The sequence below is a fragment of the Leptosomus discolor genome, chromosome 15, assembly GCF_034619465.1.
Source record: "Leptosomus discolor isolate bLepDis1 chromosome 15, bLepDis1.hap2, whole genome shotgun sequence".
In the NCBI taxonomy this organism is placed as follows: domain Eukaryota; kingdom Metazoa; phylum Chordata; class Aves; order Leptosomiformes; family Leptosomidae; genus Leptosomus; species Leptosomus discolor.
Window position 1 is genome coordinate 10,159,349 of NC_141405.1, and position 132,344 is coordinate 10,291,692.

General features: G+C 49.5%; 2 protein-coding genes and 5 pseudogenes across 2 annotated transcripts; all 7 read left to right on the top strand.

Moving 5' to 3' along the window:
* The first annotated feature begins 9,816 nt into the window (after nt 1–9,816).
* On the top strand, nt 9,817–16,864 carry LOC147414390 (tektin-3-like; annotated as a pseudogene).
* A 10,233-nt stretch (nt 16,865–27,097) lies between these two features.
* Nucleotides 27,098–34,145, top strand: LOC147414391 (tektin-3-like; annotated as a pseudogene).
* Nucleotides 34,146–47,509: 13,364 nt separating this feature from the next.
* Nucleotides 47,510–54,544, top strand: LOC147414392 (tektin-3-like; annotated as a pseudogene).
* A 10,233-nt stretch (nt 54,545–64,777) lies between these two features.
* LOC147414393 (tektin-3-like) lies at nt 64,778–71,824 on the top strand (annotated as a pseudogene).
* A 10,239-nt stretch (nt 71,825–82,063) lies between these two features.
* Nucleotides 82,064–89,096, top strand: LOC147414394 (tektin-3-like). Its single transcript, XM_086473512.1, has 7 exons — nt 82,064–82,642; nt 83,190–83,273; nt 84,827–84,897; nt 85,111–85,254; nt 86,499–86,721; nt 87,635–87,789; nt 88,880–89,096. The coding sequence occupies exons 1-7, from the start codon at nt 82,064–82,066 to the stop codon at nt 89,094–89,096; spliced, it is 1,473 nt and encodes a 490-aa protein (XP_086329638.1).
* A 10,257-nt stretch (nt 89,097–99,353) lies between these two features.
* LOC147414395 (tektin-3-like) lies at nt 99,354–106,401 on the top strand (annotated as a pseudogene).
* A 10,230-nt stretch (nt 106,402–116,631) lies between these two features.
* LOC147414396 (tektin-3-like) lies at nt 116,632–123,654 on the top strand. Its single transcript, XM_086473513.1, has 7 exons — nt 116,632–117,210; nt 117,758–117,841; nt 119,395–119,465; nt 119,679–119,822; nt 121,067–121,289; nt 122,193–122,347; nt 123,438–123,654. The coding sequence occupies exons 1-7, from the start codon at nt 116,632–116,634 to the stop codon at nt 123,652–123,654; spliced, it is 1,473 nt and encodes a 490-aa protein (XP_086329639.1).
* Nucleotides 123,655–132,344: the final 8,690 nt, after the last annotated feature.

The following is a 132,344-nucleotide window of genomic DNA, read 5'->3' on the forward strand; positions in this document are numbered from 1 at the left end:
ACTATCTAGTAAAGCATTACAGTATGTTCTGTTCCTAAACAGAAAAACTTGCATTTTAAGCTGATGTCTAGTGATCATTTTCTTGCTTTTGAAAAATTTTAAATGTCATCTAAAATGTCAGTGCTGGGGTCTTAAAACAAAGAAGTGCTTTTGGCTAGCTAATTGAAGAAAATGCTGCGGTTTTAATCTTGGTGCGTATGGATTGGTTCCTAATTTAACCTCTTGCAAGTAGTTTGTTGGTGGAAGCACCAAAGCACTTTGAAGATAAAGGAACAAATCAGTCCTTAAGTCAGCCACCTCGACTGCCATAGTACCTGCTCTCTGGCTGTAAATTTTACCAAGTGTTTGAATTTTCAGAGGATAAGTCTTTAATCAATCTGAAGTTCAGTGTGAAAGTCACTTTGCAAATTGTCCCGTCAGACTCACGTGTCAGACACTCTCGACTCTTTTAACCTAAGCAGAGCTGAGCTCAGCCTAAAGCCTGTAGGCACCAAGAATCCTAAAGGAGCAGAAGTTCAAGTCCCTTCTCTTCCCTCGGGAATCCAGGGCATGGACCTCCTGGCCCAGCGTGGGGACTCTCAGGAGCTGAGAGCATCTTCTCTCATCTCGTACCCCCAGATGACTCCAGCTCACAGCACAGGTCCAGACAGACCTGCCTGCCCTCCCTGCTCTCCCAGGGGCAGCCCCCGAGAGCTGTAACCTGTGCCAAGGTCCTGCCCTGGCCCCAGCATCTTGGCAGGATCTCTCTTCAGAGCTGCAGCCCTAAACAGGAAGCAATTGTCTATTTTTTTTTTCTTTCTTTTTTACTAGCACTTTTGTCTCACGGAGACTAAAGATAGGTTTCCTCTACTTTGTGTGTATCTTGGAGCCAGAGTCTGTCGGAGACAGCAGCCACCCTTTCTAAAGAGACGATATAACCGCAAGCAAGAAAAACTGTCCAGCTCATCGCACCTTCCCTTTCTGCACTTATCTCCCTCCCCAAAATAAGCCGATGGCATGCTGAACTCATAGGGACTTCCAGTTTTTGTTGGCACCCTCGCTAGCCTTTGTGCTGCTTTGAGCTGTTACTCTCCCTGTGTTCCTTTACTGAAAGCTTTCATAAACCCTGGTGATTTTGGCTGCTCGGCTGTTTTGAAGCCCCGCTCCAGATGGCTGGTTTTCAGGCAGAGCTGCCTGTTTTCTGTTTTGAGAATTGGGTCCCGTGAATTGTCTCGAGCTGAGCGCTGGGAAACGGAGGCACCCCAGTCCCTTTCTGAAAGACTCATGCTTTTAAGTGACTTGAGCGAAATCCTGGCATCAGCGACAGCTTCACATTCATTTCATTTCCACCTTCATTTTTGAGTCACATAAAAAGATACCTGAGCTCTGTTGTACTATGAGGGCACACCAATATCAGCACCCAAACTCTCCTATTTTCTCCAATTTTGCTTTCAGAGTCCCCCATCTTTCCCCCTAGCCCAACTCCTTTAAGGCTTTCTCCTAATTGACAGTGTTTATGTGGTGTTGCAATTATCCAGCTCTAAATTTTATCTTCCCGTCCTACCCTCTTGATGCTTCTTTACACAAGATAGGCTGTGGGAGCGTAGCTCGCTGAAAACAGGCATGGAATGCTAGAGGGCCTGCACAAGGAAAACTCTGTTGAACAGTTTGTCTAAGCTAACATAGTAGGCCTCAAGGACGCTTCGACCTTGAGGGTCAGAATAGAAGAATTAGAAGCTAACATCCGTATGAGGCGAAACGCATTAGTATTAATAGTAAAGTGATAGGTAGAAGCAGATGACTGATGTATGTATAGCACAATTGGAGTTTATGAAAAACTGCAAGTCATGATGACTTTGGAAAATTATCCTATTTAAGAAAGTGCATCTGCACAATAAAAGGAGTTTTCTGATATAACTCATATTGAGTCTTTTGTGGATTCTCCAACTCCCGTCTCCGCAATTGGCAACGCATTTCTTTCCTCCATTTGAGCCATGACCAGAGGAATTTCAGTTGCAGCTTCTCTAATTTCTTTCACAAATACTTTCCCCTTTCCTGCAGCAGATTTCCCAGACATTAGAGAATTCCCAGGTCCCTTTGGGCTTTGATTCTCTCCATGCCAGTTTTCCGTAAGTTGACAATATTGATGTTACTTCTGGTAGCTGACACTCTAAAATCTCCCTCAAGCAATTTAGTCATCTAACCCTATGTGTGCTTCAGTTTGAGTCTGTTTTTTCCCCCTCTCACAGTGTGTCCTATGCCCATCCCATGGCAGGAGCCAGCCCTGCCACAAAACTCCTGTAAAATGGGTCTCTAGGGAGAGGGTTTGGGGTGAAATTCTAACAGACACATGGCTTGTGGCAGGGTCTCCTGCACAGGGATGGATTTTCCTCCCATGACTGAGCTGCTGGTGAGTAAAGCTGCTCGGTTCAGTCACTGCAGGGTTGGTTTTGGGGTTGTAGCCAAGCAGCCTTTATCTTTGACGTACACCAGGTGCATTAAACCACTGTCCTGCCTTCCTGCTTCTGATGCATGAGATGCTTTTGCTTTCGTATCATTAAATGATTTGCTTTCATAGATCACTTCTATATAGCATCCCCGGCTGCCTCAGCTGCCTTTCTGCACTGATGTGATGTTTCCTTTCTTTAAATGCCTTCAGTCCGAAGAACGACGTGCCCGCTTTTATCGCTCTTTATTGCTGCTTTATTGCTGGCTTTATCAGCCAAGTTGCTAGGAAAGTTAGTTTGTGGAAATTCCTTTGCCTCCCACAGCTATATTCCCACCCTCCTGCATCATTCCAACAGACCCTGCAAAGCTGGGCTTGTAAACTAATTGTTTACTGACTGGAGGAAAGAAAATAAATTAATAAAATCAGGTCAGCGTTGCTTCATGCAAGGGAAACTTCATGTTGGTCCAGGACCCAGTTGAACAGTTGAGGCCAGTCCATCAAGAGACTATTTAGAAAAGAGGCTTGGGTGCGCTGTTGTCCAAGAAGGGAAAAATCATTGAATGTCCTGCAGAATTCTGATAGGAATTTGGGTGAAATGAATGCTTGCCAAAAACCATGTTAACAGTGTATTGCATAACTAATGCAGATTATTATGCTCGAGGGAAACAGACTTCCCAAAACGGCATCAGCAGTCAGAAAAAAAAAAACCCAAACTCATTCAAACTCATTGCTATTATTAAAAAAAAAAAAAAAAAAAAAAAAAAGGAGAGAGAGAAAACTGGCAAAATTCTGAGGAAAATTTTGGCAGTATAGGACCATAGAAATGGCTGTGCTGGCTCAGATCAAAGTCCAGAAAGCTCCAGATTCAGCCTCTGACAGAGCCAACAGGAGACGCTTAGATAAAAGCACCAGAGCAAGGCAAGCACCCTGTGATACTTTCCCAGTCTACTTTCCCAGCTTCCAGCAATTAGTATCTCAAGGACTTCCTGAGCTGACAGGGCTGTCTTTGAATTTAATATCCCCCGATGGATTTGTTTCACAGGGTCTTGTTCCAGTTGTTCTTCGAGCCCGTGCAGACTTGCAGCATCCACTGTGTCCCTCAGTGGGGAGCTGCAGGGGATGGAGTATCATCACCCTCGGGGCATCGGCAGCCGCTTTTGGCACCCTGGAGGAGATTAAAAAAGGGCTCAGGCCTTGGACCGCTGAAGCCAAAAGTGTAAAACTCAATAGCTCGGACAAAAATGTGGCTCAAAGCTGTTTTAGATCTGTGTCCTCTGTAGGTTCAACACAGGAGATCACAGCGGGTTGGCTCCTCTTATATGCTGTCAGCATGCAGGAGATGAGCGCGAATCACAATTTCTGAAAGTATCTGAATATGTTCTGACACAGTCATGTCCCCGCCAGGAAGCTTGGTTGGGATTTTTTTGGTTTTGGAGTCAGTGGGTGAATGTTGGTTTCGTTGAAGCCAGTGGGCTTTTCTCCAGTGCTTTCAGTCTGACTCTATCAGTGACGACAACTGGCTTAGAGTCGAAAGTAAAAAGTTGGATGAAGTCGGGTTTTGGGCATGAACGCAGACAGGACTAAAATATTTTAGAAATTTTTCTTGGTTTGGTGGAAAAGAAATGGCAGGAAAAGTAAGTCAATGTCTCCAAGATGTATTAGACCTCTTGTTTTAGAAGTTTGCTGAAGTTAAATGTCTCCCCTTCTGTTTTTCTTCTGCTTGAAATGGCTTTTCAGATAGCCATTCCACCAGTTTTATCAGAAAAGGTACAAGACCACTCTTTCAGTGCATTTTGATCCAAACGGCGTTTTACGCTGGAGAAAAGGCCCATTCCTCTCACAGCCCTGCTGCGTGGTAGCCGTGAGGCTCAGTAACCCGCAGCAGCACCCCTTCCTGGGGCATGCGTCTGCCTCCTCCCCGGCCGCCTGGCTGAGACCCAGCCGCGCTCGGTGCACATCCCTCCGTGTGCTGGGGAAAGGGCAAGAGCCTGGCAGCCCTCTGAGCCCTGCTCTCGCTGCCAGCTGGGGGCCAGCTCTCAAAGTGGAGAGCATTCCCCCAGCCCTTCAGCTGGAAATACTTATTTAGTAGTTATTTTCTCTCTGGGTGTGTGTATTTTTATATATTTTTATTTGTTTGTTTGTTTGTTTGGAGGAGCATTATAGGTTCTCCATAAAATGTGAGTCAAACCATATATTGCTCTCCTTACTTCCCTAGTCGCACAGTTGTCTGAAACGAGGATTTTTTTCCCCGTTGTTCTGTCCCCAGCCCCACGTGAGCTGCGGGCTCGCTGATGGCAATGCAGGTTTCTGCCCCTTCCCCTTTGCATTTCAAATCCTCCGTTGCTAGTGGTCTGAATCAACAGGGTAGGGAAGAGGACGGAAATCCCTAAAATTGTGATGACAGAGCAAAGTCTTGGGGTTAAACAAGTTCATCCCCAAGAAAATCTTGTCTTTTTGTGTAGTTTGAAAATGCTTTTTTGAAGAGTGGTTTCATTCACCCGGCCCGGGGAAGGGGATGGTGTAGTGTATGCTGGACCGATGGTGGCAGAGCCCGTGATGGGCTGGTTCAGGTGATGCCGCAGACACAGGTAAATGAGGCTTAGACCCTTCTCAGCAAAGTCATCAAAGTCCACCACTGCCTTGTCAGACTAGCATCTGAGCTAAAGCGATATAAACCCCACTTTCCCTCCTGAATTATCATTATTTTATTCTAGAAATTCAAGCTGAAGCATTGTAAGAGTTTTAAGTTATCCCACGGAATAGATTCAAAGTGAGAAATCCACATTTTTTTACCCAGTGTTTACACAACCTGTCAATCTTACAGTATTCTCAGCACAGCCTGTGGCAAATCTTGTTTGTACACAAAACATTTTTCAAATTTATCGTGGCGCCTGCTTTTATTTAGGCGGTGATGACCACTGCCAGCCACACTCGTATGGAGGCTGAGCTGGGGCAGCTGGGCAGCTTTCGAGCCCCTTGATGGGGAGCACTGTGCAATTCCCTGGCCTGTGCCGGGTCGGGCGGCAGTGACGTCTCTCCAGCAAAACCCCAAGGGCTCTGCTGTGGCCATCCTCACTTTCTCCTCTCCTGGCCCGGACAGTCGCCATCCGGCACCTCCTGCTTTCCCTGCAGTGCTCTCACGTGAGCTCCCTGGAGCAGCACGGCCCCCTGTCCCGAGAGCTGCCATGAGAGCACGTGCTCAGCAGATGTTTTTCCAAGGCCCTGCTCTGTTAAGTTGATGCACCTTTCCAAGAAAAGAAGTGTCTGAGGAGCACGGGAGTGATGTGCTCTTCTCCCTGGGTTTCCTCCACAGTTTCTAATCCACAACTCTCAGCCAAAATAGGCTTTGTTACCCGCAGGCTACTCTTTTCCCTGATTTGAGTTTCAGATATTTCTCTGGTGCTTAAAAAGCTGCTTTTGGCACCCTTTTCAGAACTGGAGCCGAGGTGGTTTTGCTCTCCCACCTTCACGGAGGAGCTCGGGTGCAGTTATGTGACCCCCACGCCTCCCGCCTGCCTTTCACCACTGTGCATCTCCCCGCTCTGCTTTTGGGGAATGGGTCAGGTAATTTGTCCAGAGACACAGCAGCCCAGATCACAGACCTACAAACCCGAATCAGAAGATCGCCTCTAACGGCAGGCTAGATCGCAGCCCTTGGGGACAAGACCCTTCTCGCTCTGTGTTTGCACAGCCCAGAGCGTGACGCCATCAGCACTACCAGGGTCCTCCCGTTTCAGTGCCTGTTCTCAGGCTAAAGCCTGAAATAACTGGGGAAGGACCCTCTCCAGGAAACATCCCTGATGTCGCTGCGTGACTGGTGTGTGATGCCCTGATGCTGCATGAGGCTGTGTCATGGTGGAGCTCCTGGGGACACTGTGCATCTTCTCACCTGGGGTGCCAGCGCCTGGTGCACCCACCCGCCCCAGTGGAGCCTCTGCTGGGCCACGGGCTGGCCCAGGAACACCAGTGCAGGCACTGGGTTGCCCATGAGGGCACTACTTTGCCCATCAGGAGCACTGGGTGGCACACGGTTGCCCATGGGTGGCACTAGGATGCCCAACGGCTGTACTGGGTTGCCCGTTGATGGCACCGGGGGTTGTCCAGGGACAGGATCAGGTTGTCCAGCAAAGGCAGTAGGTTGCACAGAGTCTGCACTAAGTTGCCCAGGAGTGGCACTGGGTTGCCCACTGAGGGCAGTGAGTTCATAGGATCATAGAATCACAGAATGGTTTGGGTTGGAAGGGACCTCAAAGATCATCTTGTTCCAACCCCCCTGCCATGGGCAGGGACACCTCCCACCAGACCAGGTTGCTCAAGGCTCCATCCAGCCTGGCCTTGAGCACTGCCAGGGATGGAGGATCATAGAATATCTCAAGTTAGAAGGGACCCATAAGGATCAGCGAGTCCAACTCCCTGCTCCTTGCAGGACTACCTAAAACTAAACCCCATGACTGAGAGCATTGTCCAGCTGCTCAACACTTGCCCAACAGCTGCACCTGCTTGCCCAGGGGCTGCACAAAGCTGCCCAGCGAGAGCGGTAGGTTGCCCAGGGCAGGAACTAGGGTGCCATACGAGGGTATTTTCTTGCCCAGGGCTGGCCCTGGGTTGCCCATCGAGAGCGCTGTGTTGCCCGAGGGCTGCATCAGGTTGCCATGGCAGCTGCAGGGAGTCGGCCCGGGCAACACCCGGTCACCCGCTTCTTATGTCACTGACGGCACCGGGGACGCTGCAGTGCCTGGCAGAGCTGCCACCGAGCCTGGCAGCACAGCAGTGAGCAGCAGCCCCCGGGGCACCCTCAAGCCTCCGCAGTGCACCCCGCATCCAAGCAGCTAAGGGTGAGCAAGGGGAGGACTAAAAAAGCAGAGATATTTCTCCTGATCTTCTGCATTATCTCTTATGTCGCCTAAGTGTACCCCAGCTAGGTGGTTGGGGGCTCCCGTGGTGTGTCTGTGTTCAGGGGTGGCAGAAAGTAGCACCCTGGGATGACTTATCCCAAGAGGGTGCAGGGACATTTATTTCAGCTGGAAATGCAGGGAAAAGTAACCCTGGTCCATTCCCAAGTTCTTAAATATGTGTCTGTCAGTGGCTGAAAGGGAATAATTTATTTGCAGGGGTAGGAGCCAGGGAAGCAGTCTCCCACTCTCGGAATGCTGTTTCTCACGTATAAATAAGTGGCACGGAGTTAAGGAAAGTGCAGTCGCCTGTCCCTAGCAGGGACAAAAGGGCTGAAGTGACTGGTTTGTGGGAACCGACACACACAGTGGTTTTTGTTGGACCTGAGCACAGACGTTTCATCCTCAGCTCTGCCAAACTGGCTCGGAGGGTTGTGTTTGTGAAAGTTTTTCTGCTAAATTTGAGGGTGTGAGTTTCCCGCTGCCTATCCCACAGCCTCTTCAGCCAGGCTGGATCCTGGGGCGAGACTCGGTGCCCACAGCTATGCTGCTCTCAAGTCAGGTACTGGGGCAGCCCATGCCAGCATGGCCAAAATTGCTCAAGGCTTGCAAATACTGTCCTCAAAGTTCAGTGATTTCCCAGCTGCGGGCTGTACACTTTTGCCCTCTGACTCATCCCTATTTTTCTCCGATTTGCCCGAACTGAAGGTCCTGTTATTCTCCGGTATTCGCCGTTCTCTAATTTAATAGCTGCATTCTGAGACATTGTTCATCTGAATGCACCAAACTGCTACAGGCACAGGTGACGCAAGAAGTCTCTTAGGTCACCTGTCCCCATAGCTAGATGTTGGAAAACGTGCAGTTTAATGAGTCAATGGGTCAATGGGCTGCGAGCGTCCGGCATGAAGGAGGGTTACCCTCGGTGTACAGCAACAGCAGCTCCCAGGCAGAGCCTGCCTGTCTCCGTGTGCCTCCCATCCATCGCCTTTTAAGCCTTTAGGAAGGAAAGTAGGAAACTGTGACTCCTTCGTCCTGCCCTTGTGTAGAGAGAGGCATTCTTTGTTGCAGAGGTGACTAAAATGAAAGAAACTCTCTTTCCCAAGGGTTTAATGATTTTAAAAATAAGGCAGTCTCTCTCAGCTCGCCTACACATGCAAAGTGATTAGGGTAGCCCAGGAGGAGCAATTAAACCTCTAGCCACGTGATCGCTTCTGTCGATGCTTTGTTCTAGAATAAAAGTGAGTTTATTTCATGCAAACATCCCGTTTTTAAAGGAATAAAGTTGATTTCATGCTGTGACAAATAGGATTTAGCACATGCTTCAGGTCAAACTCCCCTCCCACCCAGGGATCTTGTTGTAGCACACCAGCGTCCCAATCTTTCACTGCGGCTCCGAGCCAGGCTGGGAGCAGTGGGGATGGGATGGTGTTAGGGGAAGGACACATCCCTGCAACACAGCACCTGGCTACAACAGCTATAGGGACTTATTCTGCCCGTGGGTGACACCTGTAACCATACAGAAACTTCACACCGAGCACAGCATACCCTCCTGAGTGTTTGTCCTTAGATGAGGTGTGTCAGGTACATTCGGTGGCCCCTCTGCATTATATTTCTGATAAAATTGACTGATAACCTTAATCTGAAAAGAGCAATGGCACCCACATGCCTTACACAGTTATTGGTAGCAAAATCTTCCTGTGTGACTCTTCCCCTTAGGGTTACTGCAAGGCTGGTGTTTACGAGCTGCTCTGAAAAGACTTTGTGGGATATCTCCTTTCCAAGTGCATTTGTTTTACAGCAGGTGAGCCAGAGATGTTTTTCTTCCTTTGCAAGTCCAGAGATGGCTGTTCTTTTTAGGTTGAAATGGGGGGCGGGGGGGTGCAGGTGGGGGGTGAAATTTGGATATAGTCCAAATTTAAGCAAAGCTCAGCTCACCTGCGGACACCTCACTCAAGCTTTTACTGCAAGTGAAAATAGAGATGATGAGGATGGATTCCCTCACCCACAAACCACGCTGGGTTGGTAGCAGCTGTGCATCCAAAGCTATCACGGCTGGTAATGGAACTTTTAAAGAGGAAATTACAGCAGGAATACTATAAGATCAGCAAAAACGCTGGCCAAAAGAAACAAATGAACATCAGAGAATCAGCAACTACAGTTTCATTGGACGGACAGACAAAATGAAGGCACAGTATCTGTCATTCTCCTTAGTAGCCATGATTTGTTTCTCTCTACATTCCAAGACCTGATGAGAGATACTGACAACAAAGTAAAATCCTTATATATAAAAATGCTTGGGATGCTGTCAGAAGGGATTTGCTTTCAAGAGTTTTAGGCCTGTCCAGGCGATGTGTGGGTGCTGTGTGCATCGCTCTTCGTATTTTAAGTTGCGTGTGTCGCTGTAAGAAGTAGTGCAAGTGCAGGAGCTTACTGAGTGAGGTTGTCTTCTTCTGTCTCCTTTGTGCAGGACACATACCTGAATAGCGGCGTTCAAGAATGGAGCTGGTTGGATCTCCCTTAACTGCAACATATGCCCATCCAAGATCAACACCTACCAAGTTTCTGCCTGCCATCAGCACCATGGCTTCAAGCTATAAGAACCGTTTTCCTTACTACCCCTTGCCTCAGAGCTTCAGCCTCCCCCGGATGCCCAGAGCCTACTACAAAGCAGCTGCCATCAACCCAACTTTGGCTCCCTTTTCCAAAAGCTCCCAGGGGTTACCCCCAAGCAAGATGCTTCCTTTTGTTTCCAACAGAACAACCCTCTTCAGCCGGTACACCTCTGACGACTGGTACATGTCCAATCTGACCAACTACAAAGAGTCGGAGACTACCCGGCGCAATGCCGAGTGTCTGAGAGTCGATACCTCCCGTCTGATTCACGATAAATATCAGCAGACAAAGAAGACCCAAGTAGAAAGCACCAAAAACCTGGGAGATCGTGTCCAAGAGATAGAATTTTGGAAGTCAGAGCTCTGCCATGAGCTGGATGAGATGATCGGGGAAACGAACGCACTCACAGACTTGAAGAAAAGACTGGAGAGAGCCTTGGCTGAGACAGAGGCCCCTCTCCAGGTAAGCACCCTGTCCGGTGGGCTGCAAGCTGTAGCCTACTGCTGAAACATCTGCAGCCATTCAGACGCCCAATTAAGTTTCATTGCAGCTCCGTAACGTCTAGAAAGTTTTTATTAAGAGACCATTAGTTAAGTTAGTAATAAACAAATGCCTTGCCATCTGCTGCCTCCCCTATCAGTACGTACTGAGCACATCAGAACAGTATTTGCTTAACCAAATATTTTTATAAGTGGTACATCCAAAATCCTGGTTTGGGAGACAAAAGCCCATGTCCTCCTACGAGGCTCTGGCGAGGTCAGCCTCAAGCCTGACACAGGTCCCTGCCTTCAGCTGTGGCTGCGCCAGGGACACGTGTGCTCCCCCACGTTGATTTAATGCTGATGTTGCAGCTCGGCTGCTCGTTGTCAGCTAAACCAGCTGCCCTGGGCACTTTTTTTCCCGTGCTGTCGTCTCTGTGCCCACCTACAATTTCATTTCTTACATTACTTGACATGGGGACCATCCCTGTAGGGATTTGCAACCAGCAGTGATGGCATGTCCCCAACAGGTCACTCAGGAGTGCTTGCTTCACCGGGAGAAGAGGATGGGCATTGACCTGGTCCATGATGATGTGGAGAAACAGCTCTTTGTGGTAAGTTTGTCAACACAGATCATGTGTTATTTTTACCTAAACTACTCTGAACAGGTTTTGCAGCCCTGTTCCCTCTCTGGCTCCTTAGTGCCTGTGAGGTGCTAAACTCTTCAAACCCCCAAAACCTGCAGGGCCAGGGGACGACGTTCCCCCACGCAGCAGCGTGCCCACACGGTGTGGGTAAGACTTGCCCTGCCAGAGGCAGGAATAGCTGAAAACCAGCTGTGTGTTTGTGTAGCCTATCAGGGTCCTCTGTCCCTCTTCAAGGAGCTTGTGGGACTCTCCTGCCTTTCAGAGCCCTGCCGGCACAGGATCTATAAGTATCTGTCACATACATGTGATATATCTCTATATATCTGTGTCACATACATATATATTACGCACACATGCACACACACAGATATGGAGAAGGCAGTGTCTGCCCGACAGCTTGTCTGGTTTTCCCAACTATGTTACTTGGTCTAATAAAAGATATTACATCTACCCCCAGCTTTGCTTTGCTCAGAGCAGCGTGGCCGCAGTAAGACTGTGTGTGCTTAGGCAATGCATTTTATAGCAGTCCTAAAACCGCGCACTCCTGCCTGCCTTTATATAGGCTGCTTTAAATTATGAATAAAAAGCAAACACGATGAGAGCTGGCACAGAAGATGGGATCCTATCGCAGGGTACAACAAAATACAATCACTGCAAAGGCATCGCGAAACTGGGAAGGAAACTGCAGCCCCTGGGACTGTGAAGCCACTGCTCTGTTAGAAGATTTTTTCTTATGAGTCAGGCCCTAAAAAAATTGAAAGATTAGTTTAAGGGTCATGAGATTTTAAGAAAATAATTGGAGCTGGTTATCTCCACAATGGCATTTTGGATTTTAAGTGTTTCGGACATATTTAGGCCATGCTTTTCAGCTGGCTCCTGCAGACAGGAGGGCTTAAAAATTATGGTTTTGGAGCACTAATCACCTGCCTCCAGTAGCTGGGGCTTCACAAACGCGATAGATTTGTGCTGAAGTCAAGTGAGCTGAGAGCAGCACATGCCTTCCTCCGGTGGAGCTGGATGTTTCTTAGAAATGGCTTAGAAAGTTACACCAAACTCAAGTCCGTCTCCTCTTGTCCCAGATGGATGGGATTTCTCCTGGGGAAGAAAACATTTGGGGAGCAAAAAGGGCAGATGCTGATTGGGGATGGGGATGTGTAGCGCTGCTGGTCCAGAGAACCTCTATGCCTGTTCATATCAGGTCAGGATCTGTCCCTGTCTCCTATAGTGGAACTAATCATCACTTGACATTGATGTCAAGATGAGAAAACACTTGGCAACCCACCCTGAAAGTGAAGTGGGAGGCCATGGCTGTGGCCACAGCACCCTCCCATCCCCTCCTGGTCGCTGCGCCCAGGCTCAGCTGCACAAGTGAGCGCTCTGGGGTTGGGGGGCACTTTCTCCACTCCCTGCCAGTTTGCTTTGTCCTTGCTGTGTGCACGGTTGGAGAGGCCTGAGGGGATGAGTGTGACCAGGACAACTGAGCATGGATACTGATGGGGTCATGTTTTGCCTTTGCCCAGGAAGCCGACGTCATCAGATCCTGCCAGGAGAGGATGCAGCAGTACCTGGATAAGGCGAAAGCCCAGCTCGCGTAAGGAGGAGCTCCTTCTCTCATGCTGCATTTGCAGCTGCGATGTGAAACCCCGGCAGAGCCCCACCTCTGCCCACACCCTACAGCCGTAAAACCTGGGCAGGCTCCATGGGAAGCGGGCAGTGGCGCCCACAGGAGCACGTAGCTGCCCAGGTGGGAGGAAACCATTCCACCCATACATCCCCACCCATGGCTCTTGTTTGTGTGTTGAAGGTCCAACAGGGCAGCCCAGCATGAGCTGGAGAGGGACCTGGCCAACAAGCAGACAGCCTACCGCATCGACGACAAGTGCCACCACCTGAGGAACACCTCCGATGGCATCAGCTACTTCCGAGGGGTGGAGCGGGTTGACGCCACGTGAGTGCACGCTGGGCAGCACGAGAGCACCGAGCTGTCCCTGGGATGCGCGGTGCCTCGCCCTGGCAGGGAACGGGTTGTCCCCAGCCCACTGTAAAGGCATGTGTCTCTGCATGGCACATCCATCCTGCCTGGAAACACCCATCTTGGAGGGGCCGTTTCTCCCTGCTCACCATAAAGGGAGAACAACCCTCTGCTTTCAGCTGGATGCTGAACACCCAGTGGGTGAAAGCGAGTCCCACCTAATTACACATTATATCAGGGTTCAGAGATCAGCCTGAAAATGAACTCAGCCCAACACCTCTGCACAGCTCATTAAGTTTATGCGTATTTTCAAAGATGTGTCAGTGCTTGCATGAGCGCTCTTGGTTGACGTGACGTCTGGGGGGTTCACCCCTGCATGGAGAGGGCCTGGCAGGGAGCCGAAATGACACAGAAGATAAAGAAATAGAGAGCATGGTCCTGGGATACGGTTCAGCTGCTTTTGGGTGCCAGGAATTCAGCTTCGGCTCTGCAGTAGATGAATGGTGACCTAAACCAGCACTCGCAGAGATATGCGCTAAGTGGCAAAGGGCTGAGGGAATATATCTGCTGCTCACAAGGACGCGTGCAGTTTATGGAGGGGCATAGATTGATTCAATCTTTCTAATATTTGAATAATTATTCACAGCTCAGACATATTGCAAATGAATTGCAAAGGATTGATGCTAAAATTCAGAGGGGGGCAAAATGTGCCGAGAACCAGCATGTTTTAAATGGGGCTTATGTGGTATTTAAGTCTTTTGTTGACCTTGTTCTGGCCTACTGCACAGGCGTGAACTTCATCGTGAATGCACAGACAGGGAAATGAATATTATCTAATGCTTGTTCAGTTTAGTATGAAACTGAGATAAGTTATGAGCAAAATTAATTGACTGCAATCTGCGCGTCGACGTGAAGCTGGGAATCACTTGGCACTTAGATGGCTCGAACGTGTAAATATGAGGTCTGACTAAAATCTTCATTTTTCTGGGGGAATCTTTGCTTTGTCTGGGCTTTCATAAGTACCACAGTTGTCTTCATGAACATGTCATCATTTCATAAGCATATCGAACAAATGGTGTCCAGGTGTTTTACCTTCATGTGGTCAAATTAAGAGCGTAGCTTTAACCTGCATTTAATCCACACTGCTCCCATGGCATGCCTGGCCATGGCCAGCTTCAGCAGCATGGGCTTACTGGAGGCCTCTCCTTCCTCCTCCCCAGGATCTCGGTGCCAGAGTCGTGGGCCAAGTTCTCGGACGACAACATTCTCCTCTCCCAGAGCGAACGGGCGGCCTCCGCCAAGCTGAGGGACAACCTCGAGAACCTGCTGGTGGTGACGGCCAACGAGATGTGGCGCCAGTTCAACAGGGTGAACGTCGCCTTTGCCAACCGCATCGCTGAGACAGCTGACGCCAAGAGCAAGATTCAGACCCACCTGGCCAAGGTAGCCTGAACCCCTCCCTTTCGGTGTGACACCGTCACTTCCCAGTGACACCACTCTCCACACAGACCTGGCCCAAGAAGAGGAACGGTTGCTACAAGGAGCTGGTTATAGTATCATTATCTGTTTGAAATTCCAAGTACTGGGGACATTCTCCTTGGAGCAGGACAAGTTGGCACTGTAACTTCCTCTCAAGGGACCCTTTATTTCCCTAGTGCCCAGCAGCAAAGGGATTTCAAGCAGAAGGTGGAAATGCTGTTTGCATCTCCTGGTAGTTACTTCAGAAGTGCTGGCTGCCCTGCAGAAAGTCTTTGCTGGGCCTCTACTGGGGTGCCTGCCGGGGGGTTTGCAGGCTCCCTTCTCCTCCAAGGACATGCTTTCAGGCTCAGTGCTCCAGGTTTGCTGCATGGTCAGCCGTGTGTTTCCCGCATGGCTCTGCCAAGCAGGGGAAGTGGAGATCAGTGATGGGCACCTGGCTCGGACTGCTGGGTCTCATGGAAAGCTTCCTGAAAAGAGCTTGACACGGTATCGATTAACTGAGCAGAGACTGGGCTTGCAGCTCTGCAGGCTGATGTCACGTCTTTAAATGAGGATCCATTAAAAACTTTCCCTCTATGAGTTGCTATTGATGGATGATCAATTCCTGCAAGCAGTAATTTTGGGTAGCTGGTAATTCAATAGATCCATCACTGCTCCAAAATCTCCTCCGATGTGACAGCAACAGCAAAGAGAGGCTTTTCCTTGAAAAGAAATCTGCTGGATCTGTGCCTTGGCATGTGTCAGAGCGACAGGGGTCTGAGCCCAGGGTCTGCTTATTCAACTTGTTTTTTTCTGCAGATGGACAGGAGAAAAGGGAAATGATGTGGTCACTTGAGAATATATCATTTAATTTATGAATGCGGTTTTTTCATGCCAGACACTGCAGGAAATCTTCCAGATCGAGATGAACATAGAAGCCATCCGAAAAGCCATTAGGGACAATGGGCTAGTGTTAAAAGTGGCTCAGACCCGGCTGGATGAGCGCACGCGGAGACCCAATGTGGAGCTGTGCCGGGACACTGCCCAGCTCCGGTAAGGCAGGACCCAGGGCTGGGAGGGTCCTTGAGGAGTGACTGGTCGTAGCGCTCAGGAGCATCACTGGATGACAAAATTAATCTTTTTTTTTTTTTTTTCCCCAAAGAGTCATTCCATAAGTGCACTGGTATAATCAAGAGCAATGATTAGGTATCCCGGCCTCGGGGTGGTAGAAGAGCTCTGCACCCACGAAGGAGGCTGTACGCCATGGCCGGGTACAGCCTGATACCACCCCGTGAAGGGATGGATTTTTCCCACTTGGGTAAACCTCACCTACTCTCCTGCCTGCTTCCCAGCTGTTGGATGGCTTAGTTTTGCAGTATAAGCCCTTTAATCTCTGACAGGCTTGTGTTGAGAGCACTTAGCTGCTTCCTTTTGGGTCACTGCAAGAAAGGATGCACCATGTGGAGAAGCAGTAAGGGCTGTCCTCACCTCCCCTGAGGACACTGGAAATCCTTTCAAGGACATAGTGAGCCCTTTGGGACTGCACCCCAAGGGGCCGTGGAGGAGCAGGCTGCCCTGAGTGCCCAACAGCACCCCATGTGAGGGGTGAGGCACCCCAAACCTCACCCCTCCTCCTAGGAGCCCTCTGGGAATGACTCCACGTGAAGCTTTTTAGAAGCCATATAAACCCAGCCCTTGCATGCCATTGGGTTTTTCCATCCTCCACTTGTTTCACATTCACTTTTAGCCTCTCCCAGCTCCCCCATTTTGCTGTGTGTGCATCCGTGGGTGTGGGGAGGAACGCTGCACAGGGAGATCCGGGTGGGTGAACCAACAAACCCGCAAAACCAAACAGGAACAGGAAACCACAGCTGCTCATCCCTCTTCTCGGTGGCACAAGCTGCTCCAGGAGATGAGGCTGCACATCGCCGAAGCCTTAGAGCAAACTTAACCATGCCTGCCCACGGAGGTCTGGAGGAGCTCTGCCCTCGCCTTTCCCGTGCATCTGCCAGAAATGAGGGGTTGAGTTACTCCGAGCACACTGAAGGGGGAAATCCTGTCCCCAAGGGGCCCATCACCAACGCCGTGCTAGAAACCACCCCCGTGACGGGACTGTTAATGGGCATTTCTTGCTGTTTTCCAGCCTCGTCAATGAGGTCCATGAAATCAATGAGACGATCCAGAGCCTTCAGCAGCGGCTGAGAGACGCCGAGAACATACTGCAAATGCTGGTGCATGCCAAGTCGATCTTGGAGCATGACCTGGCCACCAAAGCCAACTCGCTGTTCATTGACCAGGAGAAGTGCATGGGGATGCGCAAGACCTTTCCCAACACTGCACGGCTGCTGGGTTACTTTTAGGCTGGGCTCAGCTGAACCCACGCTATCTGTTGCAGGAGTATTCCCAGTTTTGCTAGGACGCATTCCCAGTTTTGCTAAGATGCTTTGAAAATACATGATTAGACTTTCACTTCCTCATGAAAGCCCTGAGTAGAAATTAAACGATCACTTTGTGTGTTACATGGTCTACCAGGATTTTTTATTCCTTTGGTATTTCACTTTCCGTTGCTTTTCCACAGTGTGCCAGAAAGTAGCTGAAAATATCCTGTATGTGACTGAGAGTAAATCCACCCACAGCGATTCATTCCTACCCTTTCAGTCTGTGATTTTAGGAGAAAAACTCTCATGTCCTCCTCGCTTTGAGCCTGTCTGATGCGGAAAAAGCACAAGGGGAAGTAAAGCTAGTTGTCAGAGTAATTAGCTGTTGACATCTTTAATGTATTTTTAATGGTTCAGGAGAAGAAACACAAACTATCTAGTAAAGCATTACAGTATGTTCTGCTCCTAAACAGAAAAACTTGCATTTTAAGCTGATGTCTAGTGATCATTTTCTTGCTTTTGAAAAATTTTAAATGTCATCTAAAATGTCAGTGCTGGGGTCTTAAAACAAAGAAGTGCTTTTGGCTAGCTAATTGAAGAAAATGCTGCGGTTTTAATCTTGGTGAGTATGGATTGGTTCCTAATTTAACCTCTTGCAAGTAGTTTGTTGGTGGAAGCACCAAAGCACTTTGAAGATAAAGGAACAAATCAGTCCTTAAGTCAGCCACCTCGACTGCCATAGTACCTGCTCTCTGGCTGTAAATTTTACCAAGTGTTTGAATTTTCAGAGGATAAGTCTTTAATCAATCTGAAGTTCAGTGTGACAGTCACTTTGCAAATTGTCCCGTCAGACTCACGTGTCAGACACTCTCGACTCTTTTAACCTAAGCAGAGCTGAGCTCAGCCTAAAGCCTGTAGGCACCAAGAATCCTAAAGGAGCAGAAGTTCAAGTCCCTTCTCTTCCCTCGGGAATCCAGGGCATGGACCTCCTGGCCCAGCGTGGGGACTCTCAGGAGCTGAGAGCATCTTCTCTCGTCTCGTACCCCCAGATGACTCCAGCTCACAGCACAGGTCCAGACAGACCTGCCTGCCCTCCCTGCTCTCCCAGGGGCAGCCCCCGAGAGCTGTAACCTGTGCCAAGGTCCTGCCCTGGCCCCAGCATCTTGGCAGGATCTCTCTTCAGAGCTGCAGCCCTAAACAGGAAGCAATTGTCTATTTTTTTTTTTTTCTTTCTTTTTTACTAGCACTTTTGTCTCACAGAGACTAAAGATAGGTTTCCTCTACTTTGTGTGTATCTTGGAGCCAGAGTCTGTCGGAGACAGCAGCCACCCTTTCTAAAGAGACGATATAACCGCAAGCAAGAAAAACTGTCCAGCTCATCGCACCTTCCCTTTCTGCACTTATCTCCCTCCCCAAAATAAGCCGATGGCATGCTGAACTCATAGGGACTTCCAGTTTTTGTTGGCACCCTCGCTAGCCTTTGTGCTGCTTTGAGCTGTTACTCTCCCTGTGTTCCTTTACTGAAAGCTTTCATAAACCCTGGTGATTTTGGCTGCTCGGCTGTTTTGAAGCCCCGCTCCAGATGGCTGGTTTTCAGGCAGAGCTGCCTGTTTTCTGTTTTGAGAATTGGGTCCCGTGAATTGTCTCGAGCTGAGCGCTGGGAAACGGAGGCACCCCAGTCCCTTTCTGAAAGACTCATGCTTTTAAGTGACTTGAGCGAAATCCTGGCATCAGCGACAGCTTCACATTCATTTCATTTCCACCTTCATTTTTGAGTCACATAAAAAGATACCTGAGCTCTGTTGTACTATGAGGGCACACCAATATCAGCACCCAAACTCTCCTATTTTCTCCAATTTTGCTTTCAGAGTCCCCCATCTTTCCCCCTAGCCCAACTCCTTTAAGGCTTTCTCCTAATTGACAGTGTTTATGTGGTGTTGCAATTATCCAGCTCTAAATTTTATCTTCCCGTCCTACCCTCTTGATGCTTCTTTACACAAGATAGGCTGTGGGAGCGTAGCTCGCTGAAAACAGGCATGGAATGCTAGAGGGCCTGCACAAGGAAAACTCTGTTGAACAGTTTGTCTAAGCTAACATAGTAGGCCTCAAGGACGCTTCGACCTTGAGGGTCAGAATAGAAGAATTAGAAGCTAACATCCGTATGAGGCGAAACGCATTAGTATTAATAGTAAAGTGATAGGTAGAAGCAGATGACTGATGTATGTATAGCACAATTGGAGTTTATGAAAAACTGCAAGTCATGATGACTTTGGAAAATTATGCTATATAAGAAAGTGCATCTGCACAATAAAAGGAGTTTCCTGATATAACTCGTATTGAGTCTTTTGTGGATTCTCCAACTCCCGTCTCCGCAATTGGCAACGCATTTCTTTCCTCCATTTGAGCCATGACCAGAGGAATTTCAGTTGCAGCTTCTCTAATTTCTTTCACAAATACTTTCCCCTTTCCTGCAGCAGATTTCCCAGACATTAGAGAATTCCCAGGTCCCTTTGGGCTTTGATTCTCTCCATGCCAGTTTTCCGTAAGTTGACAATATTGATGTTACTTCTGGTAGCTGACACTCTAAAATCTCCCTCAAGCAATTTAGTCATCTAACCCTATGTGTGCTTCAGTTTGAGTCTGTTTTTTCCCCCTCTCACAGTGTGTCCTATGCCCATCCCATGGCAGGAGCCAGCCCTGCCACAAAACTCCTGTAAAATGGGTCTCTAGGGAGAGGGTTTGGGGTGAAATTCTAACAGACACATGGCTTGTGGCAGGGTCTCCTGCACAGGGATGGATTTTCCTCCCATGACTGAGCTGCTGGTGAGTAAAGCTGCTCGGTTCAGTCACTGCAGGGTTGGTTTTGGGGTTGTAGCCAAGCAGCCTTTATCTTTGACGTACACCAGGTGCATTAAACCACTGTCCTGCCTTCCTGCTTCTGATGCATGAGATGCTTTTGCTTTCGTATCATTAAATGATTTGCTTTCATAGATCACTTCTATATAGCATCCCCGGCTGCCTCAGCTGCCTTTCTGCACTGATGTGATGTTTCCTTTCTTTAAATGCCTTCAGTCCGAAGAACGACGTGCCCGCTTTTATCGCTCTTTATTGCTGCTTTATTGCTGGCTTTATCAGCCAAGTTGCTAGGAAAGTTAGTTTGTGGAAATTCCTTTGCCTCCCACAGCTATATTCCCACCCTCCTGCATCATTCCAACAGACCCTGCAAAGCTGGGCTTGTAAACTAATTGTTTACTGACTGGAGGAAAGAAAATAAATTAATAAAATCAGGACAGCGTTGCTTCATGCAAGGGAAGCTTCATGTTGGTGCAGGACCCAGTTGAACAGTTGAGGCCAGTCCATCAAGAGGCTATTTAGAAAAGAGGCTTGGGTGCTCTGTTGTCCAAGAAGGGAAAAATCATTGAATGTCCTGCAGAATTCTGATAGGAATTTGGGTGAAATGAATGCTTGCCAAAAACCATGTTAACAGTGTATTGCATAACTAATGCAGATTATTATGCTCGAGGGAAACAGACTTCCCAAAACGGCATCAGCAGTCAGAAAAAAAACCAAAACAAACTCATTGCGATTATTAAAAAAAAAAAAAAAAAAAAAAGGAGAGAGAGAAAACTGGCAAAATTCTGAGGAAAATTTTGGCAGTATAGGACCATAGAAATGGCTGTGCTGGCTCAGATCAAAGTCCAGAAAGCTCCAGATTCAGCCTCTGACAGAGCCAACAGGAGACGCTTAGATAAAAGCACCAGAGCAAGGCAAGCACCCTGTGATACTTTCCCAGTCTACTTTCCCAGCTTCCAGCAATTAGTATCTCAAGGACTTCCTGAGCTGACAGGGCTGTCTTTGAATTTAATATCCCCCGATGGATTTGTTTCACAGGGTCTTGTTCCAGTTGTTCTTCGAGCCCGTGCAGACTTGCAGCATCCACTGTGTCCCTCAGTGGGGAGCTGCAGGGGATGGAGTATCATCACCCTCGGGGCATCGGCAGCCGCTTTTGGCACGCTGGAGGAGATTAAAAAAGGGCTCAGGCCTTGGACCGCTGAAGCCAAAAGTGTAAAACTCAATAGCTCGGACAAAAATGTGGCTCAAAGCTGTTTTAGATCTGTGTCCTCTGTAGGTTCAACACAGGAGATCACAGCGGGTTGGCTCCTCTTATATGCTGTCAGCATGCAGGAGATGAGCGCGAATCACAATTTCTGAAAGTATCTGAATATGTTCTGACACAGTCATGTCCCCGCCAGGAAGCTTGGTTGGGATTTTTTTGGTTTTGGAGTCAGTGGGTGAATGTTGGTTTCGTTGAAGCCAGTGGGCTTTTCTCCAGTGCTTTCAGTCTGACTCTATCAGTGACGACAACTGGCTTAGAGTCGAAAGTAAAAAGTTGGATGAAGTTGGGTTTTGGGCATGAACGCAGACAGGACTAAAATATTTTAGAAATTTTTCTTGGTTTGGTGGAAAAGAAATGGCAGGAAAAGTAAGTCAATGTCTCCAAGATGTATTAGACCTCTTGTTTTAGAAGTTTGCTGAAGTTAAATGTCTCCCCTTCTGTTTTTCTTCTGCTTGAAATGGCTTTTCAGATAGCCATTCCACCAGTTTTATCAGAAAAGGTCCGAGACCACTCTTTCAGTGCATTTTGATCCAAACGGCGTTTTACGCTGGAGAAAAGGCCCATTCCTCTCACAGCCCTGCTGCGTGGTAGCCGTGAGGCTCAGTAACCCGCAGCGGCACCCCTTCCTGGGGCATGCGTCTGCCTCCTCCCCGGCCGCCTGGCTGAGACCCAGCCGCGCTCGGTGCACATCCCTCCGTGTGCTGGGGAAAGGGCAAGAGCCTGGCAGCCCTCTGAGCCCTGCTCTCGCTGCCAGCTGGGGGCCAGCTCTCAAAGTGGAGAGCATTCCCCCAGCCCTTCAGCTGGAAATACTTATTTAGTAGTTATTTTCTCTCTGGGTGTGTGTATTTTTATATATTTTTATTTGTTTGTTTGTTTGTTTGGAGGAGCATTATAGGTTCTCCATAAAATGTGAGTCAAACCATATATTGCTCTCCTTACTTCCCTAGTCGCACAGTTGTCTGAAACGAGGATTTTTTTCCCCGTTGTTCTGTCCCCAGCCCCACGTGAGCTGCGGGCTCGCTGATGGCAATGCAGGTTTCTGCCCCTTCCCCTTTGCATTTCAAATCCTCCGTTGCTAGTGGTCTGAATCAACAGGGTAGGGAAGAGGACGGAAATCCCTAAAATTGTGATGACAGAGCAAAGTCTTGGGGTTAAACAAGTTCATCCCCAAGAAAATCTTGTCTTTTTGTGTAGTTTGAAAATGCTTTTTTGAAGAGTGGTTTCATTCACCCGGCCCGGGGAAGGGGATGGTGTAGTGTATGCTGGACCGATGGTGGCAGAGCCCGTGATGGGCTGGTTCAGGTGATGCCGCAGACACAGGTAAATGAGGCTTAGACCCTTCTCAGCAAAGTCATCAAAGTCCACCACTGCCTTGTCAGACTAGCATCTGAGCTAAAGTGATATAAACCCCACTTTCCCTCCTGAATTATCATTATTTTATTCTAGAAATTCAAGCTGAAGCATTGTAAGAGTTTTAAGTTATCCCACGGAATAGATTCAAAGTGAGAAATCCACATTTTTTTACCCAGTGTTTACACAACCTGTCAATCTTACAGTATTCTCAGCACAGCCTGTGGCAAATCTTGTTTGTACACAAAACATTTTTCAAATTTATCGTGGCGCCTGCTTTTATTTAGGCGGTGATGACCACTGCCAGCCACACTCGTATGGAGGCTGAGCTGGGGCAGCTGGGCAGCTTTCGAGCCCCTTGATGGGGAGCACTGTGCAATTCCCTGGCCTGTGCCGGGTCGGGCGGCAGTGACGTCTCTCCAGCAAAACCCCAAGGGCTCTGCTGTGGCCATCCTCACTTTCTCCTCTCCTGGCCCGGACAGTCGCCATCCGGCACCTCCTGCTTTCCCTGCAGTGCTCTCACGTGAGCTCCCTGGAGCAGCACGGCCCCCTGTCCCGAGAGCTGCCATGAGACCACGTGCTCAGCAGATGTTTTTCCAAGGCCCTGCTCTGTTAAGTTGATGCACCTTTCCAAGAAAAGAAGTGTCTGAGGAGCACGGGAGTGATGTGCTCTTCTCCCTGGGTTTCCTCCACAGTTTCTAATCCACAACTCTCAGCCAAAATAGGCTTTGTTACCCGCAGGCTACTCTTTTCCCTGATTTGAGTTTCAGATATTTCTCTGGTGCTTAAAAAGCTGCTTTTGGCACCCTTTTCAGAACTGGAGCCGAGGTGGTTTTGCTCTCCCACCTTCACGGAGGAGCTCGGGTGCAGTTATGTGACCCCCACGCCTCCCGCCTGCCTTTCACCACTGTGCATCTCCCCGCTCTGCTTTTGGGGAACGGGTCAGATAATTTGTCCAGAGACACAGCAGCCCAGATCACAGACCTACAAACCCGAATCAGAAGATCGCCTCTAACGGCAGGCTAGATCGCAGCCCTTGGGGACAAGACCCTTCTCGCTCTGTGTTTGCACAGCCCAGAGCGTGACGCCATCAGCACTACCAGGGTCCTCCCGTTTCAGTGCCTGTTCTCAGGCTAAAGCCTGAAATAACTGGGGAAGGACCCTCTCCAGGAAACATCCCTGATGTCGCTGCGTGACTGGTGTGTGATGCCCTGATGCTGCATGAGGCTGTGTCATGGTGGAGCTCCTGGGGACACTGTGCATCTTCTCACCTGGGGTGCCAGCGCCTGGTGCACCCACCCGCCCCAGTGGAGCCTCTGCTGGGCCACGGGCTGGCCCAGGAACACCAGTGCAGGCACTGGGTTGCCCATGAGGGCACTACTTTGCCCATCAGGAGCACTGGGTGGCACACGGTTGCCCATGGGTGGCACTAGGATGCCCAACGGCTGTACTGGGTTGCCCGTTGATGGCACCGGGGGTTGTCCAGGGACAGGATCAGGTTGTCCAGCAAAGGCAGTAGGTTGCACAGAGTCTGCACTAAGTTGCCCAGGAGTGGCACTGGGTTGCCCACTGAGGGCACTGAGTTCATAGGATCATAGAATCACAGAATGGTTTGGGTTGGAAGGGACCTCAAAGATCATCTTGTTCCAACCCCCCTGCCATGGGCAGGGACACCTCCCACCAGACCAGGTTGCTCAAGGCTCCATCCAGCCTGGCCTTGAGCACTGCCAGGGATGGAGGATCATAGAATATCTCAAGTTAGAAGGGACCCATAAGGATCAGCGAGTCCAACTCCCTGCTCCTTGCAGGACTACCTAAAACTAAACCCCATGACTGAGAGCATTGTCCAGCTGCTCAACACTTGCCCAACAGCTGCACCTGCTTGCCCAGGGGCTGCACAAAGCTGCCCAGCGAGAGCGGTAGGTTGCCCAGGGCAGGAACTAGGGTGCCATACGAGGGTATTTTCTTGCCCAGGGCTGGCCCTGGGTTGCCCATCGAGAGCGCTGTGTTGCCCGAGGGCTGCATCAGGTTGCCATGGCAGCTGCAGGGAGTCGGCCCGGGCAACACCCGGTCACCCGCTTCTTATGTCACTGACGGCACCCGGGACGCTGCAGTGCCTGGCAGAGCTGCCACCGAGCCTGGCAGCACAGCAGTGAGCAGCAGCCCCCGGGGCACCCTCAAGCCTCCGCAGTGCACCCCGCATCCAAGCAGCTAAGGGTGAACAAGGGGAGGACTAAAAAAGCAGAGATATTTCTCCTGATCTTCTGCATTATCTCTTATGTCGCCTAAGTGTACCCCAGCTAGGTGGTTGGGGGCTCCCGTGGTGTGTCTGTGTTCAGGGGTAGCAGAAAGTAGCACCCTGGGATGACTTATCCCAAGAGGGTGCAGGGACATTTATTTCAGCTGGAAATGCAGGGGAAAGTAACCCTGGTCCATTCCCAAGTTCTTAAATATGTGTCTGTCAGTGGCTGAAAGGGAATAATTTATTTGCAGGGGTAGGAGCCAGGGAAGCAGTCTCCCACTCTCGGAATGCTGTTTCTCACGTATAAATAAGTGGCACGGAGCTAAGGAAAGTGCAGTCGCCTGTCCCTAGCAGGGACAAAAGGGCTGAAGTGACTGGTTTGTGGGAACCGACACACACAGTGGTTTTTGTTGGACCTGAGCACAGACGTTTCATCCTCAGCTCTGCCAAACTGGCTCGGAGGGTTGTGTTTGTGAAAGTTTTTCTGCTAAATTTGAGGGTGTGAGTTTCCCGCTGCCTATCCCACAGCCTCTTCAGCCAGGCTGGATCCTGGGGCGAGACTCGGTGCCCACAGCTATGCTGCTCTCAAGTCAGGTACTGGGGCAGCCCATGCCAGCATGGCCAAAATTGCTCAAGGCTTGCAAATACTGTCCTCAAAGTTCAGTGATTTCCCAGCTGCGGGCTGTACACTTTTGCCCTCTGACTCATCCCTATTTTTCTCCGATTTGCCCGAACTGAAGGTCCTGTTATTCTCCTGTATTCGCCGTTCTCTAATTTAATAGCTGCATTCTGAGACATTGTTCATCTGAATGCACCAAACTGCTACAGGCACAGGTGACGCAAGAAGTCTCTTAGGTCACCTGTCCCCATAGCTAGATGTTGGAAAACGTGCAGTTTAATGAGTCAATGGGCTGCGAGCGTCCGGCATGAAGGAGGGTTACCCTCGGTGTACAGCAACAGCAGCTCCCAGGCAGAGCCTGCCTGTCTCCGTGTGCCTCCCATCCATCGCCTTTTAAGCCTTCCCGTAGGAAACTGTGACTCCTTCGTCCTGCCCTTGTGTAGAGAGAGGCATTCTTTGTTGCAGAGGTGACTAAAATGAAAGAAACTCTCTTTCCCAAGGGTTTAATGATTTTAAAAATAAGGCAGTCTCTCTCAGCTCGCCTACACATGCAAAGTGATTAGGGTAGCCCAGGAGGAGCAATTAAACCTCTAGCCACGTGATCGCTTCTGTCGATGCTTTGTTCTAGAATAAAAGTGAGTTTATTTCATGCAAACATCCCATTTTTAAAGGAATAAAGTTGATTTCATGCTGTGACAAATAGGATTTAGCACATGCTTCAGGTCAATCTCCCCTCCCACCCAGGGATCTTGTTGTAGCACACCAGCGTCCCAATCTTTCACTGCGGCTCCGAGCCAGGCTGGGAGCAGTGGGGATGGGATGGTGTTAGGGGAAGGACACATCCCTGCAACACAGCACCTGGCTACAACAGCTATAGGGACTTATTCTGCCCGTGGGTGACACCTGTAACCATACAGAAACTTCACACCGAGCACAGCATACCCTCCTGAGTGTTTGTCCTTAGATGAGGTGTGTCAGGTACATTCGGTGGCCCCTCTGCATTATATTTCTGATAAAATTGACTGATAACCTTAATCTGAAAAGAGCAATGGCACCCACATGCCTTACACAGTTATTGGTAGCAAAATCTTCCTGTGTGACTCTTCCCCTTAGGGTTACTGCAAGGCTGGTGTTTACGAGCTGCTCTGAAAAGACTTTGTGGGATATCTCCTTTCCAAGTGCATTTGTTTTACAGCAGGTGAGCCAGAGATGTTTTTCTTCCTTTGCAAGTCCAGAGATGGCTGTTCTTTTTAGGTTGAAATGGGGGGGGGTGGGGGGGGGTGGGTGCAGGGGTGGGGTGAAATTTGGATATAGTCCAAATTTAAGCAAAGCTCAGCTCACCTGCGGACACCTCACTCAAGCTTTTACTGCAAGTGAAAATAGAGATGATGAGGATGGATTCCCTCACCCACAAACCGCGCTGGGTTGGTAGCAGCTGTGCATCCAAAGCTATCACGGCTGGTAATGGAACTTTTAAAGAGGAAATTACAGCAGGAATACTATAAGATCAGCAAAAACGCTGGCCAAAAGAAACAAATGAACATCAGAGAATCAGCAACTACAGTTTCATTGGACGGACAGACAAAATGAAGGCACAGTATCTGTCATTCTCCTTAGTAGCCATGATTTGTTTCTCTCTACATTCCAAGACCTGATGAGAGATACTGACAACAAAGTAAAATCCTTATATATAAAAATGCTTGGGATGCTGTCAGAAGGGATTTGCTTTCAAGAGTTTTAGGCCTGTCCAGGCGATGTGTGGGTGCTGTGTGCATCGCTCTTCGTATTTTAAGTTGCGTGTGTCGCTGTAAGAAGTAGCGCAAGTGCAGGAGCTTACTGAGTGAGGTTGTCTTCTTCTGTCTCCTTTGTGCAGGACACATACCTGAATAGCGGCGTTCAAGAATGGAGCTGGTTGGATCTCCCTTAACTGCAACATATGCCCATCCAAGATCAACACCTACCAAGTTTCTGCCTGCCATCAGCACCATGGCTTCAAGCTATAAGAACCGTTTTCCTTACTACCCCTTGCCTCAGAGCTTCAGCCTCCCCCGGATGCCCAGAGCCTACTACAAAGCAGCTGCCATCAACCCAACTTTGGCTCCCTTTTCCAAAAGCTCCCAGGGGTTACCCCCAAGCAAGATGCTTCCTTTTGTTTCCAACAGAACAACCCTCTTCAGCCGGTACACCTCTGACGACTGGTACATGTCCAATCTGACCAACTACAAAGAGTCGGAGACTACCCGGCGCAATGCCGAGTGTCTGAGAGTCGATACCTCCCGTCTGATTCACGATAAATATCAGCAGACAAAGAAGACCCAAGTAGAAAGCACCAAAAACCTGGGAGATCGTGTCCAAGAGATAGAATTTTGGAAGTCAGAGCTCTGCCATGAGCTGGATGAGATGATCGGGGAAACGAACGCACTCACAGACTTGAAGAAAAGACTGGAGAGAGCCTTGGCTGAGACAGAGGCCCCTCTCCAGGTAAGCACCCTGTCCGGTGGGCTGCAAGCTGTAGCCTACTGCTGAAACATCTGCAGCCATTCAGACGCCCAATTAAGTTTCATTGCAGCTCCGTAACGTCTAGAAAGTTTTTATTAAGAGACCATTAGTTAAGTTAGTAATAAACAAATGCCTTGCCATCTGCTGCCTCCCCTATCAGTACGTACTGAGCCCATCAGAACAGTATTTGCTTAACCAAATATTTTTATAAGTGGTACATCCAAAATCCTGGTTTGGGAGACAAAAGCCCATGCCCTCCTACGAGGCTCTGGCGAGGTCAGCCTCAAGCCTGACACAGGTCCCTGCCTTCAGCTGTGGCTGCGCCAGGGACACGTGTGCTCCCCCACGTTGATTTAATGCTGATGTTGCAGCTCGGCTGCTCGTTGTCAGCTAAACCAGCTGCCCTGGGCACTTTTTTTCCCGTGCTGTCGTCTCTGTGCCCACCTACAATTTCATTTCTTACATTACTTGACATGGGGACCATCCCTGTAGGGATTTGCAACCAGCAGTGATGGCATGTCCCCAACAGGTCACTCAGGAGTGCTTGCTTCACCGGGAGAAGAGGATGGGCATTGACCTGGTCCATGATGATGTGGAGAAACAGCTCTTTGTGGTAAGTTTGTCAACACAGATCATGTGTTATTTTTACCTAAACTACTCTGAACAGGTTTTGCAGCCCTGTTCCCTCTCTGGCTCCTTAGTGCCTGTGAGGTGCTAAACTCTTCAAACCCCCAAAACCTGCAGGGCCAGGGGACGACGTTCCCCCACGCAGCAGCGTGCCCACACGGTGTGGGTAAGACTTGCCCTGCCAGAGGCAGGAATAGCTGAAAACCAGCTGTGTGTTTGTGTAGCCTATCAGGGTCCTCTGTCCCTCTTCAAGGAGCTTGTGGGACTCTCCTGCCTTTCAGAGCCCTGCCGGCACAGGATCTATAAGTATCTGTCACATACATGTGATATATCTCTATATATCTGTGTCACATACATATATATTACGCACACATGCACACACACAGATATGGAGAAGGCAGTGTCTGCCCGACAGCTTGTCTGGTTTTCCCAACTATGTTACTTGGTCTAATAAAAGATATTACATCTACCCCCAGCTTTGCTTTGCTCAGAGCAGCGTGGCCGCAGTAAGACTGTGTGTGCTTAGGCAATGCATTTTATAGCAGTCCTAAAACCGCGCACTCCTGCCTGCCTTTATATAGGCTGCTTTAAATTATGAATAAAAAGCAAACACGATGAGAGCTGGCACAGAAGATGGGATCCTATCGCAGGGTACAACAAAATACAATCACTGCAAAGGCATCGCGAAACTGGGAAGGAAACTGCAGCCCCTGGGACTGTGAAGCCACTGCTCTGTTAGAAGATTTTTTCTTATGAGTCAGGCCCTAAAAAAATTGAAAGATTAGTTTAAGGGTCATGAGATTTTAAGAAAATAATTGGAGCTGGTTATCTCCACAATGGCATTTTGGATTTTAAGTGTTTAGGACATATTTAGGCCATGCTTTTCAGCTGGCTCCTGCAGACAGGAGGGCTTAAAAATTATGGTTTTGGAGCACTAATCACCTGCCTCCAGTAGCTGGGGCTTCACAAACGCGATAGATTTGTGCTGAAGTCAAGTGAGCTGAGAGCAGCACATGCCTTCCTCCGGTGGAGCTGGATGTTTCTTAGAAATGGCTTAGAAAGTTACACCAAACTCAAGTCCATCTCCTCTTGTCCCAGATGGATGGGATTTCTCCTGGGGAAGAAAACATTTGGGGAGCAAAAAGGGCAGATGCTGATTGGGGATGGGGATGTGTAGCGCTGCTGGTCCAGAGAACCTCTATGCCTGTTCATATCAGGTCAGGATCTGTCCCTGTCTCCTATAGTGGAACTAATCATCACTTGACATTGATGTCAAGATGAGAAAACACTTGGCAACCCACCCTGAAAGTGAAGTGGGAGGCCATGGCTGTGGCCACAGCACCCTCCCATCCCCTCCTGGTCGCTGCGCCCAGGCTCAGCTGCACAAGTGAGCGCTCTGGGGTTGGGGGGCACTTTCTCCACTCCCTGCCAGTTTGCTTTGTCCTTGCTGTGTGCACGGTTGGAGAGGCCTGAGGGGATGAGTGTGACCAGGACAACTGAGCATGGATACTGATGGGGTCATGTTTTGCCTTTGCCCAGGAAGCCGACGTCATCAGATCCTGCCAGGAGAGGATGCAGCAGTACCTGGATAAGGCGAAAGCCCAGCTCGCGTAAGGAGGAGCTCCTTCTCTCATGCTGCATTTGCAGCTGCGATGTGAAACCCCGGCAGACCCCCACCTCTGCCCACACCCTACAGCCGTAAAACCTGGGCAGGCTCCATGGGAAGCGGGCAGTGGCGCCCACAGGAGCACGTAGCTGCCCAGGTGGGAGGAAACCATTCCACCCATACATCCCCACCCATGGCTCTTGTTTGTGTGTTGAAGGTCCAACAGGGCAGCCCAGCATGAGCTGGAGAGGGACCTGGCCAACAAGCAGACAGCCTACCGCATCGACGACAAGTGCCACCACCTGAGGAACACCTCCGATGGCATCAGCTACTTCCGAGGGGTGGAGCGGGTTGACGCCACGTGAGTGCACGCTGGGCAGCACGAGAGCACCGAGCTGTCCCTGGGATGCGCGGTGCCTCGCCCTGGCAGGGAACGGGTTGTCCCCAGCCCACTGTAAAGGCATGTGTCTCTGCATGGCACATCCATCCTGCCTGGAAACACCCATCTTGGAGGGGCCGTTTCTCCCTGCTCACCATAAAGGGAGAACAACCCTCTGCTTTCAGCTGGATGCTGAACACTCAGTGGGTGAAAGTGAGTCCCACCTAATTACACATTATATCAGGGTTCAGAGATCAGCCTGAAAATGAACTCAGCCCAACACCTCTGCACAGCTCATTAAGTTTATGCGTATTTTCAAAGATGTGTCAGTGCTTGCATGAGCGCTCTTGGTTGACGTGACGTCTGGGGGGTTCACCCCTGCATGGAGAGGGCCTGGCAGGGAGCCGAAATGACACAGAAGATAAAGAAATAGAGAGCATGGTCCTGGGATACGGTTCAGCTGCTTTTGGGTGCCAGGAATTCAGCTTCGGCTCTGCAGTAGATGAATGGTGACCTAAACCAGCACTCGCAGAGATATGCGCTAAGTGGCAAAGGGCTGAGGGAATATATCTGCTGCTCACAAGGACGCGTGCAGTTTATGGAGGGGCATAGATTGATTCAATCTTTCTAATATTTGAATAATTATTCACAGCTCAGACATATTGCAAATGAATTGCAAAGGATTGATGCTAAAATTCAGAGGGGGGCAAAATGTGCCGAGAACCAGCATGTTTTAAATGGGGCTTATGTGGTATTTAAGTCTTTTGTTGACCTTGTTCTGGCCTACTGCACAGGCGTGAACTTCATCGTGAATGCACAGACAGGGAAATGAATATTATCTAATGCTTGTTCAGTTTAGTATGAAACTGAGATAAGTTATGAGCAAAATTAATTGACTGCAATCTGCGCGTCGACGTGAAGCTGGGAATCACTTGGCACTTAGATGGCTCGAACGTGTAAATATGAGGTCTGACTAAAATCTTCATTTTTCTGGGGGAATCTTTGCTTTGTCTGGGCTTTCATAAGTACCACAGTTGTCTTCATGAACATGTCATCATTTCATAAGCATATCGAACAAATGGTGTCCAGGTGTTTTACCTTCATGTGGTCAAATTAAGAGCGTAGCTTTAACCTGCATTTAATCCACACTGCTCCCATGGCATGCCTGGCCATGGCCAGCTTCAGCAGCATGGGCTTACTGGAGGCCTCTCCTTCCTCCTCCCCAGGATCTCGGTGCCAGAGTCGTGGGCCAAGTTCTCGGACGACAACATTCTCCTCTCCCAGAGCGAACGGGCGGCCTCCGCCAAGCTGCGGGACAACCTCGAGAACCTGCTGGTGGTGACGGCCAACGAGATGTGGCGCCAGTTCAACAGGGTGAACGTCGCCTTTGCCAACCGCATCGCTGAGACAGCTGACGCCAAGAGCAAGATTCAGACCCACCTGGCCAAGGTAGCCTGAACCCCTCCCTTTCGGTGTGACACCGTCACTTCCCAGTGACACCACTCTCCACACAGACCTGGCCCAAGAAGAGGAACGGTTGCTACAAGGAGCTGGTTATAGTATCATTATCTGTTTGAAATTCCAAGTACTGGGGACATTCTCCTTGGAGCAGGACAAGTTGGCACTGTAACTTCCTCTCAAGGGACCCTTTATTTCCCTAGTGCCCAGCAGCAAAGGGATTTCAAGCAGAAGGTGGAAATGCTGTTTGCATCTCCTGGTAGTTACTTCAGAAGTGCTGGCTGCCCTGCAGAAAGTCTTTGCTGGGCCTCTACTGGGGTGCCTGCCGGGGGGTTTGCAGGCTCCCTTCTCCTCCAAGGACATGCTTTCAGGCTCAGTGCTCCAGGTTTGCTGCATGGTCAGCCGTGTGTTTCCCGCATGGCTCTGCCAAGCAGGGGAAGTGGAGATCAGTGATGGGCACCTGGCTCGGACTGCTGGGTCTCATGGAAAGCTTCCTGAAAAGAGCTTGACACGGTATCGATTAACTGAGCAGAGACTGGGCTTGCAGCTCTGCAGGCTGATGTCACGTCTTTAAATGAGGATCCATTAAAAACTTTCCCTCTATGAGTTGCTATTGATGGATGATCAATTCCTGCAAGCAGTAATTTTGGGTAGCTGGTAATTCAATAGATCCATCACTGCTCCAAAATCTCCTCCGATGTGACAGTAACAGCAAAGAGAGGCTTTTCCTTGAAAAGAAATCTGCTGGATCTGTGCCTTGGCATGTGTCAGAGCGACAGGGGTCTGAGCCCAGGGTCTGCTTATTCAACTTGTTTTTTTCTGCAGATGGACAGGAGAAAAGGGAAATGATGTGGTCACTTGAGAATATATCATTTAATTTATGAATGCGGTTTTTTCATGCCAGACACTGCAGGAAATCTTCCAGATCGAGATGAACATAGAAGCCATCCGAAAAGCCATTAGGGACAATGGGCTAGTGTTAAAAGTGGCTCAGACCCGGCTGGATGAGCGCACGCGGAGACCCAATGTGGAGCTGTGCCGGGACACTGCCCAGCTCCGGTAAGGCAGGACCCAGGGCTGGGAGGGTCCTTGAGGAGTGACTGGTCGTAGCGCTCAGGAGCATCACTGGATGACAAAATTAATCTTTTTTTTTTTTTTTTCCCCAAAGAGTCATTCCATAAGTGCACTGGTATAATCAAGAGCAATGATTAGGTATCCCGGCCTCGGGGTGGTAGAAGAGCTCTGCACCCACGAAGGAGGCTGTACGCCATGGCCGGGTACAGCCTGATACCACCCCGTGAAGGGATGGATTTTTCCCACTTGGGTAAACCTCACCTACTCTCCTGCCTGCTTCCCAGCTGTTGGATGGCTTAGTTTTGCAGTATAAGCCCTTTAATCTCTGACAGGCTTGTGTTGAGAGCACTTAGCTGCTTCCTTTTGGGTCACTGCAAGAAAGGATGCACCATGTGGAGAAGCAGTAAGGGCTGTCCTCACCTCCCCTGAGGACACTGGAAATCCTTTCAAGGACATAGTGAGCCCTTTGGGACTGCACCCCAAGGGGCCGTGGAGGAGCAGGCTGCCCTGAGTGCCCAACAGCACCCCATGTGAGGGGTGAGGCACCCCAAACCTCACCCCTCCTCCTAGGAGCCCTCTGGGAATGACTCCACGTGAAGCTTTTTAGAAGCCATATAAACCCAGCCCTTGCATGCCATTGGGTTTTTCCATCCTCCACTTGTTTCACATTCACTTTTAGCCTCTCCCAGCTCCCCCATTTTGCTGTGTGTGCATCCGTGGGTGTGGGGAGGAACGCTGCACAGGGAAATCCGGGTGGGTGAACCAACAAACCCGCAAAACCAAACAGGAACAGGAAACCACAGCTGCTCTTCCCTCTTCTCGGTGGCACAAGCTGCTCCAGGAGATGAGGCTGCACATCGCCGAAGCCTTAGAGCAAACTTAACCATGCCTGCCCACGGAGGTCTGGAGGAGCTCTGCCCTCGCCTTTCCCGTGCATCTGCCAGAAATGAGGGGTTGAGTTACTCCGAGCACACTGAAGGGGGAAATCCTGTCCCCAAGGGGCCCATCACCAACGCCGTGCTAGAAACCACCCCCGTGACGGGACTGTTAATGGGCATTTCTTGCTGTTTTCCAGCCTCGTCAATGAGGTCCATGAAATCAATGAGACGATCCAGAGCCTTCAGCAGCGGCTGAGAGACGCCGAGAACATACTGCAAATGCTGGTGCATGCCAAGTCGATCTTGGAGCATGACCTGGCCACCAAAGCCAACTCGCTGTTCATTGACCAGGAGAAGTGCATGGGGATGCGCAAGACCTTTCCCAACACTGCACGGCTGCTGGGTTACTTTTAGGCTGGGCTCAGCTGAACCCACGCTATCTGTTGCAGGAGTATTCCCAGTTTTGCTAGGACGCATTCCCAGTTTTGCTAAGATGCTTTGAAAATACATGATTAGACTTTCACTTCCTCATGAAAGCCCTGAGTAGAAATTAAACGATCACTTTGTGTGTTACATGGTCTACCAGGATTTTTTATTCCTTTGGTTTTTCACTTTCCGTTGCTTTTCCACGGTGTGCCAGAAAGTAGCTGAAAATATCCTGTATGTGACTGAGAGTAAATCCACCCACAGCGATTCATTCCTACCCTTTCAGTCTGTGATTTTAGGAGAAAAACTCTCATGTCCTCCTCGCTTTGAGCCTGTCTGATGCGGAAAAAGCACAAGGGGAAGTAAAGCTAGTTGTCAGAGTAATTAGCTGTTGACATCTTTAATGTATTTTTAATGGTTCAGGAGAAGAAACACAAACTATCTAGTAAAGCATTACAGTATGTTCTGTTCCTAAACAGAAAAACTTGCATTTTAAGCTGATGTCTAGTGATCATTTTCTTGCTTTTGAAAAATTTTAAATGTCATCTAAAATGTCAGTGCTGGGGTCTTAAAACAAAGAAGTGCTTTTGGCTAGCTAATTGAAGAAAATGCTGCGGTTTTAATCTTGGTGCGTATGGATTGGTTCCTAATTTAACCTCTTGCAAGTAGTTTGTTGGTGGAAGCACCAAAGCACTTTGAAGATAAAGGAACAAATCAGTCCTTAAGTCAGCCACCTCGACTGCCATAGTACCTGCTCTCTGGCTGTAAATTTTACCAAGTGTTTGAATTTTCAGAGGATAAGTCTTTAATCAATCTGAAGTTCAGTGTGAAAGTCACTTTGCAAATTGTCCCGTCAGACTCACGTGTCAGACACTCTCGACTCTTTTAACCTAAGCAGAGCTGAGCTCAGCCTAAAGCCTGTAGGCACCAAGAATCCTAAAGGAGCAGAAGTTCAAGTCCCTTCTCTTCCCTCGGGAATCCAGGGCATGGACCTCCTGGCCCAGCGTGGGGACTCTCAGGAGCTGAGAGCATCTTCTCTCGTCTCGTACCCCCAGATGACTCCAGCTCACAGCACAGGTCCAGACAGACCTGCCTGCCCTCCCTGCTCTCCCAGGGGCAGCCCCCGAGAGCTGTAACCTGTGCCAAGGTCCTGCCCTGGCCCCAGCATCTTGGCAGGATCTCTCTTCAGAGCTGCAGCCCTAAACAGGAAGCAATTGTCTATTTTTTTTTTTTTCTTTCTTTTTTACTGGCACTTTTGTCTCACGGAGACTAAAAATAGGTTTCCTCTACTTTGTGTGTATCTTGGAGCCAGAGTCTGTCGGAGACAGCAGCCACCCTTTCTAAAGAGACGATATAACCGCAAGCAAGAAAAACTGTCCAGCTCATCGCACCTTCCCTTTCTGCACTTATCTCCCTCCCCAAAATAAGCCGATGGCATGCTGAACTCATAGGGACTTCCAGTTTTTGTTGGCACCCTCGCTAGCCTTTGTGCTGCTTTGAGCTGTTACTCTCCCTGTGTTCCTTTACTGAAAGCTTTCATAAACCCTGGTGATTTTGGCTGCTCGGCTGTTTTGAAGCCCCGCTCCAGATGGCTGGTTTTCAGGCAGAGCTGCCTGTTTTCTGTTTTGAGAATTGGGTCCCGTGAATTGTCTCGAGCTGAGCGCTGGGAAACGGAGGCACCCCAGTCCCTTTCTGAAAGACTCATGCTTTTAAGTGACTTGAGCGAAATCCTGGCATCAGCGACAGCTTCACATTCATTTCATTTCCACCTTCATTTTTGAGTCACATAAAAAGATACCTGAGCTCTGTTGTACTATGAGGGCACACCAATATCAGCACCCAAACTCTCCTATTTTCTCCAATTTTGCTTTCAGAGTCCCCCATCTTTCCCCCTAGCCCAACTCCTTTAAGGCTTTCTCCTAATTGACAGTGTTTATGTGGTGTTGCAATTATCCAGCTCTAAATTTTATCTTCCCGTCCTACCCTCTTGATGCTTCTTTACACAAGATAGGCTGTGGGAGCGTAGCTCGCTGAAAACAGGCATGGAATGCTAGAGGGCCTGCACAAGGAAAACTCTGTTGAACAGTTTGTCTAAGCTAACATAGTAGGCCTCAAGGACGCTTCGACCTTGAGGGTCAGAATAGAAGAATTAGAAGCTAACATCCATATGAGGCGGAACGCATTAGTATTAATAGTAAAGTGATAGGTAGAAGCAGATGACTGATGTATGTATAGCACAATTGGAGTTTATGAAAAACTGCAAGTCATGATGACTTTGGAAAATTATGCTATTTAAGAAAGTGCATCTGCACAATAAAAGGAGTTTCCTGATATAACTCGTATTGAGTCTTTTGTGGATTCTCCAACTCCCGTCTCCGCAACTCTCAGCCAGTCGCACACTTGATCTATACTCCTCTATGTGTACATGACAGCCCTTGTAACGACCTTCCCTTTGTATCGCCATATCTCTACATTAGGTGGGGGAAAAAAAAAAAAAAACAAAGCTTTCCAAACTACTAGCTATTAACTGGAGCTATTTAAGATGACCCAGCCAAATCAAGGAAAAAAGGTTTACCATAGGGAGCCATTCTGAAGTCATCCCACTTCATGGGGAGAATTATGTAGGTCACCAAAAAGCCTTTCATTCCTGACCTGCTGGTGCAGCAGTGGCACAGCGAGTACAGAGTAAAGGAAAAGTAACAGCAGTCACCAGTGAAGGCTGAAATCCCAGCACTCGCACAACTCCAATTCCAGGCACTTCAGTGGAACAGATTTCACTCACATGCATCTCAGCTGAGAAGGTAAAAAAGGGACAGCAGACTCAATACTGCAAGTTTGTGACTCAGAGATAAAAAGGGAAACGAAATGCTACCGTCGGAGCCTGCCTGCTGCTCCCAGCCACACCTGCTGAGGCATAAAAAAGCAAACAAAAAGCTTACCACGCCTCCAGCACCAAGAGTCCAACCACAACACCTGCTTTAGAAATTCTTTGTGCCATATGTCCCTCCGTCCCAAGGATGACGTGAACAACCTTTCACATCAGTTAATTGCAGTGCTCGTGCAGTAGGTAACACTTTTATGGCTTTTTATTTCCAACATCCTGCAGCTGTGGTCCGATAGCGCTCACGGTACCAGATCCCTAAATAGCAGCAGCCAAAAAATCCCAGGAACCTGCTTTCACAGCTGAATTGCAAAGTCTTTTCTTAACAGGACAGACACCAGAGCACACACCTCAGCCACTCTGACACTGAATTAGTCTGCTTTTCACCCTGCCACAGGCAGGACTCTGCCCCCCCCGCCCGCCCTTTTCTTGCCTGCTGGACAGAGAAAGCAATGCTCTGCCCCATTCCAGCTCTCCAGTTCTACGCCAACCACACTGCGAGACGTACAGAATAAACCCAGATATTCAACAAATCCAACGCAGGGTCAGAGAAGCAGCTTTCAGAGACTTTGCTGCTTTCAGCCAAGTTATCATCAGAATGAGACTGAGCTCCTCTAAGCCTACAAACTTAAAGGAGGCTTCTACAGAAGAAGCAGCAAGCCCTGAGCTGTCCTGGTCTCAACATTTCTACTCTTTTCTCATGAAAGATCTTTCATTTTTATTACTTCCTATGCAGAGTGGCAATTAAGAACATAATACCTTTGCACGACAAGCTCCCAGCCTGAGAACTGAAAAGCGGGGCAGACCTCAGAGAGGAAGAAGCAGAGTTATTTTACAGAGCGTCAGCAACACAGCGAGCAAAATATCCCATGTAATCCCTGCCCTGGAGCACCTGAAGGCCATACATAAGCAATTGCTGGGGGTCCCGACCATCCACCTTCAGGTCTCTGCTGATAACAGCAAAGGAAGAGGTAGATACTGGGGCAATTTGAGAGAGGACCCCCTCCCCAAAAGTAAGGCAATCCTAAATAGACCCCAAGCTTTAGGGAGCCAGCCCAGAACAGCAGGAAATAAAGTTAAAATGAACTATCTTGCATTCCGCCAGCCCCCAGCCGGCAGCACACCAACCGCCTCGGGGCTCCGGTGGGAAGGGAAGACAAAGAGCGGGATAAAAGAAAATGGATGCATCCCCGGGGTGCTGGGCAGCATCCCGGGGGCCTCGTCCCCGCAGCTCCCCCCGCCCGGACTCCAGCCCTCGGCGCCGATACCCGCTGCCCTGCACCAGGGCTGGCGCAGCCAGGGCGGCCGGGACACCGTGGGCCTCCCCCGGGCCCGGCGGGCTGAGGTAGTGTGGGCCGAGCGCCCCCCCCACAGTCCTCCCCATCTCCACGAGCTGAGGTGGTGTGGCCCGCGTTCCCCCCCCCCCCCGCCTCCCCACGGGCTGAGGTGTTGCGGCCCGGAGCGCTCACGTGACCGGGTGTTGATGTGTCGCCTGGCAACGGGAACATGGCGCAGACAGCAGCGGGTGACTGTGGGGCTGGGCCGCGGCCGGGCCTTGAACCGCCCGGCCCTCGGCCGCCCGGCCTCCCCGGCCCCGCGGGTGCCCGTGCCCAGCCCTGCGGCGGTCTGCAGCTGGCGGGCCCCAGGGAGCTGGGCTGGTTCTCACTCTTCCCTCCGCTCTGGTTGCAGGCACAGGCCATCCCCAGCCCAGCAATATGGAGGAGGCCGCCAGTGCCGCAGCAGAGGGCTCTGGGGTGGAATCCGGCTCCGCTACGCGGGATATCGGCCGAGTTCCGTCGTATCTTGCTATGGAGGTGATTTCCTTCAGAACGTTCGCGGGGCAGCATGGTGTTCCTACGCTCTCCTTGCAGAGTGATGGCTTCGTGAAAGCAGTTTCAATAGCGAGAAGTAAAACAAGGGAGCGGTTGTTGAAGTCTTGCCCTGCCTATTAAAAAAACAAAGTTAAATGTCGTTGTAGTTCTGTGTGTCAGCAGCGTCCTGAAGCATGTGCTTCTCACTCAGCTCCCAGATGGCTGTAGGCATGTAAAACGGGAGCTTGCCCCCATCTCACAGACACACGTACGGGGGCTGTGTTCAAGGTTGGTGGTGATGAGTTTTTTCTGTCTGTTCGTACTGCACGATATTTGAATTTGGCAAATGATGGCACGGGATAAAACAGTGTCTCTTTAAAAAGAAGATAATAGTTTGGCTACCTGTAGCACCAGCTGGAGGACTACAATCCCTAAGTGCATTTTTTTAAAAAATAGATGTGAGCCAGAAACACATCTGAAATTAAAAGTGGTGTGTAGAATTTTTGTCAGGATCTTTACCGTCTTCATGCTGCCTGGGTGACTTTTTTTGTGAACGAGATTAAATTTCAGAATTAAACTCCCATGACAAAAAGCAGTTGTTACAGCACCGTAGCATGAGCATTAAATAAAATGCACAACCTGCTGTAACGCTGCTATTCTGCTTTTTGCCTGTGTGTGTGCTAGGCAGTAGAGGCGGAGAATGGGAGCGACAATGAAGAAGCAGGGTCCGTTCCTCCGCAGGACCAAAAAGAGACATTGCCACCAGCAGAAAGAGGAGCTACAGAGCTGTTTGTTAGTTCTGCAGAGGTGAGACACTAATAACACACACAATCTTATGCACAGAAGGCATGGCCGGTATTTGTAAATTCAAATTCTCCTGGGGCGGTTTTGTTGCTGCCAACACAAACCCGACCAGAACTGAACAGAGAGAAGCTAAATGGTCAGGCACAAAGTCTACAAAAGCTGTGACAGAGCTGGAGAGGTTCCTCTGTTGTGCTGCATGTGGGTAAAGGTGGCTTTTGAATCGGCAGAGGCACAGCTTTGCCAGTGTATCTGTGGGCTGAGTTTAGAACAAGGCCCTCTTGCCGATTCTGTGTCTGCATCGTTCTTGTCTCGTGATGACAGAAATAAGCAGATTGTCAGGGCAGACTGAAAAGCTGTTTCAGGTGGTGGATTTTACGTTTCAGAAAAAATCCCCTGAGACTTTCTTGGACAAAGTCAAATTAGACAGTTGTCCTCCTGCGTTGGGTGACATGGAGAAGCCAGTAACTGAGAGAGAAAACCCTCCCCTTCCTTCAGGAGCTCCTCAGCAGGTGTCTGCGTGGTCAGCCTTTATCTTTGACGTACACCAGGTGCATTAAACCTCTGTCCTGCCTTCCTGCTTCTGATGCATGAGATGCTTTTGCTTTCGTATCATTAAATGATTTGCTTTCATAGATCACTTCTATATAGCATCCCCGGCTGCCTCAGCTGCCTTTCTGCACTGATGTGATGTTTCCTTTCTTTAAATGCCTTCAGTCCGAAGAACGACGTGCCCGCTTTTATCGCTCTTTATTGCTGCTTTATTGCTGGCTTTATCAGCCAAGTTGCTAGGAAAGTTAGTTTGTGGAAATTCCTTTGCCTCCCACAGCTATATTCCCACCCTCCTGCATCATTCCAACAGACCCTGCAAAGCTGGGCTTGTAAACTAATTGTTTACTGACTGGAGGAAAGAAAATAAATTAATAAAATCAGGACAGCGTTGCTTCATGCAAGGGAAGCTTCATGTTGGTGCAGGACCCAGTTGAACAGTTGAGGCCAGTCCATCAAGAGGCTATTTAGAAAAGAGGCTTGGGTGCTCTGTTGTCCAAGAAGGGAAAAATCATTGAATGTCCTGCAGAATTCTGATAGGAATTTGGGTGAAATGAATGCTTGCCAAAAACCATGTTAACAGTGTATTGCATAACTAATGCAGATTATTATGCTCGAGGGAAACAGACTTCCCAAAACGGCATCAGCAGTCAGAAAAAAAACCAAAACAAACTCATTGCGATTATTAAAAAAAAAAAAAAAAAAAAAGGAGAGAGAGAAAACTGGCAAAATTCTGAGGAAAATTTTGGCAGTATAGGACCATAGAAATGGCTGTGCTGGCTCAGATCAAAGTCCAGAAAGCTCCAGATTCAGCCTCTGACAGAGCCAACAGGAGACGCTTAGATAAAAGCACCAGAGCAAGGCAAGCACCCTGTGATACTTTCCCAGTCTACTTTCCCAGCTTCCAGCAATTAGTATCTCAAGGACTTCCTGAGCTGACAGGGCTGTCTTTGAATTTAATATCCCCCGATGGATTTGTTTCACAGGGTCTTGTTCCAGTTGTTCTTCGAGCCCGTGCAGACTTGCAGCATCCACTGTGTCCCTCAGTGGGGAGCTGCAGGGGATGGAGTATCATCACCCTCGGGGCATCGGCAGCCGCTTTTGGCACCCTGGAGGAGATTAAAAAAGGGCTCAGGCCTTGGACCGCTGAAGCCAAAAGTGTAAAACTCAATAGCTCGGACAAAAATGTGGCTCAAAGCTGTTTTAGATCTGTGTCCTCTGTAGGTTCAACACAGGAGATCACAGCGGGTTGGCTCCTCTTATATGCTGTCAGCATGCAGGAGATGAGCGCGAATCACAATTTCTGAAAGTATCTGAATATGTTCTGACACAGTCATGTCCCCGCCAGGAAGCTTGGTTGGGATTTTTTTGGTTTTGGAGTCAGTGGGTGAATGTTGGTTTCGTTGAAGCCAGTGGGCTTTTCTCCAGTGCTTTCAGTCTGACTCTATCAGTGACGACAACTGGCTTAGAGTCGAAAGTAAAAAGTTGGATGAAGTTGGGTTTTGGGCATGAACGCAGACAGGACTAAAATATTTTAGAAATTTTTCTTGGTTTGGTGGAAAAGAAATGGCAGGAAAAGTAAGTCAATGTCTCCAAGATGTATTAGACCTCTTGTTTTAGAAGTTTGCTGAAGTTAAATGTCTCCCCTTCTGTTTTTCTTCTGCTTGAAATGGCTTTTCAGATAGCCATTCCACCAGTTTTATCAGAAAAGGTACAAGACCACTCTTTCAGTGCATTTTGATCCAAACGGCGTTTTACGCTGGAGAAAAGGCCCATTCCTCTCACAGCCCTGCTGCGTGGTAGCCGTGAGGCTCAGTAACCCGCAGCAGCACCCCTTCCTGGGGCATGCGTCTGCCTCCTCCCCGGCCGCCTGGCTGAGACCCAGCCGCGCTCGGTGCACATCCCTCCGTGTGCTGGGGAAAGGGCAAGAGCCTGGCAGCCCTCTGAGCTCTGCTCTCGCTGCCAGCTGGGGGCCAGCTCTCAAAGTGGAGAGCATTCCCCCAGCCCTTCAGCTGGAAATACTTATTTAGTAGTTATTTTCTCTCTGGGTGTGTGTATTTTTATATATTTTTATTTGTTTGTTTGTTTGTTTGGAGGAGCATTATAGGTTCTCCATAAAATGTGAGTCAAACCATATATTGCTCTCCTTACTTCCCTAGTCGCACAGTTGTCTGAAACGAGGATTTTTTTCCCCGTTGTTCTGTCCCCAGCCCCACGTGAGCTGCGGGCTCGCTGATGGCAACGCAGGTTTCTGCCCCTTCCCCTTTGCATTTCAAATCCTCCATTGCTAGTGGTCTGAATCAACAGGGTAGGGAAGAGGACGGAAATCCCTAAAATTGTGATGACAGAGCAAAGTCTTGGGGTTAAACAAGTTCATCCCCAAGAAAATCTTGTCTTTTTGTGTAGTTTGAAAATGCTTTTTTGAAGAGTGGTTTCATTCACCCGGCCCGGGGAAGGGGATGGTGTAGTGTATGCTGGACCGATGGTGGCAGAGCCCGTGATGGGCTGGTTCAGGTGATGCCGCAGACACAGGTAAATGAGGCTTAGACCCTTCTCAGCAAAGTCATCAAAGTCCACCACTGCCTTGTCAGACTAGCATCTGAGCTAAAGTGATATAAACCCCACTTTCCCTCCTGAATTATCATTATTTTATTCTAGAAATTCAAGCTGAAGCATTGTAAGAGTTTTAAGTTATCCCACGGAATAGATTCAAAGTGAGAAATCCACATTTTTTTACCCAGTGTTTACACAACCTGTCAATCTTACAGTATTCTCAGCACAGCCTGTGGCAAATCTTGTTTGTACACAAAATATTTTTCAAATTTATCGTGGCGCCTGCTTTTATTTAGGCGGTGATGACCACTGCCAGCCACACTCGTATGGAGGCTGAGCTGGGGCAGCTGGGCAGCTTTCGAGCCCCTTGATGGGGAGCACTGTGCAATTCCCTGGCCTGTGCCGGGTCGGGCGGCAGTGACGTCTCTCCAGCAAAACCCCAAGGGCTCTGCTGTGGCCATCCTCACTTTCTCCTCTCCTGGCCCGGACAGTCGCCATCCGGCACCTCCTGCTTTCCCTGCAGTGCTCTCACGTGAGCTCCCTGGAGCAGCACGGCCCCCTGTCCCGAGAGCTGCCATGAGAGCACGTGCTCAGCAGATGTTTTTCCAAGGCCCTGCTCTGTTAAGTTGATGCACCTTTCCAAGAAAAGAAGTGTCTGAGGAGCACGGGAGTGATGTGCTCTTCTCCCTGGGTTTCCTCCACAGTTTCTAATCCACAACTCTCAGCCAAAATAGGCTTTGTTACCCGCAGGCTACTCTTTTCCCTGATTTGAGTTTCAGATATTTCTCTGGTGCTTAAAAAGCTGCTTTTGGCACCCTTTTCAGAACTGGAGCCGAGGTGGTTTTGCTCTCCCACCTTCACGGAGGAGCTCGGGTGCAGTTATGTGACCCCCACGCCTCCCGCCTGCCTTTCACCACTGTGCATCTCCCCGCTCTGCTTTTGGGGAACGGGTCAGGTAATTTGTCCAGAGACACAGCAGCCCAGATCACAGACCTACAAACCCGAATCAGAAGATCGCCTCTAACGGCAGGCTAGATCGCAGCCCTTGGGGACAAGACCCTTCTCGCTCTGTGTTTGCACAGCCCAGAGCGTGACGCCATCAGCACTACCAGGGTCCTCCCGTTTCAGTGCCTGTTCTCAGGCTAAAGCCTGAAATAACTGGGGAAGGACCCTCTCCAGGAATCATCCCTGATGTCGCTGCGTGACTGGTGTGTGATGCCCTGATGCTGCATGAGGCTGTGTCATGGTGGAGCTCCTGGGGACACTGTGCATCTTCTCACCTGGGGTGCCAGCGCCTGGTGCACCCACCCGCCCCAGTGGAGCCTCTGCTGGGCCACGGGCTGGCCCAGGAACACCAGTGCAGGCACTGGGTTGCCCATGAGGGCACTACTTTGCCCATCAGGAGCACTGGGTGGCACACGGTTGCCCATGGGTGGCACTAGGATGCCCAACGGCTGTACTGGGTTGCCCGTTGATGGCACCGGGGGTTGTCCAGGGACAGGATCAGGTTGTCCAGCAAAGGCAGTAGGTTGCACAGAGTCTGCACTAAGTTGCCCAGGAGTGGCACTGGGTTGCCCACTGAGGGCACTGAGTTCATAGGATCATAGAATCACAGAATGGTTTGGGTTGGAAGGGACCTCAAAGATCATCTTGTTCCAACCCCCCTGCCATGGGCAGGGACACCTCCCACCAGACCAGGTTGCTCAAGGCTCCATCCAGCCTGGCCTTGAGCACTGCCAGGGATGGAGGATCATAGAATATCTCAAGTTAGAAGGGACCCATAAGGATCAGCGAGTCCAACTCCCTGCTCCTTGCAGGACTACCTAAAACTAAACCCCATGACTGAGAGCATTGTCCAGCTGCTCAACACTTGCCCAACAGCTGCACCTGCTTGCCCAGGGGCTGCACAAAGCTGCCCAGCGAGAGCGGTAGGTTGCCCAGGGCAGGAACTAGGGTGCCATACGAGGGTATTTTCTTGCCCAGGGCTGGCCCTGGGTTGCCCATCGAGAGCGCTGTGTTGCCCGAGGGCTGCATCAGGTTGCCATGGCAGCTGCAGGGAGTCGGCCCGGGCAACACCCGGTCACCCGCTTCTTATGTCACTGACGGCACCCGGGACGCTGCAGTGCCTGGCAGAGCTGCCACCGAGCCTGGCAGCACAGCAGTGAGCAGCAGCCCCCGGGGCACCCTCAAGCCTCCGCAGTGCACCCCGCATCCAAGCAGCTAAGGGTGAGCAAGGGGAGGACTAAAAAAGCAGAGATATTTCTCCTGATCTTCTGCATTATCTCTTATGTCGCCTAAGTGTACCCCAGCTAGGTGGTTGGAGGCTCCCGTGGTGTGTCTGTGTTCAGGGGTGGCAGAAAGTAGCACCCTGGGATGACTTATCCCAAGAGGGTGCAGGGACATTTATTTCAGCTGGAAATGCAGGGGAAAGTAACCCTGGTCCATTCCCAAGTTCTTAAATATGTGTCTGTCAGTGGCTGAAAGGGAATAATTTATTTGCAGGGGTAGGAGCCAGGGAAGCAGTCTCCCACTCTCGGAATGCTGTTTCTCACGTATAAATAAGTGGCACGGAGTTAAGGAAAGTGCAGTCGCCTGTCCCTAGCAGGGACAAAAGGGCTGAAGTGACTGGTTTGTGGGAACCGACACACACAGTGGTTTTTGTTGGACCTGAGCACAGACGTTTCATCCTCAGCTCTGCCAAACTGGCTCGGAGGGTTGTGTTTGTGAAAGTTTTTCTGCTAAATTTGAGGGTGTGAGTTTCCCGCTGCCTATCCCACAGCCTCTTCAGCCAGGCTGGATCCTGGGGCGAGACTCGGTGCCCACAGCTATGCTGCTCTCAAGTCAGGTACTGGGGCAGCCCATGCCAGCATGGCCAAAATTGCTCAAGGCTTGCAAATACTGTCCTCAAAGTTCAGTGATTTCCCAGCTGCGGGCTGTACACTTTTGCCCTCTGACTCATCCCTATTTTTCTCCGATTTGCCCGAACTGAAGGTCCTGTTATTCTCCGGTATTCGCCGTTCTCTAATTTAATAGCTGCATTCTGAGACATTGTTCATCTGAATGCACCAAACTGCTACAGGCACAGGTGACGCAAGAAGTCTCTTAGGTCACCTGTCCCCATAGCTAGATGTTGGAAAACGTGCAGTTTAATGAGTCAATGGGCTGCGAGCGTCCGGCATGAAGGAGGGTTACCCTCGGTGTACAGCAACAGCAGCTCCCAGGCAGAGCCTGCCTGTCTCCGTGTGCCTCCCATCCATCGCCTTTTAAGCCTTCCCGTAGGAAACTGTGACTCCTTCGTCCTGCCCTTGTGTAGAGAGAGGCATTCTTTGTTGCAGAGGTGACTAAAATGAAAGAAACTCTCTTTCCCAAGGGTTTAATGATTTTAAAAATAAGGCAGTCTCTCTCAGCTCGCCTACACATGCAAAGTGATTAGGGTAGCCCAGGAGGAGCAATTAAACCTCTAGCCACGTGATCGCTTCTGTCGATGCTTTGTTCTAGAATAAAAGTGAGTTTATTTCATGCAAACATCCCATTTTTAAAGGAATAAAGTTGATTTCATGCTGTGACAAATAGGATTTAGCACATGCTTCAGGTCAATCTCCCCTCCCACCCAGGGATCTTGTTGTAGCACACCAGCGTCCCAATCTTTCACTGCGGCTCCGAGCCAGGCTGGGAGCAGTGGGGATGGGATGGTGTTAGGGGAAGGACACATCCCTGCAACACAGCACCTGGCTACAACAGCTATAGGGACTTATTCTGCCCGTGGGTGACACCTGTAACCATACAGAAACTTCACACCGAGCACAGCATACCCTCCTGAGTGTTTGTCCTTAGATGAGGTGTGTCAGGTACATTCGGTGGCCCCTCTGCATTATATTTCTGATAAAATTGACTGATAACCTTAATCTGAAAAGAGCAATGGCACCCACATGCCTTACACAGTTATTGGTAGCAAAATCTTCCTGTGTGACTCTTCCCCTTAGGGTTACTGCAAGGCTGGTGTTTACGAGCTGCTCTGAAAAGACTTTGTGGGATATCTCCTTTCCAAGTGCATTTGTTTTACAGCAGGTGAGCCAGAGATGTTTTTCTTCCTTTGCAAGTCCAGAGATGGCTGTTCTTTTTAGGTTGAAATGGGGGGGGGTGGGGTGGGGTGGGTGCAGGTGGGGGGTGAAATTTGGATATAGTCCAAATTTAAGCAAAGCTCAGCTCACCTGCGGACACCTCACTCAAGCTTTTACTGCAAGTGAAAATAGAGATGATGAGGATGGATTCCCTCACCCACAAACCGCGCTGGGTTGGTAGCAGCTGTGCATCCAAAGCTATCACGGCTGGTAATGGAACTTTTAAAGAGGAAATTACAGCAGGAATACTATAAGATCAGCAAAAACGCTGGCCAAAAGAAACAAATGAACATCAGAGAATCAGCAACTACAGTTTCATTGGACGGACAGACAAAATGAAGGCACAGTATCTGTCATTCTCCTTAGTAGCCATGATTTGTTTCTCTCTACATTCCAAGACCTGATGAGAGATACTGACAACAAAGTAAAATCCTTATATATAAAAATGCTTGGGATGCTGTCAGAAGGGATTTGCTTTCAAGAGTTTTAGGCCTGTCCAGGCGATGTGTGGGTGCTGTGTGCATCGCTCTTCGTATTTTAAGTTGCGTGTGTCACTGTAAGAAGTAGCGCAAGTGCAGGAGCTTACTGAGTGAGGTTGTCTTCTTCTGTCTCCTTTGTGCAGGACACATACCTGAATAGCGGCGTTCAAGAATGGAGCTGGTTGGATCTCCCTTAACTGCAACATATGCCCATCCAAGATCAACACCTACCAAGTTTCTGCCTGCCATCAGCACCATGGCTTCAAGCTATAAGAACCGTTTTCCTTACTACCCCTTGCCTCAGAGCTTCAGCCTCCCCCGGATGCCCAGAGCCTACTACAAAGCAGCTGCCATCAACCCAACTTTGGCTCCCTTTTCCAAAAGCTCCCAGGGGTTACCCCCAAGCAAGATGCTTCCTTTTGTTTCCAACAGAACAACCCTCTTCAGCCGGTACACCTCTGACGACTGGTACATGTCCAATCTGACCAACTACAAAGAGTCGGAGACTACCCGGCGCAATGCCGAGTGTCTGAGAGTCGATACCTCCCGTCTGATTCACGATAAATATCAGCAGACAAAGAAGACCCAAGTAGAAAGCACCAAAAACCTGGGAGATCGTGTCCAAGAGATAGAATTTTGGAAGTCAGAGCTCTGCCATGAGCTGGATGAGATGATCGGGGAAACGAACGCACTCACAGACTTGAAGAAAAGACTGGAGAGAGCCTTGGCTGAGACAGAGGCCCCTCTCCAGGTAAGCACCCTGTCCGGTGGGCTGCAAGCTGTAGCCTACTGCTGAAACATCTGCAGCCATTCAGACGCCCAATTAAGTTTCATTGCAGCTCCGTAACGTCTAGAAAGTTTTTATTAAGAGACCATTAGTTAAGTTAGTAATAAACAAATGCCTTGCCATCTGCTGCCTCCCCTATCAGTACGTACTGAGCCCATCAGAACAGTATTTGCTTAACCAAATATTTTTATAAGTGGTACATCCAAAATCCTGGTTTGGGAGACAAAAGCCCATGTCCTCCTACGAGGCTCTGGCGAGGTCAGCCTCAAGCCTGACACAGGTCCCTGCCTTCAGCTGTGGCTGCGCCAGGGACACGTGTGCTCCCCCACGTTGATTTAATGCTGATGTTGCAGCTCGGCTGCTCGTTGTCAGCTAAACCAGCTGCCCTGGGCACTTTTTTTCCCATGCTGTCGTCTCTGTGCCCACCTACAATTTCATTTCTTACATTACTTGACATGGGGACCATCCCTGTAGGGATTTGCAACCAGCAGTGATGGCATGTCCCCAACAGGTCACTCAGGAGTGCTTGCTTCACCGGGAGAAGAGGATGGGCATTGACCTGGTCCATGATGATGTGGAGAAACAGCTCTTTGTGGTAAGTTTGTCAACACAGATCATGTGTTATTTTTACCTAAACTACTCTGAACAGGTTTTGCAGCCCTGTTCCCTCTCTGGCTCCTTAGTGCCTGTGAGGTGCTAAACTCTTCAAACCCCCAAAACCTGCAGGGCCAGGGGACGACGTTCCCCCACGCAGCAGCGTGCCCACACGGTGTGGGTAAGACTTGCCCTGCCAGAGGCAGGAATAGCTGAAAACCAGCTGTGTGTTTGTGTAGCCTATCAGGGTCCTCTGTCCCTCTTCAAGGAGCTTGTGGGACTCTCCTGCCTTTCAGAGCCCTGCCGGCACAGGATCTATAAGTATCTGTCACATACATGTGATATATCTCTATATATCTGTGTCACATACATATATATTACGCACACATGCACACACACAGATATGGAGAAGGCAGTGTCTGCCCGACAGCTTGTCTGGTTTTCCCAACTATGTTACTTGGTCTAATAAAAGATATTACATCTACCCCCAGCTTTGCTTTGCTCAGAGCAGCGTGGCCGCAGTAAGACTGTGTGTGCTTAGGCAATGCATTTTATAGCAGTCCTAAAACCGCGCACTCCTGCCTGCCTTTATATAGGCTGCTTTAAATTATGAATAAAAAGCAAACACGATGAGAGCTGGCACAGAAGATGGGATCCTATCGCAGGGTACAACAAAATACAATCACTGCAAAGGCATCGCGAAACTGCAGCCCCTGGGACTGTGAAGCCACTGCTCTGTTAGAAGATTTTTTCTTATGAGTCAGGCCCTAAAAAAATTGAAAGATTAGTTTAAGGGTCATGAGATTTTAAGAAAATAATTGGAGCTGGTTATCTCCATAATGGCATTTTGGATTTTAAGTGTTTCGGACATATTTAGGCCATGCTTTTCAGCTGGCTCCTGCAGACAGGAGGGCTTAAAAATTATGGTTTTGGAGCACTAATCACCTGCCTCCAGTAGCTGGGGCTTCACAAACGCGACAGATTTGTGCTGAAGTCAAGTGAGCTGAGAGCAACACATGCCTTCCTCCGGTGGAGCTGGATGTTTCTTAGAAATGGCTTAGAAAGTTACACCAAACTCAAGTCCGTCTCCTCTTGTCCCAGATGGATGGGATTTCTCCTGGGGAAGAAAACATTTGGGGAGCAAAAAGGGCAGATGCTGATTGGGGATGGGGATGTGTAGCGCTGCTGGTCCAGAGAACCTCTATGCCTGTTCATATCAGGTCAGGATCTGTCCCTGTCTCCTATAGTGGAACTAATCATCACTTGACATTGATGTCAAGATGAGAAAACACTTGGCAACCCACCCTGAAAGTGAAGTGGGAGGCCATGGCTGTGGCCACAGCACCCTCCCATCCCCTCCTGGTCGCTGCGCCCAGGCTCAGCTGCACAAGTGAGCGCTCTGGGGTTGGGGGGCACTTTCTCCACTCCCTGCCAGTTTGCTTTGTCCTTGCTGTGTGCACGGTTGGAGAGGCCTGAGGGGATGAGTGTGACCAGGACAACTGAGCATGGATACTGATGGGGTCATGTTTTGCCTTTGCCCAGGAAGCCGACGTCATCAGATCCTGCCAGGAGAGGATGCAGCAGTACCTGGATAAGGCGAAAGCCCAGCTCGCGTAAGGAGGAGCTCCTTCTCTCATGCTGCATTTGCAGCTGCGATGTGAAACCCCGGCAGACCCCCACCTCTGCCCACACCCTACAGCCGTAAAACCTGGGCAGGCTCCATGGGAAGCGGGCAGTGGCGCCCACAGGAGCACGTAGCTGCCCAGGTGGGAGGAAACCATTCCACCCATACATCCCCACCCATGGCTCTTGTTTGTGTGTTGAAGGTCCAACAGGGCAGCCCAGCATGAGCTGGAGAGGGACCTGGCCAACAAGCAGACAGCCTACCGCATCGACGACAAGTGCCACCACCTGAGGAACACCTCCGATGGCATCAGCTACTTCCGAGGGGTGGAGCGGGTTGACGCCACGTGAGTGCACGCTGGGCAGCACGAGAGCACCGAGCTGTCCCTGGGATGCGCGGTGCCTCGCCCTGGCAGGGAACGGGTTGTCCCCAGCCCACTGTAAAGGCATGTGTCTCTGCATGGCACATCCATCCTGCCTGGAAACACCCATCTTGGAGGGGCCGTTTCTCCCTGCTCACCATAAAGGGAGAACAACCCTCTGCTTTCAGCTGGATGCTGAACACTCAGTGGGTGAAAGTGAGTCCCACCTAATTACACATTATATCAGGGTTCAGAGATCAGCCTGAAAATGAACTCAGCCCAACACCTCTGCACAGCTCATTAAGTTTATGCGTATTTTCAAAGATGTGTCAGTGCTTGCATGAGCGCTCTTGGTTGACGTGACGTCTGGGGGGTTCACCCCTGCATGGAGAGGGCCTGGCAGGGAGCCGAAATGACACAGAAGATAAAGAAATAGAGAGCATGGTCCTGGGATACGGTTCAGCTGCTTTTGGGTGCCAGGAATTCAGCTTCGGCTCTGCAGTAGATGAATGTGACCTAAACCAGCACTCGCAGAGATATGCGCTAAGTGGCAAAGGGCTGAGGGAATATATCTGCTGCTCACAAGGACGCGTGCAGTTTATGGAGGGGCATAGATTGATTCAATCTTTCTAATATTTGAATAATTATTCACAGCTCAGACATATTGCAAATGAATTGCAAAGGATTGATGCTAAAATTCAGAGGGGGGCAAAATGTGCCGAGAACCAGCATGTTTTAAATGGGGCTTATGTGGTATTTAAGTCTTTTGTTGACCTTGTTCTGGCCTACTGCACAGGCGTGAACTTCATCGTGAATGCACAGACAGGGAAATGAATATTATCTAATGCTTGTTCAGTTTAGTATGAAACTGAGATAAGTTATGAGCAAAATTAATTGACTGCAATCTGCGCGTCGACGTGAAGCTGGGAATCACTTGGCACTTAGATGGCTCGAACGTGTAAATATGAGGTCTGACTAAAATCTTCATTTTTCTGGGGGAATCTTTGCTTTGTCTGGGCTTTCATAAGTACCACAGTTGTCTTCATGAACATGTCATCATTTCATAAGCATATCGAACAAATGGTGTCCAGGTGTTTTACCTTCATGTGGTCAAATTAAGAGCGTAGCTTTAACCTGCATTTAATCCACACTGCTCCCATGGCATGCCTGGCCATGGCCAGCTTCAGCAGCATGGGCTTACTGGAGGCCTCTCCTTCCTCCTCCCCAGGATCTCGGTGCCAGAGTCGTGGGCCAAGTTCTCGGACGACAACATTCTCCTCTCCCAGAGCGAACGGGCGGCCTCCGCCAAGCTGCGGGACAACCTCGAGAACCTGCTGGTGGTGACGGCCAACGAGATGTGGCGCCAGTTCAACAGGGTGAACGTCGCCTTTGCCAACCGCATCGCTGAGACAGCTGACGCCAAGAGCAAGATTCAGACCCACCTGGCCAAGGTAGCCTGAACCCCTCCCTTTCGGTGTGACACCGTCACTTCCCAGTGACACCACTCTCCACACAGACCTGGCCCAAGAAGAGGAACGGTTGCTACAAGGAGCTGGTTATAGTATCATTATCTGTTTGAAATTCCAAGTACTGGGGACATTCTCCTTGGAGCAGGACAAGTTGGCACTGTAACTTCCTCTCAAGGGATCCTTTATTTCCCTAGTGCCCAGCAGCAAAGGGATTTCAAGCAGAAGGTGGAAATGCTGTTTGCATCTCCTGGTAGTTACTTCAGAAGTGCTGGCTGCCCTGCAGAAAGTCTTTGCTGGGCCTCTACTGGGGTGCCTGCCGGGGGGTTTGCAGGCTCCCTTCTCCTCCAAGGACATGCTTTCAGGCTCAGTGCTCCAGGTTTGCTGCATGGTCAGCCGTGTGTTTCCCGCATGGCTCTGCCAAGCAGGGGAAGTGGAGATCAGTGATGGGCACCTGGCTCGGACTGCTGGGTCTCATGGAAAGCTTCCTGAAAAGAGCTTGACACGGTATCGATTAACTGAGCAGAGACTGGGCTTGCAGCTCTGCAGGCTGATGTCACGTCTTTAATTGAGGATCCATTAGAAACTTTCCCTCTATGAGTTGCTATTGATGGATGATCAATTCCTGCAAGCAGTAATTTTGGGTAGCTGGTAATTCAATAGATCCATCACTGCTCCAAAATCTCCTCCGATGTGACAGCAACAGCAAAGAGAGGCTTTTCCTTGAAAAGAAATCTGCTGGATCTGTGCCTTGGCATGTGTCAGAGCGACAGGGGTCTGAGCCCAGGGTCTGCTTATTCAACTTGTTTTTTTCTGCAGATGGACAGGAGAAAAGGGAAATGATGTGGTCACTTGAGAATATATCATTTAATTTATGAATGCGTTTTTTTCATGCCAGACACTGCAGGAAATCTTCCAGATCGAGATGAACATAGAAGCCATCCGAAAAGCCATTAGGGACAATGGTCTAGTGTTAAAAGTGGCTCAGACCCGGCTGGATGAGCGCACGCGGAGACCCAATGTGGAGCTGTGCCGGGACACTGCCCAGCTCCGGTAAGGCAGGACCCAGGGCTGGGAGGGTCCTTGAGGAGTGACTGGTCGTAGCGCTCAGGAGCATCACTGGATGACAAAATTAATCTTTTTTTTTTTTTTTTCCCCAAAGAGTCATTCCATAAGTGCACTGGTATAATCAAGAGCAATGATTAGGTATCCCGGCCTCGGGGTGGTAGAAGAGCTCTGCACCCACGAAGGAGGCTGTACGCCATGGCCGGGTACAGCCTGATACCACCCCGTGAAGGGATGGATTTTTCCCACTTGGGTAAACCTCACCTACTCTCCTGCCTGCTTCCCAGCTGTTGGATGGCTTAGTTTTGCAGTATAAGCCCTTTAATCTCTGACAGGCTTGTGTTGAGAGCACTTAGCTGCTTCCTTTTGGGTCACTGCAAGAAAGGATGCACCATGTGGAGAAGCAGTAAGGGCTGTCCTCACCTCCCCTGAGGACACTGGAAATCCTTTCAAGGACATAGTGAGCCCTTTGGGACTGCACCCCAAGGGGCCGTGGAGGAGCAGGCTGCCCTGAGTGCCCAACAGCACCCCATGTGAGGGGTGAGGCACCCCAAACCTCACCCCTCCTCCTAGGAGCCCTCTGGGAATGACTCCACGTGAAGCTTTTTAGAAGCCATATAAACCCAGCCCTTGCATGCCATTGGGTTTTTCCATCCTCCACTTGTTTCACATTCACTTTTAGCCTCTCCCAGCTCCCCCATTTTGCTGTGTGTGCATCCGTGGGTGTGGGGAGGAACGCTGCACAGGGAGATCCGGGTGGGTGAACCAACAAACCCGCAAAACCAAACAGGAACAGGAAACCACAGCTGCTCATCCCTCTTCTCGGTGGCACAAGCTGCTCCAGGAGATGAGGCTGCACATCGCCGAAGCCTTAGAGCAAACTTAACCATGCCTGCCCACGGAGGTCTGGAGGAGCTCTGCCCTCGCCTTTCCCGTGCATCTGCCAGAAATGAGGGGTTGAGTTACTCCGAGCACACTGAAGGGGGAAATCCTGTCCCCAAGGGGCCCATCACCAACGCCGTGCTAGAAACCACCCCCGTGACGGGACTGTTAATGGGCATTTCTTGCTGTTTTCCAGCCTCGTCAATGAGGTCCATGAAATCAATGAGACGATCCAGAGCCTTCAGCAGCGGCTGAGAGACGCCGAGAACATACTGCAAATGCTGGTGCATGCCAAGTCGATCTTGGAGCATGACCTGGCCACCAAAGCCAACTCGCTGTTCATTGACCAGGAGAAGTGCATGGGGATGCGCAAGACCTTTCCCAACACTGCACGGCTGCTGGGTTACTTTTAGGCTGGGCTCAGCTGAACCCACGCTATCTGTTGCAGGAGTATTCCCAGTTTTGCTAGGACGCATTCCCAGTTTTGCTAAGATGCTTTGAAAATACATGATTAGACTTTCACTTCCTCATGAAAGCCCTGAGTAGAAATTAAACGATCACTTTGTGTGTTACATGGTCTACCAGGATTTTTTATTCCTTTGGTTTTTCACTTTCCGTTGCTTTTCCACGGTGTGCCAGAAAGTAGCTGAAAATATCCTGTATGTGACTGAGAGTAAATCCACCCACAGCGATTCATTCCTACCCTTTCAGTCTGTGATTTTAGGAGAAAAACTCTCATGTCCTCCTCGCTTTGAGCCTGTCTGATGCGGAAAAAGCACAAGGGGAAGTAAAGCTAGTTGTCAGAGTAATTAGCTGTTGACATCTTTAATGTATTTTTAATGGTTCAGGAGAAGAAACACAAACTATCTAGTAAAGCATTACAGTATGTTCTGTTCCTAAACAGAAAAACTTGCATTTTAAGCTGATGTCTAGTGATCATTTTCTTGCTTTTGAAAAATTTTAAATGTCATCTAAAATGTCAGTGCTGGGGTCTTAAAACAAAGAAGTGCTTTTGGCTAGCTAATTGAAGAAAATGCTGCGGTTTTAATCTTGGTGCGTATGGATTGGTTCCTAATTTAACCTCTTGCAAGTAGTTTGTTGGTGGAAGCACCAAAGCACTTTGAAGATAAAGGAACAAATCAGTCCTTAAGTCAGCCACCTCGACTGCCATAGTACCTGCTCTCTGGCTGTAAATTTTACCAAGTGTTTGAATTTTCAGAGGATAAGTCTTTAATCAATCTGAAGTTCAGTGTGAAAGTCACTTTGCAAATTGTCCCGTCAGACTCACGTGTCAGACACTCTCGACTCTTTTAACCTAAGCAGAGCTGAGCTCAGCCTAAAGCCTGTAGGCACCAAGAATCCTAAAGGAGCAGAAGTTCAAGTCCCTTCTCTTCCCTCGGGAATCCAGGGCATGGACCTCCTGGCCCAGCGTGGGGACTCTCAGGAGCTGAGAGCACCTTCTCTCGTCTCGTACCCCCAGATGACTCCAGCTCACAGCACAGGTCCAGACAGACCTGCCTGCCCTCCCTGCTCTCCCAGGGGCAGCCCCCGAGAGCTGTAACCTGTGCCAAGGTCCTGCCCTGGCCCCAGCATCTTGGCAGGATCTCTCTTCAGAGCTGCAGCCCTAAACAGGAAGCAATTGTCTATTTTTTTTTTTTTCTTTCTTTTTTACTGGCACTTTTGTCTCACGGAGACTAAAGATAGGTTTCCTCTACTTTGTGTGTATCTTGGAGCCAGAGTCTGTCGGAGACAGCAGCCACCCTTTCTAAAGAGACGATATAACCGCAAGCAAGAAAAACTGTCCAGCTCATCGCACCTTCCCTTTCTGCACTTATCTCCCTCCCCAAAATAAGCCGATGGCATGCTGAACTCATAGGGACTTCCAGTTTTTGTTGGCACCCTCGCTAGCCTTTGTGCTGCTTTGAGCTGTTACTCTCCCTGTGTTCCTTTACTGAAAGCTTTCATAAACCCTGGTGATTTTGGCTGCTCGGCTGTTTTGAAGCCCCGCTCCAGATGGCTGGTTTTCAGGCAGAGCTGCCTGTTTTCTGTTTTGAGAATTGGGTCCCGTGAATTGTCTCGAGCTGAGCGCTGGGAAACGGAGGCACCCCAGTCCCTTTCTGAAAGACTCATGCTTTTAAGTGACTTGAGCGAAATCCTGGCATCAGCGACAGCTTCACATTCATTTCATTTCCACCTTCATTTTTGAGTCACATAAAAAGATACCTGAGCTCTGTTGTACTATGAGGGCACACCAATATCAGCACCCAAACTCTCCTATTTTCTCCAATTTTGCTTTCAGAGTCCCCCATCTTTCCCCCTAGCCCAACTCCTTTAAGGCTTTCTCCTAATTGACAGTGTTTATGTGGTGTTGCAATTATCCAGCTCTAAATTTTATCTTCCCGTCCTACCCTCTTGATGCTTCTTTACACAAGATAGGCTGTGGGAGCGTAGCTCGCTGAAAACAGGCATGGAATGCTAGAGGGCCTGCACAAGGAAAACTCTGTTGAACAGTTTGTCTAAGCTAACATAGTAGGCCTCAAGGACGCTTCGACCTTGAGGGTCAGAATAGAAGAATTAGAAGCTAACATCCGTATGAGGCGAAACGCATTAGTATTAATAGTAAAGTGATAGGTAGAAGCAGATGACTGATGTATGTATAGCACAATTGGAGTTTATGAAAAACTGCAAGTCATGATGACTTTGGAAAATTATCCTATTTAAGAAAGTGCATCTGCACAATAAAAGGAGTTTTCTGATATAACTCATATTGAGTCTTTTGTGGATTCTCCAACTCCCGTCTCCGCAATTGGCAACGCATTTCTTTCCTCCATTTGAGCCATGACCAGAGGAATTTCAGTTGCAGCTTCTCTAATTTCTTTCACAAATACTTTCCCCTTTCCTGCAGCAGATTTCCCAGACATTAGAGAATTCCCAGGTCCCTTTGGGCTTTGATTCTCTCCATGCCAGTTTTCCGTAAGTTGACAATATTGATGTTACTTCTGGTAGCTGACACTCTAAAATCTCCCTCAAGCAATTTAGTCATCTAACCCTATGTGTGCTTCAGTTTGAGTCTGTTTTTTCCCCCTCTCACAGTGTGTCCTATGCCCATCCCATGGCAGGAGCCAGCCCTGCCACAAAACTCCTGTAAAATGGGTCTCTAGGGAGAGGGTTTGGGGTGAAATTCTAACAGACACATGGCTTGTGGCAGGGTCTCCTGCACAGGGATGGATTTTCCTCCCATGACTGAGCTGCTGGTGAGTAAAGCTGCTCGGTTCAGTCACTGCAGGGTTGGTTTTGGGGTTGTAGCCGAGCAGCCTTTATCTTTGACGTACACCAGGTGCATTAAACCACTGTCCTGCCTTCCTGCTTCTGATGCATGAGATGCTTTTGCTTTCGTATCATTAAATGATTTGCTTTCATAGATCACTTCTATATAGCATCCCCGGCTGCCTCAGCTGCCTTTCTGCACTGATGTGATGTTTCCTTTCTTTAAATGCCTTCAGTCCGAAGAACGACGTGCCCGCTTTTATCGCTCTTTATTGCTGCTTTATTGCTGGCTTTATCAGCCAAGTTGCTAGGAAAGTTAGTTTGTGGAAATTCCTTTGCCTCCCACAGCTATATTCCCACCCTTCTGCATCATTCCAACAGACCCTGCAAAGCTGGGCTTTTAAACTAATTGTTTACTGACTGGAGGAAAGAAAATAAATTAATAAAATCAGGACAGCGTTGCTTCATGCAAGGGAAGCTTCATGTTGGTGCAGGACCCAGTTGAACAGTTGAGGCCAGTCCATCAAGAGGCTATTTAGAAAAGAGGCTTGGGTGCGCTGTTGTCCAAGAAGGGAAAAATCATTGAATGTCCTGCAGAATTCTGATAGGAATTTGGGTGAAATGAATGCTTGCCAAAAACCATGTTAACAGTGTATTGCATAACTAATGCAGATTATTATGCTCGAGGGAAACAGACTTCCCAAAATGGCATCAGCAGTCAGAAAAAAAACCAAAACAAACTCATTGCGATTATTAAAAAAAAAAAAAAAAAAAAAAGGAGAGAGAGAAAACTGGCAAAATTCTGAGGAAAATTTTGGCAGTATAGGACCATAGAAATGGCTGTGCTGGCTCAGATCAAAGTCCAGAAAGCTCCAGATTCAGCCTCTGACAGAGCCAACAGGAGACGCTTAGATAAAAGCACCAGAGCAAGGCAAGCACCCTGTGATACTTTCCCAGTCTACTTTCCCAGCTTCCAGCAATTAGTATCTCAAGGACTTCCTGAGCTGACAGGGCTGTCTTTGAATTTAATATCCCCCGATGGATTTGTTTCACAGGGTCTTGTTCCAGTTGTTCTTCGAGCCCGTGCAGACTTGCAGCATCCACTGTGTCCCTCAGTGGGGAGCTGCAGGGGATGGAGTATCATCACCCTCGGGGCATCGGCAGCCGCTTTTGGCACCCTGGAGGAGATTAAAAAAGGGCTCAGGCCTTGGACCGCTGAAGCCAAAAGTGTAAAACTCAATAGCTCGGACAAAAATGTGGCTCAAAGCTGTTTTAGATCTGTGTCCTCTGTAGGTTCAACACAGGAGATCACAGCGGGTTGGCTCCTCTTATATGCTGTCAGCATGCAGGAGATGAGCGCGAATCACAATTTCTGAAAGTATCTGAATATGTTCTGACACAGTCATGTCCCCGCCAGGAAGCTTGGTTGGGATTTTTTTGGTTTTGGAGTCAGTGGGTGAATGTTGGTTTCGTTGAAGCCAGTGGGCTTTTCTCCAGTGCTTTCAGTCTGACTCTATCAGTGACGACAACTGGCTTAGAGTCGAAAGTAAAAAGTTGGATGAAGTCGGGTTTTGGGCATGAACGCAGACAGGACTAAAATATTTTAGAAATTTTTCTTGGTTTGGTGGAAAAGAAATGGCAGGAAAAGTAAGTCAATGTCTCCAAGATGTATTAGACCTCTTGTTTTAGAAGTTTGCTGAAGATAAATGTCTCCCCTTCTGTTTTTCTTCTGCTTGAAATGGCTTTTCAGATAGCCATTCCACCAGTTTTATCAGAAAAGGTCCAAGACCACTCTTTCAGTGCATTTTGATCCAAACGACGTTTTACGCTGGAGAAAAGGCCCATTCCTCTCACAGCCCTGCTGCGTGGTAGCCGTGAGGCTCAGTAACCTGCAGCGGCACCCCTTCCTGGGGCATGCGTCTGCCTCCTCCCCGGCCGCCTGGCTGAGACCCAGCCGCGCTCGGTGCACATCCCTCCGTGTGCTGGGGAAAGGGCAAGAGCCTGGCAGCCCTCTGAGCCCTGCTCTCGCTGCCAGCTGGGGGCCAGCTCTCAAAGTGGAGAGCATTCCCCCAGCCCTTCAGCTGGAAATACTTATTTAGTAGTTATTTTCTCTCTGGGTGTGTGTATTTTTATATATTTTTATTTGTTTGTTTGTTTGTTTGGAGGAGCATTATAGGTTCTCCATAAAATGTGAGTCAAACCATATATTGCTCTCCTTACTTCCCTAGTCGCACAGTTGTCTGAAACGAGGATTTTTTTCCCCGTTGTTCTGTCCCCAGCCCCACGTGAGCTGCGGGCTCGCTGATGGCAATGCAGGTTTCTGCCCCTTCCCCTTTGCATTTCAAATCCTCCGTTGCTAGTGGTCTGAATCAACAGGGTAGGGAAGAGGACGGAAATCCCTAAAATTGTGATGACAGAGCAAAGTCTTGGGGTTAAACAAGTTCATCCCCAAGAAAATCTTGTCTTTTTGTGTAGTTTGAAAATGCTTTTTTGAAGAGTGGTTTCATTCACCCGGCCCGGGGAAGGGGATGGTGTAGTGTATGCTGGACCGATGGTGGCAGAGCCCGTGATGGGCTGGTTCAGGTGATGCCGCAGACACAGGTAAATGAGGCTTAGACCCTTCTCAGCAAAGTCATCAAAGTCCACCACTGCCTTGTCAGACTAGCATCTGAGCTAAAGCGATATAAACCCCACTTTCCCTCCTGAATTATCATTATTTTATTCTAGAAATTCAAGCTGAAGCATTGTAAGAGTTTTAAGTTATCCCACGGAATAGATTCAAAGTGAGAAATCCACATTTTTTTACCCAGTGTTTACACAACCTGTCAATCTTACAGTATTCTCAGCACAGCCTGTGGCAAATCTTGTTTGTACACAAAATATTTTTCAAATTTATCGTGGCGCCTGCTTTTATTTAGGCGGTGATGACCACTGCCAGCCACACTCGTATGGAGGCTGAGCTGGGGCAGCTGGGCAGCTTTCGAGCCCCTTGATGGGGAGCACTGTGCAATTCCCTGGCCTGTGCCGGGTCGGGCGGCAGTGACGTCTCTCCAGCAAAACCCCAAGGGCTCTGCTGTGGCCATCCTCACTTTCTCCTCTCCTGGCCCGGACAGTCGCCATCCGGCACCTCCTGCTTTCCCTGCAGTGCTCTCACGTGAGCTCCCTGGAGCAGCACGGCCCCCTGTCCCGAGAGCTGCCATGAGACCACGTGCTCAGCAGATGTTTTTCCAAGGCCCTGCTCTGTTAAGTTGATGCACCTTTCCAAGAAAAGAAGTGTCTGAGGAGCACGGGAGTGATGTGCTCTTCTCCCTGGATTTCCTCCACAGTTTCTAATCCACAACTCTCAGCCAAAATAGGCTTTGTTACCCGCAGGCTACTCTTTTCCCTGATTTGAGTTTCAGATATTTCTCTGGTGCTTAAAAAGCTGCTTTTGGCACCCTTTTCAGAACTGGAGCCGAGGTGGTTTTGCTCTCCCACCTTCACGGAGGAGCTCGGGTGCAGTTATGTGACCCCCACGCCTCCCGCCTGCCTTTCACCACTGTGCATCTCCCCGCTCTGCTTTTGGGGAACGGGTCAGATAATTTGTCCAGAGACACAGCAGCCCAGATCACAGACCTACAAACCCGAATCAGAAGATCGCCTCTAACGGCAGGCTAGATCGCAGCCCTTGGGGACAAGACCCTTCTCGCTCTGTGTTTGCACAGCCCAGAGCGTGGTGCCATCAGCACTACCAGGGTCCTCCCGTTTCAGTGCCTGTTCTCAGGCTAAAGCCTGAAATAACTGGGGAAGGACCCTCTCCAGGAAACATCCCTGATGTCGCTGCGTGACTGGTGTGTGATGCCCTGATGCTGCATGAGGCTGTGTCATGGTGGAGCTCCTGGGGACACTGTGCATCTTCTCACCTGGGGTGCCAGCGCCTGGTGCACCCACCCGCCCCAGTGGAGCCTCTGCTGGGCCACGGGCTGGCCCAGGAACACCAGTGCAGGCACTGGGTTGCCCATGAGGGCACTACTTTGCCCATCAGGAGCACTGGGTGGCACACGGTTGCCCATGGGTGGCACTAGGATGCCCAACGGCTGTACTGGGTTGCCCTTTGATGGCACCGGGGGTTGTCCAGGGACAGGATCAGGTTGTCCAGCAAAGGCAGTAGGTTGCACAGAGTCTGCACTAAGTTGCCCAGGAGTGGCACTGGGTTGCCCACTGAGGGCAGTGAGTTCATAGGATCATAGAATCACAGAATGGTTTGGGTTGGAAGGGACCTCAAAGATCATCTTGTTCCAACCCCCCTGCCATGGGCAGGGACACCTCCCACCAGACCAGGTTGCTCAAGGCTCCATCCAGCCTGGCCTTGAGCACTGCCAGGGATGGAGGATCATAGAATATCTCAAGTTAGAAGGGACCCATAAGGATCAGCGAGTCCAACTCCCTGCTCCTTGCAGGACTACCTAAAACTAAACCCCATGACTGAGAGCATTGTCCAGCTGCTCAACACTTGCCCAACAGCTGCACCTGCTTGCCCAGGGGCTGCACAAAGCTGCCCAGCGAGAGCGGTAGGTTGCCCAGGGCAGGAACTAGGGTGCCATACGAGGGTATTTTCTTGCCCAGGGCTGGCCCTGGGTTGCCCATCGAGAGCGCTGTGTTGCCCGAGGGCTGCATCAGGTTGCCATGGCAGCTGCAGGGAGTCGGCCCGGGCAACACCCGGTCACCCGCTTCTTATGTCACTGACGGCACCCGGGACGCTGCAGTGCCTGGCAGAGCTGCCACCGAGCCTGGCAGCACAGCAGTGAGCAGCAGCCCCCGGGGCACCCTCAAGCCTCCGCAGTGCACCCCGCATCCAAGCAGCTAAGGGTGAGCAAGGGGAGGACTAAAAAAGCAGAGATATTTCTCCTGATCTTCTGCATTATCTCTTATGTCGCCTAAGTGTACCCCAGCTAGGTGGTTGGGGGCTCCCGTGGTGTGTCTGTGTTCAGGGGTGGCAGAAAGTAGCACCCTGGGATGACTTATCCCAAGAGGGTGCAGGGACATTTATTTCAGCTGGAAATGCAGGGGAAAGTAACCCTGGTCCATTCCCAAGTTCTTAAATATGTGTCTGTCAGTGGCTGAAAGGGAATAATTTATTTGCAGGGGTAGGAGCCAGGGAAGCAGTCTCCCACTCTCGGAATGCTGTTTCTCACGTATAAATAAGTGGCACGGAGTTAAGGAAAGTGCAGTCGCCTGTCCCTAGCAGGGACAAAAGGGCTGAAGTGACTGGTTTGTGGGAACCGACACACACAGTGGTTTTTGTTGGACCTGAGCACAGACGTTTCATCCTCAGCTCTGCCAAACTGGCTCGGAGGGTTGTGTTTGTGAAAGTTTTTCTGCTAAATTTGAGGGTGTGAGTTTCCCGCTGCCTATCCCACAGCCTCTTCAGCCAGGCTGGATCCTGGGGCGAGACTCGGTGCCCACAGCTATGCTGCTCTCAAGTCAGGTACTGGGGCAGCCCATGCCAGCATGGCCAAAATTGCTCAAGGCTTGCAAATACTGTCCTCAAAGTTCAGTGATTTCCCAGCTGCGGGCTGTACACTTTTGCCCTCTGACTCATCCCTATTTTTCTCCGATTTGCCCGAACTGAAGGTCCTGTTATTCTCCGGTATTCGCCGTTCTCTAATTTAATAGCTGCATTCTGAGACATTGTTCATCTGAATGCACCAAACTGCTACAGGCACAGGTGACGCAAGAAGTCTCTTAGGTCACCTGTCCCCATAGCTAGATGTTGGAAAACGTGCAGTTTAATGAGTCAATGGGCTGCGAGCGTCCGGCATGAAGGAGGGTTACCCTCGGTGTACAGCAACAGCAGCTCCCAGGCAGAGCCTGCCTGTCTCCGTGTGCCTCCCATCCATCGCCTTTTAAGCCTTCCCGTAGGAAACTGTGACTCCTTCGTCCTGCCCTTGTGTAGAGAGAGGCATTCTTTGTTGCAGAGGTGACTAAAATGAAAGAAACTCTCTTTCCCAAGGGTTTAATGATTTTAAAAATAAGGCAGTCTCTCTCAGCTCGCCTACACATGCAAAGTGATTAGGGTAGCCCAGGAGGAGCAATTAAACCTCTAGCCACGTGATCGCTTCTGTCGATGCTTTGTTCTAGAATAAAAGTGAGTTTATTTCATGCAAACATCCCATTTTTAAAGGAATAAAGTTGATTTCATGCTGTGACAAATAGGATTTAGCACATGCTTCAGGTCAAACTCCCCTCCCACCCAGGGATCTTGTTGTAGCACACCAGCGTCCCAATCTTTCACTGCGGCTCCGAGCCAGGCTGGGAGCAGTGGGGATGGGATGGTGTTAGGGGAAGGACACATCCCTGCAACACAGCACCTGGCTACAACAGCTATAGGGACTTATTCTGCCCGTGGGTGACACCTGTAACCATACAGAAACTTCACACCGAGCACAGCATACCCTCCTGAGTGTTTGTCCTTAGATGAGGTGTGTCAGGTACATTCGGTGGCCCCTCTGCATTATATTTCTGATAAAATTGACTGATAACCTTAATCTGAAAAAAGCAATGGCACCCACACGCCTTACACAGTTATTGGTAGCAAAATCTTCCTGTGTGACTCTTCCCCTTAGGGTTACTGCAAGGCTGGTGTTTACGAGCTGCTCTGAAAAGACTTTGTGGGATATCTCCTTTCCAAGTGCATTTGTTTTACAGCAGGTGAGCCAGAGATGTTTTTCTTCCTTTGCAAGTCCAGAGATGGCTGTTCTTTTTAGGTTGAAATGGGGGGGGGTGGGGTGGGGTGGGTGCAGGGGTGGGGTGAAATTTGGATATAGTCCAAATTTAAGCAAAGCTCAGCTCACCTGCGGACACCTCACTCAAGCTTTTACTGCAAGTGAAAATAGAGATGATGAGGATGGATTCCCTCACCCACAAACCACGCTGGGTTGGTAGCAGCTGTGCATCCAAAGCTATCACGGCTGGTAATGGAACTTTTAAAGAGGAAATTACAGCAGGAATACTATAAGATCAGCAAAAACGCTGGCCAAAAGAAACAAATGAACATCAGAGAATCAGCAACTACAGTTTCATTGGACGGACAGACAAAATGAAGGCACAGTATCTGTCATTCTCCTTAGTAGCCATGATTTGTTTCTCTCTACATTCCAAGACCTGATGAGAGATACTGACAACAAAGTAAAATCCTTATATATAAAAATGCTTGGGATGCTGTCAGAAGGGATTTGCTTTCAAGAGTTTTAGGCCTGTCCAGGCGATGTGTGGGTGCTGTGTGCATCGCTCTTCGTATTTTAAGTTGCGTGTGTCGCTGTAAGAAGTAGCGCAAGTGCAGGAGCTTACTGAGTGAGGTTGTCTTCTTCTGTCTCCTTTGTGCAGGACACATACCTGAATAGCGGCGTTCAAGAATGGAGCTGGTTGGATCTCCCTTAACTGCAACATATGCCCATCCAAGATCAACACCTACCAAGTTTCTGCCTGCCATCAGCACCATGGCTTCAAGCTATAAGAACCGTTTTCCTTACTACCCCTTGCCTCAGAGCTTCAGCCTCCCCCGGATGCCCAGAGCCTACTACAAAGCAGCTGCCATCAACCCAACTTTGGCTCCCTTTTCCAAAAGCTCCCAGGGGTTACCCCCAAGCAAGATGCTTCCTTTTGTTTCCAACAGAACAACCCTCTTCAGCCGGTACACCTCTGACGACTGGTACATGTCCAATCTGACCAACTACAAAGAGTCGGAGACTACCCGGCGCAATGCCGAGTGTCTGAGAGTCGATACCTCCCGTCTGATTCACGATAAATATCAGCAGACAAAGAAGACCCAAGTAGAAAGCACCAAAAACCTGGGAGATCGTGTCCAAGAGATAGAATTTTGGAAGTCAGAGCTCTGCCATGAGCTGGATGAGATGATCGGGGAAACGAACGCACTCACAGACTTGAAGAAAAGACTGGAGAGAGCCTTGGCTGAGACAGAGGCCCCTCTCCAGGTAAGCACCCTGTCCGGTGGGCTGCAAGCTGTAGCCTACTGCTGAAACATCTGCAGCCATTCAGACGCCCAATTAAGTTTCATTGCAGCTCCGTAACGTCTAGAAAGTTTTTATTAAGAGACCATTAGTTAAGTTAGTAATAAACAAATGCCTTGCCATCTGCTGCCTCCCCTATCAGTACGTACTGAGCACACCAGAACAGTATTTGCTTAACCAAATATTTTTATAAGTGGTACATCCAAAATCCTGGTTTGGGAGACAAAAGCCCATGCCCTCCTACGAGGCTCTGGCGAGGTCAGCCTCAAGCCTGACACAGGTCCCTGCCTTCAGCTGTGGCTGCGCCAGGGACACGTGTGCTCCCCCACGTTGATTTAATGCTGATGTTGCAGCTCGGCTGCTCGTTGTCAGCTAAACCAGCTGCCCTGGGCACTTTTTTTCCCGTGCTGTCGTCTCTGTGCCCACCTACAATTTCATTTCTTACATTACTTGACATGGGGACCATCCCTGTAGGGATTTGCAACCAGCAGTGATGGCATGTCCCCAACAGGTCACTCAGGAGTGCTTGCTTCACCGGGAGAAGAGGATGGGCATTGACCTGGTCCATGATGATGTGGAGAAACAGCTCTTTGTGGTAAGTTTGTCAACACAGATCATGTGTTATTTTTACCTAAACTACTCTGAACAGGTTTTGCAGCCCTGTTCCCTCTCTGGCTCCTTAGTGCCTGTGAGGTGCTAAACTCTTCAAACCCCCAAAACCTGCAGGGCCAGGGGACGACGTTCCCCCACGCAGCAGCGTGCCCACACGGTGTGGGTAAGACTTGCCCTGCCAGAGGCAGGAATAGCTGAAAACCAGCTGTGTGTTTGTGTAGCCTATCAGGGTCCTCTGTCCCTCTTCAAGGAGCTTGTGGGACTCTCCTGCCTTTCAGAGCCCTGCCGGCACAGGATCTATAAGTATCTGTCACATACATGTGATATATCTCTATATATCTGTGTCACATACATATATATTACGCACACATGCACACACACAGATATGGAGAAGGCAGTGTCTGCCCGACAGCTTGTCTGGTTTTCCCAACTATGTTACTTGGTCTAATAAAAGATATTACATCTACCCCCAGCTTTGCTTTGCTCAGAGCAGCGTGGCCGCAGTAAGACTGTGTGTGCTTAGGCAATGCATTTTATAGCAGTCCTAAAACCGCGCACTCCTGCCTGCCTTTATATAGGCTGCTTTAAATTATGAATAAAAAGCAAACACGATGAGAGCTGGCACAGAAGATGGGATCCTATCGCAGGGTACAACAAAATACAATCACTGCAAAGGCATCGCGAAACTGGGAAGGAAACTGCAGCCCCTGGGACTGTGAAGCCACTGCTCTGTTAGAAGATTTTTTCTTATGAGTCAGGCCCTAAAAAAATTGAAAGATTAGTTTAAGGGTCATGAGATTTTAAGAAAATAATTGGAGCTGGTTATCTCCATAATGGCATTTTGGATTTTAAGTGTTTCGGACATATTTAGGCCATGCTTTTCAGCTGGCTCCTGCAGACAGGAGGGCTTAAAAATTATGGTTTTGGAGCACTAATCACCTGCCTCCAGTAGCTGGGGCTTCACAAACGCGATAGATTTGTGCTGAAGTCAAGTGAGCTGAGAGCAGCACATGCCTTCCTCCGGTGGAGCTGGATGTTTCTTAGAAATGGCTTAGAAAGTTACACCAAACTCAAGTCCGTCTCCTCTTGTCCCAGATGGATGGGATTTCTCCTGGGGAAGAAAACATTTGGGGAGCAAAAAGGGCAGATGCTGATTGGGGATGGGGATGTGTAGCGCTGCTGGTCCAGAGAACCTCTATGCCTGTTCATATCAGGTCAGGATCTGTCCCTGTCTCCTATAGTGGAACTAATCATCACTTGACATTGATGTCAAGATGAGAAAACACTTGGCAACCCACCCTGAAAGTGAAGTGGGAGGCCATGGCTGTGGCCACAGCACCCTCCCATCCCCTCCTGGTCGCTGCGCCCAGGCTCAGCTGCACAAGTGAGCGCTCTGGGGTTGGGGGGCACTTTCTCCACTCCCTGCCAGTTTGCTTTGTCCTTGCTGTGTGCACGGTTGGAGAGGCCTGAGGGGATGAGTGTGACCAGGACAACTGAGCATGGATACTGATGGGGTCATGTTTTGCCTTTGCCCAGGAAGCCGACGTCATCAGATCCTGCCAGGAGAGGATGCAGCAGTACCTGGATAAGGCGAAAGCCCAGCTCGCGTAAGGAGGAGCTCCTTCTCTCATGCTGCATTTGCAGCTGCGATGTGAAACCCCGGCAGACCCCCACCTCTGCCCACACCCTACAGCCGTAAAACCTGGGCAGGCTCCATGGGAAGCGGGCAGTGGCGCCCACAGGAGCACGTAGCTGCCCAGGTGGGAGGAAACCATTCCACCCATACATCCCCACCCATGGCTCTTGTTTGTGTGTTGAAGGTCCAACAGGGCAGCCCAGCATGAGCTGGAGAGGGACCTGGCCAACAAGCAGACAGCCTACCGCATCGACGACAAGTGCCACCACCTGAGGAACACCTCCGATGGCATCAGCTACTTCCGAGGGGTGGAGCGGGTTGACGCCACGTGAGTGCACGCTGGGCAGCACGAGAGCACCGAGCTGTCCCTGGGATGCGCGGTGCCTCGCCCTGGGAGGGAACGGGTTGTCCCCAGCCCACTGTAAAGGCATGTGTCTCTGCATGGCACATCCATCCTGCCTGGAAACACCCATCTTGGAGGGGCCGTTTCTCCCTGCTCACCATAAAGGGAGAACAACCCTCTGCTTTCAGCTGGATGCTGAACACGCAGTGGGTGAAAGCGAGTCCCACCTAATTACACATTATATCAGGGTTCAGAGATCAGCCTGAAAATGAACTCAGCCCAACACCTCTGCACAGCTCATTAAGTTTATGCGTATTTTCAAAGATGTGTCAGTGCTTGCATGAGCGCTCTTGGTTGATGTGACGTCTGGGGGGTTCACCCCTGCATGGAGAGGGCCTGGCAGGGAGCCGAAATGACACAGAAGATAAAGAAATAGAGAGCATGGTCCTGGGATACGGTTCAGCTGCTTTTGGGTGCCAGGAATTCAGCTTCGGCTCTGCAGTAGATGAATGGTGACCTAAACCAGCACTCGCAGAGATATGCGCTAAGTGGCAAAGGGCTGAGGGAATATATCTGCTGCTCACAAGGACGCGTGCAGTTTATGGAGGGGCATAGATTGATTCAATCTTTCTAATATTTGAATAATTATTCACAGCTCAGACATATTGCAAATGAATTGCAAAGGATTGATGCTAAAATTCAGAGGGGGGCAAAATGTGCCGAGAACCAGCATGTTTTAAATGGGGCTTATGTGGTATTTAAGTCTTTTGTTGACCTTGTTCTGGCCTACTGCACAGGCGTGAACTTCATCGTGAATGCACAGACAGGGAAATGAATATTATCTAATGCTTGTTCAGTTTAGTATGAAACTGAGATAAGTTATGAGCAAAATTAATTGACTGCAATCTGCGCGTCGACGTGAAGCTGGGAATCACTTGGCACTTAGATGGCTCGAACGTGTAAATATGAGGTCTGACTAAAATCTTCATTTTTCTGGGGGAATCTTTGCTTTGTCTGGGCTTTCATAAGTACCACAGTTGTCTTCATGAACATGTCATCATTTCATAAGCATATCGAACAAATGGTGTCCAGGTGTTTTACCTTCATGTGGTCAAATTAAGAGCGTAGCTTTAACCTGCATTTAATCCACACTGCTCCCATGGCATGCCTGGCCATGGCCAGCTTCAGCAGCATGGGCTTACTGGAGGCCTCTCCTTCCTCCTCCCCAGGATCTCGGTGCCAGAGTCGTGGGCCAAGTTCTCGGACGACAACATTCTCCTCTCCCAGAGCGAACGGGCGGCCTCCGCCAAGCTGCGGGACAACCTCGAGAACCTGCTGGTGGTGACGGCCAACGAGATGTGGCGCCAGTTCAACAGGGTGAACGTCGCCTTTGCCAACCGCATCGCTGAGACAGCTGACGCCAAGAGCAAGATTCAGACTCACCTGGCCAAGGTAGCCTGAACCCCTCCCTTTCGGTGTGACACCGTCACTTCCCAGTGACACCACTCTCCACACAGACCTGGCCCAAGAAGAGGAACGGTTGCTACAAGGAGCTGGTTATAGTATCATTATCTGTTTGAAATTCCAAGTACTGGGGACATTCTCCTTGGAGCAGGACAAGTTGGCACTGTAACTTCCTCTCAAGGGATCCTTTATTTCCCTAGTGCCCAGCAGCAAAGGGATTTCAAGCAGAAGGTGGAAATGCTGTTTGCATCTCCTGGTAGTTACTTCAGAAGTGCTGGCTGCCCTGCAGAAAGTCTTTGCTGGGCCTCTACTGGGGTGCCTGCCGGGGGGTTTGCAGGCTCCCTTCTCCTCCAAGGACATGCTTTCAGGCTCAGTGCTCCAGGTTTGCTGCATGGTCAGCCGTGTGTTTCCCGCATGGCTCTGCCAAGCAGGGGAAGTGGAGATCAGTGATGGGCACCTGGCTCGGACTGCTGGGTCTCATGGAAAGCTTCCTGAAAAGAGCTTGACACGGTATCGATTAACTGAGCAGAGACTGGGCTTGCAGCTCTGCAGGCTGATGTCACGTCTTTAAATGAGGATCCATTAAAAACTTTCCCTCTATGAGTTGCTATTGATGGATGATCAATTCCTGCAAGCAGTAATTTTGGGTAGCTGGTAATTCAATAGATCCATCACTGCTCCAAAATCTCCTCCGATGTGACAGCAACAGCAAAGAGAGGCTTTTCCTTGAAAAGAAATCTGCTGGATCTGTGCCTTGGCATGTGTCAGAGCGACAGGGGTCTGAGCCCAGGGTCTGCTTATTCAACTTGTTTTTTTCTGCAGATGGACAGGAGAAAAGGGAAATGATGTGGTCACTTGAGAATATATCATTTAATTTATGAATGCGTTTTTTTCATGCCAGACACTGCAGGAAATCTTCCAGATCGAGATGAACATAGAAGCCATCCGAAAAGCCATTAGGGACAACGGGCTAGTGTTAAAAGTGGCTCAGACCCGGCTGGATGAGCGCACGCGGAGACCCAATGTGGAGCTGTGCCGGGACACTGCCCAGCTCCGGTAAGGCAGGACCCAGGGCTGGGAGGGTCCTTGAGGAGTGACTGGTCGTAGCGCTCAGGAGCATCACTGGATGACAAAATTAATCTTTTTTTTTTTTTTTTCCCCAAAGAGTCATTCCATAAGTGCACTGGTATAATCAAGAGCAATGATTAGGTATCCCGGCCTCGGGGTGGTAGAAGAGCTCTGCACCCACGAAAGAGGCTGTACCCATGGCCGGGTACAGCCTGATACCACCCCGTGAAGGGATGGATTTTTCCCACTTGGGTAAACCTCACCTACTCTCCTGCCTGCTTCCCAGCTGTTGGATGGCTTAGTTTTGCAGTATAAGCCCTTTAATCTCTGACAGGCTTGTGTTGAGAGCACTTAGCTGCTTCCTTTTGGGTCACTGCAAGAAAGGATGCACCATGTGGAGAAGCAGTAAGGGCTGTCCTCACCTCCCCTGAGGACACTGGATATCCTTTCAAGGACATAGTGAGCCCTTTGGGACTGCACCCCAAGGGGCCGTGGAGGAGCAGGCTGCCCTGAGTGCCCAACAGCACCCCATGTGAGGGGTGAGGCACCCCAAACCTCACCCCTCCTCCTAGGAGCCCTCTGGGAATGACTCCACGTGAAGCTTTTTAGAAGCCATATAAACCCAGCCCTTGCATGCCATTGGGTTTTTCCATCCTCCACTTGTTTCACATTCACTTTTAGCCTCTCCCAGCTCCCCCATTTTGCTGTGTGTGCATCCGTGGGTGTGGGGAGGAACGCTGCACAGGGAGATCCGGGTGGGTGAACCAACAAACCCGCAAAACCAAACAGGAACAGGAAACCACAGCTGCTCATCCCTCTTCTCGGTGGCACAAGCTGCTCCAGGAGATGAGGCTGCACATCGCCGAAGCCTTAGAGCAAACTTAACCATGCCTGCCCACGGAGGTCTGGAGGAGCTCTGCCCTCGCCTTTCCCGTGCATCTGCCAGAAATGAGGGGTTGAGTTACTCCGAGCACACTGAAGGGGGAAATCCTGTCCCCAAGGGGCCCATCACCAACGCCGTGCTAGAAACCACCCCCGTGACGGGACTGTTAATGGGCATTTCTTGCTGTTTTCCAGCCTCGTCAATGAGGTCCATGAAATCAATGAGACGATCCAGAGCCTTCAGCAGCGGCTGAGAGACGCCGAGAACATACTGCAAATGCTGGTGCATGCCAAGTCGATCTTGGAGCATGACCTGGCCACCAAAGCCAACTCGCTGTTCATTGACCAGGAGAAGTGCATGGGGATGCGCAAGACCTTTCCCAACACTGCACGGCTGCTGGGTTACTTTTAGGCTGGGCTCAGCTGAACCCACGCTATCTGTTGCAGGAGTATTCCCAGTTTTGCTAGGACGCATTCCCAGTTTTGCTAAGATGCTTTGAAAATACATGATTAGACTTTCACTTCCTCATGAAAGCCCTGAGTAGAAATTAAACGATCACTTTGTGTGTTACATGGTCTACCAGGATTTTTTATTCCTTTGGTTTTTCACTTTCCGTTGCTTTTCCACGGTGTGCCAGAAAGTAGCTGAAAATATCCTGTATGTGACTGAGAGTAAATCCACCCACAGCGATTCATTCCTACCCTTTCAGTCTGTGATTTTAGGAGAAAAACTCTCATGTCCTCCTCGCTTTGAGCCTGTCTGATGCGGAAAAAGCACAAGGGGAAGTAAAGCTAGTTGTCAGAGTAATTAGCTGTTGACATCTTTAATGTATTTTTAATGGTTCAGGAGAAGAAACACAAACTATCTAGTAAAGCATTACAGTATGTTCTGTTCCTAAACAGAAAAACTTGCATTTTAAGCTGATGTCTAGTGATCATTTTCTTGCTTTTGAAAAATTTTAAATGTCATCTAAAATGTCAGTGCTGGGGTCTTAAAACAAAGAAGTGCTTTTGGCTAGCTAATTGAAGAAAATGCTGCGGTTTTAATCTTGGTGAGTATGGATTGGTTCCTAATTTAACCTCTTGCAAGTAGTTTGTTGGTGGAAGCACCAAAGCACTTTGAAGATAAAGGAACAAATCAGTCCTTAAGTCAGCCACCTCGACTGCCATAGTACCTGCTCTCTGGCTGTAAATTTTACCAAGTGTTTGAATTTTCAGAGGATAAGTCTTTAATCAATCTGAAGTTCAGTGTGACAGTCACTTTGCAAATTGTCCCGTCAGACTCACGTGTCAGACACTCTCGACTCTTTTAACCTAAGCAGAGCTGAGCTCAGCCTAAAGCCTGTAGGCACCAAGAATCCTAAAGGAGCAGAAGTTCAAGTCCCTTCTCTTCCCTCGGGAATCCAGGGCATGGACCTCCTGGCCCAGCGTGGGGACTCTCAGGAGCTGAGAGCATCTTCTCTCGTCTCGTACCCCCTGATGACTCCAGCTCACAGCACAGGTCCAGACAGACCTGCCTGCCCTCCCTGCTCTCCCAGGGGCAGCCCCCGAGAGCTGTAACCTGTGCCAAGGTCCTGCCCTGGCCCCAGCATCTTGGCAGGATCTCTCTTCAGAGCTGCAGCCCTAAACAGGAAGCAATTGTCTATTTTTTTTTTTTCTTTCTTTTTTACTAGCACTTTTGTCTCACAGAGACTAAAGATAGGTTTCCTCTACTTTGTGTGTATCTTGGAGCCAGAGTCTGTCGGAGACAGCAGCCACCCTTTCTAAAGAGACGATATAACCGCAAGCAAGAAAAACTGTCCAGCTCATCGCACCTTCCCTTTCTGCACTTATCTCCCTCCCCAAAATAAGCCGATGGCATGCTGAACTCATAGGGACTTCCAGTTTTTGTTGGCACCCTCGCTAGCCTTTGTGCTGCTTTGAGCTGTTACTCTCCCTGTGTTCCTTTACTGAAAGCTTTCATAAACCCTGGTGATTTTGGCTGCTCGGCTGTTTTGAAGCCCCGCTCCAGATGGCTGGTTTTCAGGCAGAGCTGCCTGTTTTCTGTTTTGAGAATTGGGTCCCGTGAATTGTCTCGAGCTGAGCGCTGGGAAACGGAGGCACCCCAGTCCCTTTCTGAAAGACTCATGCTTTTAAGTGACTTGAGCGAAATCCTGGCATCAGCGACAGCTTCACATTCATTTCATTTCCACCTTCATTTTTGAGTCACATAAAAAGATACCTGAGCTCTGTTGTACTATGAGGGCACACCAATATCAGCACCCAAACTCTCCTATTTTCTCCAATTTTGCTTTCAGAGTCCCCCATCTTTCCCCCTAGCCCAACTCCTTTAAGGCTTTCTCCTAATTGACAGTGTTTATGTGGTGTTGCAATTATCCAGCTCTAAATTTTATCTTCCCGTCCTACCCTCTTGATGCTTCTTTACACAAGATAGGCTGTGGGAGCGTAGCTCGCTGAAAACAGGCATGGAATGCTAGAGGGCCTGCACAAGGAAAACTCTGTTGAACAGTTTGTCTAAGCTAACATAGTAGGCCTCAAGGACGCTTCGACCTTGAGGGTCAGAATAGAAGAATTAGAAGCTAACATCCATATGAGGCGGAACGCATTAGTATTAATAGTAAAGTGATAGGTAGAAGCAGATGACTGATGTATGTATAGCACAATTGGAGTTTATGAAAAACTGCAAGTCATGATGACTTTGGAAAATTATCCTATTTAAGAAAGTGCATCTGCACAATAAAAGGAGTTTCCTGATATAACTCGTATTGAGTCTTTTGTGGATTCTCCAACTCCCGTCTCCGCAATTGGCAACGCATTTCTTTCCTCCATTTGAGCCATGACCAGAGGAATTTCAGTTGCAGCTTCTCTAATTTCTTTCACAAATACTTTCCCCTTTCCTGCAGCAGATTTCCCAGACATTAGAGAATTCCCAGGTCCCTTTGGGCTTTGATTCTCTCCATGCCAGTTTTCCGTAAGTTGACAATATTGATGTTACTTCTGGTAGCTGACACTCTAAAATCTCCCTCAAGCAATTTAGTCATCTAACCCTATGTGTGCTTCAGTTTGAGTCTGTTTTTTCCCCCTCTCACAGTGTGTCCTATGCCCATCCCATGGCAGGAGCCAGCCCTGCCACAAAACTCCTGTAAAATGGGTCTCTAGGGAGAGGGTTTGGGGTGAAATTCTAACAGACACATGGCTTGTGGCAGGGTCTCCTGCACAGGGATGGATTTTCCTCCCATGACTGAGCTGCTGGTGAGTAAAGCTGCTCGGTTCAGTCACTGCAGGGTTGGTTTTGGGGTTGTAGCCGAGCAGCCTTTATCTTTGACGTACACCAGGTGCATTAAACCACTGTCCTGCCTTCCTGCTTCTGATGCATGAGATGCTTTTGCTTTCGTATCATTAAATGATTTGCTTTCATAGATCACTTCTATATAGCATCCCCGGCTGCCTCAGCTGCCTTTCTGCACTGATGTGATGTTTCCTTTCTTTAAATGCCTTCAGTCCGAAGAACGACGTGCCCGCTTTTATCGCTCTTTATTGCTGCTTTATTGCTGGCTTTATCAGCCAAGTTGCTAGGAAAGTTAGTTTGTGGAAATTCCTTTGCCTCCCACAGCTATATTCCCACCCTCCTGCATCATTCCAACAGACCCTGCAAAGCTGGGCTTGTAAACTAATTGTTTACTGACTGGAGGAAAGAAAATATATTAATAAAATCAGGACAGCGTTGCTTCATGCAAGGGAAGCTTCATGTTGGTCCAGGACCCAGTTGAACAGTTGAGGCCAGTCCATCAAGAGGCTATTTAGAAAAGAGGCTTGGGTGCTCTGTTGTCCAAGAAGGGAAAAATCATTGAATGTCCTGCAGAATTCTGATAGGAATTTGGGTGAAATGAATGCTTGCCAAAAACCATGTTAACAGTGTATTGCATAACTAATGCAGATTATTATGCTCGAGGGAAACAGACTTCCCAAAACGGCATCAGCAGTCAGAAAAAAAACCAAAACAAACTCATTGCGATTATTAAAAAAAAAAAAAAAAAAAAAGGAGAGAGAGAAAACTGGCAAAATTCTGAGGAAAATTTTGGCAGTATAGGACCATAGAAATGGCTGTGCTGGCTCAGATCAAAGTCCAGAAAGCTCCAGATTCAGCCTCTGACAGAGCCAACAGGAGACGCTTAGATAAAAGCACCAGAGCAAGGCAAGCACCCTGTGATACTTTCCCAGTCTACTTTCCCAGCTTCCAGCAATTAGTATCTCAAGGACTTCCTGAGCTGACAGGGCTGTCTTTGAATTTAATATCCCCCGATGGATTTGTTTCACAGGGTCTTGTTCCAGTTGTTCTTCGAGCCCGTGCAGACTTGCAGCATCCACTGTGTCCCTCAGTGGGGAGCTGCAGGGGATGGAGTATCATCACCCTCGGGGCATCGGCAGCCGCTTTTGGCACCCTGGAGGAGATTAAAAAAGGGCTCAGGCCTTGGACCGCTGAAGCCAAAAGTGTAAAACTCAATAGCTCGGACAAAAATGTAGCTCAAAGCTGTTTTAGATCTGTGTCCTCTGTAGGTTCAACACAGGAGATCACAGCGGGTTGGCTCCTCTTATATGCTGTCAGCATGCAGGAGATGAGCGCGAATCACAATTTCTGAAAGTATCTGAATATGTTCTGACACAGTCATGTCCCCGCCAGGAAGCTTGGTTGGGATTTTTTTGGTTTTGGAGTCAGTGGGTGAATGTTGGTTTCGTTGAAGCCAGTGGGCTTTTCTCCAGTGCTTTCAGTCTGACTCTATCAGTGACGACAACTGGCTTAGAGTCGAAAGTAAAAAGTTGGATGAAGTCGGGTTTTGGGCATGAACGCAGACAGGACTAAAATATTTTAGAAATTTTTCTTGGTTTGGTGGAAAAGAAATGGCAGGAAAAGTAAGTCAATGTCTCCAAGATGTATTAGACCTCTTGTTTTAGAAGTTTGCTGAAGTTAAATGTCTCCCCTTCTGTTTTTCTTCTGCTTGAAATGGCTTTTCAGATAGCCATTCCACCAGTTTTATCAGAAAAGGTCCAAGACCACTCTTTCAGTGCATTTTGATCCAAACGGCGTTTTACGCTGGAGAAAAGGCCCATTCCTCTCACAGCCCTGCTGCGTGGTAGCCGTGAGGCTCAGTAACCCGCAGCGGCACCCCTTCCTGGGGCATGCGTCTGCCTCCTCCCCGGCCGCCTGGCTGAGACCCAGCCGCGCTCGGTGCACATCCCTCCGTGTGCTGGGGAAAGGGCAAGAGCCTGGCAGCCCTCTGAGCCCTGCTCTCGCTGCCAGCTGGGGGCCAGCTCTCAAAGTGGAGAGCATTCCCCCAGCCCTTCAGCTGGAAATACTTATTTAGTAGTTATTTTCTCTCTGGGTGTGTGTATTTTTATATATTTTTATTTGTTTGTTTGTTTGTTTGGAGGAGCATTATAGGTTCTCCATAAAATGTGAGTCAAACCATATATTGCTCTCCTTACTTCCCTAGTCGCACAGTTGTCTGAAACGAGGATTTTTTTCCCCGTTGTTCTGTCCCCAGCCCCACGTGAGCTGCGGGCTCGCTGATGGCAATGCAGGTTTCTGCCCCTTCCCCTTTGCATTTCAAATCCTCCATTGCTAGTGGTCTGAATCAACAGGGTAGGGAAGAGGACGGAAATCCCTAAAATTGTGATGACAGAGCAAAGTCTTGGGGTTAAACAAGTTCATCCCCAAGAAAATCTTGTCTTTTTGTGTAGTTTGAAAATGCTTTTTTGAAGAGTGGTTTCATTCACCCGGCCCGGGGAAGGGGATGGTGTAGTGTATGCTGGACCGATGGTGGCAGAGCCCGTGATGGGCTGGTTCAGGTGATGCCGCAGACACAGGTAAATGAGGCTTAGACCCTTCTCAGCAAAGTCATCAAAGTCCACCACTGCCTTGTCAGACTAGCATCTGAGCTAAAGTGATATAAACCCCACTTTCCCTCCTGAATTATCATTATTTTATTCTAGAAATTCAAGCTGAAGCATTGTAAGAGTTTTAAGTTATCCCACGGAATAGATTCAAAGTGAGAAATCCACATTTTTTTACCCAGTGTTTACACAACCTGTCAATCTTACAGTATTCTCAGCACAGCCTGTGGCAAATCTTGTTTGTACACAAAATATTTTTCAAATTTATCGTGGCGCCTGCTTTTATTTAGGCGGTGATGACCACTGCCAGCCACACTCGTATGGAGGCTGAGCTGGGGCAGCTGGGCAGCTTTCGAGCCCCTTGATGGGGAGCACTGTGCAATTCCCTGGCCTGTGCCGGGTCGGGCGGCAGTGACGTCTCTCCAGCAAAACCCCAAGGGCTCTGCTGTGGCCATCCTCACTTTCTCCTCTCCTGGCCCGGACAGTCGCCATCCGGCACCTCCTGCTTTCCCTGCAGTGCTCTCACGTGAGCTCCCTGGAGCAGCACGGCCCCCTGTCCCGAGAGCTGCCATGAGACCACGTGCTCAGCAGATGTTTTTCCAAGGCCCTGCTCTGTTAAGTTGATGCACCTTTCCAAGAAAAGAAGTGTCTGAGGAGCACGGGAGTGATGTGCTCTTCTCCCTGGATTTCCTCCACAGTTTCTAATCCACAACTCTCAGCCAAAATAGGCTTTGTTACCCGCAGGCTACTCTTTTCCCTGATTTGAGTTTCAGATATTTCTCTGGTGCTTAAAAAGCTGCTTTTGGCACCCTTTTCAGAACTGGAGCCGAGGTGGTTTTGCTCTCCCACCTTCACGGAGGAGCTCGGGTGCAGTTATGTGACCCCCACGCCTCCCGCCTGCCTTTCACCACTGTGCATCTCCCCGCTCTGCTTTTGGGGAACGGGTCAGATAATTTGTCCAGAGACACAGCAGCCCAGATCACAGACCTACAAACCCGAATCAGAAGATCGCCTCTAACGGCAGGCTAGATCGCAGCCCTTGGGGACAAGACCCTTCTCGCTCTGTGTTTGCACAGCCCAGAGCGTGGTGCCATCAGCACTACCAGGGTCCTCCCGTTTCAGTGCCTGTTCTCAGGCTAAAGCCTGAAATAACTGGGGAAGGACCCTCTCCAGGAAACATCCCTGATGTCGCTGCGTGACTGGTGTGTGATGCCCTGATGCTGCATGAGGCTGTGTCATGGTGGAGCTCCTGGGGACACTGTGCATCTTCTCACCTGGGGTGCCAGCGCCTGGTGCACCCACCCGCCCCAGTGGAGCCTCTGCTGGGCCACGGGCTGGCCCAGGAACACCAGTGCAGGCACTGGGTTGCCCATGAGGGCACTACTTTGCCCATCAGGAGCACTGGGTGGCACACGGTTGCCCATGGGTGGCACTAGGATGCCCAACGGCTGTACTGGGTTGCCCGTTGATGGCACCGGGGGTTGTCCAGGGACAGGATCAGGTTGTCCAGCAAAGGCAGTAGGTTGCACAGAGTCTGCACTAAGTTGCCCAGGAGTGGCACTGGGTTGCCCACTGAGGGCACTGAGTTCATAGGATCATAGAATCACAGAATGGTTTGGGTTGGAAGGGACCTCAAAGATCATCTTGTTCCAACCCCCCTGCCATGGGCAGGGACACCTCCCACCAGACCAGGTTGCTCAAGGCTCCATCCAGCCTGGCCTTGAGCACTGCCAGGGATGGAGGATCATAGAATATCTCAAGTTAGAAGGGACCCATAAGGATCAGCGAGTCCAACTCCCTGCTCCTTGCAGGACTACCTAAAACTAAACCCCATGACTGAGAGCATTGTCCAGCTGCTCAACACTTGCCCAACAGCTGCACCTGCTTGCCCAGGGGCTGCACAAAGCTGCCCAGCGAGAGCGGTAGGTTGCCCAGGGCAGGAACTAGGGTGCCATACGAGGGTATTTTCTTGCCCAGGGCTGGCCCTGGGTTGCCCATCGAGAGCGCTGTGTTGCCCGAGGGCTGCATCAGGTTGCCATGGCAGCTGCAGGGAGTCGGCCCGGGCAACACCCGGTCACCCGCTTCTTATGTCACTGACGGCACCGGGGACGCTGCAGTGCCTGGCAGAGCTGCCACCGAGCCTGGCAGCACAGCAGTGAGCAGCAGCCCCCGGGGCACCCTCAAGCCTCCGCAGTGCACCCCGCATCCAAGCAGCTAAGGGTGAGCAAGGGGAGGACTAAAAAAGCAGAGATATTTCTCCTGATCTTCTGCATTATCTCTTATGTCGCCTAAGTGTACCCCAGCTAGGTGGTTGGGGGCTCCCGTGGTGTGTCTGTGTTCAGGGGTGGCAGAAAGTAGCACCCTGGGATGACTTATCCCAAGAGGGTGCAGGGACATTTATTTCAGCTGGAAATGCAGGGAAAAGTAACCCTGGTCCATTCCCAAGTTCTTAAATATGTGTCTGTCAGTGGCTGAAAGGGAATAATTTATTTGCAGGGGTAGGAGCCAGGGAAGCAGTCTCCCACTCTCGGAATGCTGTTTCTCACGTATAAATAAGTGGCACGGAGTTAAGGAAAGTGCAGTCGCCTGTCCCTAGCAGGGACAAAAGGGCTGAAGTGACTGGTTTGTGGGAACCGACACACACAGTGGTTTTTGTTGGACCTGAGCACAGACGTTTCATCCTCAGCTCTGCCAAACTGGCTCGGAGGGTTGTGTTTGTGAAAGTTTTTCTGCTAAATTTGAGGGTGTGAGTTTCCCGCTGCCTATCCCACAGCCTCTTCAGCCAGGCTGGATCCTGGGGCGAGACTCGGTGCCCACAGCTATGCTGCTCTCAAGTCAGGTACTGGGGCAGCCCATGCCAGCATGGCCAAAATTGCTCAAGGCTTGCAAATACTGTCCTCAAAGTTCAGTGATTTCCCAGCTGCGGGCTGTACACTTTTGCCCTCTGACTCATCCCTATTTTTCTCCGATTTGCCCGAACTGAAGGTCCTGTTATTCTCCTGTATTCGCCGTTCTCTAATTTAATAGCTGCATTCTGAGACATTGTTCATCTGAATGCACCAAACTGCTACAGGCACAGGTGACGCAAGAAGTCTCTTAGGTCACCTGTCCCCATAGCTAGATGTTGGAAAACGTGCAGTTTAATGAGTCAATGGGTCAATGGGCTGCGAGCGTCCGGCATGAAGGAGGGTTACCCTCGGTGTACAGCAACAGCAGCTCCCAGGCAGAGCCTGCCTGTCTCCGTGTGCCTCCCATCCATCGCCTTTTAAGCCTTCCCGTAGGAAACTGTGACTCCTTCGTCCTGCCCTTGTGTAGAGAGAGGCATTCTTTGTTGCAGAGGTGACTAAAATGAAAGAAACTCTCTTTCCCAAGGGTTTAATGATTTTAAAAATAAGGCAGTCTCTCTCAGCTCGCCTACACATGCAAAGTGATTAGGGTAGCCCAGGAGGAGCAATTAAACCTCTAGCCACGTGATCGCTTCTGTCGATGCTTTGTTCTAGAATAAAAGTGAGTTTATTTCATGCAAACATCCCATTTTTAAAGGAATAAAGTTGATTTCATGCTGTGACAAATAGGATTTAGCACATGCTTCAGGTCAAACTCCCCTCCCACCCAGGGATCTTGTTGTAGCACACCAGCGTCCCAATCTTTCATTGCGGCTCCGAGCCAGGCTGGGAGCAGTGGGGATGGGATGGTGTTAGGGGAAGGACACATCCCTGCAACACAGCACCTGGCTACAACAGCTATAGGGACTTATTCTGCCCGTGGGTGACACCTGTAACCATACAGAAACTTCACACCGAGCACAGCATACCCTCCTGAGTGTTTGTCCTTAGATGAGGTGTGTCAGGTACATTCGGTGGCCCCTCTGCATTATATTTCTGATAAAATTGACTGATAACCTTAATCTGAAAAGAGCAATGGCACCCACATGCCTTACACAGTTATTGGTAGCAAAATCTTCCTGTGTGACTCTTCCCCTTAGGGTTACTGCAAGGCTGGTGTTTACGAGCTGCTCTGAAAAGACTTTGTGGGATATCTCCTTTCCAAGTGCATTTGTTTTACAGCAGGTGAGCCAGAGATGTTTTTCTTCCTTTGCAAGTCCAGAGATGGCTGTTCTTTTTAGGTTGAAATGGGGGGGGGTGGGGGGGGGTGGGTGCAGGGGTGGGGTGAAATTTGGATATAGTCCAAATTTAAGCAAAGCTCAGCTCACCTGCGGACACCTCACTCAAGCTTTTACTGCAAGTAAAAATAGAGATGATGAGGATGGATTCCCTCACCCACAAACCGCGCTGGGTTGGTAGCAGCTGTGCATCCAAAGCTATCACGGCTGGTAATGGAACTTTTAAAGAGGAAATTACAGCAGGAATACTATAAGATCAGCAAAAACGCTGGCCAAAAGAAACAAATGAACATCAGAGAATCAGCAACTACAGTTTCATTGGACGGACAGACAAAATGAAGGCACAGTATCTGTCATTCTCCTTAGTAGCCATGATTTGTTTCTCTCTACATTCCAAGATCTGATGAGAGATACTGACAACAAAGTAAAATCCTTATATATAAAAATGCTTGGGATGCTGTCAGAAGGGATTTGCTTTCAAGAGTTTTAGGCCTGTCCAGGCGATGTGTGGGTGCTGTGTGCATCGCTCTTCGTATTTTAAGTTGCGTGTGTCGCTGTAAGAAGTAGCGCAAGTGCAGGAGCTTACTGAGTGAGGTTGTCTTCTTCTGTCTCCTTTGTGCAGGACACATACCTGAATAGCGGCGTTCAAGAATGGAGCTGGTTGGATCTCCCTTAACTGCAACATATGCCCATCCAAGATCAACACCTACCAAGTTTCTGCCTGCCATCAGCACCATGGCTTCAAGCTATAAGAACCGTTTTCCTTACTACCCCTTGCCTCAGAGCTTCAGCCTCCCCCGGATGCCCAGAGCCTACTACAAAGCAGCTGCCATCAACCCAACTTTGGCTCCCTTTTCCAAAAGCTCCCAGGGGTTACCCCCAAGCAAGATGCTTCCTTTTGTTTCCAACAGAACAACCCTCTTCAGCCGGTACACCTCTGACGACTGGTACATGTCCAATCTGACCAACTACAAAGAGTCGGAGACTACCCGGCGCAATGCCGAGTGTCTGAGAGTCGATACCTCCCGTCTGATTCACGATAAATATCAGCAGACAAAGAAGACCCAAGTAGAAAGCACCAAAAACCTGGGAGATCGTGTCCAAGAGATAGAATTTTGGAAGTCAGAGCTCTGCCATGAGCTGGATGAGATGATCGGGGAAACGAACGCACTCACAGACTTGAAGAAAAGACTGGAGAGAGCCTTGGCTGAGACAGAGGCCCCTCTCCAGGTAAGCACCCTGTCCGGTGGGCTGCAAGCTGTAGCCTACTGCTGAAACATCTGCAGCCATTCAGACGCCCAATTAAGTTTCATTGCAGCTCCGTAACGTCTAGAAAGTTTTTATTAAGAGACCATTAGTTAAGTTAGTAATAAACAAATGCCTTGCCATCTGCTGTCTCCCCTATCAGTACGTACTGAGCACATCAGAACAGTATTTGCTTAACCAAATATTTTTATAAGTGGTACATCCAAAATCCTGGTTTGGGAGACAAAAGCCCATGTCCTCCTACGAGGCTCTGGCGAGGTCAGCCTCAAGCCTGACACAGGTCCCTGCCTTCAGCTGTGGCTGCGCCAGGGACACGTGTGCTCCCCCACGTTGATTTAATGCTGATGTTGCAGCTCGGCTGCTCGTTGTCAGCTAAACCAGCTGCCCTGGGCACTTTTTTTCCCGTGCTGTCGTCTCTGTGCCCACCTACAATTTCATTTCTTACATTACTTGACATGGGGACCATCCCTGTAGGGATTTGCAACCAGCAGTGATGGCATGTCCCCAACAGGTCACTCAGGAGTGCTTGCTTCACCGGGAGAAGAGGATGGGCATTGACCTGGTCCATGATGATGTGGAGAAACAGCTCTTTGTGGTAAGTTTGTCAACACAGATCATGTGTTATTTTTACCTAAACTACTCTGAACAGGTTTTGCAGCCCTGTTCCCTCTCTGGCTCCTTAGTGCCTGTGAGGTGCTAAACTCTTCAAACCCCCAAAACCTGCAGGGCCAGGGGACGACGTTCCCCCACGCAGCAGCGTGCCCACACGGTGTGGGTAAGACTTGCCCTGCCAGAGGCAGGAATAGCTGAAAACCAGCTGTGTGTTTGTGTAGCCTATCAGGGTCCTCTGTCCCTCTTCAAGGAGCTTGTGGGACTCTCCTGCCTTTCAGAGCCCTGCCGGCACAGGATCTATAAGTATCTGTCACATACATGTGATATATCTCTATATATCTGTGTCACATACATATATATTACGCACACATGCACACACACAGATATGGAGAAGGCAGTGTCTGCCCGACAGCTTGTCTGGTTTTCCCAACTATGTTACTTGGTCTAATAAAAGATATTACATCTACCCCCAGCTTTGCTTTGCTCAGAGCAGCGTGGCCGCAGTAAGACTGTGTGTGCTTAGGCAATGCATTTTATAGCAGTCCTAAAACCGCGCACTCCTGCCTGCCTTTATATAGGCTGCTTTAAATTATGAATAAAAAGCAAACACGATGAGAGCTGGCACAGAAGATGGGATCCTATCGCAGGGTACAACAAAATACAATCACTGCAAAGGCATCGCGAAACTGGGAAGGAAACTGCAGCCCCTGGGACTGTGAAGCCACTGCTCTGTTAGAAGATTTTTTCTTATGAGTCAGGCCCTAAAAAAATTGAAAGATTAGTTTAAGGGTCATGAGATTTTAAGAAAATAATTGGAGCTGGTTATCTCCATAATGGCATTTTGGATTTTAAGTGTTTCGGACATATTTAGGCCATGCTTTTCAGCTGGCTCCTGCAGACAGGAGGGCTTAAAAATTATGGTTTTGGAGCACTAATCACCTGCCTCCAGTAGCTGGGGCTTCACAAACGCGATAGATTTGTGCTGAAGTCAAGTGAGCTGAGAGCAGCACATGCCTTCCTCCGGTGGAGCTGGATGTTTCTTAGAAATGGCTTAGAAAGTTACACCAAACTCAAGTCCGTCTCCTCTTGTCCCAGATGGATGGGATTTCTCCTGGGGAAGAAAACATTTGGGGAGCAAAAAGGGCAGATGCTGATTGGGGATGGGGATGTGTAGCGCTGCTGGTCCAGAGAACCTCTATGCCTGTTCATATCAGGTCAGGATCTGTCCCTGTCTCCTATAGTGGAACTAATCATCACTTGACATTGATGTCAAGATGAGAAAACACTTGGCAACCCACCCTGAAAGTGAAGTGGGAGGCCATGGCTGTGGCCACAGCACCCTCCCATCCCCTCCTGGTCGCTGCGCCCAGGCTCAGCTGCACAAGTGAGCGCTCTGGGGTTGGGGGGCACTTTCTCCACTCCCTGCCAGTTTGCTTTGTCCTTGCTGTGTGCACGGTTGGAGAGGCCTGAGGGGATGAGTGTGACCAGGACAACTGAGCATGGATACTGATGGGGTCATGTTTTGCCTTTGCCCAGGAAGCCGACGTCATCAGATCCTGCCAGGAGAGGATGCAGCAGTACCTGGATAAGGCGAAAGCCCAGCTCGCGTAAGGAGGAGCTCCTTCTCTCATGCTGCATTTGCAGCTGCGATGTGAAACCCCGGCAGACCCCCACCTCTGCCCACACCCTACAGCCATAAAACCTGGGCAGGCTCCATGGGAAGCGGGCAGTGGCGCCCACAGGAGCACGTAGCTGCCCAGGTGGGAGGAAACCATTCCACCCATACATCCCCACCCATGGCTCTTGTTTGTGTGTTGAAGGTCCAACAGGGCAGCCCAGCATGAGCTGGAGAGGGACCTGGCCAACAAGCAGACAGCCTACCGCATCGACGACAAGTGCCACCACCTGAGGAACACCTCCGATGGCATCAGCTACTTCCGAGGGGTGGAGCGGGTTGACGCCACGTGAGTGCACGCTGGGCAGCACGAGAGCACCGAGCTGTCCCTGGGATGCGCGGTGCCTCGCCCTGGCAGGGAACGGGTTGTCCCCAGCCCACTGTAAAGGCATGTGTCTCTGCATGGCACATCCATCCTGCCTGGAAACACCCATCTTGGAGGGGCCGTTTCTCCCTGCTCACCATAAAGGGAGAACAACCCTCTGCTTTCAGCTGGATGCTGAACACGCAGTGGGTGAAAGCGAGTCCCACCTAATTACACATTATATCAGGGTTCAGAGATCAGCCTGAAAATGAACTCAGCCCAACACCTCTGCACAGCTCATTAAGTTTATGCGTATTTTCAAAGATGTGTCAGTGCTTGCATGAGCGCTCTTGGTTGACGTGACGTCTGGGGGGTTCACCCCTGCATGGAGAGGGCCTGGCAGGGAGCCGAAATGACACAGAAGATAAAGAAATAGAGAGCATGGTCCTGGGATACGGTTCAGCTGCTTTTGGGTGCCAGGAATTCAGCTTCGGCTCTGCAGTAGATGAATGTTGACCTAAACCAGCACTCGCAGAGATATGCGCTAAGTGGCAAAGGGCTGAGGGAATATATCTGCTGCTCACAAGGACGCGTGCAGTTTATGGAGGGGCATAGATTGATTCAATCTTTCTAATATTTGAATAATTATTCACAGCTCAGACATATTGCAAATGAATTGCAAAGGATTGGTGCTAAAATTCAGAGGGGGGCAAAATGTGCCGAGAACCAGCATGTTTTAAATGGGGCTTATGTGGTATTTAAGTCTTTTGTTGACCTTGTTCTGGCCTACTGCACAGGCGTGAACTTCATCGTGAATGCACAGACAGGGAAATGAATATTATCTAATGCTTGTTCAGTTTAGTATGAAACTGAGATAAGTTATGAGCAAAATTAATTGACTGCAATCTGCGCGTCGACGTGAAGCTGGGAATCACTTGGCACTTAGATGGCTCGAACGTGTAAATATGAGGTCTGACTAAAATCTTCATTTTTCTGGGGGAATCTTTGCTTTGTCTGGGCTTTCATAAGTACCACAGTTGTCTTCATGAACATGTCATCATTTCATAAGCATATCGAACAAATGGTGTCCAGGTGTTTTACCTTCATGTGGTCAAATTAAGAGCGTAGCTTTAACCTGCATTTAATCCACACTGCTCCCATGGCATGCCTGGCCATGGCCAGCTTCAGCAGCATGGGCTTACTGGAGGCCTCTCCTTCCTCCTCCCCAGGATCTCGGTGCCAGAGTCGTGGGCCAAGTTCTCGGACGACAACATTCTCCTCTCCCAGAGCGAACGGGCGGCCTCCGCCAAGCTGCGGGACAACCTCGAGAACCTGCTGGTGGTGACGGCCAACGAGATGTGGCGCCAGTTCAACAGGGTGAACGTCGCCTTTGCCAACCGCATCGCTGAGACAGCTGACGCCAAGAGCAAGATTCAGACCCACCTGGCCAAGGTAGCCTGAACCCCTCCCTTTCGGTGTGACACCGTCACTTCCCAGTGACACCACTCTCCACACAGACCTGGCCCAAGAAGAGGAACGGTTGCTACAAGGAGCTGGTTATAGTATCATTATCTGTTTGAAATTCCAAGTACTGGGGACATTCTCCTTGGGGCAGGACAAGTTGGCACTGTAACTTCCTCTCAAGGGATCCTTTATTTCCCTAGTGCCCAGCAGCAAAGGGATTTCAAGCAGAAGGTGGAAATGCTGTTTGCATCTCCTGGTAGTTACTTCAGAAGTGCTGGCTGCCCTGCAGAAAGTCTTTGCTGGGCCTCTACTGGGGTGCCTGCCGGGGGGTTTGCAGGCTCCCTTCTCCTCCAAGGACATGCTTTCAGGCTCAGTGCTCCAGGTTTGCTGCATGGTCAGCCGTGTGTTTCCCGCATGGCTCTGCCAAGCAGGGGAAGTGGAGATCAGTGATGGGCACCTGGCTCGGACTACTGGGTCTCATGGAAAGCTTCCTGAAAAGAGCTTGACACGGTATCGATTAACTGAGCAGAGACTGGGCTTGCAGCTCTGCAGGCTGATGTCACGTCTTTAATTGAGGATCCATTAAAAACTTTCCCTCTATGAGTTGCTATTGATGGATGATCAATTCCTGCAAGCAGTAATTTTGGGTAGCTGGTAATTCAATAGATCCATCACTGCTCCAAAATCTCCTCCGATGTGACAGCAACAGCAAAGAGAGGCTTTTCCTTGAAAAGAAATCTGCTGGATCTGTGCCTTGGCATGTGTCAGAGCGACAGGGGTCTGAGCCCAGGGTCTGCTTATTCAACTTGGTTTTTTCTGCAGATGGACAGGAGAAAAGGGAAATGATGTGGTCACTTGAGAATATATCATTTAATTTATGAATGCGGTTTTTTCATGCCAGACACTGCAGGAAATCTTCCAGATCGAGATGAACATAGAAGCCATCCGAAAAGCCATTAGGGACAATGGGCTAGTGTTAAAAGTGGCTCAGACCCGGCTGGATGAGCGCACGCGGAGACCCAATGTGGAGCTGTGCCGGGACACTGCCCAGCTCCGGTAAGGCAGGACCCAGGGCTGGGAGGGTCCTTGAGGAGTGACTGGTCGTAGCGCTCAGGAGCATCACTGGATGACAAAATTAATCTTTTTTTTTTTTTTTTCCCCAAAGAGTCATTCCATAAGTGCACTGGTATAATCAAGAGCAATGATTAGGTATCCCGGCCTCGGGGTGGTAGAAGAGCTCTGCACCCACGAAGGAGGCTGTACGCCATGGCCGGGTACAGCCTGATACCACCCCGTGAAGGGATGGATTTTTCCCACTTGGGTAAACCTCACCTACTCTCCTGCCTGCTTCCCAGCTGTTGGATGGCTTAGTTTTGCAGTATAAGCCCTTTAATCTCTGACAGGCTTGTGTTGAGAGCACTTAGCTGCTTCCTTTTGGGTCACTGCAAGAAAGGATGCACCATGTGGAGAAGCAGTAAGGGCTGTCCTCACCTCCCCTGAGGACACTGGAAATCCTTTCAAGGACATAGTGAGCCCTTTGGGACTGCACCCCAAGGGGCCGTGGAGGAGCAGGCTGCCCTGAGTGCCCAACAGCACCCCATGTGAGGGGTGAGGCACCCCAAACCTCACCCCTCCTCCTAGGAGCCCTCTGGGAATGACTCCACGTGAAGCTTTTTAGAAGCCATATAAACCCAGCCCTTGCATGCCATTGGGTTTTTCCATCCTCCACTTGTTTCACATTCACTTTTAGCTTCTCCCAGCTCCCCCATTTTGCTGTGTGTGCATCCGTGGGTGTAGGGAGGAACGCTGCACAGGGAGATCCGGGTGGGTGAACCAACAAACCCGCAAAACCAAACAGGAACAGGAAACCACAGCTGCTCATCCCTCTTCTCGGTGGCACAAGCTGCTCCAGGAGATGAGGCTGCACATCGCCGAAGCCTTAGAGCAAACTTAACCATGCCTGCCCACGGAGGTCTGGAGGAGCTCTGCCCTCGCCTTTCCCGTGCATCTGCCAGAAATGAGGGGTTGAGTTACTCCGAGCACACTGAAGGGGGAAATCCTGTCCCCAAGGGGCCCATCACCAACGCCGTGCTAGAAACCACCCCCGTGACGGGACTGTTAATGGGCATTTCTTGCTGTTTTCCAGCCTCGTCAATGAGGTCCATGAAATCAATGAGACGATCCAGAGCCTTCAGCAGCGGCTGAGAGACGCCGAGAACATACTGCAAATGCTGGTGCATGCCAAGTCGATCTTGGAGCATGACCTGGCCACCAAAGCCAACTCGCTGTTCATTGACCAGGAGAAGTGCATGGGGATGCGCAAGACCTTTCCCAACACTGCACGGCTGCTGGGTTGCTTTTAGGCTGGGCTCAGCTGAACCCACGCTATCTGTTGCAGGAGTATTCCCAGTTTTGCTAGGACGCATTCCCAGTTTTGCTAAGATGCTTTGAAAATACATGATTAGACTTTCACTTCCTCATGAAAGCCCTGAGTAGAAATTAAACGATCACTTTGTGTGTTACATGGTCTACCAGGATTTTTTATTCCTTTGGTATTTCACTTTCCGTTGCTTTTCCACGGTGTGCCAGAAAGTAGTTGAAAAAATCCTGTATGTGACTGAGAGTAAATCCACCCACAGCGATTCATTCCTACCATTTCAGTCTGTGATTTTAGGAGAAAAACTCTCATGTCCTCCTCGCTTTGAGCCTGTCTGATGCGGAAAAAGCACAAGGGGAAGTAAAGCTAGTTGTCAGAGTAATTAGCTGTTGACATCTTTAATGTATTTTTAATGGTTCAGGAGAAGAAACACAAACTATCTAGTAAAGCATTACAGTATGTTCTGTTCCTAAACAGAAAAACTTGCATTTTAAGCTGATGTCTAGTGATCATTTTCTTGCTTTTGAAAAATTTTAAATGTCATCTAAAATGTCAGTGCTGGGGTCTTAAAACAAAGAAGTGCTTTTGGCTAGCTAATTGAAGAAAATGCTGCGGTTTTAATCTTGGTGAGTATGGATTGGTTCCTAATTTAACCTCTTGCAAGTAGTTTGTTGGTGGAAGCACCAAAGCACTTTGAAGATAAAGGAACAAATCAGTCCTTAAGTCAGCCACCTCGACTGCCATAGTACCTGCTCTCTGGCTGTAAATTTTACCAAGTGTTTGAATTTTCAGAGGATAAGTCTTTAATCAATCTGAAGTTCAGTGTGAAAGTCACTTTGCAAACTGTCCCGTCAGACTCACGTGTCAGACACTCTCGACTCTTTTAACCTAAGCAGAGCTGAGCTCAGCCTAAAGCCTGTAGGCACCAAGAATCCCAAAGGAGCAGAAGCTCAAGTCCCTTCTCTTCCCTCGGGAATCCAGGGCATGGACCTCCTGGCCCAGTGTGGGGACTCTCAGGAGCTGAGAGCATCTTCTCTCGTCTCGTACCCCCAGATGACTCCAGCTCACAGCACAGGTCCAGACAGACCTGCCTGCCCTCCCTGCTCTCCCAGGGGCAGCCCCCGAGAGCTGTAACCTGTGCCAAGGTCCTGCCCTGGCCCCAGCATCTTGGCAGGATCTCTCTTCAGAGCTGCAGCCCTAAACAGGAAGCAATTGTCTATTTTTTTTTTTTTTCTTTCTTTTTTACTAGCACTTTTGTCTCACGGAGACTAAAAATAGGTTTCCTCTACTTTGTGTGTATCTTGGAGCCAGAGTCTGTCGGAGACAGCAGCCACCCTTTCTAAAGAGACGATATAACCGCAAGCAAGAAAAACTGTCCAGCTCATCGCACCTTCCCTTTCTGCACTTATCTCCCTCCCCAAAATAAGCCGATGGCATGCTGAACTCATAGGGACTTCCAGTTTTTGTTGGCACCCTCGCTAGCCTTTGTGCTGCTTTGAGCTGTTACTCTCCCTGTGTTCCTTTACTGAAAGCTTTCATAAACCCTGGTGATTTTGGCTGCTCGGCTGTTTTGAAGCCCCGCTCCAGATGGCTGGTTTTCAGGCAGAGCTGCCTGTTTTCTGTTTTGAGAATTGGGTCCCGTGAATTGTCTCGAGCTGAGCGCTGGGAAACGGAGGCACCCCAGTCCCTTTCTGAAAGACTCATGCTTTTAAGTGACTTGAGCGAAATCCTGGCATCAGCGACAGCTTCACATTCATTTCATTTCCACCTTCATTTTTGAGTCACATAAAAAGATACCTGAGCTCTGTTGTACTATGAGGGCACACCAATATCAGCACCCAAACTCTCCTATTTTCTCCAATTTTGCTTTCAGAGTCCCCCATCTTTCCCCCTAGCCCAACTCCTTTAAGGCTTTCTCCTAATTGACAGTGTTTATGTGGTGTTGCAATTATCCAGCTCTAAATTTTATCTTCCTGTCCTACCCTCTTGATGCTTCTTTACACAATATAGGCCGTGGGAGCATAGCTCGCTGAAAACAGGCATGGAATGCTAGAGGGCCTGCACAAGGAAAACTCTGTTGAACAGTTTGTCTAAGCTAACATAGTAGGCCTCAAGGACGCTTCGACCTTGAGGGTCAGAATAGAAGAATTAGAAGCTAACATCCGTATGAGGCGAAACGCATTAGTATTAATAGTAAAGTGATAGGTAGAAGCAGATGACTGATGTATGTATAGCACAATTGGAGTTTATGAAAAACTGCAAGTCATGATGACTTTGGAAAATTATCCTATTTAAGAAAGTGCATCTGCACAATAAAAGGAGTTTTCTGATATAACTCGTATTGAGTCTTTTGTGGATTCTCCAACTCCCGTCTCCGCAATTGGCAACGCATTTCTTTCCTCCATTTGAGCCATGACCAGAGGAATTTCAGTTGCAGCTTCTCTAATTTCTTTCACAAATACTTTCCCCTTTCCTGCAGCAGATTTCCCAGACATTAGAGAATTCCCAGGTCCCTTTGGGCTTTGATTCTCTCCATGCCAGTTTTCCGTAAGTTGACAATATTGATGTTACTTCTGGTAGCTGACACTCTAAAATCTCCCTCAAGCAATTTAGTCATCTAACCCTATGTGTGCTTCAGTTGGAGTCTGTTTTTTCCCCCTCTCACAGTGTGTCCTATGCCCATCCCATGGCAGGAGCCAGCCCTGCCACAAAACTCCTGTAAAATGGGTCTCTAGGGAGAGGGTTTGGGGTGAAATTCTAACAGACACATGGCTTGTGGCAGGGTCTCCTGCACAGGGATGGATTTTCCTCCCATGACTGAGCTGCTGGTGAGTAAAGCTGCTCGGTTCAGTCACTGCAGGGTTGGTTTTGGGGTTGTAGCCGAGCAGCCTTTATCTTTGACGTACACCAGGTGCATTAAACCACTGTCCTGCCTTCCTGCTTCTGATGCATGAGATGCTTTTGCTTTCGTATCATTAAATGATTTGCTTTCATAGATCACTTCTATATAGCATCCCCGGCTGCCTCAGCTGCCTTTCTGCACTGATGTGATGTTTCCTTTCTTTAAATGCTTTCAGTCCGAAGAACGACGTGCCCGCTTTTATCGCTCTTTATTGCTGCTTTATTGCTGGCTTTATCAGCCAAGTTGCTAGGAAAGTTAGTTTGTGGAAATTCCTTTGCCTCCCACAGCTATATTCCCACCCTCCTGCATCATTCCAACAGACCCTGCAAAGCTGGGCTTGTAAACTAATTGTTTACTGACTGGAGGAAAGAAAATAAATTAATAAAATCAGGACAGCGTTGCTTCATGCAACGGAAGCTTCATGTTGGTCCAGGACCCAGTTGAACAGTTGAGGCCAGTCCATCAAGAGGCTATTTAGAAAAGAGGCTTGGGTGCTCTGTTGTCCAAGAAGGGAAAAATCATTGAATGTCCTGCAGAATTCTGATAGGAATTTGGGTGAAATGAATGCTTGCCAAAAACCATGTTAACAGTGTATTGCATAACTAATGCAGATTATTATGCTCGAGGGAAACAGACTTCCCAAAACGGCATCAGCAGTCAGAAAAAAAACCAAAACAAACTCATTGCGATTATTAAAAAAAAAAAAAAAAAAAAAAGGAGAGAGAGAAAACTGGCAAAATTCTGAGGAAAATTTCGGCAGTATAGGACCATAGAAATGGCTGTGCTGGCTCAGATCAAAGTCCAGAAAGCTCCAGATTCAGCCTCTGACAGAGCCAACAGGAGACGCTTAGATAAAAGCACCAGAGCAAGGCAAGCACCCTGTGATACTTTCCCAGTCTACTTTCCCAGCTTCCAGCAATTAGTATCTCAAGGACTTCCTGAGCTGACAGGGCTGTCTTTGAATTTAATATCCCCCGATGGATTTGTTTCACAGGGTCTTGTTCCAGTTGTTCTTCGAGCCCGTGCAGACTTGCAGCATCCACTGTGTCCCTCAGTGGGGAGCTGCAGGGGATGGAGTATCATCACCCTCGGGGCATCGGCAGCCGCTTTTGGCACCCTGGAGGAGATTAAAAAAGGGCTCAGGCCTTGGACCGCTGAAGCCAAAAGTGTAAAACTCAATAGCTCGGACAAAAATGTGGCTCAAAGCTGTTTTAGATCTGTGTCCTCTGTAGGTTCAACACAGGAGATCACAGCGGGTTGGCTCCTCTTATATGCTGTCAGCATGCAGGAGATGAGCGCGAATCACAATTTCTGAAAGTATCTGAATATGTTCTGACACAGTCATGTCCCCGCCAGGAAGCTTGGTTGGGATTTTTTTGGTTTTGGAGTCAGTGGGTGAATGTTGGTTTCGTTGAAGCCAGTGGGCTTTTCTCCAGTGCTTTCAGTCTGACTCTATCAGTGACGACAACTGGCTTAGAGTCGAAAGTAAAAAGTTGGATGAAGTCGGGTTTTGGGCATGAACGCAGACAGGACTAAAATATTTTAGAAATTTTTCTTGGTTTGGTGGAAAAGAAATGGCAGGAAAAGTAAGTCAATGTCTCCAAGATGTATTAGACCTCTTGTTTTAGAAGTTTGCTGAAGTTAAATGTCTCCCCTTCTGTTTTTCTTCTGCTTGAAATGGCTTTTCAGATAGCCATTCCACCAGTTTTATCAGAAAAGGTCCAAGACCACTCTTTCAGTGCATTTTGATCCAAACGGCGTTTTACGCTGGAGAAAAGGCCCATTCCTCTCACAGCCCTGCTGCGTGGTAGCCGTGAGGCTCAGTAACCCGCAGCGGCACCCCTTCCTGGGGCATGCGTCTGCCTCCTCCCCGGCCGCCTGGCTGAGACCCAGCCGCGCTCGGTGCACATCCCTCCGTGTGCTGGGGAAAGGGCAAGAGCCTGGCAGCCCTCTGAGCCCTGCTCTCGCTGCCAGCTGGGGGCCAGCTCTCAAAGTGGAGAGCATTCCCCCAGCCCTTCAGCTGGAAATACTTATTTAGTAGTTATTTTCTCTCTGGGTGTGTGTATTTTTATATATTTTTATTTGTTTGTTTGTTTGTTTGGAGGAGCATTATAGGTTCTCCATAAAATGTGAGTCAAACCATATATTGCTCTCCTTACTTCCCTAGTCGCACAGTTGTCTGAAACGAGGATTTTTTTCCCCGTTGTTCTGTCCCCAGCCCCACGTGAGCTGCGGGCTCGCTGATGGCAATGCAGGTTTCTGCCCCTTCCCCTTTGCATTTCAAATCCTCCGTTGCTAGTGGTCTGAATCAACAGGGTAGGGAAGAGGACGGAAATCCCTAAAATTGTGATGACAGAGCAAAGTCTTGGGGTTAAACAAGTTCATCCCCAAGAAAATCTTGTCTTTTTGTGTAGTTTGAAAATGCTTTTTTGAAGAGTGGTTTCATTCACCCGGCCCGGGGAAGGGGATGGTGTAGTGTATGCTGGACCGATGGTGGCAGAGCCCGTGATGGGCTGGTTCAGGTGATGCCGCAGACACAGGTAAATGAGGCTTAGACCCTTCTCAGCAAAGTCATCAAAGTCCACCACTGCCTTGTCAGACTAGCATCTGAACTAAAGTGATATAAACCCCACTTTCCCTCCTGAATTATCATTATTTTATTCTAGAAATTCAAGCTGAAGCATTGTAAGAGTTTTAAGTTATCCCACGGAATAGATTCAAAGTGAGAAATCCACATTTTTTTACCCAGTGTTTACACAACCTGTCAATCTTACAGTATTCTCAGCACAGCCTGTGGCAAATCTTGTTTGTACACAAAACATTTTTCAAATTTATCGTGGCGCCTGCTTTTATTTAGGCGGTGATGACCACTGCCAGCCACACTCGTATGGAGGCTGAGCTGGGGCAGCTGGGCAGCTTTCGAGCCCCTTGATGGGGAGCACTGTGCAATTCCCTGGCCTGTGCCGGGTCGGGCGGCAGTGACGTCTCTCCAGCAAAACCCCAAGGGCTCTGCTGTGGCCATCCTCACTTTCTCCTCTCCTGGCCCGGACAGTCGCCATCCGGCACCTCCTGCTTTCCCTGCAGTGCTCTCACGTGAGCTCCCTGGAGCAGCACGGCCCCCTGTCCCGAGAGCTGCCATGAGACCACGTGCTCAGCAGATGTTTTTCCAAGGCCCTGCTCTGTTAAGTTGATGCACCTTTCCAAGAAAAGAAGTGTCTGAGGAGCACGGGAGTGATGTGCTCTTCTCCCTGGATTTCCTCCACAGTTTCTAATCCACAACTCTCAGCCAAAATAGGCTTTGTTACCCGCAGGCTACTCTTTTCCCTGATTTGAGTTTCAGATATTTCTCTGGTGCTTAAAAAGCTGCTTTTGGCACCCTTTTCAGAACTGGAGCCGAGGTGGTTTTGCTCTCCCACCTTCACGGAGGAGCTCGGGTGCAGTTATGTGACCCCCACGCCTCCCGCCTGCCTTTCACCACTGTGCATCTCCCCGCTCTGCTTTTGGGGAACGGGTCAGATAATTTGTCCAGAGACACAGCAGCCCAGATCACAGACCTACAAACCCGAATCAGAAGATCGCCTCTAACGGCAGGCTAGATCGCAGCCCTTGGGGACAAGACCCTTCTCGCTCTGTGTTTGCACAGCCCAGAGCGTGACGCCATCAGCACTACCAGGGTCCTCCCGTTTCAGTGCCTGTTCTCAGGCTAAAGCCTGAAATAACTGGGGAAGGACCCTCTCCAGGAAACATCCCTGATGTCGCTGCGTGACTGGTGTGTGATGCCCTGATGCTGCATGAGGCTGTGTCATGGTGGAGCTCCTGGGGACACTGTGCATCTTCTCACCTGGGGTGCCAGCGCCTGGTGCACCCACCCGCCCCAGTGGAGCCTCTGCTGGGCCACGGGCTGGCCCAGGAACACCAGTGCAGGCACTGGGTTGCCCATGAGGGCACTACTTTGCCCATCAGGAGCACTGGGTGGCACACGGTTGCCCATGGGTGGCACTAGGATGCCCAACGGCTGTACTGGGTTGCCCGTTGATGGCACCGGGGGTTGTCCAGGGACAGGATCAGGTTGTCCAGCAAAGGCAGTAGGTTGCACAGAGTCTGCACTAAGTTGCCCAGGAGTGGCACTGGGTTGCCCACTGAGGGCAGTGAGTTCATAGGATCATAGAATCACAGAATGGTTTGGGTTGGAAGGGACCTCAAAGATCATCTTGTTCCAACCCCCCTGCCATGGGCAGGGACACCTCCCACCAGACCAGGTTGCTCAAGGCTCCATCCAGCCTGGCCTTGAGCACTGCCAGGGATGGAGGATCATAGAATATCTCAAGTTAGAAGGGACCCATAAGGATCAGCGAGTCCAACTCCCTGCTCCTTGCAGGACTACCTAAAACTAAACCCCATGACTGAGAGCATTGTCCAGCTGCTCAACACTTGCCCAACAGCTGCACCTGCTTGCCCAGGGGCTGCACAAAGCTGCCCAGCGAGAGCGGTAGGTTGCCCAGGGCAGGAACTAGGGTGCCATACGAGGGTATTTTCTTGCCCAGGGCTGGCCCTGGGTTGCCCATCGAGAGCGCTGTGTTGCCCGAGGGCTGCATCAGGTTGCCATGGCAGCTGCAGGGAGTCGGCCCGGGCAACACCCGGTCACCCGCTTCTTATGTCACTGACGGCACCGGGGACGCTGCAGTGCCTGGCAGAGCTGCCACCGAGCCTGGCAGCACAGCAGTGAGCAGCAGCCCCCGGGGCACCCTCAAGCCTCCGCAGTGCACCCCGCATCCAAGCAGCTAAGGGTGAGCAAGGGGAGGACTAAAAAAGCAGAGATATTTCTCCTGATCTTCTGCATTATCTCTTATGTCGCCTAAGTGTACCCCAGCTAGGTGGTTGGGGGCTCCCGTGGTGTGTCTGTGTTCAGGGGTGGCAGAAAGTAGCACCCTGGGATGACTTATCCCAAGAGGGTGCAGGGACATTTATTTCAGCTGGAAATGCAGGGAAAAGTAACCCTGGTCCATTCCCAAGTTCTTAAATATGTGTCTGTCAGTGGCTGAAAGGGAATAATTTATTTGCAGGGGTAGGAGCCAGGGAAGCAGTCTCCCACTCTCGGAATGCTGTTTCTCACGTATAAATAAGTGGCACGGAGTTAAGGAAAGTGCAGTCGCCTGTCCCTAGCAGGGACAAAAGGGCTGAAGTGACTGGTTTGTGGGAACCGACACACACAGTGGTTTTTGTTGGACCTGAGCACAGACGTTTCATCCTCAGCTCTGCCAAACTGGCTCGGAGGGTTGTGTTTGTGAAAGTTTTTCTGCTAAATTTGAGGGTGTGAGTTTCCCGCTGCCTATCCCACAGCCTCTTCAGCCAGGCTGGATCCTGGGGCGAGACTCGGTGCCCACAGCTATGCTGCTCTCAAGTCAGGTACTGGGGCAGCCCATGCCAGCATGGCCAAAATTGCTCAAGGCTTGCAAATACTGTCCTCAAAGTTCAGTGATTTCCCAGCTGCGGGCTGTACACTTTTGCCCTCTGACTCATCCCTATTTTTCTCCGATTTGCCCGAACTGAAGGTCCTGTTATTCTCCTGTATTCGCCGTTCTCTAATTTAATAGCTGCATTCTGAGACATTGTTCATCTGAATGCACCAAACTGCTACAGGCACAGGTGACGCAAGAAGTCTCTTAGGTCACCTGTCCCCATAGCTAGATGTTGGAAAACGTGCAGTTTAATGAGTCAATGGGCTGCGAGCGTCCGGCATGAAGGAGGGTTACCCTCGGTGTACAGCAACAGCAGCTCCCAGGCAGAGCCTGCCTGTCTCCGTGTGCCTCCCATCCATCGCCTTTTAAGCCTTTAGGAAGGAAAGTAGGAAACTGTGACTCCTTCGTCCTGCCCTTGTGTAGAGAGAGGCATTCTTTGTTGCAGAGGTGACTAAAATGAAAGAAACTCTCTTTCCCAAGGGTTTAATGATTTTAAAAATAAGGCAGTCTCTCTCAGCTCGCCTACACATGCAAAGTGATTAGGGTAGCCCAGGAGGAGCAATTAAACCTCTAGCCACGTGATCGCTTCTGTCGATGCTTTGTTCTAGAATAAAAGTGAGTTTATTTCATGCAAACATCCCATTTTTAAAGGAATAAAGTTGATTTCATGCTGTGACAAATAGGATTTAGCACATGCTTCAGGTCAAACTCCCCTCCCACCCAGGGATCTTGTTGTAGCACACCAGCGTCCCAATCTTTCACTGCGGCTCCGAGCCAGGCTGGGAGCAGTGGGGATGGGATGGTGTTAGGGGAAGGACACATCCCTGCAACACAGCACCTGGCTACAACAGCTATAGGGACTTATTCTGCCCGTGGGTGACACCTGTAACCATACAGAAACTTCACACCGAGCACAGCATACCCTCCTGAGTGTTTGTCCTTAGATGAGGTGTGTCAGGTACATTCGGTGGCCCCTCTGCATTATATTTCTGATAAAATTGACTGATAACCTTAATCTGAAAAGAGCAATGGCACCCACATGCCTTACACAGTTATTGGTAGCAAAATCTTCCTGTGTGACTCTTCCCCTTAGGGTTACTGCAAGGCTGGTGTTTACGAGCTGCTCTGAAAAGACTTTGTGGGATATCTCCTTTCCAAGTGCATTTGTTTTACAGCAGGTGAGCCAGAGATGTTTTTCTTCCTTTGCAAGTCCAGAGATGGCTGTTCTTTTTAGGTTGAAATGGGGGGGGGTGGGGGGGGGTGGGTGCAGGGGTGGGGTGAAATTTGGATATAGTCCAAATTTAAGCAAAGCTCAGCTCACCTGCGGACACCTCACTCAAGCTTTTACTGCAAGTGAAAATAGAGATGATGAGGATGGATTCCCTCACCCACAAACCGCGCTGGGTTGGTAGCAGCTGTGCATCCAAAGCTATCACGGCTGGTAATGGAACTTTTAAAGAGGAAATTACAGCAGGAATACTATAAGATCAGCAAAAACGCTGGCCAAAAGAAACAAATGAACATCAGAGAATCAGCAACTACAGTTTCATTGGACGGACAGACAAAATGAAGGCACAGTATCTGTCATTCTCCTTAGTAGCCATGATTTGTTTCTCTCTACATTCCAAGACCTGATGAGAGATACTGACAACAAAGTAAAATCCTTATATATAAAAATGCTTGGGATGCTGTCAGAAGGGATTTGCTTTCAAGAGTTTTAGGCCTGTCCAGGCGATGTGTGGGTGCTGTGTGCATCGCTCTTCGTATTTTAAGTTGCGTGTGTCGCTGTAAGAAGTAGCGCAAGTGCAGGAGCTTACTGAGTGAGGTTGTCTTCTTCTGTCTCCTTTGTGCAGGACACATACCTGAATAGCGGCGTTCAAGAATGGAGCTGGTTGGATCTCCCTTAACTGCAACATATGCCCATCCAAGATCAACACCTACCAAGTTTCTGCCTGCCATCAGCACCATGGCTTCAAGCTATAAGAACCGTTTTCCTTACTACCCCTTGCCTCAGAGCTTCAGCCTCCCCCGGATGCCCAGAGCCTACTACAAAGCAGCTGCCATCAACCCAACTTTGGCTCCCTTTTCCAAAAGCTCCCAGGGGTTACCCCCAAGCAAGATGCTTCCTTTTGTTTCCAACAGAACAACCCTCTTCAGCCGGTACACCTCTGACGACTGGTACATGTCCAATCTGACCAACTACAAAGAGTCGGAGACTACCCGGCGCAATGCCGAGTGTCTGAGAGTCGATACCTCCCGTCTGATTCACGATAAATATCAGCAGACAAAGAAGACCCAAGTAGAAAGCACCAAAAACCTGGGAGATCGTGTCCAAGAGATAGAATTTTGGAAGTCAGAGCTCTGCCATGAGCTGGATGAGATGATCGGGGAAACGAACGCACTCACAGACTTGAAGAAAAGACTGGAGAGAGCCTTGGCTGAGACAGAGGCCCCTCGCCAGGTAAGCACCCTGTCCGGTGGGCTGCAAGCTGTAGCCTACTGCTGAAACATCTGCAGCCATTCAGACGCCCAATTAAGTTTCATTGCAGCTCCGTAACGTCTAGAAAGTTTTTATTAAGAGACCATTAGTTAAGTTAGTAATAAACAAATGCCTTGCCATCTGCTGCCTCCCCTATCAGTACGTACTGAGCACACCAGAACAGTATTTGCTTAACCAAATATTTTTATAAGTGGTACATCCAAAATCCTGGTTTGGGAGACAAAAGCCCATGTCCTCCTACGAGGCTCTGGCGAGGTCAGCCTCAAGCCTGACACAGGTCCCTGCCTTCAGCTGTGGCTGCGCCAGGGACACGTGTGCTCCCCCACGTTGATTTAATGCTGATGTTGCAGCTCGGCTGCTCGTTGTCAGCTAAACCAGCTGCCCTGGGCACTTTTTTTCCCGTGCTGTCGTCTCTGTGCCCACCTACAATTTCATTTCTTACATTACTTGACATGGGGACCATCCCTGTAGGGATTTGCAACCAGCAGTGATGGCATGTCCCCAACAGGTCACTCAGGAGTGCTTGCTTCACCGGGAGAAGAGGATGGGCATTGACCTGGTCCATGATGATGTGGAGAAACAGCTCTTTGTGGTAAGTTTGTCAACACAGATCATGTGTTATTTTTACCTAAACTACTCTGAACAGGTTTTGCAGCCCTGTTCCCTCTCTGGCTCCTTAGTGCCTGTGAGGTGCTAAACTCTTCAAACCCCCAAAACCTGCAGGGCCAGGGGACGACGTTCCCCCACGCAGCAGCGTGCCCACACGGTGTGGGTAAGACTTGCCCTGCCAGAGGCAGGAATAGCTGAAAACCAGCTGTGTGTTTGTGTAGCCTATCAGGGTCCTCTGTCCCTCTTCAAGGAGCTTGTGGGACTCTCCTGCCTTTCAGAGCCCTGCCGGCACAGGATCTATAAGTATCTGTCACATACATGTGATATATCTCTATATATCTGTGTCACATACATATATATTACGCACACATGCACACACACAGATATGGAGAAGGCAGTGTCTGCCCGACAGCTTGTCTGGTTTTCCCAACTATGTTACTTGGTCTAATAAAAGATATTACATCTACCCCCAGCTTTGCTTTGCTCAGAGCAGCGTGGCCGCAGTAAGACTGTGTGTGCTTAGGCAATGCATTTTATAGCAGTCCTAAAACCGCGCACTCCTGCCTGCCTTTATATAGGCTGCTTTAAATTATGAATAAAAAGCAAACACGATGAGAGCTGGCACAGAAGATGGGATCCTATCGCAGGGTACAACAAAATACAATCACTGCAAAGGCATCGCGAAACTGGGAAGGAAACTGCAGCCCCTGGGACTGTGAAGCCACTGCTCTGTTAGAAGATTTTTTCTTATGAGTCAGGCCCTAAAAAAATTGAAAGATTAGTTTAAGGGTCATGAGATTTTAAGAAAATAATTGGAGCTGGTTATCTCCATAATGGCATTTTGGATTTTAAGTGTTTCGGACATATTTAGGCCATGCTTTTCAGCTGGCTCCTGCAGACAGGAGGGCTTAAAAATTATGGTTTTGGAGCACTAATCACCTGCCTCCAGTAGCTGGGGCTTCACAAACGCGATAGATTTGTGCTGAAGTCAAGTGAGCTGAGAGCAGCACATGCCTTCCTCCGGTGGAGCTGGATGTTTCTTAGAAATGGCTTAGAAAGTTACACCAAACTCAAGTCCGTCTCCTCTTGTCCCAGATGGATGGGATTTCTCCTGGGGAAGAAAACATTTGGGGAGCAAAAAGGGCAGATGCTGATTGGGGATGGGGATGTGTAGCGCTGCTGGTCCAGAGAACCTCTATGCCTGTTCATATCAGGTCAGGATCTGTCCCTGTCTCCTATAGTGGAACTAATCATCACTTGACATTGATGTCAAGATGAGAAAACACTTGGCAACCCACCCTGAAAGTGAAGTGGGAGGCCATGGCTGTGGCCACAGCACCCTCCCATCCCCTCCTGGTCGCTGCGCCCAGGCTCAGCTGCACAAGTGAGCGCTCTGGGGTTGGGGGGCACTTTCTCCACTCCCTGCCAGTTTGCTTTGTCCTTGCTGTGTGCACGGTTGGAGAGGCCTGAGGGGATGAGTGTGACCAGGACAACTGAGCATGGATACTGATGGGGTCATGTTTTGCCTTTGCCCAGGAAGCCGACGTCATCAGATCCTGCCAGGAGAGGATGCAGCAGTACCTGGATAAGGCGAAAGCCCAGCTCGCGTAAGGAGGAGCTCCTTCTCTCATGCTGCATTTGCAGCTGCGATGTGAAACCCCGGCAGACCCCCACCTCTGCCCACACCCTACAGCCGTAAAACCTGGGCAGGCTCCATGGGAAGCGGGCAGTGGCGCCCACAGGAGCACGTAGCTGCCCAGGTGGGAGGAAACCATTCCACCCATACATCCCCACCCATGGCTCTTGTTTGTGTGTTGAAGGTCCAACAGGGCAGCCCAGCATGAGCTGGAGAGGGACCTGGCCAACAAGCAGACAGCCTACCGCATCGACGACAAGTGCCACCACCTGAGGAACACCTCCGATGGCATCAGCTACTTCCGAGGGGTGGAGCGGGTTGACGCCACGTGAGTGCACGCTGGGCAGCACGAGAGCACCGAGCTGTCCCTGGGATGCGCGGTGCCTCGCCCTGGCAGGGAACGGGTTGTCCCCAGCCCACTGTAAAGGCATGTGTCTCTGCATGGCACATCCATCCTGCCTGGAAACACCCATCTTGGAGGGGCCGTTTCTCCCTGCTCACCATAAAGGGAGAACAACCCTCTGCTTTCAGCTGGATGCTGAACACGCAGTGGGTGAAAGCGAGTCCCACCTAATTACACATTATATCAGGGTTCAGAGATCAGCCTGAAAATGAACTCAGCCCAACACCTCTGCACAGCTCATTAAGTTTATGCGTATTTTCAAAGATGTGTCAGTGCTTGCATGAGCGCTCTTGGTTGACGTGACGTCTGGGGGGTTCACCCCTGCATGGAGAGGGCCTGGCAGGGAGCCGAAATGACACAGAAGATAAAGAAATAGAGAGCATGGTCCTGGGATACGGTTCAGCTGCTTTTGGGTGCCAGGAATTCAGCTTCGGCTCTGCAGTAGATGAATGGTGACCTAAACCAGCACTCGCAGAGATATGCGCTAAGTGGCAAAGGGCTGAGGGAATATATCTGCTGCTCACAAGGACGCGTGCAGTTTATGGAGGGGCATAGATTGATTCAATCTTTCTAATATTTGAATAATTATTCACAGCTCAGACATATTGCAAATGAATTGCAAAGGATTGATGCTAAAATTCAGAGGGGGGCAAAATGTGCCGAGAACCAGCATGTTTTAAATGGGGCTTATGTGGTATTTAAGTCTTTTGTTGACCTTGTTCTGGCCTACTGCACAGGCGTGAACTTCATCGTGAATGCACAGACAGGGAAATGAATATTATCTAATGCTTGTTCAGTTTAGTATGAAACTGAGATAAGTTATGAGCAAAATTAATTGACTGCAATCTGCGCGTCGACGTGAAGCTGGGAATCACTTGGCACTTAGATGGCTCGAACGTGTAAATATGAGGTCTGACTAAAATCTTCATTTTTCTGGGGGAATCTTTGCTTTGTCTGGGCTTTCATAAGTACCACAGTTGTCTTCATGAACATGTCATCATTTCATAAGCATATCGAACAAATGGTGTCCAGGTGTTTTACCTTCATGTGGTCAAATTAAGAGCGTAGCTTTAACCTGCATTTAATCCACACTGCTCCCATGGCATGCCTGGCCATGGCCAGCTTCAGCAGCATGGGCTTACTGGAGGCCTCTCCTTCCTCCTCCCCAGGATCTCGGTGCCAGAGTCGTGGGCCAAGTTCTCGGACGACAACATTCTCCTCTCCCAGAGCGAACGGGCGGCCTCCGCCAAGCTGCGGGACAACCTCGAGAACCTGCTGGTGGTGACGGCCAACGAGATGTGGCGCCAGTTCAACAGGGTGAACGTCGCCTTTGCCAACCGCATCGCTGAGACAGCTGACGCCAAGAGCAAGATTCAGACCCACCTGGCCAAGGTAGCCTGAACCCCTCCCTTTCGGTGTGACACCGTCACTTCCCAGTGACACCACTCTCCACACAGACCTGGCCCAAGAAGAGGAACGGTTGCTACAAGGAGCTGGTTATAGTATCATTATCTGTTTGAAATTCCAAGTACTGGGGACATTCTCCTTGGGGCAGGACAAGTTGGCACTGTAACTTCCTCTCAAGGGATCCTTTATTTCCCTAGTGCCCAGCAGCAAAGGGATTTCAAGCAGAAGGTGGAAATGCTGTTTGCATCTCCTGGTAGTTACTTCAGAAGTGCTGGCTGCCCTGCAGAAAGTCTTTGCTGGGCCTCTACTGGGGTGCCTGCCGGGGGGTTTGCAGGCTCCCTTCTCCTCCAAGGACATGCTTTCAGGCTCAGTGCTCCAGGTTTGCTGCATGGTCAGCCGTGTGTTTCCCGCATGGCTCTGCCAAGCAGGGGAAGTGGAGATCAGTGATGGGCACCTGGCTCGGACTGCTGGGTCTCATGGAAAGCTTCCTGAAAAGAGCTTGACACGGTATCGATTAACTGAGCAGAGACTGGGCTTGCAGCTCTGCAGGCTGATGTCACGTCTTTAATTGAGGATCCATTAGAAACTTTCCCTCTATGAGTTGCTATTGATGGATGATCAATTCCTGCAAGCAGTAATTTTGGGTAGCTGGTAATTCAATAGATCCATCACTGCTCCAAAATCTCCTCCGATGTGACAGCAACAGCAAAGAGAGGCTTTTCCTTGAAAAGAAATCTGCTGGATCTGTGCCTTGGCATGTGTCAGAGCGACAGGGGTCTGAGCCCAGGGTCTGCTTATTCAACTTGGTTTTTTCTGCAGATGGACAGGAGAAAAGGGAAATGATGTGGTCACTTGAGAATATATCATTTAATTTATGAATGCGGTTTTTTCATGCCAGACACTGCAGGAAATCTTCCAGATCGAGATGAACATAGAAGCCATCCGAAAAGCCATTAGGGACAATGGGCTAGTGTTAAAAGTGGCTCAGACCCGGCTGGATGAGCGCACGCGGAGACCCAATGTGGAGCTGTGCCGGGACACTGCCCAGCTCCGGTAAGGCAGGACCCAGGGCTGGGAGGGTCCTTGAGGAGTGACTGGTCGTAGCGCTCAGGAGCATCACTGGATGACAAAATTAATCTTTTTTTTTTTTTTTTCCCCAAAGAGTCATTCCATAAGTGTACTGGTATAATCAAGAGCAATGATTAGGTATCCCGGCCTCGGGGTGGTAGAAGAGCTCTGCACCCACGAAGGAGGCTGTACGCCATGGCCGGGTACAGCCTGATACCACCCCGTGAAGGGATGGATTTTTCCCACTTGGGTAAACCTCACCTACTCTCCTGACTGCTTCCCAGCTGTTGGACGGCTTAGTTTTGCAGTATAAGCCCTTTAATCTCTGACAGGCTTGTGTTGAGAGCACTTAGCTGCTTCCTTTTGGGTCACTGCAAGAAAGGATGCACCATGTGGAGAAGCAGTAAGGGCTGTCCTCACCTCCCCTGAGGACACTGGAAATCCTTTCAAGGACATAGTGAGCCCTTTGGGACTGCACCCCAAGGGGCCGTGGAGGAGCAGGCTGCCCTGAGTGCCCAACAGCACCCCATGTGAGGGGTGAGGCACCCCAAACCTCACCCCTCCTCCTAGGAGCCCTCTGGGAATGACTCCACGTGAAGCTTTTTAGAAGCCATATAAACCCAGCCCTTGCATGCCATTGGGTTTTTCCATCCTCCACTTGTTTCACATTCACTTTTAGCCTCTCCCAGCTCCCCCATTTTGCTGTGTGTGCATCCGTGGGTGTGGGGAGGAACGCTGCACAGGGAGATCCGGGTGGGTGAACCAACAAACCCGCAAAACCAAACAGGAACAGGAAACCACAGCTGCTCTTCCCTCTTCTCGGTGGCACAAGCTGCTCCAGGAGATGAGGCTGCACATCGCCGAAGCCTTAGAGCAAACTTAACCATGCCTGCCCACGGAGGTCTGGAGGAGCTCTGCCCTCGCCTTTCCCGTGCATCTGCCAGAAATGAGGGGTTGAGTTACTCCGAGCACACTGAAGGGGGAAATCCTGTCCCCAAGGGGCCCATCACCAACGCCGTGCTAGAAACCACCCCCGTGACGGGACTGTTAATGGGCATTTCTTGCTGTTTTCCAGCCTCGTCAATGAGGTCCATGAAATCAATGAGACGATCCAGAGCCTTCAGCAGCGGCTGAGAGACGCCGAGAACATACTGCAAATGCTGGTGCATGCCAAGTCGATCTTGGAGCATGACCTGGCCACCAAAGCCAACTCGCTGTTCATTGACCAGGAGAAGTGCATGGGGATGCGCAAGACCTTTCCCAACACTGCACGGCTGCTGGGTTACTTTTAGGCTGGGCTCAGCTGAACCCACGCTATCTGTTGCAGGAGTATTCCCAGTTTTGCTAGGACGCATTCCCAGTTTTGCTAAGATGCTTTGAAAATACATGATTAGACTTTCACTTCCTCATGAAAGCCCTGAGTAGAAATTAAACGATCACTTTGTGTGTTACATGGTCTACCAGGATTTTTTATTCCTTTGGTTTTTCACTTTCCGTTGCTTTTCCACGGTGTGCCAGAAAGTAGCTGAAAATATCCTGTATGTGACTGAGAGTAAATCCACCCACAGCGATTCATTCCTACCCTTTCAGTCTGTGATTTTAGGGGAAAAACTCTCATGTCCTCCTCGCTTTGAGCCTGTCTGATGCGGAAAAAGCACAAGGGGAAGTAAAGCTAGTTGTCAGAGTAATTAGCTGTTGACATCTTTAATGTATTTTTAATGGTTCAGGAGAAGAAACACAAACTATCCAGTAAAGCATTACAGTATGTTCTGTTCCTAAACAGAAAAACTTGCATTTTAAGCTGATGTCTAGTGATCATTTTCTTGCTTTTGAAAAATTTTAAATGTCATCTAAAATGTCAGTGCTGGGGTCTTAAAACAAAGAAGTGCTTTTGGCTAGCTAATTGAAGAAAATGCTGCGGTTTTAATCTTGGTGAGTATGGATTGGTTCCTAATTTAACCTCTTGCAAGTAGTTTGTTGGTGGAAGCACCAAAGCACTTTGAAGATAAAGGAACAAATCAGTCCTTAAGTCAGCCACCTCGACTGCCATAGTACCTGCTCTCTGGCTGTAAATTTTACCAAGTGTTTGAATTTTCAGAGGATAAGTCTTTAATCAATCTGAAGTTCAGTGTGAAAGTCACTTTGCAAATTGTCCCGTCAGACTCACGTGTCAGACACTCTCGACTCTTTTAACCTAAGCAGAGCTGAGCTCAGCCTAAAGCCTGTAGGCACCAAGAATCCCAAAGGAGCAGAAGTTCAAGTCCCTTCTCTTCCCTCGGGAATCCAGGGCATGGACCTCCTGGCCCAGCGTGGGGACTCTCAGGAGCTGAGAGCATCTTCTCTCGTCTCGTACCCCCAGATGACTCCAGCTCACAGCACAGGTCCAGACAGACCTGCCTGCCCTCCCTGCTCTCCCAGGGGCAGCCCCCGAGAGCTGTAACCTGTGCCAAGGTCCTGCCCTGGCCCCAGCATCTTGGCAGGATCTCTCTTCAGAGCTGCAGCCCTAAACAGGAAGCAATTGTCTATTTTTTTTTTTTTCTTTCTTTTTTACTGGCACTTTTGTCTCACGGAGACTAAAAATAGGTTTCCTCTACTTTGTGTGTATCTTGGAGCCAGAGTCTGTCGGAGACAGCAGCCACCCTTTCTAAAGAGACGATATAACCGCAAGCAAGAAAAACTGTCCAGCTCATCGCACCTTCCCTTTCTGCACTTATCTCCCTCCCCAAAATAAGCCGATGGCATGCTGAACTCATAGGGACTTCCAGTTTTTGTTGGCACCCTCGCTAGCCTTTGTGCTGCTTTGAGCTGTTACTCTCCCTGTGTTCCTTTACTGAAAGCTTTCATAAACCCTGGTGATTTTGGCTGCTCGGCTGTTTTGAAGCCCCGCTCCAGATGGCTGGTTTTCAGGCAGAGCTGCCTGTTTTCTGTTTTGAGAATTGGGTCCCGTGAATTGTCTCGAGCTGAGCGCTGGGAAACGGAGGCACCCCAGTCCCTTTCTGAAAGACTCATGCTTTTAAGTGACTTGAGCGAAATCCTGGCATCAGCGACAGCTTCACATTCATTTCATTTCCACCTTCATTTTTGAGTCACATAAAAAGATACCTGAGCTCTGTTGTACTATGAGGGCACACCAATATCAGCACCCAAACTCTCCTATTTTCTCCAATTTTGCTTTCAGAGTCCCCCATCTTTCCCCCTAGCCCAACTCCTTTAAGGCTTTCTCCTAATTGACAGTGTTTATGTGGTGTTGCAATTATCCAGCTCTAAATTTTATCTTCCCGTCCTACCCTCTTGATGCTTCTTTACACAAGATAGGCTGTGGGAGCGTAGCTCGCTGAAAACAGGCATGGAATGCTAGAGGGCCTGCACAAGGAAAACTCTGTTGAACAGTTTGTCTAAGCTAACATAGTAGGCCTCAAGGACGCTTCGACCTTGAGGGTCAGAATAGAAGAATTAGAAGCTAACATCCGTATGAGGCGAAACGCATTAGTATTAATAGTAAAGTGATAGGTAGAAGCAGATGACTGATGTATGTATAGCACAATTGGAGTTTATGAAAAACTGCAAGTCATGATGACTTTGGAAAATTATCCTATTTAAGAAAGTGCATCTGCACAATAAAAGGAGTTTTCTGATATAACTCGTATTGAGTCTTTTGTGGATTCTCCAACTCCCGTCTCCGCAATTGGCAACGCATTTCTTTCCTCCATTTGAGCCATGACCAGAGGAATTTCAGTTGCAGCTTCTCTAATTTCTTTCACAAATACTTTCCCCTTTCCTGCAGCAGATTTCCCAGACATTAGAGAATTCCCAGGTCCCTTTGGGCTTTGATTCTCTCCATGCCAGTTTTCCGTAAGTTGACAATATTGATGTTACTTCTGGTAGCTGACACTCTAAAATCTCCCTCAAGCAATTTAGTCATCTAACCCTATGTGTGCTTCAGTTGGAGTCTGTTTTTTCCCCCTCTCACAGTGTGTCCTATGCCCATCCCATGGCAGGAGCCAGCCCTGCCACAAAACTCCTGTAAAATGGGTCTCTAGGGAGAGGGTTTGGGGTGAAATTCTAACAGACACATGGCTTGTGGCAGGGTCTCCTGCACAGGGATGGATTTTCCTCCCATGACTGAGCTGCTGGTGAGTAAAGCTGCTCGGTTCAGTCACTGCAGGGTTGGTTTTGGGGTTGTAGCCGAGCAGCCTTTATCTTTGACGTACACCAGGTGCATTAAACCACTGTCCTGCCTTCCTGCTTCTGATGCATGAGATGCTTTTGCTTTCGTATCATTAAATGATTTGCTTTCATAGATCACTTCTATATAGCATCCCCGGCTGCCTCAGCTGCCTTTCTGCACTGATGTGATGTTTCCTTTCTTTAAATGCCTTCAGTCCGAAGAACGACGTGCCCGCTTTTATCGCTCTTTATTGCTGCTTTATTGCTGGCTTTATCAGCCAAGTTGCTAGGAAAGTTAGTTTGTGGAAATTCCTTTGCCTCCCACAGCTATATTCCCACCCTCCTGCATCATTCCAACAGACCCTGCAAAGCTGGGCTTGTAAACTAATTGTTTACTGACTGGAGGAAAGAAAATAAATTAATAAAATCAGGACAGCGTTGCTTCATGCAAGGGAAGCTTCATGTTGGTGCAGGACCCAGTTGAACAGTTGAGGCCAGTCCATCAAGAGGCTATTTAGAAAAGAGGCTTGGGTGCTCTGTTGTCCAAGAAGGGAAAAATCATTGAATGTCCTGCAGAATTCTGATAGGAATTTGGGTGAAATGAATGCTTGCCAAAAACCATGTTAACAGTGTATTGCATAACTAATGCAGATTATTATGCTCGAGGGAAACAGACTTCCCAAAATGGCATCAGCAGTCAGAAAAAAAACCAAAACAAACTCATTGCGATTATTAAAAAAAAAAAAAAAAAAAGGAGAGAGAGAAAACTGGCAAAATTCTGAGGAAAATTTTGGCAGTATAGGACCATAGAAATGGCTGTGCTGGCTCAGATCAAAGTCCAGAAAGCTCCAGATTCAGCCTCTGACAGAGCCAACAGGAGACGCTTAGATAAAAGCACCAGAGCAAGGCAAGCACCCTGTGATACTTTCCCAGTCTACTTTCCCAGCTTCCAGCAATTAGTATCTCAAGGACTTCCTGAGCTGACAGGGCTGTCTTTGAATTTAATATCCCCCGATGGATTTGTTTCACAGGGTCTTGTTCCAGTTGTTCTTCGAGCCCGTGCAGACTTGCAGCATCCACTGTGTCCCTCAGTGGGGAGCTGCAGGGGATGGAGTATCATCACCCTCGGGGCATCGGCAGCCGCTTTTGGCACCCTGGAGGAGATTAAAAAAGGGCTCAGGCCTTGGACCGCTGAAGCCAAAAGTGTAAAACTCAATAGCTCGGACAAAAATGTAGCTCAAAGCTGTTTTAGATCTGTGTCCTCTGTAGGTTCAACACAGGAGATCACAGCGGGTTGGCTCCTCTTATATGCTGTCAGCATGCAGGAGATGAGCGCGAATCACAATTTCTGAAAGTATCTGAATATGTTCTGACACAGTCATGTCCCCGCCAGGAAGCTTGGTTGGGATTTTTTTGGTTTTGGAGTCAGTGGGTGAATGTTGGTTTCGTTGAAGCCAGTGGGCTTTTCTCCAGTGCTTTCAGTCTGACTCTATCAGTGACGACAACTGGCTTAGAGTCGAAAGTAAAAAGTTGGATGAAGTCGGGTTTTGGGCATGAACGCAGACAGGACTAAAATATTTTAGAAATTTTTCTTGGTTTGGTGGAAAAGAAATGGCAGGAAAAGTAAGTCAATGTCTCCAAGATGTATTAGACCTCTTGTTTTAGAAGTTTGCTGAAGTTAAATGTCTCCCCTTCTGTTTTTCTTCTGCTTGAAATGGCTTTTCAGATAGCCATTCCACCAGTTTTATCAGAAAAGGTCCAAGACCACTCTTTCAGTGCATTTTGATCCAAACGGCGTTTTACGCTGGAGAAAAGGCCCATTCCTCTCACAGCCCTGCTGCATGGTAGCCGTGAGGCTCAGTAACCTGCAGCGGCACCCCTTCCTGGGGCATGCGTCTGCCTCCTCCCCGGCCGCCTGGCTGAGACCCAGCCGCGCTCGGTGCACATCCCTCCGTGTGCTGGGGAAAGGGCAAGAGCCTGGCAGCCCTCTGAGCCCTGCTCTCGCTGCCAGCTGGGGGCCAGCTCTCAAAGTGGAGAGCATTCCCCCAGCCCTTCAGCTGGAAATACTTATTTAGTAGTTATTTTCTCTCTGGGTGTGTGTATTTTTATATATTTTTATTTGTTTGTTTGTTTGTTTGGAGGAGCATTATAGGTTCTCCATAAAATGTGAGTCAAACCATATATTGCTCTCCTTACTTCCCTAGTCGCACAGTTGTCTGAAACGAGGATTTTTTTCCCCGTTGTTCTGTCCCCAGCCCCACGTGAGCTGCGGGCTCGCTGATGGCAATGCAGGTTTCTGCCCCTTCCCCTTTGCATTTCAAATCCTCCGTTGCTAGTGGTCTGAATCAACAGGGTAGGGAAGAGGACGGAAATCCCTAAAATTGTGATGACAGAGCAAAGTCTTGGGGTTAAACAAGTTCATCCCCAAGAAAATCTTGTCTTTTTGTGTAGTTTGAAAATGCTTTTTTGAAGAGTGGTTTCATTCACCCGGCCCGGGGAAGGGGATGGTGTAGTGTATGCTGGACCGATGGTGGCAGAGCCCGTGATGGGCTGGTTCAGGTGATGCCGCAGACACAGGTAAATGAGGCTTAGACCCTTCTCAGCAAAGTCATCAAAGTCCACCACTGCCTTGTCAGACTAGCATCTGAACTAAAGTGATATAAACCCCACTTTCCCTCCTGAATTATCATTATTTTATTCTAGAAATTCAAGCTGAAGCATTGTAAGAGTTTTAAGTTATCCCACGGAATAGATTCAAAGTGAGAAATCCACATTTTTTTACCCAGTGTTTACACAACCTGTCAATCTTACAGTATTCTCAGCACAGCCTGTGGCAAATCTTGTTTGTACACAAAACATTTTTCAAATTTATCGTGGCGCCTGCTTTTATTTAGGCGGTGATGACCACTGCCAGCCACACTCGTATGGAGGCTGAGCTGGGGCAGCTGGGCAGCTTTCGAGCCCCTTGATGGGGAGCACTGTGCAATTCCCTGGCCTGTGCCGGGTCGGGCGGCAGTGACGTCTCTCCAGCAAAACCCCAAGGGCTCTGCTGTGGCCATCCTCACTTTCTCCTCTCCTGGCCCGGACAGTCGCCATCCGGCACCTCCTGCTTTCCCTGCAGTTCTCTCACGTGAGCTCCCTGGAGCAGCACGGCCCCCTGTCCCGAGAGCTGCCATGAGACCACGTGCTCAGCAGATGTTTTTCCAAGGCCCTGCTCTGTTAAGTTGATGCACCTTTCCAAGAAAAGAAGTGTCTGAGGAGCACGGGAGTGATGTGCTCTTCTCCCTGGATTTCCTCCACAGTTTCTAATCCACAACTCTCAGCCAAAATAGGCTTTGTTACCCGCAGGCTACTCTTTTCCCTGATTTGAGTTTCAGATATTTCTCTGGTGCTTAAAAAGCTGCTTTTGGCACCCTTTTCAGAACTGGAGCCGAGGTGGTTTTGCTCTCCCACCTTCACGGAGGAGCTCGGGTGCAGTTATGTGACCCCCACGCCTCCCGCCTGCCTTTCACCACTGTGCATCTCCCCGCTCTGCTTTTGGGGAACGGGTCAGATAATTTGTCCAGAGACACAGCAGCCCAGATCACAGACCTACAAACCCGAATCAGAAGATCGCCTCTAACGGCAGGCTAGATCGCAGCCCTTGGGGACAAGACCCTTCTCGCTCTGTGTTTGCACAGCCCAGAGCGTGACGCCATCAGCACTACCAGGGTCCTCCCGTTTCAGTGCCTGTTCTCAGGCTAAAGCCTGAAATAACTGGGGAAGGACCCTCTCCAGGAAACATCCCTGATGTCGCTGCGTGACTGGTGTGTGATGCCCTGATGCTGCATGAGGCTGTGTCATGGTGGAGCTCCTGGGGACACTGTGCATCTTCTCACCTGGGGTGCCAGCGCCTGGTGCACCCACCCGCCCCAGTGGAGCCTCTGCTGGGCCACGGGCTGGCCCAGGAACACCAGTGCAGGCACTGGGTTGCCCATGAGGGCACTACTTTGCCCATCAGGAGCACTGGGTGGCACACGGTTGCCCATGGGTGGCACTAGGATGCCCAACGGCTGTACTGGGTTGCCCGTTGATGGCACCGGGGGTTGTCCAGGGACAGGATCAGGTTGTCCAGCAAAGGCAGTAGGTTGCACAGAGTCTGCACTAAGTTGCCCAGGAGTGGCACTGGGTTGCCCACTGAGGGCAGTGAGTTCATAGGATCATAGAATCACAGAATGGTTTGGGTTGGAAGGGACCTCAAAGATCATCTTGTTCCAACCCCCCTGCCATGGGCAGGGACACCTCCCACCAGACCAGGTTGCTCAAGGCTCCATCCAGCCTGGCCTTGAGCACTGCCAGGGATGGAGGATCATAGAATATCTCAAGTTAGAAGGGACCCATAAGGATCAGCGAGTCCAACTCCCTGCTCCTTGCAGGACTACCTAAAACTAAACCCCATGACTGAGAGCATTGTCCAGCTGCTCAACACTTGCCCAACAGCTGCACCTGCTTGCCCAGGGGCTGCACAAAGCTGCCCAGCGAGAGCGGTAGGTTGCCCAGGGCAGGAACTAGGGTGCCATACGAGGGTATTTTCTTGCCCAGGGCTGGCCCTGGGTTGCCCATCGAGAGCGTTGTGTTGCCCGAGGGCTGCATCAGGTTGCCATGGCAGCTGCAGGGAGTCGGCCCGGGCAACACCCGGTCACCCGCTTCTTATGTCACTGACGGCACCGGGGACGCTGCAGTGCCTGGCAGAGCTGCCACCGAGCCTGGCAGCACAGCAGTGAGCAGCAGCCCCCGGGGCACCCTCAAGCCTCCGCAGTGCACCCCGCATCCAAGCAGCTAAGGGTGAGCAAGGGGAGGACTAAAAAAGCAGAGATATTTCTCCTGATCTTCTGCATTATCTCTTATGTCGCCTAAGTGTACCCCAGCTAGGTGGTTGGGGGCTCCCGTGGTGTGTCTGTGTTCAGGGGTGGCAGAAAGTAGCACCCTGGGATGACTTATCCCAAGAGGGTGCAGGGACATTTATTTCAGCTGGAAATGCAGGGAAAAGTAACCCTGGTCCATTCCCAAGTTCTTAAATATGTGTCTGTCAGTGGCTGAAAGGGAATAATTTATTTGCAGGGGTAGGAGCCAGGGAAGCAGTCTCCCACTCTCGGAATGCTGTTTCTCACGTATAAATAAGTGGCACGGAGTTAAGGAAAGTGCAGTCGCCTGTCCCTAGCAGGGACAAAAGGGCTGAAGTGACTGGTTTGTGGGAACCGACACACACAGTGGTTTTTGTTGGACCTGAGCACAGACGTTTCATCCTCAGCTCTGCCAAACTGGCTCGGAGGGTTGTGTTTGTGAAAGTTTTTCTGCTAAATTTGAGGGTGTGAGTTTCCCGCTGCCTATCCCACAGCCTCTTCAGCCAGGCTGGATCCTGGGGCGAGACTCGGTGCCCACAGCTATGCTGCTCTCAAGTCAGGTACTGGGGCAGCCCATGCCAGCATGGCCAAAATTGCTCAAGGCTTGCAAATACTGTCCTCAAAGTTCAGTGATTTCCCAGCTGCGGGCTGTACACTTTTGCCCTCTGACTCATCCCTATTTTTCTCCGATTTGCCCGAACTGAAGGTCCTGTTATTCTCCTGTATTCGCCGTTCTCTAATTTAATAGCTGCATTCTGAGACATTGTTCATCTGAATGCACCAAACTGCTACAGGCACAGGTGACGCAAGAAGTCTCTTAGGTCACCTGTCCCCATAGCTAGATGTTGGAAAACGTGCAGTTTAATGAGTCAATGGGCTGCGAGCGTCCGGCATGAAGGAGGGTTACCCTCGGTGTACAGCAACAGCAGCTCCCAGGCAGAGCCTGCCTGTCTCCGTGTGCCTCCCATCCATCGCCTTTTAAGCCTTCCCGTAGGAAACTGTGACTCCTTCGTCCTGCCCTTGTGTAGAGAGAGGCATTCTTTGTTGCAGAGGTGACTAAAATGAAAGAAACTCTCTTTCCCAAGGGTTTAATGATTTTAAAAATAAGGCAGTCTCTCTCAGCTCGCCTACACATGCAAAGTGATTAGGGTAGCCCAGGAGGAGCAATTAAACCTCTAGCCACGTGATCGCTTCTGTCGATGCTTTGTTCTAGAATAAAAGTGAGTTTATTTCATGCAAACATCCCATTTTTAAAGGAATAAAGTTGATTTCATGCTGTGACAAATAGGATTTAGCACATGCTTCAGGTCAAACTCCCCTCCCACCCAGGGATCTTGTTGTAGCACACCAGCGTCCCAATCTTTCACTGCGGCTCCGAGCCAGGCTGGGAGCAGTGGGGATGGGATGGTGTTAGGGGAAGGACACATCCCTGCAACACAGCACCTGGCTACAACAGCTATAGGGACTTATTCTGCCCGTGGGTGACACCTGTAACCATACAGAAACTTCACACCGAGCACAGCATACCCTCCTGAGTGTTTGTCCTTAGATGAGGTGTGTCAGGTACATTCGGTGGCCCCTCTGCATTATATTTCTGATAAAATTGACTGATAACCTTAATCTGAAAAGAGCAATGGCACCCACATGCCTTACACAGTTATTGGTAGCAAAATCTTCCTGTGTGACTCTTCCCCTTAGGGTTACTGCAAGGCTGGTGTTTACGAGCTGCTCTGAAAAGACTTTGTGGGATATCTCCTTTCCAAGTGCATTTGTTTTACAGCAGGTGAGCCAGAGATGTTTTTCTTCCTTTGCAAGTCCAGAGATGGCTGTTCTTTTTAGGTTGAAATGGGGGGGGGTGGGGTGGGGTGGGTGCAGGGGTGGGGTGAAATTTGGATATAGTCCAAATTTAAGCAAAGCTCAGCTCACCTGCTGACACCTCACTCAAGCTTTTACTGCAAGTGAAAATAGAGATGATGAGGATGGATTCCCTCACCCACAAACCGCGCTGGGTTGGTAGCAGCTGTGCATCCAAAGCTATCACGGCTGGTAATGGAACTTTTAAAGAGGAAATTACAGCAGGAATACTATAAGATCAGCAAAAACGCTGGCCAAAAGAAACAAATGAACATCAGAGAATCAGCAACTACAGTTTCATTGGACGGACAGACAAAATGAAGGCACAGTATCTGTCATTCTCCTTAGTAGCCATGATTTGTTTCTCTCTACATTCCAAGACCTGATGAGAGATACTGACAACAAAGTAAAATCCTTATATATAAAAATGCTTGGGATGCTGTCAGAAGGGATTTGCTTTCAAGAGTTTTAGGCCTGTCCAGGCGATGTGTGGGTGCTGTGTGCATCGCTCTTCGTATTTTAAGTTGCGTGTGTCGCTGTAAGAAGTAGCGCAAGTGCAGGAGCTTACTGAGTGAGGTTGTCTTCTTCTGTCTCCTTTGTGCAGGACACATACCTGAATAGCGGCGTTCAAGAATGGAGCTGGTTGGATCTCCCTTAACTGCAACATATGCCCATCCAAGATCAACACCTACCAAGTTTCTGCCTGCCATCAGCACCATGGCTTCAAGCTATAAGAACCGTTTTCCTTACTACCCCTTGCCTCAGAGCTTCAGCCTCCCCCGGATGCCCAGAGCCTACTACAAAGCAGCTGCCATCAACCCAACTTTGGCTCCCTTTTCCAAAAGCTCCCAGGGGTTACCCCCAAGCAAGATGCTTCCTTTGGTTTCCAACAGAACAACCCTCTTCAGCCGGTACACCTCTGACGACTGGTACATGTCCAATCTGACCAACTACAAAGAGTCGGAGACTACCCGGCGCAATGCCGAGTGTCTGAGAGTCGATACCTCCCGTCTGATTCACGATAAATATCAGCAGACAAAGAAGACCCAAGTAGAAAGCACCAAAAACCTGGGAGATCGTGTCCAAGAGATAGAATTTTGGAAGTCAGAGCTCTGCCATGAGCTGGATGAGATGATCGGGGAAACGAACGCACTCACAGACTTGAAGAAAAGACTGGAGAGAGCCTTGGCTGAGACAGAGGCCCCTCTCCAGGTAAGCACCCTGTCCGGTGGGCTGCAAGCTGTAGCCTACTGCTGAAACATCTGCAGCCATTCAGACGCCCAATTAAGTTTCATTGCAGCTCCGTAACGTCTAGAAAGTTTTTATTAAGAGACCATTAGTTAAGTTAGTAATAAACAAATGCCTTGCCATCTGCTGCCTCCCCTATCAGTACGTACTGAGCACATCAGAACAGTATTTGCTTAACCAAATATTTTTATAAGTGGTACATCCAAAATCCTGGTTTGGGAGACAAAAGCCCATGTCCTCCTACGAGGCTCTGGCGAGGTCAGCCTCAAGCCTGACACAGGTCCCTGCCTTCAGCTGTGGCTGCGCCAGGGACACGTGTGCTCCCCCACGTTGATTTAATGCTGATGTTGCAGCTCGGCTGCTCGTTGTCAGCTAAACCAGCTGCCCTGGGCACTTTTTTTCCCGTGCTGTCGTCTCTGTGCCCACCTACAATTTCATTTCTTACATTACTTGACATGGGGACCATCCCTGTAGGGATTTGCAACCAGCAGTGATGGCATGTCCCCAACAGGTCACTCAGGAGTGCTTGCTTCACCGGGAGAAGAGGATGGGCATTGACCTGGTCCATGATGATGTGGAGAAACAGCTCTTTGTGGTAAGTTTGTCAACACAGATCATGTGTTATTTTTACCTAAACTACTCTGAACAGGTTTTGCAGCCCTGTTCCCTCTCTGGCTCCTTAGTGCCTGTGAGGTGCTAAACTCTTCAAACCCCCAAAACCTGCAGGGCCAGGGGACGACGTTCCCCCACGCAGCAGCGTGCCCACACGGTGTGGGTAAGCCTTGCCCTGCCAGAGGCAGGAATAGCTGAAAACCAGCTGTGTGTTTGTGTAGCCTATCAGGGTCCTCTGTCCCTCTTCAAGGAGCTTGTGGGACTCTCCTGCCTTTCAGAGCCCTGCCGGCACAGGATCTATAAGTATCTGTCACATACATGTGATATATCTCTATATATCTGTGTCACATACATATATATTACGCACACATGCACACACACAGATATGGAGAAGGCAGTGTCTGCCCGACAGCTTGTCTGGTTTTCCCAACTATGTTACTTGGTCTAATAAAAGATATTACATCTACCCCCAGCTTTGCTTTGCTCAGAGCAGCGTGGCCGCAGTAAGACTGTGTGTGCTTAGGCAATGCATTTTATAGCAGTCCTAAAACCGCGCACTCCTGCCTGCCTTTATATAGGCTGCTTTAAATTATGAATAAAAAGCAAACACGATGAGAGCTGGCACAGGAGATGGGATCCTATCGCAGGGTACAACAAAATACAATCACTGCAAAGGCATCGCGAAACTGGGAAGGAAACTGCAGCCCCTGGGACTGTGAAGCCACTGCTCTGTTAGAAGATTTTTTCTTATGAGTCAGGCCCTAAAAAAATTGAAAGATTAGTTTAAGGGTCATGAGATTTTAAGAAAATAATTGGAGCTGGTTATCTCCATAATGGCATTTTGGATTTTAAGTGTTTCGGACATATTTAGGCCATGCTTTTCAGCTGGCTCCTGCAGACAGGAGGGCTTAAAAATTATGGTTTTGGAGCACTAATCACCTGCCTCCAGTAGCTGGGGCTTCACAAACGCGATAGATTTGTGCTGAAGTCAAGTGAGCTGAGAGCAGCACATGCCTTCCTCCGGTGGAGCTGCATGTTTCTTAGAAATGGCTTAGAAAGTTACACCAAACTCAAGTCCGTCTCCTCTTGTCCCAGATGGATGGGATTTCTCCTGGGGAAGAAAACATTTGGGGAGCAAAAAGGGCAGATGCTGATTGGGGATGGGGATGTGTAGCGCTGCTGGTCCAGAGAACCTCTATGCCTGTTCATATCAGGTCAGGATCTGTCCCTGTCTCCTATAGTGGAACTAATCATCACTTGACATTGATGTCAAGATGAGAAAACACTTGGCAACCCACCCTGAAAGTGAAGTGGGAGGCCATGGCTGTGGCCACAGCACCCTCCCATCCCCTCCTGGTCGCTGCGCCCAGGCTCAGCTGCACAAGTGAGCGCTCTGGGGTTGGGGGGCACTTTCTCCACTCCCTGCCAGTTTGCTTTGTCCTTGCTGTGTGCACGGTTGGAGAGGCCTGAGGGGATGAGTGTGACCAGGACAACTGAGCATGGATACTGATGGGGTCATGTTTTGCCTTTGCCCAGGAAGCCGACGTCATCAGATCCTGCCAGGAGAGGATGCAGCAGTACCTGGATAAGGCGAAAGCCCAGCTCGCGTAAGGAGGAGCTCCTTCTCTCATGCTGCATTTGCAGCTGCGATGTGAAACCCCGGCAGACCCCCACCTCTGCCCACACCCTACAGCCGTAAAACCTGGGCAGGCTCCATGGGAAGCGGGCAGTGGCGCCCACAGGAGCACGTAGCTGCCCAGGTGGGAGGAAACCATTCCACCCATACATCCCCACCCATGGCTCTTGTTTGTGTGTTGAAGGTCCAACAGGGCAGCCCAGCATGAGCTGGAGAGGGACCTGGCCAACAAGCAGACAGCCTACCGCATCGACGACAAGTGCCACCACCTGAGGAACACCTCCGATGGCATCAGCTACTTCCGAGGGGTGGAGCGGGTTGACGCCACGTGAGTGCACGCTGGGCAGCACGAGAGCACCGAGCTGTCCCTGGGATGCGCGGTGCCTCGCCCTGGCAGGGAACGGGTTGTCCCCAGCCCACTGTAAAGGCATGTGTCTCTGCATGGCACATCCATCCTGCCTGGAAACACCCATCTTGGAGGGGCCGTTTCTCCCTGCTCACCATAAAGGGAGAACAACCCTCTGCTTTCAGCTGGATGCTGAACACCCAGTGGGTGAAAGCGAGTCCCACCTAATTACACATTATATCAGGGTTCAGAGATCAGCCTGAAAATGAACTCAGCCCAACACCTCTGCACAGCTCATTAAGTTTATGCGTATTTTCAAAGATGTGTCAGTGCTTGCATGAGCGCTCTTGGTTGACGTGACGTCTGGGGGGTTCACCCCTGCATGGAGAGGGCCTGGCAGGGAGCCGAAATGACACAGAAGATAAAGAAATAGAGAGCATGGTCCTGGGATACGGTTCAGCTGCTTTTGGGTGCCAGGAATTCAGCTTCGGCTCTGCAGTAGATGAATGGTGACCTAAACCAGCACTCGCAGAGATATGCGCTAAGTGGCAAAGGGCTGAGGGAATATATCTGCTGCTCACAAGGACGCGTGCAGTTTATGGAGGGGCATAGATTGATTCAATCTTTCTAATATTTGAATAATTATTCACAGCTCAGACATATTGCAAATGAATTGCAAAGGATTGATGCTAAAATTCAGAGGGGGGCAAAATGTGCCGAGAACCAGCATGTTTTAAATGGGGCTTATGTGGTATTTAAGTCTTTTGTTGACCTTGTTCTGGCCTACTGCACAGGCGTGAACTTCATCGTGAATGCACAGACAGGGAAATGAATATTATCTAATGCTTGTTCAGTTTAGTATGAAACTGAGATAAGTTATGAGCAAAATTAATTGACTGCAATCTGCGCGTCGACGTGAAGCTGGGAATCACTTGGCACTTAGATGGCTCGAACGTGTAAATATGAGGTCTGACTAAAATCTTCATTTTTCTGGGGGAATCTTTGCTTTGTCTGGGCTTTCATAAGTACCACAGTTGTCTTCATGAACATGTCATCATTTCATAAGCATATCGAACAAATGGTGTCCAGGTGTTTTACCTTCATGTGGTCAAATTAAGAGCGTAGCTTTAACCTGCATTTAATCCACACTGCTCCCATGGCATGCCTGGCCATGGCCAGCTTCAGCAGCATGGGCTTACTGGAGGCCTCTCCTTCCTCCTCCCCAGGATCTCGGTGCCAGAGTCGTGGGCCAAGTTCTCGGACGACAACATTCTCCTCTCCCAGAGCGAACGGGCGGCCTCCGCCAAGCTGCGGGACAACCTCGAGAACCTGCTGGTGGTGACGGCCAACGAGATGTGGCGCCAGTTCAACAGGGTGAACGTCGCCTTTGCCAACCGCATCGCTGAGACAGCTGACGCCAAGAGCAAGATTCAGACCCACCTGGCCAAGGTAGCCTGAACCCCTCCCTTTCGGTGTGACACCGTCACTTCCCAGTGACACACAGACCTGGCCCAAGAAGAGGAACGGTTGCCACAAGGAGCTGGTTATAGTATCATTATCTGTTTGAAATTCCAAGTACTGGGGACATTCTCCTTGGAGCAGGACAAGTTGGCACTGTAACTTCCTCTCAAGGGATCCTTTATTTCCCTAGTGCCCAGCAGCAAAGGGATTTCAAGCAGAAGGTGGAAATGCTGTTTGCATCTCCTGGTAGTTACTTCAGAAGTGCTGGCTGCCCTGCAGAAAGTCTTTGCTGGGCCTCTACTGGGGTGCCTGCCGGGGGGTTTGCAGGCTCCCTTCTCCTCCAAGGACATGCTTTCAGGCTCAGTGCTCCAGGTTTGCTGCATGGTCAGCCGTGTGTTTCCCGCATGGCTCTGCCAAGCAGGGGAAGTGGAGATCAGTGATGGGCACCTGGCTCGGACTGCTGGGTCTCATGGAAAGCTTCCTGAAAAGAGCTTGACACGGTATCGATTAACTGAGCAGAGACTGGGCTTGCAGCTCTGCAGGCTGATGTCACGTCTTTAAATGAGGATCCATTAAAAACTTTCCCTCTATGAGTTGCTATTGATGGATGATCAATTCCTGCAAGCAGTAATTTTGGGTAGCTGGTAATTCAATAGATCCATCACTGCTCCAAAATCTCCTCCGATGTGACAGTAACAGCAAAGAGAGGCTTTTCCTTGAAAAGAAATCTGCTGGATCTGTGCCTTGGCATGTGTCAGAGCGACAGGGGTCTGAGCCCAGGGTCTGCTTATTCAACTTGGTTTTTTCTGCAGATGGACAGGAGAAAAGGGAAATGATGTGGTCACTTGAGAATATATCATTTAATTTATGAATGCGTTTTTTTCATGCCAGACACTGCAGGAAATCTTCCAGATCGAGATGAACATAGAAGCCATCCGAAAAGCCATTAGGGACAATGGGCTAGTGTTAAAAGTGGCTCAGACCCGGCTGGATGAGCGCACGCGGAGACCCAATGTGGAGCTGTGCCGGGACACTGCCCAGCTCCGGTAAGGCAGGACCCAGGGCTGGGAGGGTCCTTGAGGAGTGACTGGTCGTAGCGCTCAGGAGCATCACTGGATGACAAAATTAATCTTTTTTTTTTTTTTTTCCCCAAAGAGTCATTCCATAAGTGCACTGGTATAATCAAGAGCAATGATTAGGTATCCCGGCCTCGGGGTGGTAGAAGAGCTCTGCACCCACGAAGGAGGCTGTACGCCATGGCCGGGTACAGCCTGATACCACCCCGTGAAGGGATGGATTTTTCCCACTTGGGTAAACCTCACCTACTCTCCTGCCTGCTTCCCAGCTGTTGGATGGCTTAGTTTTGCAGTATAAGCCCTTTAATCTCTGACAGGCTTGTGTTGAGAGCACTTAGCTGCTTCCTTTTGGGTCACTGCAAGAAAGGATGCACCATGTGGAGAAGCAGTAAGGGCTGTCCTCACCTCCCCTGAGGACACTGGAAATCCTTTCAAGGACATAGTGAGCCCTTTGGGACTGCACCCCAAGGGGCCGTGGAGGAGCAGGCTGCCCTGAGTGCCCAACAGCACCCCATGTGAGGGGTGAGGCACCCCAAACCTCACCCCTCCTCCTAGGAGCCCTCTGGGAATGACTCCACGTGAAGCTTTTTAGAAGCCATATAAACCCAGCCCTTGCATGCCATTGGGTTTTTCCATCCTCCACTTGTTTCACATTCACTTTTAGCCTCTCCCAGCTCCCCCATTTTGCTGTGTGTGCATCCGTGGGTGTGGGGAGGAACGCTGCACAGGGAGATCCGGGTGGGTGAACCAACAAACCCGCAAAACCAAACAGGAACAGGAAACCACAGCTGCTCATCCCTCTTCTCGGTGGCACAAGCTGCTCCAGGAGATGAGGCTGCACATCGCCGAAGCCTTAGAGCAAACTTAACCATGCCTGCCCACGGAGGTCTGGAGGAGCTCTGCCCTCGCCTTTCCCGTGCATCTGCCAGAAATGAGGGGTTGAGTTACTCCGAGCACACTGAAGGGGGAAATCCTGTCCCCAAGGGGCCCATCACCAACGCCGTGCTAGAAACCACCCCCGTGACGGGACTGTTAATGGGCATTTCTTGCTGTTTTCCAGCCTCGTCAATGAGGTCCATGAAATCAATGAGACGATCCAGAGCCTTCAGCAGCGGCTGAGAGACGCCGAGAACATACTGCAAATGCTGGTGCATGCCAAGTCGATCTTGGAGCATGACCTGGCCACCAAAGCCAACTCGCTGTTCATTGACCAGGAGAAGTGCATGGGGATGCGCAAGACCTTTCCCAACACTGCACGGCTGCTGGGTTACTTTTAGGCTGGGCTCAGCTGAACCCACGCTATCTGTTGCAGGAGTATTCCCAGTTTTGCTAGGACGCATTCCCAGTTTTGCTAAGATGCTTTGAAAATACATGATTAGACTTTCACTTCCTCATGAAAGCCCTGAGTAGAAATTAAACGATCACTTTGTGTGTTACATGGTCTACCAGGATTTTTTATTCCTTTGGTTTTTCACTTTCCGTTGCTTTTCCACGGTGTGCCAGAAAGTAGCTGAAAATATCCTGTATGTGACTGAGAGTAAATCCACCCACAGCGATTCATTCCTACCCTTTCAGTCTGTGATTTTAGGAGAAAAACTCTCATGTCCTCCTCGCTTTGAGCCTGTCTGATGCGGAAAAAGCACAAGGGGAAGTAAAGCTAGTTGTCAGAGTAATTAGCTGTTGACATCTTTAATGTATTTTTAATGGTTCAGGAGAAGAAACACAAACTATCTAGTAAAGCATTACAGTATGTTCTGTTCCTAAACAGAAAAACTTGCATTTTAAGCTGATGTCTAGTGATCATTTTCTTGCTTTTGAAAAATTTTAAATGTCATCTAAAATGTCAGTGCTGGGGTCTTAAAACAAAGAAGTGCTTTTGGCTAGCTAATTGAAGAAAATGCTGCGGTTTTAATCTTGGTGAGTATGGATTGGTTCCTAATTTAACCTCTTGCAAGTAGTTTGTTGGTGGAAGCACCAAAGCACTTTGAAGATAAAGGAACAAATCAGTCCTTAAGTCAGCCACCTCGACTGCCATAGTACCTGCTCTCTGGCTGTAAATTTTACCAAGTGTTTGAATTTTCAGAGGATAAGTCTTTAATCAATCTGAAGTTCAGTGTGACAGTCACTTTGCAAATTGTCCCGTCAGACTCACGTGTCAGACACTCTCGACTCTTTTAACCTAAGCAGAGCTGAGCTCAGCCTAAAGCCTGTAGGCACCAAGAATCCTAAAGGAGCAGAAGTTCAAGTCCCTTCTCTTCCCTCGGGAATCCAGGGCATGGACCTCCTGGCCCAGCGTGGGGACTCTCAGGAGCTGAGAGCATCTTCTCTCGTCTCGTACCCCCAGATGACTCCAGCTCACAGCACAGGTCCAGACAGACCTGCCTGCCCTCCCTGCTCTCCCAGGGGCAGCCCCCGAGAGCTGTAACCTGTGCCAAGGTCCTGCCCTGGCCCCAGCATCTTGGCAGGATCTCTCTTCAGAGCTGCAGCCCTAAACAGGAAGCAATTGTCTATTTTTTTTTTTTTCTTTCTTTTTTACTAGCACTTTTGTCTCACAGAGACTAAAGATAGGTTTCCTCTACTTTGTGTGTATCTTGGAGCCAGAGTCTGTCGGAGACAGCAGCCACCCTTTCTAAAGAGACGATATAACCGCAAGCAAGAAAAACTGTCCAGCTCATCGCACCTTCCCTTTCTGCACTTATCTCCCTCCCCAAAATAAGCCGATGGCATGCTGAACTCATAGGGACTTCCAGTTTTTGTTGGCACCCTCGCTAGCCTTTGTGCTGCTTTGAGCTGTTACTCTCCCTGTGTTCCTTTACTGAAAGCTTTCATAAACCCTGGTGATTTTGGCTGCTCGGCTGTTTTGAAGCCCCGCTCCAGATGGCTGGTTTTCAGGCAGAGCTGCCTGTTTTCTGTTTTGAGAATTGGGTCCCGTGAATTGTCTCGAGCTGAGCGCTGGGAAACGGAGGCACCCCAGTCCCTTTCTGAAAGACTCATGCTTTTAAGTGACTTGAGCGAAATCCTGGCATCAGCGACAGCTTCACATTCATTTCATTTCCACCTTCATTTTTGAGTCACATAAAAAGATACCTGAGCTCTGTTGTACTATGAGGGCACACCAATATCAGCACCCAAACTCTCCTATTTTCTCCAATTTTGCTTTCAGAGTCCCCCATCTTTCCCCCTAGCCCAACTCCTTTAAGGCTTTCTCCTAATTGACAGTGTTTATGTGGTGTTGCAATTATCCAGCTCTAAATTTTATCTTCCCGTCCTACCCTCTTGATGCTTCTTTACACAAGATAGGCTGTGGGAGCGTAGCTCGCTGAAAACAGGCATGGAATGCTAGAGGGCCTGCACAAGGAAAACTCTGTTGAACAGTTTGTCTAAGCTAACATAGTAGGCCTCAAGGACGCTTCGACCTTGAGGGTCAGAATAGAAGAATTAGAAGCTAACATCCATATGAGGCGGAACGCATTAGTATTAATAGTAAAGTGATAGGTAGAAGCAGATGACTGATGTATGTATAGCACAATTGGAGTTTATGAAAAACTGCAAGTCATGATGACTTTGGAAAATTATCCTATTTAAGAAAGTGCATCTGCACAATAAAAGGAGTTTCCTGATATAACTCGTATTGAGTCTTTTGTGGATTCTCCAACTCCCGTCTCCGCAATTGGCAACGCATTTCTTTCCTCCATTTGAGCCATGACCAGAGGAATTTCAGTTGCAGCTTCTCTAATTTCTTTCACAAATACTTTCCCCTTTCCTGCAGCAGATTTCCCAGACATTAGAGAATTCCCAGGTCCCTTTGGGCTTTGATTCTCTCCATGCCAGTTTTCCGTAAGTTGACAATATTGATGTTACTTCTGGTAGCTGACACTCTAAAATCTCCCTCAAGCAATTTAGTCATCTAACCCTATGTGTGCTTCAGTTTGAGTCTGTTTTTTCCCCCTCTCACAGTGTGTCCTATGCCCATCCCATGGCAGGAGCCAGCCCTGCCACAAAACTCCTGTAAAATGGGTCTCTAGGGAGAGGGTTTGGGGTGAAATTCTAACAGACACATGGCTTGTGGCAGGGTCTCCTGCACAGGGATGGATTTTCCTCCCATGACTGAGCTGCTGGTGAGTAAAGCTGCTCGGTTCAGTCACTGCAGGGTTGGTTTTGGGGTTGTAGCCGAGCAGCCTTTATCTTTGACGTACACCAGGTGCATTAAACCACTGTCCTGCCTTCCTGCTTCTGATGCATGAGATGCTTTTGCTTTCGTATCATTAAATGATTTGCTTTCATAGATCACTTCTATATAGCATCCCCGGCTGCCTCAGCTGCCTTTCTGCACTGATGTGATGTTTCCTTTCTTTAAATGCCTTCAGTCCGAAGAACGACGTGCCCGCTTTTATCGCTCTTTATTGCTGCTTTATTGCTGGCTTTATCAGCCAAGTTGCTAGGAAAGTTAGTTTGTGGAAATTCCTTTGCCTCCCACAGCTATATTCCCACCCTCCTGCATCATTCCAACAGACCCTGCAAAGCTGGGCTTGTAAACTAATTGTTTACTGACTGGAGGAAAGAAAATAAATTAATAAAATCAGGACAGCGTTGCTTCATGCAAGGGAAGCTTCATGTTGGTCCAGGACCCAGTTGAACAGTTGAGGCCAGTCCATCAAGAGGCTATTTAGAAAAGAGGCTTGGGTGCTCTGTTGTCCAAGAAGGGAAAAATCATTGAATGTCCTGCAGAATTCTGATAGGAATTTGGGTGAAATGAATGCTTGCCAAAAACCATGTTAACAGTGTATTGCATAACTAATGCAGATTATTATGCTCGAGGGAAACAGACTTCCCAAAACGGCATCAGCAGTCAGAAAAAAAACCAAAACAAACTCATTGCGATTATTAAAAAAAAAAAAAAAAAAAAAAGGAGAGAGAGAAAACTGGCAAAATTCTGAGGAAAATTTTGGCAGTATAGGACCATAGAAATGGCTGTGCTGGCTCAGATCAAAGTCCAGAAAGCTCCAGATTCAGCCTCTGACAGAGCCAACAGGAGACGCTTAGATAAAAGCACCAGAGCAAGGCAAGCACCCTGTGATACTTTCCCAGTCTACTTTCCCAGCTTCCAGCAATTAGTATCTCAAGGACTTCCTGAGCTGACAGGGCTGTCTTTGAATTTAATATCCCCCGATGGATTTGTTTCACAGGGTCTTGTTCCAGTTGTTCTTCGAGCCCGTGCAGACTTGCAGCATCCACTGTGTCCCTCAGTGGGGAGCTGCAGGGGATGGAGTATCATCACCCTCGGGGCATCGGCAGCCGCTTTTGGCACCCTGGAGGAGATTAAAAAAGGGCTCAGGCCTTGGACCGCTGAAGCCAAAAGTGTAAAACTCAATAGCTTGGACAAAAATGTGGCTCAAAGCTGTTTTAGATCTGTGTCCTCTGTAGGTTCAACACAGGAGATCACAGCGGGTTGGCTCCTCTTATATGCTGTCAGCATGCAGGAGATGAGCGCGAATCACAATTTCTGAAAGTATCTGAATATGTTCTGACACAGTCATGTCCCCGCCAGGAAGCTTGGTTGGGATTTTTTTGGTTTTGGAGTCAGTGGGTGAATGTTGGTTTCGTTGAAGCCAGTGGGCTTTTCTCCAGTGCTTTCAGTCTGACTCTATCAGTGACGACAACTGGCTTAGAGTCGAAAGTAAAAAGTTGGATGAAGTCGGGTTTTGGGCATGAACGCAGACAGGACTAAAATATTTTAGAAATTTTTCTTGGTTTGGTGGAAAAGAAATGGCAGGAAAAGTAAGTCAATGTCTCCAAGATGTATTAGACCTCTTGTTTTAGAAGTTTGCTGAAGTTAAATGTCTCCCCTTCTGTTTTTCTTCTGCTTGAAATGGCTTTTCAGATAGCCATTCCACCAGTTTTATCAGAAAAGGTACGAGACCACTCTTTCAGTGCATTTTGATCCAAACGGCGTTTTACGCTGGAGAAAAGGCCCATTCCTCTCACAGCCCTGCTGCGTGGTAGCCGTGAGGCTCAGTAACCCGCAGCGGCACCCCTTCCTGGGGCATGCGTCTGCCTCCTCCCCGGCCGCCTGGCTGAGACCCAGCCGCGCTCGGTGCACATCCCTCCGTGTGCTGGGGAAAGGGCAAGAGCCTGGCAGCCCTCTGAGCCCTGCTCTCGCTGCCAGCTGGGGGCCAGCTCTCAAAGTGGAGAGCATTCCCCCAGCCCTTCAGCTGGAAATACTTATTTAGTAGTTATTTTCTCTCTGGGTGTGTGTATTTTTATATATTTTTATTTGTTTGTTTGTTTGTTTGGAGGAGCATTATAGGTTCTCCATAAAATGTGAGTCAAACCATATATTGCTCTCCTTACTTCCCTAGTCGCACAGTTGTCTGAAACGAGGATTTTTTTCCCCGTTGTTCTGTCCCCAGCCCCACGTGAGCTGCGGGCTCGCTGATGGCAATGCAGGTTTCTGCCCCTTCCCCTTTGCATTTCAAATCCTCCGTTGCTAGTGGTCTGAATCAACAGGGTAGGGAAGAGGACGGAAATCCCTAAAATTGTGATGACAGAGCAAAGTCTTGGGGTTAAACAAGTTCATCCCCAAGAAAATCTTGTCTTTTTGTGTAGTTTGAAAATGCTTTTTTGAAGAGTGGTTTCATTCACCCGGCCCGGGGAAGGGGATGGTGTAGTGTATGCTGGACCGATGGTGTAGTGTATGCTGGATCCTGGGGCGAGACTCGGTGCCCACAGCTATGCTGCTCTCAAGTCAGGTACTGGGGCAGCCCATGCCAGCATGGCCAAAATTGCTCAAGGCTTGCAAATACTGGTGAGCTAAAGTGATATAAACCCCACTTTCCCTCCTGAATTATCATTATTTTATTCTAGAAATTCAAGCTGAAGCATTGTAAGAGTTTTAAGTTATCCCACGGAATAGATTCAAAGTGAGAAATCCACATTTTTTTACCCAGTGTTTACACAACCTGTCAATCTTACAGTATTCTCAGCACAGCCTGTGGCAAATCTTGTTTGTACACAAAACATTTTTCAAATTTATCGTGGCGCCTGCTTTTATTTAGGCGGTGATGACCACTGCCAGCCACACTCGTATGGAGGCTGAGCTGGGGCAGCTGGGCAGCTTTCGAGCCCCTTGATGGGGAGCACTGTGCAATTCCCTGGCCTGTGCCGGGTCGGGCGGCAGTGACGTCTCTCCAGCAAAACCCCAAGGGCTCTGCTGTGGCCATCCTCACTTTCTCCTCTCCTGGCCCGGACAGTCGCCATCCGGCACCTCCTGCTTTCCCTGCAGTGCTCTCACGTGAGCTCCCTGGAGCAGCACGGCCCCCTGTCCCGAGAGCTGCCATGAGAGCACGTGCTCAGCAGATGTTTTTCCAAGGCCCTGCTCTGTTAAGTTGATGCACCTTTCCAAGAAAAGAAGTGTCTGAGGAGCACGGGAGTGATGTGCTCTTCTCCCTGGGTTTCCTCCACAGTTTCTAATCCACAACTCTCAGCCAAAATAGGCTTTGTTACCCGCAGGCTACTCTTTTCCCTGATTTGAGTTTCAGATATTTCTCTGGTGCTTAAAAAGCTGCTTTTGGCACCCTTTTCAGAACTGGAGCCGAGGTGGTTTTGCTCTCCCACCTTCACGGAGGAGCTCGGGTGCAGTTATGTGACCCCCACGCCTCCCGCCTGCCTTTCACCACTGTGCATCTCCCCGCTCTGCTTTTGGGGAACGGGTCAGGTAATTTGTCCAGAGACACAGCAGCCCAGATCACAGACCTACAAACCCGAATCAGAAGATCGCCTCTAACGGCAGGCTAGATCGCAGCCCTTGGGGACAAGACCCTTCTCGCTCTGTGTTTGCACAGCCCAGAGCGTGGTGCCATCAGCACTACCAGGGTCCTCCCGTTTCAGTGCCTGTTCTCAGGCTAAAGCCTGAAATAACTGGGGAAGGACCCTCTCCAGGAAACATCCCTGATGTCGCTGCGTGACTGGTGTGTGATGCCCTGATGCTGCATGAGGCTGTGTCATGGTGGAGCTCCTGGGGACACTGTGCATCTTCTCACCTGGGGTGCCAGCGCCTGGTGCACCCACCCGCCCCAGTGGAGCCTCTGCTGGGCCACGGGCTGGCCCAGGAACACCAGTGCAGGCACTGGGTTGCCCATGAGGGCACTACTTTGCCCATCAGGAGCACTGGGTGGCACACGGTTGCCCATGGGTGGCACTAGGATGCCCAACGGCTGTACTGGGTTGCCCGTTGATGGCACCGGGGGTTGTCCAGGGACAGGATCAGGTTGTCCAGCAAAGGCAGTAGGTTGCACAGAGTCTGCACTAAGTTGCCCAGGAGTGGCACTGGGTTGCCCACTGAGGGCACTGAGTTCATAGGATCATAGAATCACAGAATGGTTTGGGTTGGAAGGGACCTCAAAGATCATCTTGTTCCAACCCCCCTGCCATGGGCAGGGACACCTCCCACCAGACCAGGTTGCTCAAGGCTCCATCCAGCCTGGCCTTGAGCACTGCCAGGGATGGAGGATCATAGAATATCTCAAGTTAGAAGGGACCCATAAGGATCAGCGAGTCCAACTCCCTGCTCCTTGCAGGACTACCTAAAACTAAACCCCATGACTGAGAGCATTGTCCAGCTGCTCAACACTTGCCCAACAGCTGCACCTGCTTGCCCAGGGGCTGCACAAAGCTGCCCAGCGAGAGCGGTAGGTTGCCCAGGGCAGGAACTAGGGTGCCATACGAGGGTATTTTCTTGCCCAGGGCTGGCCCTGGGTTGCCCATCGAGAGCGCTGTGTTGCCCGAGGGCTGCATCAGGTTGCCATGGCAGCTGCAGGGAGTCGGCCCGGGCAACACCCGGTCACCCGCTTCTTATGTCACTGACGGCACCGGGGACGCTGCAGTGCCTGGCAGAGCTGCCACCGAGCCTGGCAGCACAGCAGTGAGCAGCAGCCCCCGGGGCACCCTCAAGCCTCCGCAGTGCACCCCGCATCCAAGCAGCTAAGGGTGAGCAAGGGGAGGACTAAAAAAGCAGAGATATTTCTCCTGATCTTCTGCATTATCTCTTATGTCGCCTAAGTGTACCCCAGCTAGGTGGTTGGGGGCTCCCGTGGTGTGTCTGTGTTCAGGGGTGGCAGAAAGTAGCACCCTGGGATGACTTATCCCAAGAGGGTGCAGGGACATTTATTTCAGCTGGAAATGCAGGGGAAAGTAACCCTGGTCCATTCCCAAGTTCTTAAATATGTGTCTGTCAGTGGCTGAAAGGGAATAATTTATTTGCAGGGGTAGGAGCCAGGGAAGCAGTCTCCCACTCTCGGAATGCTGTTTCTCACGTATAAATAAGTGGCACGGAGCTAAGGAAAGTGCAGTCGCCTGTCCCTAGCAGGGACAAAAGGGCTGAAGTGACTGGTTTGTGGGAACCGACACACACAGTGGTTTTTGTTGGACCTGAGCACAGACGTTTCATCCTCAGCTCTGCCAAACTGGCTCGGAGGGTTGTGTTTGTGAAAGTTTTTCTGCTAAATTTGAGGGTGTGAGTTTCCCGCTGCCTATCCCACAGCCTCTTCAGCCAGGCTGGATCCTGGGGCGAGACTCGGTGCCCACAGCTATGCTGCTCTCAAGTCAGGTACTGGGGCAGCCCATGCCAGCATGGCCAAAATTGCTCAAGGCTTGCAAATACTGTCCTCAAAGTTCAGTGATTTCCCAGCTGCGGGCTGTACACTTTTGCCCTCTGACTCATCCCTATTTTTCTCCGATTTGCCCGAACTGAAGGTCCTGTTATTCTCCTGTATTCGCCGTTCTCTAATTTAATAGCTGCATTCTGAGACATTGTTCATCTGAATGCACCAAACTGCTACAGGCACAGGTGACGCAAGAAGTCTCTTAGGTCACCTGTCCCCATAGCTAGATGTTGGAAAACGTGCAGTTTAATGAGTCAATGGGCTGCGAGCGTCCGGCATGAAGGAGGGTTACCCTCGGTGTACAGCAA

Bases quoted from the DNA above. Each gene is read 5' to 3' on its own strand.
- LOC147414394 (XM_086473512.1), top strand. From the start codon at position 82,064: ATGGAGCTGGTTGGATCTCCCTTAACTGCAACATATGCCCATCCAAGA. The intron at 83,274-84,826 runs GTAAGTTTGTCA...GCCTTTGCCCAG, and splicing joins TGGAGAAACAGCTCTTTGTG to GAAGCCGACGTCATCAGATC. The intron at 87,790-88,879 runs GTAAGGCAGGAC...GCTGTTTTCCAG, and splicing joins CGGGACACTGCCCAGCTCCG to CCTCGTCAATGAGGTCCATG.
- LOC147414396 (XM_086473513.1), top strand. From the start codon at position 116,632: ATGGAGCTGGTTGGATCTCCCTTAACTGCAACATATGCCCATCCAAGA. The intron at 121,290-122,192 runs GTAGCCTGAACC...TTTTCATGCCAG, and splicing joins TTCAGACCCACCTGGCCAAG to ACACTGCAGGAAATCTTCCA. The intron at 122,348-123,437 runs GTAAGGCAGGAC...GCTGTTTTCCAG, and splicing joins CGGGACACTGCCCAGCTCCG to CCTCGTCAATGAGGTCCATG.